The 144179-nt window shown below is 38.7% G+C and overlaps 1 protein-coding gene across 2 annotated transcripts; it reads right to left on the bottom strand.

Annotated features, from left to right (window-relative positions):
* Positions 1–54933: 54933 nt before the first annotated feature.
* On the bottom strand, positions 54934–141923 carry VPS13C (vacuolar protein sorting 13 homolog C). 2 transcript variants are annotated; one of them, XM_064157426.1, is made up of 85 exons: positions 141698–141923; positions 139959–140002; positions 138040–138082; positions 137127–137222; positions 136316–136417; positions 133717–133779; positions 131636–131701; positions 129427–129536; positions 128550–128609; positions 128005–128064; positions 127222–127302; positions 124919–124976; positions 124481–124608; positions 123524–123630; positions 123011–123182; positions 122504–122566; positions 121183–121318; positions 120634–120728; positions 118524–118666; positions 116793–116985; positions 116534–116648; positions 116097–116233; positions 115010–115136; positions 114479–114596; positions 114011–114140; positions 113507–113585; positions 112517–112656; positions 111995–112148; positions 111512–111588; positions 111299–111362; positions 109477–109623; positions 108206–108319; positions 107676–107779; positions 107155–107322; positions 106255–106559; positions 105801–105948; positions 105395–105503; positions 104846–104976; positions 104137–104293; positions 103376–103455; positions 102507–102566; positions 101189–101354; positions 100117–100233; positions 99504–99607; positions 98897–99064; positions 98110–98414; positions 97646–97790; positions 96440–96596; positions 95469–95596; positions 94307–94476; positions 93505–93743; positions 92298–92527; positions 90025–90117; positions 88664–89029; positions 87405–87494; positions 86851–87006; positions 83501–83765; positions 82556–82716; positions 81882–82003; positions 81365–81659; positions 79593–79982; positions 78488–78592; positions 77630–77794; positions 77140–77268; positions 76442–76575; positions 75955–76081; positions 74475–74710; positions 73990–74140; positions 72829–72969; positions 72060–72141; positions 71896–71965; positions 70756–70867; positions 69866–69979; positions 69183–69319; positions 68883–68964; positions 68351–68464; positions 68052–68127; positions 67265–67428; positions 66239–66284; positions 65786–65909; positions 64963–65077; positions 58971–59062; positions 58216–58339; positions 57896–57979; positions 54934–57152 (listed from the first exon to the last, which is right to left on the bottom strand). In XM_064157426.1, the coding sequence occupies exons 1-85, from the start codon at positions 141795–141797 to the stop codon at positions 57051–57053; spliced, it is 11277 nt and encodes a 3758-aa protein (XP_064013496.1). In that variant the 5' UTR covers positions 141798–141923; the 3' UTR covers positions 54934–57050. The 2 variants fall into 2 exon arrangements, with proteins under 2 accessions (XP_064013496.1, XP_064013497.1); XM_064157427.1 differs by having other exon boundaries at positions 109477–109627; positions 111303–111362.
* Positions 141924–144179: the final 2256 nt, after the last annotated feature.

Raw genomic sequence — 144179 nt, 5'->3', positions numbered from 1 at the left:
ACGTGTTGACATGTACCCATCCATTACATATACTACTGTGTCAGAGTAGGTACTTCTGAACCAAGTTTTACAAAGTGAGAGCCAGCAGGTCCTTGAGAACACTGAATTCCTGCTGGGTAAGCAAAAATGGAACCCCAAATCATATCAGAATCCATAATGCTGGTATTTGCAACATCAGAGAAGCCTCTATGTCACTGACAAGGTTTATTTATTTGGGTGCTGCATATTTCAGAGAAGAAAGATGTGCTTCAGTTAAGATGTGCTTGCAAACATGATGCTATATTCTGGACCTCTAGACACAATATATGGCCACATGAATCTTACCCAGTATGAAAACATTTGTATAGAATACTTGGCTATATATAAGCTTTGAATACTGCAGCACTTTAAGAAAGATCTATATTTTATGGATTAAAATATGCATAAGTTTAAATTTATCTGCACATTTCTTCTTTGGAAGCTGTTCCTTGAGAATAACATTAATATTTATTACATTTTTCATGTCTGAGCAATTATACAGGCATAAATTCTTCAAGAGCTGATTCTGCAGGCTCTGAGTACTTACATGGTATCCTATCTATGTCACTGGGGTCTCAGGTAGGGACCTGTGCAAGATCTGTGCTTGGCCTTTAAGACATTCTTCATTACATGATTGTCAGCAGCCCATCTTACACTTATGGGAGGCTTACCTAGAAAGCTGTGTGGCTCTGATGTGCATTGATACCTTCAAGCATTTATTTTCTACTAGAAAATCTCTATCATCACAGGACCTTACGCACAAATGGACAGAACTGTGGGATTAGCTGGCATACTTGATGTCTTCAGGGTTTGAGAAAGGAAGTTTTTTATCAAGAGCACACTGCCAATTCTTAAACACTTCATTTTGTTTTTCCTGAACTACAATTACAAGTTCTACTTGCAACAAATCTATAAATGCAAATGACATTGCAATGCAGTCATAAATAGGATGCAAGCCAAAAAATCATGGATCCATGCTGTCTGCATCCCTGAGAGAAATGGCAAAACAGATCACACTGAATGGAAAAATAAAGGATGGATCTACCAAATGAGAATGATTCTTCAAAGATGAACAAATTAACCTCACAGTATCATTTTCATATGTACTTACTACACAACCCAAACCTCAATCTTTTTTCTAGCTTCAGGAGAGCACACCTTCAGCTGGCAAAGACAGAATGCTAGCCACTCAGAAAGGTGACTTTTTTTGGACAAATGAGGAAACTTAATGAATTCCCCACTCCACAGACGGCTGTAGTATATGTTAGAGCACCTGCTGCAACTCACTTCATATCACATTGCAGTTATGAAAAATAGTTTGCTATTTTGGAACCCCCTGGCAGCCAGAGTGAATCACTGAGGGCCCAAAGCTCATTTATCTTTTGTCAGAACTGAAGCCAAATGAACGCCATCTTGCCCGGCAGCTGAAGAATGGGGGAAAAAAAACACTCTGCAAGTAAAAATAACCAGAGGAGCATACAAGAGTTGCAAAGACAAGTGACTTCTGGCAGGTAATAAAAAGCTTTTCACAACTCACTCAAGCTTTTTAGACCACAGTATTTCCCTGCAAGGTCCTGAGAAAAGCATCTGGGAAAAGGAAACAGCGCAGAAGGAGGAAGAGGACATAGAAGGATGATTGGGAAGCAGGAGGAGAGGGAGTAGACGAAGCGCCACTTTCCAAGATCTATGCTGCTTAGGCTTCTCACAGCTCTGTGGAAATCAAAACTTACACCATGGAAGTGTTGACTTTCTGAAGCATTTTATATATCCTTAATAGTTTGCAAATAGCACACAGTGCCAAGTGATAAACCCACTAGCTCATATGGGGTTATGCCTCTTATAGGTACACTTTGAACATTTCAGTGAAGCCCTGACTGAAGTAAGCAATTTCTTGCAGTCACTAAATGAAAGGAATGTTCCCTGGCACACTTATGCCCCTAAAAATTCTCTGTGATGACTGACACAAAGCAAAATCAGCTCCTCTGGACTCCTGAAGTCTAGGAAGATGTTGCTGTTTTCCTTAGTAAAGGACAGTAGTGACAAAAGCAAAGGTACCATCTTCTGCTAGATGAACTAGAAGAGCTTGCAACCCAAGTGATTTGGACACAAAAGCCCTTTTCCAAATCCAGCTATGCTAGCTGATCTAATAAAAGACAGGCCTCCTTCAAATCTTGCTATGCTTAAGCTAGCAATAACTGTACCATGTGAATGAGAAAAGCATCCCAATAGATGCAGACATTATCTTTTCCTGTCCTGTCTCCTTTACATTTGGTAATGTACATGTCCATCCTTTCCTAGTAGGAACATGTTGTGATTCTCCATTCCAGCTTTCAAAGCGTGTATTTTATTCTATGGCCATAGAGGATACAGGAATTCTTGCAATCACTACTAGAGGAATTTTAAAGCAACCTGCTTGATGGAAAAAGGTAAAGCCAGGCATTAACCTGAGTTTAATACACATAGCCGTTACATGGGGTTCATGTTTCTATGAATAGCTACACTTCCCTTCCATGCTTCTTCATTTTCTACAAAGTCTTGTTTCAGCTATTAAGACACCATTCAGGTACTAAGAAACACATACTGATAGACGAAATACACCAGACTAGGAAATGATTCACAGAAAGAAGTTATACTTTCAGGTTGAGTAAAGATTAATGCAGTTGTGAATTTATTTTCCTTCAGCTGCAGTCACAAAGATGGTCCTAGGAGCTTGTAAGAAAAGCAGCACTGGAATGAAAACATTGCCCTTTGCTTTCTGTACAGCTAAGGGTACTTCTAGCATAACGTGATCTCAGTATGATTAGATGCTCCACACTAATGTTTTACCTCAAATAGAAAGCATCTTTCTTGACTTCCTTGGGAGTCAGATCAGGTCTTTTAATTACCTTTGATTCTATGCCGTTTCGATAATATAAACATGACTTTAAACACTTCTCTTACTGGACTTCAGCTGGAAATCCAAAAAGTTTTCTTCTTACAAATCCAATTCCTTTACTTGCATCAATTTAAATACAGCACAAACTGTTCAAGAGCTAAGAAAGTGAGTCTCAAAAGATCAAAAAAGCTGGAAATGAGTGATACAGCATCCTAATTTACAGATAAAAAAATAATACAGCCTCCTTCTTAATGCCTTGAGAAAAACAACACAGAATTCTTATGCAATAATGTAGATGTTCATGGTATTTTGAATCACTTATTTAAAATTCTATTTTACAAACCCATTACATATGAGCTGCCATTACAACCCCCAACTCTTCTTTGAGCTGCATCTCAGCAATGACATTTGGACCGTGAAATCTTGTATCCTCAGCTTAACTTTATATTCAAATCTCAGAAGTGGATCTGCTTCTCTATATACAGCTGAGAAGCACTAACTTGATAACTTAGTTCCTAATGTGGTTTCCAATATGTTCAAGTATTCTGTTCTTACCCAGATTGCTTCTGCTACGTCAAAACTGAATGGAGCTGAGGAGTTACAAAATAGGCAGATTACATGAAATTATTCAGGTTAATCATGACAGAGACTGTATGAAGTTCTTAACAGGGAGCCTGGTGAGCAATCAGTATTATCAAGCATGAGATTCAAATGCAATTAAATGTCAAATACTCTACACTAGAAGGAATAATCTGAACCATACTACCATCTTATGGGCTTGGCATTACATCACGACAGACATGTACATCACTGCAAAAAGCCGAATGAAGACACAATACCAAAAATCTAAGATACAAAATCCATTATACAGAAAATAAATTGGGAAAGCAATTGTCATTTCATGTCTGTAATTTAGGAATTTAATCTCCCTTATTGGGGGATTGGCTTTTTGCACTTTGAACAGAAAAAGGAAGGCATGACAGAGGCAAACACTAAGAATGATCAGAAGTACTGGAGCTGAAAGAGGGGAGATTTTCAACCTGCAGACATGCTAATTGCAAAGATGTGGCTATTCTGACAATAGTAAATAGCTGTCTAATAAGACTTCTTTTTAGTAATGTATTTCTTCAAAATGGTTAGAGGAGAATTTTTTTTTTTGTTTACAGTTAGGTTTTCCAGCTTATTTCTAGAGGGTGATGGTCAAGAACTTAGCAAAATTCGAACAGACTGAGATACCATGTTGAGAAAAAAATAAGGTCTGAAGTAAGGTATTTCCAGACCTGGCTTAGAACAGCCTTCAGCCATGGGTGAGTAGATAGCAGCTTCACTAATGGACAGTTACACACATCACTAAAGCAGCCTGAGCATTACTGCTAGAGACAGACTTTTTTACTCATCCAACACCAGTGATTTCATGGGCTGCAATTTCTATTTCTGCCTCTGGCACAAATCTCTTTCATCACTCTTTTGCCCCTGTATCTCAAGTTTTTTTGTTAACAAAATTAAATAATCATAATATTTTAAGAGGGAAGCTGTAAGAGTAACGACTGCCACACACACAACACTTTGGGAAAGTTTGTAGTCACAGTGTAAAAGAGTAAGTGCACCATGCAGGAAACTAAGGACACTTGACAATAACAAGATTCCTACAAGTGTTGGGAGGCATCTGAGTCTGAGGTTTCATTCAGATGCAGTTCTCCAAGCCAAGATATTTGTCAGGTGAATGGATTACAGAGAGTAATATCATCAGAAATGTTTGCCCTATACTGATTCTATGTGTTTCTCTTTGAGTAGTACAGATACAGAATTTCACTTGCTGCCTTCCTTCCCCCATCACTTCTTGAGTTTTAATTGTAATTGCAGCTCCAGCATTAAGCTGGTGCGGCAGATGGACTCAGTTTGTAAGTCTATAGGAATCCTCTTCCTGTTAACAGGCTGAAGTATTTGAACAAAACCCACCACCACCTTATCTTCAGGTTAAAGACTACCAGTCGGGACAGGGCTTTTGACATTTCTGATGGTTCCCGTGAACCAGATGTTTTGACATTGGTAATGTTTGGACTTACAGAGGAGACATCAGCTATTTCAAGAGCCAGCTGTTCAGCTACAGATAAAAATGTTTGTGGGCAAAAAGTACTCTTGGAAACCACTACAGTAAAGCCACGAATCATGCATGAGGGCTACAGAAAGGAGGAGGGGATGCATGAGACAGGCACATCTCAGCCTTGTGAGGTGTTTTTACATGACACCAACTCTCTGTTAATGGCAATGATTTGCAAGAGATCTTGAAATTAGCTCTTCACTGCCAAATGCCCTCACCTAAAGAAGAGTTCCTCTCTCTGGGAACAGATAACATCCAACTTCATAAATAAATCTTCCATTATACATAATATTACACTACCCACACTATGTACAGCTTTTTAGCTGAAATGATTTTGTGTTCTTCGGGAGAGTTGTTTAGATGCAGAGTGCTTGTGATAGTATGAGTTTCCTGCTGTCCCAAACAGAGGCACAGAACCAAGCTAGCACAGGATCACAGGATGTCAGGAGTCGGAAGGACCCAAGGAGATCATCAAGTCCAACCTCCCTGCCAGAGCAGGACCACACAATCTAGCACAGACCACAGAGGAACACATCCAGACAGGCCTTGAAAGACTTCAGAGGAGACCCCACAACCTCTCTGGGGAGCTTATTCCAGTGCTCTGTGACCCTTACAGTAAAGAATTTCCCCTTTGTGTTGAGGTGGAACCTCTTTTGCTGCACCCATTGCTCCTTGTCCTATCCCAGGGAGCAAGTGAGCAGAGCCTGTCCCCCCACTCCTGGCCAGCCCTCAGATACTTATAAACATTTATCAAATCCCCTCTAAGTCTTCTCTTCTCCAGACTAAAAAGTGCCAAGTCTCTCAGCCTCTCCTCATAAGCTATGCCCACCAGTCCCCTGGAGGCCTGCAATACAAAATAAATCTAGGAAAATCAGTTTTGTGGGAGCAGATCACCCTACAAACAGACTAGGAAAAGTTAAACCATAGCACCACTGGAAGAGCACTGAGGCAGTTATAGCAGAAATGACACTGCACCAGTGCTCACTCTGGTAATGCAGCCTTTGGACAGGGAACTTAATTCAAGGAAGTACCATAGCTACAGTGCCTGGAATTTTGTGAACTATGTTCTGTTCTTTCTTCTGCCTCTGAGAGGAAAAAATCTAGTGTGCTACTAAAATACTGAAATTCTTTCATATGCAAATATGTCAGGCAACAGCATAGCCCCAAGGGTACTGGCAAAACCTGTGAGACATAGGATTGCGGTAAGCAGTTCATTAAGAGCATGTTCCAATCAAGACAGCAAACTAAATGGATTCTGGTTGTATCCATTCTCTTCCTTCCCATTTCCCTTTTTAAGAGTTTGACAAAGTGCAGGACACCTAGATTGACTAAATTCCTAACCAGGTCTAGCTTCCTCACCAGAAAATGCAAATGCAATGGACTGATCAAAAATAAAAGAGCTTTCACAGACCTGTATCAAGTTCAAAGGCATGCTAATCACAGAGAGTTGCTTGGGTTCACCGCAGATTTTCCGGTCAAAGTGAAAACCATTCTTTTGTCTCACTAGCAGCCTGGCATCCACTGTAGGATGCTAATGGGATGAGAATAACTGATCTGACACAGGACTCAAAACTCAGGTCTTTTCCCTTCCTCCAAGCACAGCAGGTAGAGGTAGGCTTATTCCCCTCTGTAGAGGCACTCTTAAAATACCACCAAATCTGAAATCATCCTGGCTTAATACATTTCCTACACAGCACTAAACTATGTCATTTGTCAGGGTTCTTTCCGACAACACAAAGGTTGTACTGTGTCATCTTCTTAACACAGGGAAGAAAATGTCACTTAGGGCACGAATACCCTTCAGACAAGCACAAGCTGGCTTTTGTCCTCAAACAGTACAACTAGCTCTATTTCTCAGAGGGATGCTCAAAGCATTTCAAAGGTAACAGCCAAGCCTTAAAACCAGTGTGGTAAAAACATCCTAACACCACAAAATGTAAAACAATGTGCAGGTAGAAGGGAAGTACAGAGGAGAGTACATTTCCCCAAGACTATGCAGAAAATGAGGAAGCCAGGAGAAAAGAACTCTGCATCTCCACTTCTGACAGAGCAAAGCACCTCCCTTTTTCTTATACAGGCATATCATTAAAATTACTTTGCTGCTGCCCACACGGGCAGAGAGTCTGTTGTACATTGTTTAAATGATCTAGCAGCTTACTTTAACAGAAAAGGCTTCTCAAATAGTTTTGACTACTAAACATCTGCTGGAGGTGTTTCTTATGCCAAACAAATGTCACATCAAGAAGGTCACTTACATTGTGATACCACCTTAATAAGTCATTCTTTTCTCTGTTTGGTTTGATGCTCTAATATTTAGAGACAGTTTGAAGTTTTCCTACATTATTAGCTACCAGCTTATTCAGAACTATAGAGTGAAGGTTACATTGAAAGTGTCCTTTTTCTTTTAGATGAAGTTCATGTGCAGTACTCCAAAGCAATCTAAGAAGCTCAGTCCTCATTAATCTAACTTTTGAATCTGAAAATACAGTGCTAAAAGGCTTTTCTCCCTTGCCTGCTTAATTTCTCTCCCTTGCTCTCTCTGTTTTCCTCCTCCCTATTTTACCTTTGTAGCCATAATATAATGCTTTTTAATGTTGCTGGGTTTGGATAACAAGCCAAACAGGCACAATGAGATACAGAACTAAAAGTTACCTGCATTTCAGATTGCAACTCTTCTGTAAATTCTTCTTTTTACAGTCTGTTCTTCATCACTTGACATTATGTACCAACAGAAGGAACATAAAGATCACTAAGTACAGGTCTGTGAAACCTGCATACCATTTCTACAGCAAGACTGAATCCTTGCTTATCAAAAGGACTCACTATTAAGACAACACAAATGATCCACCATACACAAAGTAGTTCAGGTTTTTGTATTGTAGAGCTAGCTGTGCTCACAGACAGACTTGGAGAGTCAGCTCTGGGGTTTAGTCAGGGTATTTTGAGAAGGGTATGGGTCAGTACACTAGAGAAATAGGAATCAGAGAGCAAGACAGATCACTTTCTGCTAAGGCAGTGGAAAGCAACATTGCAGATTCATCCAGCTTTGTGGATAAAACTAGCAGAATTTAGCTAATCCTCACACAGAGGAGCAGAACTGTTACAAGTGCTCAGTCAGCCATTCTGGAGTGAATCTGGATCATTGGGGTTTTAAGACTATTATGATGGCTTTACTTTTCACTGAACAGACTATTACATGTTTAATTCAGAAAGATAGGGAATTCCTAATTGTGAATTCCTAAATGTGGGTTCCAAGTTCACTGTGCTGATGAAAACAGTGGACAGTTCAGACCACTGTGGTTGCTATTATTTACCAAGAACCAGGACAGAAGTTATTCTTTCTACTAACTGATCTATAGAAGTCACTCTTTGAAGGGACTTACAGAAACACCTCAGGGAAGAATAAAGTTTTTAAGCCACTTGTCTTCTGCCCTTCAACTCTCCTATTCTAATTTAGGAAAAGAAAAATAAAAATAAGGTGATCTTTTATGTAGCAAAATAAAATAGGGAAATTTAATTTCAGGTATCCTAATATATTCATTGTATTGTTGATGATATCTTTATGCCTTCAGACTACAACTCCCTGTCTTTACCGTTTTGTAACCAGTGGATCAGAAAGTACACATTTTTAGTTAGCTTTTATGGTTAAAGCATTTTGTAGGTCACTGCTTTGAAACATGTATTTTCAGGTAGCTTTTATGGTTTCAGCACAACACCAGAACAGCTCTTACAACGGACAAAGCAAAAGGCAATTACTGAAAAGAAAGAAAACTTCTTAAGATTCACCTGTGTCTCAGAACTTGCAAGTAAAATATTGGAATTCTTATAAAGGTAACCAGGATCCAGATTAAAATGACACAGTGCATTTTCATAGGAATAAGGCACAGGAAAGCAAGAAGAGCCTTAAATTTGCATTGGTTAATAACATTGCTTCTTGCCATCATTGGAAAACTGCCTGTCCAATTTACAAGTTATTTCAACAATCAGACAGCTACATTTATGTCTCTCTGAAAATTCACTTTTGAATAGTTGTTTTGCCTTGAAAATTATTTGAATGTGGTGGGAGGATGCAGGAGGAATTCTTGCAGCAGTGGTAACTGACCAAAAAGCAGCTGCACCTAGCCCAAAGATCTGTTTTGCACAGCATCTTGCTATTAACAGTGACCTAAAGCAAGTCCCTAGAGGAAAGCATAAATGCACAACAGGCATACCTGATGCTTTGTTTGAGCACTCTTCAGCAACTGAGTCCCCAGTGATTTGCAGGATTTCCTAAGCTACAGCAGCTTCTGTGTGTTTAACATCCTTCCAAGGATTTCTCTTCCACAAAATTGTACAGCCTCCTGTAAAACAGCTCTGCTGGATAGAGGTTTCATAAAGGAATACAAAGCAATTTTCAAGCCACTGTGGAAGTAAGGGAGGTACGGCCTCTACAGGAAATGAGAAACCTATAGCCTCACCAAAGGACCCGGGAGGAAAAAAGTGTTTGCTCTGCTGCAACACCTGGGTGATCAGCATTGACTCCTCAGCATCTAGGCTGTGAGGGCTCACCACTAGCTACTCTATCTATTAAGAAAGATGTACTACGGAAGAAAGAGTCACAGCTGCCATTCTCTGCAGCCCAGGAAAACAGTTTCACACATCCCAAACAAGTCTCCCATTTTCAGACCCAACCAAAGCATCCTAGTGTACACAGTCACACCATAGCAGAGGTTCACCATGTGAAAGTAATCAAACAAGAGTGGACAAACCAGCAAGTGGCCCTGCCAATCCCAAAGCTGTGGCATTCCAAATGCTTGCAAAACATCTGTGCCCAAACTTATCACAAGCCTGCTTGTTGTCCACATCCCAGATGATAATACAGAGAGCTAGGGTTTTAAACCTTTCTGGAAAATCTGATCTCTTTTCATCACTCTCATTACCATTGCTTCATTTCGTATATCTTAAGATGTTTTTACTTCAGAATTGATACATACATATAAGTTTAAAAGAATAATTCTTATTGACAGTAAATCCCAGGGTATTTTTCCAGGTTTTTTGCTCTGACAGCTGCAAAAAGACTGCAAACTATAAGGATGTGCATGGGGACCACCCTTGGCTATATATGATCTCAGAAGATCACAAAAACTGCAGTATTTTGGTAACAGCACCATGGGCCCACATATTGTTCTAGAAGACATGTATTGATGTGATGTCTAAGCTGATCTGCCCCTTATGCCAGACTCTTGCTGACATTGAAGACTTCTGCATACACAGAAAGAGAAGATTGAATATAATACAAAAATAAAGTGGCAGCATCAACTGAAGTTCCTTGTTCTCCTGAGTTTGTCAAGGCTTTGTTACTTGGCAGCTTTTCATACAATATTTATTATGGCTGCAATTTTTCCCCATTAACATGTTTTAATCTGGGAAAATGTCACATTTTTCTATTTTAAATATATAAAGACTGACATTTTTTGGGAGCTCATCTTTAGTAGACTGCTTTTTGTTCTAACCTCAGAGGAGTGGAGAAAGGGTGCTTTTCCTATCTTCTTTTTCCTTTGAAGTCTATATATTCCATATATTTTGGGTTTGTGTGGTATACAGATTCTTACAATAGAATGGAAGTCATAGGAAGTGTTCAAGCCTTAAGCTATTATTGCTCAAACTACAAGTGGACAGAAAACTTCTTTGCTAATATCAAAGATAGAACAAGTCATATATCAAAGAAATGGGTCAAAGCTGACTCCTTGGGCAGCCTAGATTCTCTCTGGTGCATCAGCATTTCAAATTAGCAGGTGCACATGTGCAGTGTATACAACAAATTGGATAATCTGCTGCCTGATAGCTCAGAAACATTAGCATTCAGTCAGATGGTACTTTATCACTTGCTCCACGATAGATGATATACATTGCAAGCAGCATGGGAAAAACTTTAGATACGTCATAAGAATTCTTTTAGAACTCACCAAAAGGCAGTTCCTTCAAGCTAGTATTTTTTTTTTCCTTTCTTTCTTCTTTAATAGTTGACAAACTGGAATTTGTATCTGCTCATCTAGAGTTCAAGCCATGCATCAGAAGTGAAGGCATAGTTTTCATCCTTCTACATGTGCCGGCTTGTTTTTATCCGGTGTTCCAGATGTTAAAATCTGTCATCTCTGTCAATGTCTGTGTATCTCAATCTGTATTGCAGCCGTCTGGCTTCCAGATCTGAAATCATGCTGTGCAACTCAAAGGAGAAGGTAATTTCTTTCCCTCCTACAAGGAATGTCCCATTGTTATGATCCAATTCTCCTTTCAGAATTTGTCAATAGGATTTTTTAATTAGCCATGTAATGCAGCTAATATTTTCTGTAGCTTTGAATTCTTGACTTAATCAGTATTCTTAAAGTTCACAAACACTAGTTCTGCATTTCAATTGCTGGGGAGCTCATTCATGAGATTAATTTTTCTCTAGGTAGACAGGGTAGTTTCCCAAATCAGGAAGTGCTTCTTACAGGTAACATTTCCATTCACATCACAAACATTGAATGTGAGAATCTGGTTATAAAAAAACAGATACTACCAAACTCTGTGGCCTAGCTGACATCCAGAGAGACTTGGACAGGCTTGAATGGTGGGCCCAATCCAACCTCATGAAGTTCAACAAGGCCAAGTACAAGGTCCTACACCTCAGTCAGAGCAACCCCAAGCACAAATATAGGCTGGAAAAAGAATGACTCAAGAGCAGTCTCAACAAGAAGTACTTGGCGGTGTCAGTTGATGAAAAAGTCAACATGAGCTGACAATGGTCACTTGCAGCCCAGAAGGCAGCCACGTGCTGGGCTGTATCAAAAGAAGTGTGACCAGCAGTACTAGGCAGATGATTATGCCCCTCTGACAAGACCCCATCTGGAATAGTGCATCCAGTTCTGGGGCCTCCAACATAATAGGGACATGGAACTGCTGGACCATGTCCAGAAGAGGCCAAGAAGATGATCAGAGGGATGGGGCACCTCCCCCGTGGGGACAGGTTGTGAGAGCTGGGGCTCTTCAAACTGGAGAAGAAAAGGCTCTGGAGAGACCTTATGGGGCCTTCCAGCAACTGAAGAGCTTACAAGAAAGCCAGGGAGTGACTTTGTTAAAAAAAGCTTGCACTAATAGGATGAGAGGAAATGGACTGAAGCTTGAGGAGAGCAGATTTAGACTGGCTATTAGAAAGAAATTTTTTACAGTGAGGGTAGTGAGATGTTGGAACAGGATGCCCAGGGAAGTTGCAAATGTGTCCCCAGAGGTGTTCAAGGCCAGGCTGGATGAGGCCTAAGACAACCTGGTCTAGCGGAAGGTGTCCCTGCCCATGGCAGAGGAGTTAGATCTTTAAGGTCCCTTTCAACCTGAATCATTCCACTAATCTATGAACATTGCAAAATAAATATAGCAAGTACAATGACTTTAGAGTGAAAGACTTGTTACCTATATTTCATGACTCTGTATGGCAGCAGTCCTTTATGGCTAGTACATGAGATTCAACATTGTTTAATGACAATGGAAACCCATCCACAAAGCTGCTTATCCATAGTATTTAGAAAGCAAATTCAACTCGGTGTACATTTTTGAAGCTACATAACTGTCCCAATGGCTTACCTAGGGATTTGCACAGAAGTGATGCTTTGCTTGCCTTCTAGAAGGCATTCCTGACACGGTACCAAATGCCTCACAGGAGAATGTGGGAGTATTTCAAACCATGTGTCCATAACCTAACTCTTGATCCCAACTATGTTACAATAAGCCAAAGCACTTCCATGCAGCACATCTTGTTAGCTGCCATGGACTTTTCCAAAGCAGCATGTCAGCAGCTGCATGCAAAACAGCTGAGAGACATAATGAAAAATACATGGAAATCTCTCTGCTGATGGCATAGCAAGAATTAGTACAAGCTCTGTCCCATGTTCAGCTGTCAACCAGACTGAACAGGGGTCTGGACACGATGGGCATTGTCACCTTTTGGTCAGAACCACATTCCCCCACAATATTTTCTAACACCATGAAGTTCAGTTTCAGCCTGCAGCTGGTCAAACAGTCAATATTAACAGGCAACTGTTCATCTTCAATCGCCAAGTATATGTGCCAAAGCTTCATAAGACAGATAAGAAGAGATGTATGTTAATTCCAGATTCTGGTACGAGACTACAGGTCAAAACTAAATGTTGATTTTGAACCATCATGTCTTTATCAGGAATGATGTGGACTAGCGTAAATTGCCTCTACTGGGATTTTTGATTCAGAGAATTTACCAGCTACCTGCAAATCTCTGCTCCAGTCAATTTAACTGAAAGAATTTTAAACTTGCAATGATATGAAATCTCAGTTATCCATATTCTGGCACTTGCAGAGCTCTTAGGCCAATCACTGCTGTCTCTTCAGAAAAATCTGCTACCCAGAACTGTATGACATGATATCTGGACATGTACCTGAGCCCTCCTCTCCCATACCGTGGCTACCATATTAAAAAGATCTACATGATACTGAAAATAAAGCATGAAGATATAGAACAAGAACAGCATGAAGTCTAAAATTAAATCCTACACTGCACAAGCAATTGGCTTGTCTCCTACACCAGACTGCAAATCAGACCTATTGAACAATTACTGGAGTTGGCAGTTGTGGAAACTGCAGTGCCTCCTGACACACAATTTTCATCCAACACATTATAAATATTATAAAGATTTTACACTATACAGGCAACATGAGGCAGAAAATATACTATTTACTTGAGTGCTACAGGATTTTGCTACAATTCATCTGGCAAAAGAAGTTGCAGTGTGGTTTTTTGTTTGCAACTGAAGGAATCTTTCTCTCTTTCAGACCACCTTGCTTTGAACTTAGTTACACCCCTCTCTGAAGTTTTAGTCCCAGAAATAGCTGTGTCAACTTCAGTTGATTTCTTTCCAGTGCCAGGCTCTTCTTTATTCTATTTCTGATGTTTTTTTCACACTTTCTACATCATCAGCTCCATCTAAAGCACACCAGTGGAAATGGTTTCCCCAGATAGGCAGTCACTGTTCACAGCAGACAGAGATGTTAAGGCAATTTTACACCAGTACTGGTAGACTTCACCCTTGTCCCAGAGTGTTAAGGAAAACAGCCAGAAAAGGGAAGAATGAGCAGTCTGCTCTCCGTTTGCTAGGACATTGCTGCAAAACAACTAGCTAATGACAGCAAAGAGGACTATCTCCCAAAACAGCACTCATCTTGCACCCATCTTGCAGAAGATTTATGAGTCCAATAACCCCAGGAATACTGTGTGAGTAGCACACGGAGAGCAGAAAGGGGCAAACATGGACCTGTGGTGAGAGGAGCAGGAGAGGAAAATGCTCACAACACAGGGGAACAGTCTCTGCAAACATCAAGTCTTTATTTGCACAGACTTGCAACGTCAGTCATTATGCCCATTCCTGTGTGCCAAGAAGACAAGAGATGATTTCAGACATTAGCTCACTTCGTACCTCACTAAATCCCTGAGGTGGCTGGACACTAAAGAATACTGCATGAATCTTGGAACTGGATGTAGGTTGCAGATTTGAACAGAACAAAAATAAGGACTCAGGATATCACAGCTAAAAGCCCATGCATCATGTAACACTAGGATGGCCTCTGTCTCTTTGTCGAGGATATCAGATAATGTCAACCCTATTCCAACGCCCTCTTATCTAAGATGAGTCACATCATCGAATGCCTCACACATGCACTTTTAAATAAATTCACAAACAGATGAAATCTGACTGCAACAAGCTACATATATTCAGATATCATATAAATATCAGCTGTTATTTTCTTATAAATGCAATTGCCAACGTGTAATAAATAAAAGAACAAACCAACACTCTACCCTGCCAGGCAAGGAACAGCCAAGACAAGAACTCATCATTACAGTCTTATCCTTCTGCCACTGCTGAGCTTCACTCATAATTTGCCAGGCAGAAGCTTCAGGTTTAAAATAACTGTGACTGCAAGCTAGAATTTAAAGCAAAGCCAAGAACTTTTCATTCTTGCTAAGTAAACTGCACTGAGTGTAATATACTCACATAGGGCAGAGTTCTGGGCTTCTTTTAAAGACATTTCCAGTCTTGCCGTTCCACTTCAGTGTAGAAACAAAAAGACAAAGTTTGGTAGCTTTGGAGTTTTTAAAAAACTTTGGCTACAATCTGTTTTTCAGCTTTTCTTCTCCTCATGGTTATGTTACACAACAAAGCATTTTCCTACTTTTCCTTGACCAGAAAGAAACTAGCATTACAGTCAAGTACCCATCTGAGAACCTAGATCCAGTCCCAAAAAATAGCTGCAAATGGGAGCAAGCCCTAGAAAGAAGTCCCATCTGTCAAGTAAATTTGGCTGCTAGCTGGAAGATTATTAGGAAAGCTACCCTCTGATCTCCTTCTACAAAACAGTAAGGAGAGCTGGGTCAGAGGAAGTCTATCACAATCAGTTCTTGGGTTTTTGGGGGCTGTTTTGTGTTTGGGTTTTGTTTGGTTTTTTTTAAGCAAAGTTCTTGTGCTATTAGTGGCTGATCACTTGAAGGAAGGATGCAACTGGTTTGATTAATGACTGAATTTTAATATCTTTATGATGGATGTAGTATGTATCTGGAAATCATGGGGGGTACTGCTGTTTGTTGTATGCTTCTCACCAGGACTCTACTGAAAATCAAGTATCACAACAGGTTTTAATTCTAGGATAAAATATTGCAAGAAATTAGAGGCAAAAATACTGGGCAGGGTGGGAAAACCAAATATCTAAGGAGTTAAAAGCTGATTCAAGACTATTTTCAGAATATTTTGAAATAACCTTTTTCCTTAAAACAATTTTCTGGTGACTTGGTATTTAAGTAGTCTTGAATTGCGACTTCTCGAGTGCATTTTAGCCTTTCACAGGAATCTGTTTCACTGGAATTGTTTCAGGCAAGAAGAAAGAAAAATTGGCTGATACTAGTAACCTTTATGGTAGCTAAAGAAATAATGACCAGACTGCCCCTGATTACACTGGTAAAGCTGGTCATTGCCTGTCCAGACTGATACCACTGGTATGGACCTTGCTAGATGGCAAGGTCTGGGGATCTGAATATTTTGGTCCTCCTTCTTTAGCAAGGAGAATAGGGGAGAAGATCCCAAGCAAACCAACTGGATGTTCTTACTCTCTATTCCTTTTCTCCCCAAAGCAGGATGGCAGCAGAGGTAAAAATAGTCTCTTCATCCTCTCTCCTTTTGAGCTGCCATAAGAAAAAATATACACTGAAATTCTTTAATCTTAAAGTCAGCATTTTGGAGAATTTTGTACTGCCACAACAACTTACTTAAAGACAGTTAATGGCTTAAAGAAGACCCCCTGAGAAGATGCCGTCACCTGGTAGATTTGGGCATGGGGAGAGGTCACAGTTTCCCCAGGGATTATACTGTAGCGTGAGACAGGTGTGCAGTTAATGGTGCTCAGAGCTCACTGCATGCCTCCTGCTGGCAGAGAGGCCCAGTATGAGTCTCTGGGCTGGGACGAAAGGACAAAAAACTCAACAGAGAAAGCTGATGGCTCACCGAGACCTAGAGCTTCAAACCTGGAGGTGAGAATTAACAGTGATGCATCAGCAATGGAAAACACTATTGGATGCTGGATGCTGTGGCATTGTATCCCTGATAGTTAAAGCACTTCAAATACGCTGCAGTTTCCACAAGATACTGTTGTACTGCTATTGAGAATCTTTGAAATCTGATTAGGGTGATGCATAGCTGGAAGAAAGAAAATCAGCAGCTGGCTTTGTGTGAAATACAATTCATAAATGATGTAAGATGCCTGTACCTCATATTACTGTTGCACTGCTTTTGGAAAACTCCTGCAAAGGTGTAACTGTTTCACAGAAAATGCTGTATATAATCTATACCATTTACCTCTACTATACTGTGAGGAAATAAATGTATTTTTAATTCTCAAATATAAGAGCTTCAGATTTTTCATGATCCATGTTTCCTTAGTTATGAAGCAAGCTCGAGAAGTAGTTTATAGCTTGCTGTGGCAATAATTTCTTATAAAACTATCATATTTAGATCACATACCACAGAAGGTTAGGGGCTGGAAAGGACCTCAAAAGATCATCCAGTCCAACCCTACTGCCAGAGAAGGACCAGTCTCTAATGACACATAGAATCATAGAATCAGTCATGGTTGGACGGGACCACAAGGATCATCTAGTTCCAACCCCCCTGCCATGGGCAGGGACACCTTACCCTAGATCAGGTTGGCCATAGCCTGTTGTATCATCCAACCAGTTGTACCAACATCCAGACAGTTATACTGGTGGGCAAGGATATTACAGATTACAGTAATACACATCAGTGATCCCTAAAATAAACACTGGGAGGAGAATTTGAATTCCAATATGATTTGACCATTCTTTGTTTCAGACATCTCCACCAAGGGTAAATGGTTTTTATCATGCACTTCAGTCTAAGGCCAAACTTTAGACCTAAACTAGGGTCCATTAAAATATATGTTTGCAAGACAGGCCTGGTTCTCTAGCACAATGACATCCACCAAAATCCTTCAGTCACCAGCTCCTGATGCTTACTTTTTGAAAAGCCTCCATAATTATTTCCTATGCTTGGCAACATGCAGAAATTATTTTCTGTTGCCATAAGAAGTATTTAGGATGAAAATACTCTCCCATTACCACCTTTCTGTGTGGTATTAAGACTGGGAATGTATTTATATTTAGGTTTCACCCAAGAGAGAAAGGTTCTTGTATAATTTAGTACTACACTTAGAGAGGAAAAAACCTCTAGGCCACAATATGTAGTTAATATTCAGAATTAAGTCAGTTTATTATGCATCAACTGGTAGGTCAAACTCAGCTTTGTGTGCTGTAATTTATAATACAGCTTTATGCCCAAAGCAATATGGAAGCCCTAAAGCAACATTGTGAATTATTACAACTGAATCTGAACACTACCTACCAAAATGTACATGATTTCTTATATTTCTGTTGCATGCAGGCTACAAACATGGTGTCAGATAGCTCTATGCTGCAAGGACATCTAAATAAAATATCAGTTTCATGACCAGTGTCAGATTTGGCAGTCTACTTCCCTCAGTCTCAGTAAGTGGTAGTCCAGTGCTTCAGTGGATTTAACTAACTCAGTAAATGTAATATAAGGAGCTTAATAACTTTCTAAGAACTAAGAGATTTCTCTCCCCTTATGGCACAGCAAATAAAACTACACAGCAATTTGGTTATGTTACAGTTTTGCTCAGGCTCAGACTTCATATTTATATTTTTATATTTAGCAATCTACATGGGCAAGGAATGAAGCAATATACTCCTGGAAATTCTCAGGAGCTACAAGTGAACTACTCTACTCCCTGCTCCAAAATGAACAAACATCCCCTTGTCTAGGGGCAGAGCAGGGCTGCCTTGGCAGTGCCATCACTGGAGGTTTGCTTCTGAAAATGTTTTAAACTCTCTCATACTTGACAAAAGAGACTATTGGAAATGTGCATTACTGATGCATTTAAGCCAGTCACAGTCTCCTCACATGCTGGGGAAATGAGCTACTTGCCTCACGTTCATACTGACTAGAGACAGGGTAACACAACTCTATAAAACATACAGCACCTTTGCCAGCTCCAAAACCAGACATTTTTTAATTGCAAGTAAGCTTAAGAATTGAATCAAGCTATAGTAAGCTTTTCTGGGATCATTGGGCCAAACTTTTATGAGAAGTATCCCTCTGAACTGCATTTGAAGCCATGAGTGGCATGAGTGGAGAGAACAAAGTTTCCACATGAAAAATGGTTTTGCTCTCATTCCATTACTCTGAGAGCTCTACTCTCAACAGGTGCATTAGCCAGCTCAGGTGCCAGCTCAGGCTTGGTCAGCACTTCCACACACTCCTGCTAATGCTCTTCAAGTTATATGTGGCCCTATGAAGAAACATATTCAAAACCTAACCAAACCCCATTAACATTAGCTAACTAATTCTGAGCTTTTTGATGTTTCTTCTCTCCATAGCACAGCATGTCTCCCTGAACACAAAAAAGAGCCTTATTTATACACTTCTTGGAGCAGTTTTTCACTGCTGTATCCCTATGACTACAATATCATGGATTTATCCATCCTCCTGACTTGCATCTCTTTGAGAGATCAGAACTAGTCCCAAGAGGTTTAAGCCTCACCTAAATTAGTTCCCAATGTGAAAGAATCTGCAAATAAATTAATTAGATATTAATTGGCTAATACATATAGATAAGTTAGAGATTAGTGTTTACATAGTATGGCCCATAGAAGATTTTAATTTGCTCTTAAAGTACCAAGTAATATATGCCACTTTCTAAGGATGTCTGACAGTTCTTAGTTGCTGTTGTATCTACCAGCTTACACGTCTCCACACAACTCCTTCAGCATAGTCTGTCATTCACTGGAGTAAAACAATTTAAAAAACAATCAAATCATTACAGTGCTTACAATTCCAGAGAGGAAAAAGAAGTGTCCTCTTTCATGGTGCAAAAAGGTAAAGAAACTTCAAAATCACGCTGAGCTCTAAGCTGGCTAGTTTCACAAATCCCCATGGGATCCTGGAACAAATTAGGTCTCTCCAGAATTTGGATTTAGATGATTCTTTATATGGTCTCTTTGACACATCAATCTTCCTAAATACAGACAGGATTCACAGAGGCATATATATATAAGCATGAGTGTGCCAGTACATCCTAGTAACAGACTGCCTTCCCATTCTACCTAACTTTTCACCTACTTTCAGCTGATAAGAATTTTGCTTTCCTGACTCAGTCTAACTCCATTCAAGAGCTGCTGCAACTCCTTCCAGGCTGTATTCTATGTGCTATGGAAAATTGTCTATGTTGTTAATATTTTTCTGCTTATGAAATGATTTGTGAGCTTTCTTTTATCGAAGTTGTCAATCTCCAAGTACGTATGCACATATTCCTAGACATTTTCCTCTATTCTGGACTGGTTACTAACTTTAAGGTGTTCATCAGTGAGTCCTGAATCAGCCCTAGAGAGAGGAAAATTTGAACTGCAAGCTTTTAATGGTGAAGTTTTCTGAAGTCCTGTATGGTAAGTTATGCTTCAAACCTGATACTCAAATGTATTAGTAACACAGGCTGAACACAAACCTACTGAAAGTTAAGCAGCTAACATAAACCACCTAACAGATCTGACACTTAGGATAGCTGTTTGTTTTACAGATTACTTTGCTGAAGTGCATACTGGTAGAGCCTCAGTAACAGAACAAAGCCAGAAGTTAGAGGTCAGTAAAACTGAGCCAACTCCAGACACACAAACCCTGTAGAAGCATTCATCAAAGCTGATACCTGAAGACCACAGGAGATAAAAATGAGTACTGGTCTGACCAGTCTGATAAGGAAAATGAAAAAAAAATCAAAACTAGGGGTAAATTTGTGCCCTGGAAAGAAACACTTCAGCATTTTGGCTCTAATCAGTATTGGCAGAACCCATAACCCAAAAATGAACGAGTCTTTAAAGTGAATATTTGAACAGAAGGACAATTACTGCAGGACTAAACTTCAGCCAGGAAAGGTTTTTCTTGCACAAGAATCCACACAGCACCAGTTAAATGAGATGTATACAAAATCCCCTGTTGTTTCCAGCTACATGCACACATCCCACATGCTAGCAAAGTAATCAGAAAAAACCCTTCCTATAACTCATGTAAATTGAGCTCCTCAGTCACGCTTCTGAACCTTCTTCTGGCTATAACAGAGAGCTTCTGCCACAGCATGCTGCTTGTAAGCACCTCTGGGAATGATGAATTGGACCAATAAGTCTTTTCAGGTGGTTTCAGCTTAGCAGATTTAAACGGAATTTTATTCTCTTGGCAAATAATGGGACTGTTACACCACCACCCACAAGACAGTTTGAACAGCTACAACAATGACGTGGGTTTCTTTACTCTTAAGGTTCAACGGCGCAATCCAAACACTATCATTCGCAGTCAAATCCACAAACTGCAAAAAGATTACTCAATGCAATACACAAGTTCTCAATTTATCTTTGTCTTTAGTCTGCTGCGGCAGACAAGAGACACTTGAAACCCAAACCTCCATTATAAAAACGTTTAGAGGCCTAGATTCACCAAAACAATTTACAATTAGGTTAGAATCCTCAAGACATAATTAAAATAGTTAGCTAAAGAAGTTTGCTGAATCTTCAAAGACACAGTAACAAAAATAGGAGAACTGCGAGCTGTCTTGCATTGTTTTGGATACCACAGGTTAACAACCCCCACACAACTTGAAGCACACAGGATTTCGTAGATGAGTAACTCACACAAATGAACCCCAACACCTCTCACAGTGCATCACACCTACTACAAAACAGCATTTCACCATCTATTTAACACTAAGCCTCAGTTGTCTGCTGCTGATATGCAGAGTACATCATTCACATGAATTTTAAGTTAAATTAACCTCCAGCATTTAAATTCTTTTAAAATTTACAGAAATCCAACCTGCTTAATCACAAAACTGATCCAGTAGAAAACTGCATGTAGAGCTGAAACTTCAGTCCAGTTACAAAGTTCTTGCTATGTAATTTGCAAGCTTTATACTTTCTCTGCTGTAGTCTTTCTGCAACTTTGAAAAAGGAGTTCATAATGTATTTCAGAGCATCAGCATTTGTTCAACTATCTACAAAGCCTACACTCATCATTCATCACCCTTAAGTCTTTTCCTTCCCTTTTTACACCTGTGCTTTGCTGACAAAGGATATCAGCAACAAGGGTCTGCCTAACTAGGGAACATGATTAGCTTCTAACATAGGTAATGGCAAATCATGCTCAGCACTACTTCTGTAACTGGGGTTAGTCTTCAGCCCTCTAAGCAAACTAATTGTGAGTTCAGAACAATCTGCATTTGTCTACAAGCATTCAAAAAAAACATGCCTGTGAACTAGGGTATCTGCTGGAACAGTAAGGGTGATGGGAGCTGAGCAGGATGTTGTGGTATGTGCAGAACAGAAAGGGTCAGAGTTTACCAGTGAAAATAGGGCTGGGGTTTACCATTACTACATGAGTACAGTCAGAGCTGGTCTATCTCCAGGCAGAAGGTGACGGATTCTCAGAAACACAATAATAGATTCATGCCTGGGCATCAAGTTTGGTGGTATTTAGGGTTTTTTGTTTTGTTTTATGGTGGCGTTGTTGTTATTGTTGGGGGTTGGTTTTTTTGTTTGTTTTTTTTCCCCAAGGGCAGCAACAACTGAAAGGTAGCAGCTGAATACAAAGTTTTTGGAGGACAAATTTGAAAGAGCCTGATTTCCTTCTAGCTGCCTCTCTGCCCTTCCCCCCTTTCTCTTTCCACACAGCAAGCACTGTAGATAGATACAATAAAAAGAGTCTGTGCTATTTCTAGTCAAGGTCAGTAAAATGGTATTTGTATTTTTTTCTTGGAAGAATTTTTTTTTTAAAATCATCATTACCCTAACTCAGATGATTTTTCAACATGAAGCCATTGCTGCAAATCACTGTCCTGTGCACAGGTGCAATTCTGTCAGCTGAGACAAAATCTTCCTCATGGAAAAATGCATATCTCTGGCAAGGCTATGGTGGGTCAATGTACATTACTGTTACTGGTGCATGGGAAAAACTTTCCTGGATCATTCTGATTATTTTAAAGAAATCTAATTTGATTTAAGAATTCTTAAAATCTGGACTTTGCCAGGACATTGGTAAATATTTTCACTTCCCTTCAGTGAGTGCAGCCATCTTTTCAAGTGCAGCCTTTTCCCTGAAAGCAGGCACAACTTGCAGAGCTTTAATAGCCAGGGACTAACATGCAGTAGAAAATGTGCAAAGCTAGTGCAGCTCTTAAGTGTATGTTGCTCATTAATTAGTCAACACAGTCTCCAGCTGCCTCTCATTCAGAGCTGTGTTCCTTGGCTTTTTTTTCCCTTCCCCCACCCCTGAGAAACCAGCTTCATACATGCAGCTTGCTTTAAAGAGATTTCCACTCTGTCTCTGATATCACATGTATTAGAGTGCTCTATATAAAGCCAGAGAGCACATCTTATTTACATTATGCTGACTTCTTCCTACTGGAATCATGTATAATATTTCTACTTCCCCCCCCCCACATTTTTTTCTCCTTCCTGTTATATTCACTGGTGTTGCATGTAAGTAAAACATGGACTAAATACATGACCCCTTAACATCTATCTGTGTAAGAAACAGTATGTTATGCACATGAACAGAAAACAGAATCTCAAGGCACTATATATAATACAATCATGCTATCCACCTAGAAACATGGTGAATCAATCAGCATTGTTAACTGTTTTAAGAGAGAGCTCAAAACCACCAGTGCTAATGACCTTTCCTAGAGGTTCCATACAACAAGCAAAAAATATTAATAGGTTGTGGCTCAGCATAGGTGCTAGTGTATAAAGTGTTTAAATGTGGAAACTAAGTTTTTGCAGAGCCAGGAGAAATATTTGTGATGCAAACTGGAACAGGAACTCATATCCCTGGAAAAAAGTCTAGGGCTGTAACCTCGATTTACCATCAGCAGTCAGTAACAATTGCTAACATTTCCCAAAAGCAAACAAGATGTAAAATAATACTTTGCTCTGAGCATAAAGCTTTGTGTATTGACATGCACTCACCTAGATGCAGAAACATACATTGCTCAGTAATGGCTTTCCTCCTTGTTTTAAATGAAACCTGAGATTACTTAATAGTAGCTGAAGGCTGAAAGGTTTATGGCTCAGTTTACCTTGCTTCTCAGTTTAAACAGATAAAAAGTATTTTGGAAATTCATGTAGAAGATTTTTCTGGGATGTCAAACGTTGCAACATGAGAGAAGTTTAATTGCTTTTAAACCTAGTTCTGATAAAGGCCTAGCCAGCCTGTAAGTGTCCCATTCAAAAACGCTTTTAGATTGTTTATGTCTTCTTTCACCAAATTTGTATGAAGGACAATCTTGAGCCATCTGGTGCCTATTTAATTTTTAACCACCTCTCACTTGGAATATTTCTTTCTTTATACTTATTTTGTCTTAACAAATTGGCCATAAGCTAAACTACACCATCTGTGACTTCCAGTAAATACAACTGTTGCTAATGAAATTACCCAGCTTCATCATTTTGATTTAAATGCATTGCCTGCTTTTTCTATGACCTTTCATTGCTTGCCATCAAATCACAGCTTTCACACATTTAGATACACACTCATGTAGGTCAGGCTTCAGGAATAAATCTTATCTGTGAATCTCAAGAAGCCCGGCCAAGCTTGCTCAGCAGGCTGGCATGAGCTACCCACAGCCAGGGCCATGCTAAGAAATCATTATGGCATTTGTGACCATCCAGCTCAGGGGCTGAACTCAGTGTGTCTCATGCTCCAGGGCAGATCCCCTGCCATGTGACCAATTGGTCACTGTTCCTTGTTCTCTTGCCTCCCATTTGTTTGACTGAATGAATTAATGATTCTGGGTGCACTAGCCCAGTCTTTTGGCTACCCTGTCTCTTATTCAATCACAAGACAAATCTGACCAGATTGAACTGAATGAAAGGACTGGGACCCTTACCTTAAAGAAAAATAGCAGGAAACTAAAGGAGGAGATGAAAGATCAGTTGTGGAGGTGAGGTATAGCATCACACCATTGTCTGCACAGTATTTTACATCTAAAAGTAATATGGTGTGACTAATTTGAGCCTAGAAGAATCCGCACCCTTGCCCTCATGTTGAGGTGGTAGGTGCTAGGGATTTAAGAACTGTACTTTAAGGAAAAGACACAGGTGGAATTTCCTTAGTGATAATGTGATTTACTCAAGTACTCCTCATCCTGGAGATACAGACAAGTTCGGTGGTCACTGACATGGTCTCTACAATATTTTCATTAGGAGAACAAAATGTCTGGTACTACAAATTCTCTATCCCTCAGAGAGATATAACCTTGCTGAGGTGGGAAAATGAGAAACACCTATTTCACAAGTAGGAGCATCTATTTTGGTGATTTCTTATGTGTTCTACTAAGGCTTTAGCTCAATACGGATTCCAAAGCACCATCCTGAAATTGCTGTCTGGGTAAGACATGGCTAAACTCAGATTTTCCAACCTCAAATCTAGAGACATCAATGGTATTATGGTATCAGTTACTGATCTCTAAGAACATATAGGAGTACAGCACACACCTATTGTATCCTTCCCCAACTTCTTCCTTATACAACAGTATCATGTATCATGCAAACATTCCATCACTTTACAATGTGGCAAGACCACTGAGGTAAAACACAAACACTGGAATGAGCAAGGAATGTGCAACCAGGTTTCTAGGTGACATAAACTGGCTTGTGGTCAAGCCACATGTTTGCACCCCATAGTAATCCTTCTGCCACAGAGTAGGAACTCACAATCCAGGTGCATGTTGCATTCTAAAATCAGCCCTTATTTCTAGTTACCCAGAACTGCTGTGAAGAATAAAGCCAAACAATTTAACATTTAATAACAAAATATGAAACTCAGTAGCTCAGACTAACTTCCTCTAGATAAGAAAAAGGAGAAGCCACAGAAACTTGCAAAGCTCAAAGCTCACATTTAGTCATTTCTCATAAATCTAACAACTAGTCAGCATTACAAACATGATGTGATAAAGATACCAATCTCCTCTGTATATTTATGCTCTCCGTAGCAGATGTCACTCAGGATTATCTCAATGGGCCAACATAGGCATGGAGATAGCTTAGGATATGCAAACACCTTTCTCCAAACTGTCCCATGCACCTTTCTAAACATGCATTTCTGTTTGGCTTTCAATCAGTGGCTTCTCATCTGGTCCTTCTAGCTGGAGGTATTAATTTAGTGCATTCACAATACACTCCTGATCAAACTAATGACAGTTTACATCATCATGTAAGTGCTACAACTTATGAGGCAGGCTTGAGGACTGACGAATTAGTAGGTGGGCTGCATTTATTCAGATACATGCTGGTAACTGAATGGAAAAGGCAAAGAGAAGAAGAGCAGATGACAAATACATTGGGGTTTATGATAAAATTTCAAAACTTAGAACTTTCTGTCAGAAAAAGACAAGATTTTTGTAAATACGCTTGCTAACTTATCAAGGAAGGTGAATCACCTTCACAAATAAGCTTACTAGTTTTATTCAAACTTCCAAGAATTCTGGCAGTGCCAGCCAGTTTATGCTGCTCTTTTTCTTCTTTTTTCAGCACAAAATACATTGTTCTATTGCTCCCAGAACTGCTGTCAGTGCAAACTACAGGTGAACACACCATTTATTTGCTTACTCCACTAGCACAATCCCACTAGATAGTCATAAAAAGTTAGAAAGCTTAATAATTCATTCACCAAAGCCTCACTTTCAGATGTAGATATGCTACAGTACTTTAAGGAGACCAACAAAGGGAAGAGGTTCATACTTTCAGAACCCATGACTTGGATGACTCTCAGAAGCACTGGAAAGAAAGGGCAATATTTACATGAAAATTTCCCTAATTCAGTATTTTGACAGTGCAATAATCTTCAAGATGTCTGTCAACATGAAAGTTTCTGTAGTATCAAGTTGATACACAGAAACAAGACTGTAAAAGGAAGCAGTATGAACAGCATTGCTCATCAGGGAAGACTTCCAGAAGTTGGCAGAAACTTCAGTGCACTGCCCACAGAAATGGTTAAAATTTCCAAAATATAAGACATTAATTAATAACTGATCTTAATGAGAGACAAGATATTAAAAACAACAACAACCACGGACAAACAAACAAAACCCCCAAACCTCACCACCATATACACCCCAAAACCCAGAGCCCAATTGCTTAGTGCAAATATTAAGTAAAACAGCTCCTTGAGCTTCCTCCTGTAACTGCATTCTTCATGCCAGTCTACTATTCAAGAGATAATTACACAAGACCAAGCCAGGACTACAAACTCAAGATTTTATAAAGGGAAATGGTACATTTTAGATGGGAAGAAATACAGCAAAAGAAACGTGCTACTTCAGTTGACTTACTAGGAACAGTCACAGAGACAACTTAAACTCTTAACAGCTTGGGTTACACATGCTCTAATCTATATCAGCATGTCAACAACTGATAATAGGAAATCACAATGTAATCTGGCAGGCTTTGTTTGATGAGACTGGTCTTAATGTAAAAGATAAGCTTTTGCAACCCCCTCCCCAGAGTCTAAGGCATACGTGCAGATAAACCTGTCTGATACCAACTACTCTGCAGTTAGGTGTTTCACAATATCCTCATGTTGGTTATATGGCTAGAACAGGATGACATTTCATCTCACAGCTCATGGCTCTTACAGCTACATGGATTACTTCAGAATTGTATTTTTTTGTAACTAGAAAAAAACTAATCTAGTTCAGTAAGTCCCTAAGAGATTCAAAGCTGTCTTGCCTTGCAGCCACAAGACTGATATGCATCCAGCTGAACCACAAAATACTGTGTAATCAATTGCATTTTATCTGCACATTTGAGCATCAAACCATTTATCATCATGCCCAAAACCAACCTCTCCAAAAAGAACCTCAAGTAATTAAAATTATCCAAGGAAAAAAATAAAAATCAGTAACTCAAATATCCCAAAAGCAACAATGAACAGCTATTTTTATGGCAAAAATCACTGGAAGAAAATCATTGTGCAACTGTTACCACAGTTTATCAGTCTCTGATGTTCTGTGTGCATTTGTATATTCACACAAGGAATGAAGCCAAGCTAACTGAAGAGAAATGGATCTAGAAGAATAACTGCAGATAGGAAATATTTGGTGAGTTTTGTAACACACACTTCACTGTTGTCAACACTGAAATTTCATGTACACCAGCACAGCTTCTTAGAGAAATGCCGATTCCTTCTACAGACGCAGTCAACACAGAGCTGTGCACAGGTTCTGCTGCAAGTAGAACACAAGGTTGAATCCAGGTAAAACGTGGATCCATGAAATTTCTGTAAAATATTTTTAAGTGAAAAACAAGCTTAGGAAGAAAGATTAGAGAAGGATTAAACTTCTGGTTTGTTATTTAAGGTAGTCTTCAGAAAAAAAAACAAAAGCAGTTCACATACAGTCTCTCACACAGACGTTTCTGCAAAAGACAAGTTTGTTTATGCTTCTCATAGCCAAGACAAGACTAAAACTTGGCTGGACATTATTTGTCAAACTGAAAACAGTTCTTGCATTTCATCCCATGTCCTTTTCTACAACCTCCACCCTATGACTATAACATGTATAGAGAGGGTAACAAATTAAACCTAGGATTCCATGTGTAAGTGTATAAAGCAGCTTTGTGCAGGCAAAACAAACCTTTCCTTTTCATTTTCTTTCCTGTTAGAAGTACAAAATTAGGTAATCTGAAATCTTCTTAATATACATTTTCCCTATTTAATGAAAGCTTGAAATGGTATAACAGTGCCCAAGTTGGCATTTAAAAGGGCAAAGACTCTGACCTTCAATTCAAATGGAAAATCTTTCTCTCCAGGAACTGAGAATGTGTATCAGTCCATTAACATCAACTATTTTTTATCATTTGCAAACCTAATATAGTTTGGTGTCTTGCTTTTATTAGTTTTCTTCTAGTTATTTATACTCAGGATCATTTCACATTTTAAATTACTTCTAACACTGTTTTCCTTCTTAATTCTTACTGCACAATCTTACACCAGCGCATTTTGTATGATAGAGATGGAATACAAAAGTGGTTTAAATTCACAATGCAGTGTTAAACCACTAAAACAAAACATTTTGATCCAAATGTTAACTCAGCACTTTGCTATTAATTTAGTCCTGTAGAGCTATACTGAATGATTATGTCAACAAAAAGGGTGGGCTTTCTTCCTCTGAGAGGCACAAATACCTGACTGGCAGAAAACACCCATTTGGTCAGTTCTGACCATCAGCCTGACCTTATGAGCTATATGAATGAATTCCAAACTGATTTTATTTAGGATAATCACTTTTTCACACTGTGAAACCATTCTGGTTCTTCTGCTGCACGAAGAATTCTTGACAAACTTATCACATGCTCTTGGCAAGGTAGATGGATCCATTTGCCCTCTTTGTAAACTGTTACAGGTGAAATATTCCACTGTACTTTCTCACAGAAAGGGTGATCTCAAAAAGGAAGGGTTACTCCACAACACATGGCATTCTTAAGTGAAACATCACCTCCAATAACATTCACACAGATACGATCTAACATGCCAAACCTTTTAGTTGCTCCCTCTACAGTAGAAAGTTCTTGCTAGAAATCCTCTCTATGCTAATCACTATCTTCATCAGTAATATTGCAACTTAACTGCACATACTTAAACTCTTACTTTAAAAGAAGGAATGAAAAAGGTCAAGAGATGGAAGACATACTTGCTAAAAAAAGTAAGAGACACCAGACTAACACCTGCCATCTTACACTCAATGTTGTGCCCATCTACATATGAGTAAGACAGAGCAGCATGGAGAGTAAGATCAAAGTGGAATGCTGCTCCTGGTTGCATTTCAATCACTCTCCACACTGAAATGCATCCATTTCGTTAGGAAATAGAATTACCAGAAGCAAATATCTTGCAAAGCTTTCCCAGCCAACAGTCTCTCTGAGCCTTGTCTGCATTTCTTACAACTTCAATCACGTCCGGCTCCTGAGGAAGTGACCGTCAGCATGACAGAGACTTCAATCGACCCTCGGCTTTCAAAACCAGATCCAACAAACCATGTTTTGTTTAATTACAAGGCACCCTTTCATGCCAGATAACAACTTCGCTGAAGAACTGTCAAGTGTCTGACTATATTCTATTTGTAGAAGCAATTTAAGAAGTAAAAATCATTTCATCTCTTTTTGAGACATCAGCTCTGTACTTCATCTAACTTTTCCTTATCTAGGCACTCAGAGTTATACCAAAGAACTCCTACTATCTATTTTGTTCCCTGAGACTGGGCATCTCTTTGAGCTCTCAAGTTGAAAAGTCCCAATGAATGCCATACCAGTAGCTTTTAGGATGCTTAATAAATACACTGTCCATGTTGTCTATATTCTTTATTTCTGCCAGCTAAAAGGCAGAATGAGCATTATTTTTCCCTCTTTGGTTCAGTGTTACTAAGTCAGAGCTGCTCATCAAGAAGAAAACAGATATCTAAGGGAGACTTGTAAAGAATATTTTCTCCTTTTATCAGTGTTAACAGACAAGACTGGGAGAAACAAGGCTCAGTATCTGAAATTACTTCACTTGAGATGTATGTGTATCATAAAGGATATATACATACATACACCTTGCCACCAGCTTTCAGATGAAACATGATGTTGATATACATTTGAGTCTTAGAAACCCCTAAAATACGATACCAAATTTTACTAAGAAAATAGTCTTTTTATGTGCTCATATGTTTAACTTCAGAAATATTAAGGAAGAGTATTAAGAAATATTCCCAGTGCCAAGGAAATTGCAAGTTCTGTGTCTGTAATGGCCTAGGGACAGTTACCTTGACATCTAAGATACCCTCTTTTATACATTTGTTTCACATGCCTGGGAAGTATTCCTGCCTGCAAAGAGAAGCAGCTCTGCAGGTAGAATGTACCTATAGCTATGTATCTGTTAGCGTAAGGTGGCTGATCTACTGAGATTTCTTCAGGAAAAACTTTCCTGTATTTAAGGCTACAATATTTTAGACCTTCCAACTGCCACACAATATTCCTATTTGGGGAATACATGTTTTGACTTGTGACAGAGAATTAGATCTAGTAAAACACTATTTCTACTCAAAAAAAGTAATCATAGAACATAATCAGAAATGTGTCTGGTGATGCTTTTTTAGAGTATCATTTACTCATTATTTTGTGTAGAACATGTACTGGAAGCCAGTTTGATGTTTAAGTGAGACTTGACTCAGCTTTCAGAAAAATAAGCTTAGAGCACTTCATCAAGTCCTTTCAGGGATTAGTTCGTATCAAATATATCCTTATTTGCATTTCAAGTTACCTAAAAGGAACTGCTATCAGCGTTTCAAAGAGGATAAAGCCAGCCACTTGGTTCTGAATCAAGGCATTTGATTAAGGGGAAGAAAATACCCAAGCAATAAAAGACACAGAGTCACAACAACAGATGCTTGCTGTGCTTGAAGTTACTCTGTCACACTACAACATGATTCTCCACACCTACTGAAGGAGATGGTAAGGAGGACTGAAACCTACAAAACCTAACTCCACGGGACCACAACATTAAAAGAGTCGATTGATCAAAAGAGCATCAGATCCATGAAACAAAGTGCTCCAAGTGAAGAAATGCTATAAACTTTGAACACCTCAGCAACTTCAGCAAGTTCACTTTGTGAGCGTGCATGATCTTATGGTCTCTAAATTTTATCACAGGAGCCTTGTATCACTTAAAGGAGTGAAAAGACAGTGTTCAGGAAACATACTGAATAGCAGAGGAAAGAATGCTGATGTCCATAGTGCCCCTTTGCCCTGTCTCTCTTTCTGAGAGAATCCAGAGAGCCTGTGGAGAAAGATATCATAAGCAAAAGAACAGACTTCATGTCATGCTTTCTACTCTGGATTCTCCTGCTGGCTCTGCCTCTAGGCACCCATGCATCTGTACAAATTACATAAGGCAGGAGCTACATGGTTTCTGTTGATTCTTCATTTTATGTGGCTCCAGGTTGAGTAATTTGATTTGCAGAATCTGAGCATTGTTAATCACTACAAGAGTTATCCCCAGGGCTGGAAAAAAACCTTATCAGTAACTGAGGTTCCAGACATGTCATCATTCAGTAGGGTACTGGACATCCACATGCCCCTGCTGCCCATTCATAAACTGGAAGAAATGCTTCTGTCTTGTCTATGTGTGGCATTCCAAAAACAAATTCTTAAATGGAAATGACAAATGTCCTCATGAAAATCATTATGTCCATATTCAGCAGTATTAAGACTTCACAGTAAAAATGACGTGAGCTAGAGCCTGTGCAGTAAGAACCAAAGAACCCCTCATTTGTTGAGAGCTGAGTTCTTGCACAGTGAATGAAACTGAGTCCTGCATGAAAGCTATGTAACTACAGAGTTAAAAAGCACCTCATAAGTGCTTTTGTACATAAGAAGGCCAAACTGAAGTTGCATGGAAACACCTTAATTTTAACACTGAATAACTTGAACATTTGCCTTTGCGATACTAGAGATCTTAAATCCAGTGGTTTATATGAAATGCTTTTACAGCTGAAAACATGCAAAATGCAGAATGTGGGGCCAGTCATCTGTTAACACCAACAGCCTGACAGCACTCACTCAGTGGACTGAGTACACCCAAACAGAGCAAGCTGACTAAATTCAGCTTCACAGAGCAGTCAAAAAGTTAATATCTACAAAGGCAACTAACTGTTTCTAGCTTTTCAGCAGTGCTGAAAAAAAAAAAGTTTAGTTTCAGAAGAATTTATCTAGAAAAGGGAAGCAGATCTGGCAAGAGTTTGACATTGCTTAAGGCATGCACAGGTGGATGGAACTGCAGGCCAGGTCAAAGGAAAAAAGAGATTTATGTTATGTGCAAAGAAAAGGGCAGAAGAAAAATAGCCGATCGGGCTGGGCTGCACTGAAGTGAATGAAACAGCTGTTCATACAGGGAAGGAATGGTCAGGTAAGACAGGTTGGAAATAATAATCATAGGGCCATCTGCTGCCCTGGGACTTTGCACCCTCAAGGTATGAAACAAATTTTGTCTCCTAGGAACTCAAGCAGTGTAGCTGTTACAAGCCTGTCAAGTAAACAATGCCCAAACAGGGCATTAAAGTTATACGAGTTTCATGCAAAAGTTGTTCAACTAGTTTACCTCGCAGCAGAAAGATAAAACAGTGCTTGTCACTGGGCTGTTGTTTTTAACCAAATGCTCTGTATGGCACGGTATGAAGTGTCACTGCCATTTCCACCTTAGAGAATCACCAGCCATTTACACCGTCATTACTTGAACCAGACCAGTTCTCACACTGATGCTAATGTTCAGTTTTCACCAGGCCTTTTTTAGAACAATTTTGACAAAAAGCTTGAAATAGGTAGAATCCATGGTGCAGGTATTCCCTTGACCTCCATCAGTTTAATACAATTCAAAAGCTGTGCAGTGAGATAAAAAGATTTTCTGGATGACTCATTGCTTTCATCCAAATCATACAGTATTTGCTGCTGTCTTGAGAAGAATGAGAATGCATCCTTCCATCTCTGGAAATTTGTGTAGCTCTGTAAAATGATCCAGACAGTACCCCACTGTTTTCTACCAAGAAGATACCTGAATTGTATCTCATGTATTTAACTTCAGCCAAAAGTGGCTGATCTACATAATGCCACTTCCATACTCAGCACATTTCCCTTCTTAGGCCACTGGGCTGCAATGGATACAGTTGGTCCAACTCAGCAGGACAGAGTAACTGAAATCATATCTAGTTCTGTGTCACAATTTACCCAGAGAGTCTGGTTCTTTTAACAGCTGCCCCTTCTACCCTGAGCCCACTGCTAGGCTGTAGGTCACTAGGCAGACCTGCCTCCAGCTCCAAAACCTTCCTGCAAGGACACCACAGGTCCAGCCCAAGTTGGGCTGAAGGACAACGCATCCTTGAGGAACAGCTGCTTTCCTTCTTTGCGTCACTATCAGCTGGATCTCTTAATCAGCTATAAAGGAAACCCAAGGAGACAGCTTCTTGAGCCTAAAAAGCCTTTGTCAATACCTCCATAAGTATCTTTGATTAGCTCAATGGAAACCATTTTTGTTAGCCTGCAGAATACACTGTAGCATGCACAGCCATTCTGCAGCTTCACTGGAAAGAAGCCTTTAGCTGGTGTGCTTTAAGAGAACAGACTCCAGGATAGCACATTTTTACAGAACTGTAGGCAGAGACGACCTTGTATTCGGATCCCCTGCTGTTTGCAGCCATCACTTAAAAATGGCACTTATAAAATTACATAGCACTGTGGCACAATAAGTGCAGCTGAAAAGGAAAGATCATTTATTTTAGTTAGTTTATTTATTTGAGTTGACCTGCTGAGAGATGCAGTGGGACAGGGAGAAATGAAAGAAGGAAATGGCAACAACCTTGCATTAATGAAGATACCAGTGTAGTGGAAAGACAGCCAGCATTAGTAAGGGCTTTGCTCTAAGGAAACCTGCAGCTGCTGAGTCTCACCAATACTAATGACTACCATTATGTCCATTTGTGAAAGTAAGCCAAATTTCAGACAAACAAATGAAATAGTGGGAGCAGAGATTCATGATGTAATCGTAATATGTCAAAGTTAAGGCACAATGTCACCTCACTATCTCACTTAGCAACCACCACTAAAATAGTGCTAAACAGCGCTCAAAGGAAAAATTCTTCAGTTACTGATTAAAAGGGGTATGTCAGCAGACTCAACAGAGAATCCAACACAATGGCCCAGGTTAAGAAATCAGTGCTGGTTCTGGGCTTTTTTTTGAGGAGGGGGAGTTGGGTTTGGCTTTAGGGGTTTTTGAGGTTAATGTCACTGGACAACATCTGCTAATTAGGCTTCCCAGATAGGAAGCTCTCTCTTAGATGATCTGTGCCTGTCAGCTGATGCAGAAGCAGATAAAATATCCTAAGTCAGAAGCAATTATGTGAAGACACACCAGTTAGGCTGTGCATCCCCACAGTAAGTGTGCAGCCTCACTGACTGGGAAATCACTTCAGCATCACTAGGAAAATCCCATTTGAGAGTCACAAGCAACTGATGTTTGTGATCAGCCCAAACACGTCGCATATAAATGCCCTAGTGTTAACATGGCAAATACTTGGAAACCATGCTCTCCTTGAGTAACATTAAATTTTGGACAGTGTTCAAGCTAGGGGCTAAGCCAAAGGCAAACAGATTTGCAGTGGGCATTATTTAATACAGATTTACAGCTTTTCTTAAAGCCTGACCATAGCAGATGTTTAATTTATCATGTCTGAAAATTGAGAACATATCTGGTAGAAAACTGTACAATAATGATTACAAAATAGTGACTGAAGTCAGCAACAGTATTTTGACCTAAGATTCTTAATCATGAAGCATAAAGTTTGGGTTAACTGTTTCCTGTTTCCATACAATTTAATATGTCACCAGCATACAGCAGAGAAAACGCTTCTGGATATTCAACATGAATAGACAACTGGTGAGGTAAGAAATCCAAAGGTTTTAAACAAATTCTATATGCTGTATACTTCCCCTTGTTAACAATATTTGTGGAGTCAAGCCACTGATATCTCTCAGAAATTGTGGCTAATCTCAAATTAAAAATTCCAAGGCTCATAGTAAATTAACACTTTTGCCCATTTGATTCCAGTTTTACATCACTGGACTCTCACATTAAAGAATGACATATAAGATATGAATACAGTTTGCATCTGAGCCAAATGAAGGCTTCTCACTTAAGAACTAATTATTCAAATTATCATTACAATATCTCAATTAAGGACTGCAATTTCTTCACATATGGTATGTGATCTTGGTATGTGATCATGTTTTCAATCACTTTGAAACCACAAATATAGATTTAAATAAATGATAGTTAGTTTAACGAACACCTCAGAACTCTGAGTAATACATTGGTAGATGGTAACAATAGACTGATTTTTAGATCTTGGTCTGGGATTCTGGTGTCCTTCCAACATCTGCAGAGCACCAGCAATCTAAGAGGTTCCTGGAATGTACTGATGATAACTTCCTCCTCCCAGTGGTAGAAGAACCCACAAGGAAAGGTTCTATGCTGGACCTAGTCCTCACCAACAAGGAGGGGCTGGTGAGTGAAGCAAAGCTGAAGGATAGCCTTGGCTGCAGTGACCACAGAATGGTAGAGTTTAAGATCCTCAAGGCATCAAGCAGGCAAAAGGATCATATTAATTATTTGTAAACAAACAAGACCATATCAAAGAAATGCTTGATAGCATTGCTCATTTGCCTTGCTCATTGGAAACAGGAAAAAGGAAAAAAAAAAAAAGAGACTGAATTTCCCTTACATCTCCAGCTAGAGAGAGAGAAAGAAGGAAAAGCCCCAAGACAGATGCCTCAGATCTGCACAAAGCAGACATCCCCTTGTGTTCTATGTCCATTTCTTTTCAGAAAAGGGAACATTCTGTAAAGCTACATGGAGCGTGAATGCAAGGACACATCTATTCCTTCCAACTGACCTCTCTAGATTCAAGTCTGCTTCCTTCATATACATGCAGAGAAACAGAATTGAGTTTAGGCTCCAAACTAGGTTTAAAAGATTAGTTTGTCTGAGCACTGAGACAGCAGAACAACTATTTGTTTCAGCCTTTCTTGATTTTTCATGTAACTCCTATTAGCAGTAATTGAGAGTGCATGCAGGCATGCGGACAAGATGATGAAACACTGTGTGGCTAGTTAAGGTTTGATCTTGGTGTTGCCTGCTGCATAAAATGATAGAATTTATTCCCAGTAAGACCACAAATAGATTACCAGCTCTGTGCCACAGTAACATCTTTGGTCTCACATTGTTAATACTCATGTTACAGACTAAAGAGCTTTGTGCAAAGATTTGCATCTCTTCAGTTACAGAGTATTAGCTGTGAAATAAGTCAATCCTTTCAATACCTCTTGGTAGGGGATGGTTGTTCCTTGTTCTTGTTTGTAACTGTCTCTAGTCATTATGACAAATTCCTATTATTCCATATCTCTATGGTGGAAGAACTTCCACCAGGGATAGATCAAGATGTGGTGACTGAACAGAAGATCAAGATGTGGTGACTGAACAGGAGATTGGCCACAGGTCTCAGCAACAGTAACAAAATCAATTCGCATTTGGTAAACAAGTGTTTACCAACATCCCCTTGCTGGACTCTGAAAACAAACGTTAGTTTGCTTGTTCTCCCACTAGAAGCTAAACTACAGACACAATCTGGACAGCTGAAAATAGCTTGAGTTAGCTTAAAAGATAATTAGGATCTGACATAGTACTATAAAACCCAATAAAGTAGTCCTGAACAGAGAAACGACAAGATTCTGTATACCACATCTTCACTAGCCTTTTTTTGGTGCATGTGGTGACAAGGAGCAGAGAAACAACTGATGACAGTAACTGCTGCGTCCTCCTGTGGTAGAAGGTCCAAATTATGCCTAGAATACATATCCATGACATATTCTAAACACCCACCTGAATATCTACCTTGGCGCCCCCTTCCCCCCCACCTCCTTCCTGGGTGGAAGAAGTGCAGGAAAGCAGACAAAAGCCTCGGCACCGCTCAGTCTATCACAGACACCAGATTTGGCCTTGTTTTGCACCCTGCTTTGCCTTTGGTAAACACAGGTCACAGATGCCAAGCATGTGCATCTCCCTTTTGGTGAAACAACTGAGGATTGGTTCTAGGGGTGTTTTTACCTGTGCCAATTGGTCAAAGACACTCGTCAAAATGAGTAAAATCTAGCAAACTTGTCCGCTGCTGCTGCCTCTGTTTTGTTCGCTGTTTGCCTTGCGTGCCTTTGTGTTCCACGACACTTCACACCGCGCATAGCTGCCTCCTCCACGACGAGAAGCCCTGACTCTGCCTGTCTCCCGCATTGCGATGAGAGACTGAAATGGCTTGCTCCAGGCAGGGATACAGCTGCCCGTCAGAGTTCAGCCGAGCCTGAGTCCGCTTGAGTCTGGGCAACGACCTAGCGACGAGCTGCCACACGGGGACCTGCCGGCCCGCCGCGCCAACCCGTTGGCCAACTCCTGTGCTACGCGCAGTACCCCATCGGACTGCTCCAGCCTGGATCCTGCTTTGCCCAGGCGGCTGACCACTCTGATGAATTCCTGAAAGCCACGGAGGGCTTGCCTCGAGTCCGCGGATTTCCTCTGACAAGGTGCTCAACCTGAGCTAAACAAGCAGCAAAACCCCGCAGCACCATCACCACGTGGAAGGCCACCACGTGGCTGGGACTGTATTCTTTTTCTCATTTATGCTTCTACAAATACTTTTGGATTACAAATATTGAGACTTTTTACCAGTGAGTAACTCTCTTTTCTCAAGTTTATGAGAGTTTATGCTTAAGAAGACTGTCCACTTGTAAACAGTTTTTTAAAACCTTTCCTAAATCATTTAATCTGACTGTATAGACATATTCTGCAAAATTCAGTTTCACCAACTGCCTAATAGACTCTGTGGGTGTTAATTGTAAATAAATAAAGAAAATTTGCCCGAACTTAAACTATTTCATAAGTTTTATATGGGTATCATTACAATTCACTTCTACCCCAGATTCAAATCCCTCCTTAAACACCTTCTGCGTTTGATTTGCTGCTGCACAGAAACAAAATGGTGAGTCCTGTTTTTTCAGTAGATAGTCAAACGTGAATTACGACACATATATGAGCATGATGCAGGCAAGCAAGACTACAAGTCACTGGGACATACATCAGTTCTGCATACACACAAATGGCTTCTTAAGAATCAGGAAAGGAGTTAAATAACAGATTAGCACAGGTACATTTCCAAGTTATTCACCTGTGCCACCTTAGCAACCTAATTTAGATTTTAAATATGTATTTGATTTCACTCAGAAATCAGACTTGTCTCTTGCCAGCTCCCCCACATCAGAGCATGCAACCACTCCCCAAAACCATCTATGGCAGATTTCCTACAAGAAACTCTGTGTTGGAACAGGCAGCTGAGTGTGCTGTGACCACTGGTAACTAATCATCCTACTACCATCGTATATTTTCCCATCCAGTCAGCAGTTATATTATACTCTGTCTTACCTTACGGACCAGTTAGAAGACATTTAGCATTGGTGCTATTTGGCTTTGTTTAGATCTGTTGGGATTGTCAATACCATTGGACAGTTTCTGGTATACTTAAAAAAGAAAAAAGCATGACAAGTTCTGCCTATCTCATTCTTTACACTAATGCATATTCATCTCGATTTGCACAGGAATGCATCCATTTCAAGGGGCCAGATCTGCATTTCTCTGCCACAGAAAGGTATGCCATATTGCAAATTTTCACACTGCAAAATGTAATGTATTTTTGTGGATAGTATCATCATGAATTTGACTTGCCTGGTGTGTCTATCTACTAAAATACTTTCAGTTCATTGGCTGGATCCTTGAATTTCCAGACATACCTCCTGACTCTTTTCTCTGGCTTCTTTATGGAATTAATTCTGGGGGTCTTGGAGTATGCTCCCACTAATAGAAGAGAAAGCAAATATGGTATTTCTTTGATATAAGGCATCACTTACAAAGAATATACACAGTTGGTGTGTTCCTAATCATGGCAGATTAGGAAAATAGCTCATCACATAACAAAAAGTATTTTTGCTCACAAAACATAGTTAACTGGCCTTGCTCAGGCTATGCTTCCAGATACCACTTCCACAACCACACTGACTTGAGGGCTTCCAACTGGCCGCTTGCTTCTGCCCTCAGGCTGCCCATGTGGTTGTGCTGATAACTGTCTGCAAGGCCAGACTGTGAATCAAGGAAGAAAACTGACCCAGGATGAAAAATACTTTTTGCATTTTATCATTTACTTGTTTTGTTCACTGGCAAAGTTGCATAAGCAGTGGTGCTGCCACAAGCAACCAAAAAAGGTGGGAAACCATTCCAGCAGTATCAGCAGCAGGATGATTACTTAATGAAGCACTCAGAGTGTTTGATCATGGGGCCCTTCACATAGCAGCAACTGGCACATATGGTAACTGCCAGGTACCTGCTATCCATTCAAACTTTGCTGTAGTGTTGCTAGGGTTCTTCAGTGTATCGCTGCTTCTGACAGCTAGTGGATGAATACTGGTGAAGCTGAGAATGAAGCAATGTTCAAGGATGAAAGTAAGAAGTAGAGGAGTGGCAAAAATATGAACATAATCCAGAAGAAATGTGCATCAAAAGCAGCCTAAAAGGATCAGGGAAAAAATATTCTTTATAATTCTATAAGGTACAAAGCGCTCACTGACCCAGCTCATAGTGACCTGCTGCTAGCCACTGACACTGAAGGTGCTGCAGATTTGAAGTTCAGGTTCTGGAAGGCCTCAACTATAACAATGTCATCACATTCCAGTTTAAACAGTATGCCTGACTTCGGTTCTCCCTTTCCACTGTGAAAGCAGCACTGGTAGTGCAGTTTCAGGTCTCAGACTTGGATCAGCTTATGGTAGCTCGAATGCCAGGGGACAGTACAGAGAGGGAAAAACATTTTGCAGTTAGTTGGGCAACCTTCAATAGCACCAGGAGGCATTCAGCCTTATTCACCTATAGAGCATACAGCCACAAATCCCTTCAGAATTAATGAGAGGGGTCTGAAAACTGCAATGAAGGTGTATCACCCCTTTTCACTCCTATCCAAACCCTGGACTATTGTCCATACCAAGATATAAACAGATAGGGTGGAAGCCAAACATGTCACAAACACAAAAGCTGGCCATTTTTAAATCTCCCATGCAAGTAGTTTGGAGGTACTCAAAATGGGTGAAAATTCTGACCCTGTTTTTTTTCTGCTGCAATATAGCCTTGTGTCCTGGGCTGCAGCAAAAGAAGCATGGCCAGCAGGGCAAGGGAAGTGATTCTCCCCCTTTACTCTACTCTCATCAGACCCCACCTGGAGTACTGTGTACAGTTCTGGAGCCCCCAACACAAGAAGAACATGGAACTGTTGGAGTGAGTTCAGAGGAGGGCCATGAAGATGATTGGAGGGCTGGAGCAGCTCTGCTATGAGGACAGGCTACAAGAGTTGGGGCTCTTCAGCCTGAAGAAGAGAAGGCTTTGAGGAGACCTTAGAGTGGCCTTCCAGTATCTGAAAGGGACCTACAGGAAGGCTAGGGAGGGACTATTTACAAGGTCTTGTTATGACAGGGCAAGGGGTAATGGGTTTCAACTGGAAAAGGGGAGATTCAAATTAAATTAGGACAGGGTTCTTTACAGTGAGGGTGGTGAGACACTGGAACAGGTTGCCCTGGGAGGCTGTGGATGCTCCCTCCCTGGAGGTGTTCAAGGCCAGGTTGGATGAAGCATTGAGCAAGCTGTTCTAGTGGGAAGTGTCCCTGCCTATGGCAAGGAGTTGGAACTGGATGATCCTTGAAGTCCCTTCCAACCTAAACCATTCTCTGCTTTCTGAAATCATCTAGGGAGTGCTTTGCCTAAATTCAGAGTACCAGCCAGCTGCATCCTATTTATACAATAATAGAGTATAAGGTATTTTACCATACCTAATTCAAAACAACCTGTTTTCCTCAAAAGGTCTGTGTAAAGTATACACAACCTCAAAAATAGCAGCAAGTGAGTTTGTATCAAAGCTATTGTTTCCATCCTAGCACAATGAAGGATGAACTAAGTATGCTGTGATTTGAGTAAGAAGTTCTATTAGTCGTCATTTCCAGAAGAAATGTCCTTGGAGCCATTCAAGAACAGACTAAACATGGCCCTGAACAGCCTCATCTAGGTGGAGGTGTCCCTGTTCACTTCAGGGGGGTTGGACAAGATGATCTTTGAGGGACCCCATACAATCTGTGTATCTACCTAACCAGAATGTGGTCAACAGAGTTACACAACTATTGTTTAATTAAATGCCCTCACTTCAATTCTCACTAGCAAAGAAGTTCCAACATGGAAAAAATTTTGTTCATTTTGAAGTAGATAGTTCTGATGAAATAGATGCTCTTTAGAAAAGGTCAGAGACTATAGGGACTCAATGACCAAACTGAGCATTTTTTCTTTTATGAGATCCACACAGAAACATTGCAGGCATATGGACACAAAACCCTTTCATTGGACCTTCATCAGGTATTCCATAACTATTCACTGACATAATCAAAGCGTGCTCACCCACACACTTGAAATGTCATATGCACCACAGAGCAATGCTCTGTATCCAACAGGTACAAAGTGAGGTGAGGCCAGCAGCCACCACAGCACTGCCACCAAATGCTTCCTGCAGCATTCAGTGATGTAGTGCACACGTGCAGGTCCCAACAGTGGAATCCAAGATTCGCTCTTCAAACAATGCCAATGCTTCTAAGCCTGTTTTCACACACATTTTCTGGCCCCTGAGCTCTTCCTAATCATAGAATGCTAGAGGTCGGAAGGGAACTCCAGAGATCATCGACTCCAACTACTTGGGGCAGGTCACACAGGAACATCTCCAAGCAGGTTTAGAAGACCCCTAGAAAAGGAGGTTCTACAAGCTCTCTGGGCAGCCTGTTCCAGTGCTCCATCATCCTCACAATATTTTTTTTTTCATGTTGAGATGGAATTTCCTTGGAGTTTACATCCACTGCCCCTTGTCCTATCTCTGGGTATCACTGAAGAGACTGGCTTCATCCACGTGACAGCTATCCTTCAGATATTTGTAGACATTGACCAAGTCCTCTCTCAGTCTTCTAATCTCCATCTCTCATGACTATGCCATTGCATTTACCCTGGCCGCTCTTTGAAACTACATAGACTCAACCATTCCTGTATGTGTCCTACTATTAACACACCTGTACTTGATACAAACGTGTGTCATGCCCTCTGAAACTGCAACATGCCATCTCTTCTTTCCTGACACACCGACTTCCTACTAAAATAGGTCACTGGGTTTACCCAGTGTATGACATAAGACACCATATTAAAGCAACTGACATTAATCACCTGTGGAGAAGAGGATCTTTAATTCTCAAAACACTCATTTTGATTGGCAGGCTAGAACTAGGAAATTGCACACCTGTGTGTTAGCATGCTCTCATAGTCACAAATGTGTAGGATTTCAACTAAATGCTTAGAGAACAGGTTGAGAAATGGCAGGTTGTACCAGCAGCATTTTCATAACCATGCCCATAAAAGTTCTACTTAATCTTTTTCCAGAAAGTCCACTAGCAGAGAAATAGTTTGTGTAATGGCAGATAAACAAGAGGGGAATGAAAGAAGAAACAGCTACAATGAGGTCATGGCTAACAACCTTATGGAATAGTCTTAATTTTTCATTACAGGCTGTAAACAATATTTTCCACAAAAACAAACAGCTGTACATTAAGCTTACTCATTATCCATCTCTTACTGCTTTAGGCTAGGCAGTTGGTGGGGGTTTTTTAGTTGCAGCTGTGGGGGGAAGGGTGTGTGTGTGTATATGCATGGGCCATATTGTAATGGTAACAATGATCTCGATCTAATTACTAGGTAGGAGAAGGAAAAAAGTGAGATGAAATTAAAAAATTACAAGGCCAAAACCACATATAATTAAAAAAGACATCTAAATTAAGGGTTTAAGAAACAAGCAGTGAAAATTCTTTTCAGATGAGAAATAGAAGCTTCCAGGTATTGGCACAGACCTCTTATTTAGTTCTACAGATGCAGAAACCTGCATTTTAGAAATCTTAAGAGAATATCTGATCTCAAATAGCGATGTAAAAGTACTTAGGTGTTTGTTCCTCTGTTTAGTTGTTTTTTTCATATACACAGAATTTATGCTCTGGATAATCTTCTCATCAAAATCACTATGGCAAAAATAACTGCTCAGTTGCATCTCTATGATACTTCAATTTCACAAAAGACAAGAGCAGAAGGAAAGACAACTGTTTGCTTTCTCAACATTTCTGGATTTCCTTAAATGAGCCACTGCCAAGACATCATGGTCTAGCGTAGAATACAAACGGAACACAAGGATCTGGTTGGGGGGAAATTGACAGCAAGCCAAGGGAAACTGTTTTTGAAAATAATTTCATCATCAGGTATCATTAGCAGTATCATTCCCTCCATAGGTTGTTTTGGGAGAGAAAGTTTTAGTTTCTTGCTAAGTAGTTAAAACTTCATATTGCAGTTTCTTTGTTAGAACTGCCAGTGCTGATAGTTCCTGAATTTTCAATCACTGAAAAACACCTAAGTGGGCAACAACAAAAATAAACACCGACTACAAAATTAGCTTCAACCCAAAGGAGAACTGAACCCAGGACTAATTGTTCAGACTTCCATGCACATAATAACCTGTTTGGGCAAACAAACAATGGTGACTGTCAGCTACCATCGATCATTTACGTTATGTTTAGAGTGAATCTTAAATCATTGTCTCTTTGGAAAGAAAGAGAAAATTGAGATAGATACTCAACTGTCAAAAGCAGAAAGCTTTGTAATTGAGGGTCTTTCACCAAAACTTTGGAACTTAAGTCTACCAGAGCTATGCAAGTCATTGAGCTTTTAAGCATTGTGACAACTCACTAATGAGCACACTCTGCACAAGACAAATGCTGTAAGCCTCATGGTGAACTAGAAATAGGAGTCTTGGGGAATCTATGCCTAATCAGAGCAAAAGCCATTTTCCTGATACCATATATGAAGTAAATGCCTTAGAAAGTGAATTTCAGCCAGGAGACAGATTATAGAGGTATTCTAACCATGGCTCACTAGTTCAGCACTGACACTACTGCTAAAAGTTCAAAACAAATAAAGCACACAGAGGAATTGACTTCTGTTTTGTCGAAGTTTAAGTTTTTTTCAAACTTTTTGGAAAAACATGGAGGCATTTTCTTAAAATCATAGCTCTACAATACTGTGTAACTCAGTATAGACTTCAGAATGCAGTAGGAAAACAGTTCTCAACTTAAAAGAAGACTAAGTATAGTATTTTTAGATTTAAAATATTCACTGCTTTTAATTACAATCCTTGTCAAGTTCTTAAGGAAATTCTCCAGATAAGCACTATGTCTTTTGTAGAAAGGAATGGCTAGCCATCTGAACTTCCTCTGCAGATTAGAACTCTGGTTTCATTTTCAGACTCTTACAGAAATATCTCACAAATTACAGGAAGAAGTTTAAGCAGTTTGCAGTCCCTACACATGGCCAATTCAAATGCTGAGACACCCACACAAGACAAATATGGCTCCGGCCTCTCTGTCTGTGGCATCTTGAAGAGAACTTGGCATTGTCTTGTGTTCTCCATTCCACAGTATCATGAGATAACTGATGTACTCAGCAGACAAATGTTTTCTAAGGCTTGATAGGATGACATGTCAGGACCAAGTTAAATTTAAAATCCAGCTTTCAAATGTTTCATGATACAATCGATGAAAGTTTCCTCAGCATATGGGAGACTGCTGCTCTACCTACCATGTGACTATTCTCAGGCAAGAGAAGAAGAGGGAGAAAAAAGGCCCACTTTGGTTTTGCTTTTAACTGGATCTTAGCAACTCACCTTCAAGTCAGCATGTGTCAACATACTTATGCTTTAAAATCCTCTCTATCCCCTGCCATTAAAATATCCCATTTATTCCAATTTAACAATATCTCTTTCCCTTTTTTTTATATATCATTATACAAAAGGCCAACAAACCAGTCTAATTTGTGTGTGCTTTTGGAAAGTTTTGTCTCAATGCATTCATTCCATTTTGCAAGAAATCTTGAGTTTTAAATGTTTGTTTTCACTAGAACTAAAACCACTCACATTTCAAAACACATTTCCAAGCATTATGTGCTACTGGAGTAGTGAACTACATCTGATCAAACCGAGTAGGATGTCTGGATAGCAAAGGATCACTCTTTCTATAAATCCATTTCTTGAAAAAACAAATACATTAAAAATTAGGACAAGCTTGATACATTCCAGAAATTTTTAAGATTTCAGTGAATCAAGGTATTTTCTTTAAAATATTGTACAGCAACTATTACAACTATTATTGTATTTTCACCTACCCCACAGGACCTCTCCAAGCAATTGTTACTCAAATAAGGGGCAAGAAATACCATTTATTTGGTGTGCTTTGTTTACAAGCATCACCCCAAATGACTGTGTGCAAAGGGAATTAATAGTTTCTGATTTTTACAAAGCATTACATTTGATTACTTGACAAATTAAAACATCAGAGAGCAGTCAGTTACAAAATCCTATTTACCAGATGGGAAGCAGAAATGCTTAGGGGGGAGACTTTGAGGAACCCATGACAACTCTGCTGCTCTAAGTCTGGGACAGTGAAAGTAAGTGCACAAAAATCCCAAACTAACATTGCAAGAACTAGCTTTCTCAGTGTAAAGCAAATGCCTCCATGAACCAGCTGTGAAAGGAAACTTTAATAAAATAATTTTGATCAGTGGCTACAGTATTACCTATCAAGTAGCTGATACACCTTTGAATGACCATCACTTCCATGCATTTTGTTGCATACAGCTGCTACTCTCACGGCACTGGCATGTTCCAAGCAGAAAGTGGTTTCTAGGTGCATAACAGACTATTCTTGTCAGCACTCTTTGGAGATCTCAGCTAATTCATCTTGTATGTCACTTAGCTTGCACAAGCTGATAAGATTGTAGAAGACAAAATTCTTTTGATGTCATATTCTAACACTATCACTCTATTCCAACACAGACCATGCAAAGAAGCACTCACTAGCGTGTAGCACCTTCTCAGTTTTAACATTTAGAAGTTCCAGCACAAAGGCAATTTCCCCTTATGACCCACCCTTACTGTAACTTTACTGAAGGAATCCAAGACTACATTGGGCCTTTCTTTCTCCTCCCTGTCCCACACCACTTTTAGTCCAGCATAAATGCTGAAAGCAGGGTTTGTAATTGTCTTAATCACGAAAGTTTCCCCCAAAAGGAAATGCATTCTCCCAGAGACTTTATTTCCAGGGTTTTATCACCTGTAATAGAATAGGCTTGATGGAACAGTTTAAGAATATATTTATGCATGCATTCACTTATGCAGTGATCTCCACCTGGATGCCTAAAAAGCATGTTTTCTTAAGAAAAACTGATAGTAGAAACATTCACCTGCGTTGAAAAGGCAATGCTATTGTTCTGCCCTGCACTGTTTTTTATCTTGTGAACTGAATCTATTTCAGGTTCTACTGAAAATAAGTCTCTTGACTGAACTGCTAGAAATTCAGGTGGCCCCAGTTCAGACACATGCTGTGCTCTCACACCATTTTCCTTGTATATTTATAAACTTGAAATGCTAAGAGGCCTTTCTTCCCAAAACTCCTTGGAAAGCACTATAATCTCATGACAAGTGCATAGCTGCTCTGATCCCAAATGTGTAGACATCCTCACACCTTTGATGGACTTCCTCCTGCAAGGCTTTTATTTCAATTTATCTTCACTAGGTACATTGGTGACTGGATCCTAAATCATGCCCTATTTATTGCACACTGGCATCTGCTTGACTAATACCATTGGAAAGATTTGGAGGTTTAACTGCCTACTTGTTGCTCCTCTGGCACAGGCATTTGAGAATGTCACACACTCATGTAATCGGATGGTAGATTAATCAGTTGCCTGCATGCCAACAGTATCTGTACTAAAGTTTCACATTCCCTTCCTTGCTTCTTACCTCTGGTTTTGGGGCATTTTGTTGACTCCACTTTGCCAATGCGAGCATTATGCATCTGCCCCAGAAACACAGAAAATAACAGAGGCAATGAAGCCACGTGAACAGTAACACCTCCTGTCAGACAACACTGTAACACTTCAGAAATATAAATTTTTTAATTCATTTTCTTTTCTAGTACTCAATTGTCAATGACTACAAAAAAAGGAACCATGGTGGAAATCTGTCATTTTCCAATGAAAAGCTTAGTTTAAGTGAAACCCACATCTTCTAATTTCAACTAATTCTTCAGCACTGCTAACTTTTGCGATGAAGCTGAGCCAAGCTAACAGCTTGCCATCATCCAAAGGGAACATGTACTTCCCTTCTTTCCCTTCCCCTTTCTAGGTACTCAGTTGACTGATAATCTGGCAAAAAAATAACCCAGCACACAAAACATGAAATACACCTTTACCAAACAAATCCACTCCATAAAATGTTGGTGACTTCATTTAGGTATTGGTATCATAGTACCTAATATAGACACAGAAAGTCACACTGAAGATCTCTTTCTCACCCTTCCATTGTCCACCTCAAAGTTAAGACATTTTGTACCACTTCAGCTTCTTCCCAACACTAAATCATGACACAATTGAATTGTCTGTACTTGAACAGACATCTCTGTTTTCTACATATTATAAGAAGATGAAAAATGGTTAAAGCTGTGTCCTCTGATTAATCAGACTGTGTCAAGCACACTAATGTCTACTGGACTGTAACCTCCCAGCAGTATACACTGTACTATCCACCATGCAGTGGGAGCTGAATTCTGCTGCAACTTTGTCACTCTGAGAAACCCAAGCCTGCCTTCTATTTTGCATAACCAAAATGAAGAAAAGCAATCATTTGGGGCTTTGCTTGTTGTGAATGATCAAGACAGGGAAAGAAAGCTGTCCATGCATTGGACAGTAGTTAAGTTGACTTAACTACTGCACTACAGTAACCAAAATCCTACAGCGTATGGATGAAGGGGCAGATTTCACAGATGTAGAAATATGTATATTTTGCACTTAAGGACAGAAATAATCTTTAAAAATCTCCAAGTTCTCATTCTGGTGTACATAAGAATGACACATTAGAGGACTAAGCACAACACAAAAGCTAAGTCTGTGATATGACACCACAAATGACTTGGTGGCAGCCTCACTGGTTTTCCTGACTGCTCAGTCCCACCGCTGATGTGTTTCACTGATATTTTGCCACATAAGTTTCTCACTTTGATTTAGAATTTGGTTCAACAGACTGTTGGATTTATTCAACTGAGAGCATGGCACAGAGACAGGAATAAATATCTTTGCCTACCTTTGAATTCCATAAATCAACAGAGTTGCTAAATGCTTCATGTTGTCACACGATGGCCTCTTCCACGTGCCACAGCCCGCTGGTAAGACTGCCAGCTTAACTGGCTTTAACATCACTTCAGTCATATTATTCAATGCTTACTATTTACAAACATGTCCCCAGATGTACTTCCAAGCTAAAATTTGTACTTCCCAGGTCTACAAGCTTGTTGAAGTCCTTATATTAGAGAGGGCTCCTACATATACCTCTACATAGGAGGATATACAAGAAGAGAGGTGGTTAGCTCTGGGAATCAAGTTCTCTGCTCACAACAAAACCCAAGCCCCAACCGTGTTAGTTATCTTATGAGTACTTCCACGTATCACTGTAAGTTACATCTATTTTCCAAGGCATGTGCACAGAAACCTCAAGACTTAAAGAATCCTGCAACATCAAGAGTGCATGCCCTATGTACAGGTACAACTTACACTTAAAATGGCAGATACAAAAATAGAAAACAAACAACTATTTGAGGCAGAACAAATTATGAGACATCTACAGAGGAAATGTAAAGAAATCTTCCGTGCACTCTCACCTATAATAAAAATTAGTGTTATCTCAGTACAAGAGAACTTTTAAAGAACCTCTTACGAGTAAACTGCTATGACAGCTAAGTTACAGTAGGGTTTAAACACTGACTACAGGTCATAGGGAGCAAGAACTAGAGTCAGAACAAGATTCTCTAGTTTCCTGGCCTGCCCAGGTTTCTTCACTCCAGTTTTTATTTCCCATTCTCTCCTCATTCTAAGATCCTAAATTTATCAAATACTTCTAGACTATTCAAGCAGGTTCCACAGAAATCACTAGAAAGCAATGAGAGGCCATACACAAATTATTAATCAGCATACGTGAAATGCATTAATGCCTTCCCAGCCAGCGTATTTTGCCCTTTCTGGCAATGGAAGCCATGAAGCTCCCCCTGAAAAAGTGGAAGTATTAACCCATGGCACAATGCCTAGCAAAATTTCAAGAAAGAACCACAAAAAATATAAATTAAAACAAAAAAATCCATGTGGGGCTACCCAGGATATACAAGATGAAACCAAATCACAAGGATAGGCTTCTGGATATAATAAGCACAGCTAGGCAGGCACGAGAAAAGGAGTAAGGCAGCAATCTTGTTGTAAGTGCAGTGAGCAAGTGCCTTTCCTCCCTTTTGTCCTTAATTTTCCTTAGTTTTGAGCTGCTGGCTGCAAGCCCTAGATGCCACAGGGTTAGGAAACTGTGAGGTATGGCAGGTGGAACTCTGCAGCCCTTGAAAGCTAGCACAGGGCATGCTATGCCCAGTAACGATCTGGTTCAAAATTTTTAACTCCTCTACATTAAATTCTTTCCTCATGTACGTCCTCCCAGCAAGATCTTCTCTCATAAAAAGATATGGCCTAATTACTAAACATGTAGATAGCCAGTATTTCTTTCAAGAGAATTGGCAAGAGAACCTTTAGAAAGTAGGAACTGGAAAGGATCCTAAAAGCAGACAAAGAAAAGGACACTTGCAAGCAACAATACAGACAGACATTGAAAAAGCAAATGGGCTAATACTTCAACTCACATATGCTGCAAAGGAGTGTACATGATATTCTGCACAGTTCTGGAAGCTCTCAAGTGTAAGAAGGGCTCCTACAAATGAACTCTAGAAGCTGAGCGAAGACATTTCTTCTCCAGCAGCAGTTCCTCTCAAAAGTAAGAAATGGCAGTCGTCACTGAAATATGGAGTAGCATAGCTGGATTTCAGTTTTTGACTTGAAATAGATGCAATATCTCTTTAAAAAAAATCTCTAAAATAAAAATAAAATAAAATCTCTAAAATATAAATATCTCTTAAAAAAATCTCTGAAATAAAAATAAAATAAAATCTCTAAAATAAAAATATCTCTTTAAAAAAATCTCTAAAATAAAAATAAAATAAAATCTCTAAAATAAAAATATCTCTTAAAAAATCTCTAAAATCAAAATAAAATAAAACCTCTAAAATAAAAATAAAATAAAACCTCTAAAATAAAAATAAAATAAAATCTCTAAAATAAAAATAAAATAAAATCTCTAAAATCAAAATAAAATCTCTAAAATAAAAATATCTCTTAAAAAAATCTCTAAAATCAAAATAAAATAAAATCTCTAAAATAAAAATATCTCTTAAAAAAATCTCTAAAATAAAAATAAAATAAAATCTCTAAAATAAAAATGTCTCTTTAAAAACATCTCTCAAAATCAGGTTTTTATTACCTTGAGCTAAACACTGCACAGAATAAGCATGCGATCCTGTTAAACAAGTCTGCAATGGCTTCTTGGGCTGCCTTAGATCTCTCTGAATTCATGAACTCACTAGCTACACAAAGACAAAACAGAACATTTCATTAAATCACACTGCATGTTACACAACCTTCAGATCCATTTCTGTAGTTCGACAGTCGCATCAGCTGAGTGAGTACTTGAGTAAAAGCCACACAGGAAAGCTTTTACTCAAAAAGATCCACTACAGAAATTTGTGTGCCTGGAAGTCTGTACCAGTTCCTATCACGCTATGTATAAAGAACATATAAAATCTAAATTATCACTGTAGTGCATTTTTTTTCAACATTCTAAAACTCCAAGCTTAGATCTACAGTTTGTAAAGCTTCTGACAGGCTCTGATTTACAGCTCCATGCTCTGCGCTGACCATCTCAACTGGATGGTTTTAGCATCATGGTATCCAGGCAGTCGGAGGCTGGGCAGGAAAGCGCTTAAGACAGCAGCAGTAAAATACAAAGATTCATTCCCCCACCTTGTGGGTAAGTACTGAAACAACAATTTACAGCAGCATTTCACCTGCCACCTAGACATAGTAATTTAGCCAACTTCTCACAGATTCTCGTATCACAGAGCAAGTGACAATAAAAAATCTCTGCCATTTGTGGTGGAGGCAGGGAAACCACGCGGCCGAATCAGGGATATACATAAAACCATAGTATTTTGTTTTTCTGAAACCCCGCACCCGAAACTACATACAGAAATTAATTCAATCAGCAGGCTCAATTGAGAATATTGTACAAAGGGTGCTATAGATAAATTTGACTAATTTAAAAGTCAGGAAATGATAGAGGCTAAGATATAAACACAGCTTTCCCGGAATCAGTCAGGCTGAGCAGAAAGTTCAGTACGCACAGGTGAATTAGGCTGTCTGACAGAAAGGGCGGCCCAGACGCTTGTCTCTCTTTCAAGAGACATCTGAGCCTATTAAGTCTGCACAAAGGGTGCTTACGCGGGGGAGCAGTCTCCCAGGAGCTTCTCCTTCGCAGCTGCTAGGGGATTCTCTGCAGGAGCTAACCAGGCGGGGGAGACCTCTGAGGCGGACACGCCAAGGCGGGAAGTACCTTCCCTAGGCAAAGGGCGGAGTTACCACGGGCTGGGCGCGAAGACCACAGCCAATCACCAGCCCGATCCCAGCGCGGGCCCTGCACGGGGCGCCGCCCGCGCCGGAAGGGCCCTTTGCTCCCTCCGCTTCAAGCCTGCAGGGCGGGGAAAAGGTTTTTCGCCTCTCCAGTCTCCCGTTCAAACTACGGAGGGAGCGGAATTTTGGGACATCCAGGACACCATTAACTCAACGTTGATTTAAGGAATACGCTCTGATTTCTTTGTGAAATTCCACAAAACCTCAGAGAATGCCTACTCTTTTGATGCTTATCAAAATCAGTAATCAATTACTCAAGGTTCGTATGCTCTGTTCAAGTGTGAAGAATGTCTTCGCAGTGTAAAGGGGGAAAAAAAGTTAGCTAATTGGGGTTTAAATTTTCTTTAAATGCAAAGTTTCTCCAGGAATGTCTCCATGCCAAGTTCACTAGCACTCTTGCAATTAAAAAATGAATCCAAAAGAAAAATCATACAAACGTCTGTTAGAATGGCATTATGCTAAACTTATATTTTTGCATTATTTGATTATATACCTTTGAAGGCAAGACAAGGTCTAAAGCTGGGCTGCTTAAATAAAAGTTACTGACTTAAAGATACCTTCTGTGCTGTTTTCATTGAAAATTAACTGGCAACAATCCTATGGGATCAGTTATAGGATTTTTCTTTTTTGACTCCTTAGGAGCATCTTAGCCCAATGTCATAGCTCTTTAAAAGTCAACAGCATTTTTTTTCCAGCAGGGAAATAGAAAGCACAGCCAGAGGCAAAGATGACAATAGAGGAAGCTTTATAAGCACAATACAGTCCTCATACATCAACCTAGTCAAGGGCAGATTCAGGGCCACATTTATCAGAGCTGAGACTAAGACCTGCACAGCTCAGTGATTTACTTACAAAGCTTTGATTAAGTATGAGAGGAATTTATGTCATACCTGATGGAAAATGTTTCAAACCCCTAGAACTATACTACATTATACAGTGTGTAAGCAGCTTCCTTGTTTGTCAAGTCATTGTTTCCAGAATTACACAGTCTTACTGTGCTTATCTTTGATACACAGCAGCGTGCACACACACAAGATGAACACTGCAACTGGAGTGTTGTCGTATTACCAACAAGGAGAACTTTCAGTGTTCCACCTGCTAAGCCCAGTGAAGTGTCTGGGAACAGCCCTTCTCCCCCAGTCCGGCCCAAATCCAAACAAACTTCCTTCTTGTATTAAAATTCAACAGAGTTGTTCTCACATAGCACAGTTAGTCTTCACAACCAGACAAGGTATTTTCCCAGTTACTAATGTAAAAGGAATTTATCTCAACTTAAGTGTTTTCAGCAGTTCTTTAAGGAAGTAAAGATTTCTCACCATCCTGCTTGCACTTTCCTTCACTCCCAACCTACCATGTCAGTACTATGGGTTTCCTCCCACCTCTCTCTGCCCCTGTTCCAATGCACTCTGAATAGCAGATCAGTATAAGCCATGAACATTCTTTCTTTGAAATACTTAGCAAAGAAGGAAACATTTCTAAGTAGAAATTTACTTATTGGCATGTAGAAGGACCAAGGATGCAATGAATGGCATCAAATTTTAAATTCATGTGGTTATTTTGATAGATCAAATGTTTGTTTTTTTGGAGTTATTTCTTCCTTCATCTTTAAGCTTTTCTCCTGCAGACAAGTCAGGTGACTAGACTAAGCTACCATCTCATGTGCTGACAAACATCTAGAAAACTCTACAGCAGGGGGAAAAGTGCAGCACAGAGATAATAAACGCTGAAGTCTGGAGATGTGCATTTGCATCATTGTTACTTAGTGATTATGCAAATGAAATCCATAAGCCAAGGGAAGGGAACTGCATTAGGATCATTAGTGAACAACATTCATATACTTAGAATAAATTTCATTTTACATCTAGATGTCTTAATACTTTTTTTTTCATATATCTTCAGTCTGCCCTTCATGTACTAGGTGGCATTGTATGTTTAACTGATAACTGCCCTCTCCATCACAAGCATACCTTTCTCCAGGAATTTTTTAAGAGACTAAAGCTTTGATTTCTTCAGTGGAACCTGAAGTATGTTGATTCTCAAATCCCTCCACTTGTTTCTGACAATAAGATTTCTCTTGGAGTGGTCAGTCCACTGGCATCTATTCCAAATTAAGTCTTCATGCTCAGACTTGACTACATACAACTTTGAGCTGTTGAAATAACACATTTGTCAAACAGATGTTAGATAGTTCCAAAAGGTTTCACTAGCAGCTTTCACTTCAAAACCATTTTACTTCTACTCTGAGTAACCCAAGATCCCCTTATAAAAATAATCCTTGCTGTTGATGAAAGACCAAAATTAGGGTATACCTAAACACTATGGTACCCTACTGCAACAAAAGCATATTTACTGCCAGCAGTAAAACAAGGATTTTGGTACCCTGACTGGCAGTGCACATCTCTGATTTGGGGAGACCACGCTCCTCCAACATGAAAAAGGGTATAAAAGCACTACAACTGCTGGGCTCTGTGGCTTGCATTTACCACAGAACAGCCTGCTTGGATTCACACCCACCACCAAGAACTTGGACTACTGTTGTGAAAAAGTCATTGGATCCTGTGATTGGTAATATCTTTTTCTCTTAACTCTATTTTTCCCTCTTCTTTTCCTTCCCACTTTCCCTCTGCTCTGTTCCATTACCAAGAGTTCTCACTGGCTCTAATAAACCAAACTTATCAGTTGTTTGGTGCTGGTTCATTTGAATTCACACTAAAGAAATGGGTGAACATTAACACGACCTCCCTGCTGCTCAGGGTTGGCTTGGGACACTGGGTTGCGATATATGCTAGTACTCCAGTAACTCTTGTTTCATCTAGTGCCAGTGGTGTGGCAAACCAACAGCACATAACGTATTTTAGAAACAACATTTTAAATCATACAACTAATTGCATATAAAAATTTATTGGATATGCTTGATTATTTTTTTAAACACAGTCTTGAAATACATACAGTTGCAGTTAATGTTTGAGCATAGCTTTCTAGAAAATAGAGGATGCAGAATTAAACATCGTTATGGAAAATGTATGGTGCAAATTGGATTAAGAGCAAGGTGCCTATACTAGCAATAAAATCATGTCTGTAGTTGCTCTCTAAAATTTCTGTGTTTGGCAACTTACTTAGAAATACCCTCACTTTTCTAGTTTTGGTGAGATCACTGGTACAGGTTGAATCTATCAACAGAATCCACCAGAACTAAGACAGTTTAAAAATCCAGATCCAAGTCTCGTGATTGCTCCACTTTGTAAATAGATGTATACAAGAATACTGCCATTTTTATTCATTGATGTGCTAGTTTGAAGCTGGCTAGAATGTTTTGGTGAGAAGGATTAGATCACAGGCTGTGGAAGAGAAACAAGGGTGATGTCTACTTCACTTACAGGCTTGGTGAGATGTATAAGAACAAGAATGCAAACATAGATAAGGCATTGCCTGAGCTGCATCTTCTCTCTAACCTCACCCTCCATCTCTCCAATTAATACACTTTGCTTCCTAACCCCCTGGCTGAACCTCCATTCTTCCTTGGGACTGGGGTAAGGTTGAGAGGGGTGCGAGAAGGTGGAAGGGCAGTTGGGAGCCCCTCCTGGAGACTCAGGTTTCTGGGAAGGGTGTTGTGTTTTCTGTATTACCTTTTGCTTTGTACATTTCTGTATATAAATGTGTATACTGTAAATATCTGCTTGTATATTGTGCTAGCTGTAAATACAAGCTTCATTCAAATTTCCAGAGCTGGCTGAGTCTAGTCTGGGTGATTTCCAAAGTGGGGGGGGGGAAGGCAGGTAACACCCAAATCACTACACTGACTTCATAATATCTATGGCTACTATCCAGTACAAAAATTATTTAAAAAAATTAAAAAACACCAAAAGCAATAATTCTTTCCAAGTGAGGTAAGCTGTAAAGAGCAAATTTCCTGACTAAGTATGCAAGGACTACATCTTATTCAAGAGATGAGGGCTGACAGAAAGAGCTGTCAGTTCACTGATCACTGAACTCAAATCTATTTGCTCATATAGTGCTTGACCCAGACACACACTGATGTATGTGCCTAGTGTTACGAGTGGAAATTGCCAAATGAAGTTCCTGGGATTATACATACCATTAAGAACTAGGCATGCACTTCAAATGTGCTTAAATAGCTTGCTAAATTGAATGCTAACAGTCTTCAGGAAGAGAAACTGCAACAAAAATATTGTATCAGAAGAGACTTTTAGCTTAATGAGATGGCACTCTTCCAGTGGAGTAACTATACATGGAAATACAGCAAGCTAATTACTTTGATTTAAGCTTTTGACATACAGTGCTGTCTAAAACTAGCATGCTGTTCCTCCTGGAGAAGTCTTGAAGCTACAGTGATACAACCAAAACCATACAGATGCAGATGACAGGTGAATAATATTTTCCATTTTATAAGTGCAGATTTTCATTTCCAGGTTAAGTGACAACATTCCACAGTAAGCATTTCCAGACAATAGTCTACTTCTTTCACATTCATTCTTATGTTGCCCCTGTGCAGCATTCTCCAATACTAGATACACAAGAAAGAAATTACAGTAGCTAAGTTGTGTACACTTTTTTCTACATAAAATTGGCATTTTTCATTTGGTTCAATTGGTACTGTAAGTACACTGTGCAAAACACTAGCGCTACAATTACAACCTGTCTGTAAACCAGAACCTTTGAGTGCAAATCACAATCACTTCATTTTAGAATTCATTTACAACAACTCCTGAGATAAAAAAAGTGCAGAAAATACCAGAGTGGGGAAACATTTTAACAGAAGTTGTAATTTTTAACTTTAAATGCAGAATTTAGAATAATGCAATCCACAGTTTCACAAACAGACATACCTTCTTAAAATAAAGTGTTCATGGTTATCAACCTGGAAGGAAGACCTCAGGTATTTTATCTTTACATTCTGCACAATATTTCTGTATTGCTTCTAATCAACTTTAGTGCAAAATTTCAACCCAAAGGTCAAACACAGCAAATCCTGCCATCATTAAGATAGCATCTGTGGTTTCTTCAACTGCAGTGATGCCTGCTTCACCAACTTTTGCTGTTTTCTTGTTGCCTGGGCTTCCCAAATGGCACAACAAATCCTCTGTAAAGCAACACATTGAAAGAAAATTAAAAGTATGCAATCTGCATTTTTCTTCCATAAGGTGCTACTAGAGATAGCCAATTTAACAGATATTAAAACCTACACATGCAGTGGCTAGTTAAAATTAGACACACAGCTTCTGATTCACATGGATAATACTGAACCCAGAAAAAGCTTCTGTTGTCAATCTCCAATGTTTGAAGTAGTAACATAGCTCCCACTTAACTAAATAAACCTTCCTCAGAATCAATCAGCACCAATAGGAACAAACATTTAAGTGGTAAATAGTAGAAAACCTAGATATGGGGAGGATAGAGGATTGGACCAGGGAGGAAGCTAGGTATGCCTTTTTCACACAAAGTACATTTCTTGGGTTAGTCCAATGATTTGGAGAACTATATTAAATCTTAGGGACTATAATCATTACAACCTAGCACATTAGGCATTTAAATGATTTTCCTCTGATGAGCTCTAATACACATACCCTAAGATAATGCAACTTCAATCCTAAATTATTATTATTGCATGTAATCTCTTGAACACTTTAGACCATTGAGAACACTTGTATCATCATTCTTCTGGTTAAACTCAATTTTCAAGATGGAAATACAGTAAATGGTCCTCAGGTACAGCAACCTATTCTGTAATGGGTCTCTGGACATTATTTTTTATATGCTGAGATTTAGATTTAACAATTGATAACAATGAGGAAAGAAGATGAAAAGGAAAAAAGAAGACTATACCTGTGCTGTAGTTTCATCCCGACATTGAACTGTCTTTACACATTTATGACCTAGACTGTCCTTCCTTTGGAACACACTTTGATCCTGTTGCACAGGTGAACAAAAATACATGACTCACAAAACAAGAATGCAAAATTTTATTTAAATGTCAACTTCAGGTTAGTTTTCAGTGCGGCCTCTCTCCAACCCAACTCATAAGAAATCTGAAGTAAATCCTATCTCAGTCCCATAGTTAGCAGCCAGAACCATAAATAAGTTAAAAGCATGTTTGAACTTCTAACCCATGTTAAATAAAAAGACAGTTGATATGCTGTTCTTACCAAAACAGATATTTTTAGAATATTTCCTTCACAGAAGGGCTGGCCTGTAAAGTCTTCAAATAAGTAATCCCACTCTGTTGTTAAATGGCCTAAGATTTCCACTTCTTTCACATATATCACTCTCCTGTTCAGAAGAAAGAGAGCAAGTAAATACTCCATTTCTCTTTGGGACTAAACTTGGTCATCAAAACCACAACACAACTTAGAAAAGATATCTGTTGACAAGGCATTTCTCATATGGATAGAAGTAGCCACATAGCCATAGTAGAACCTTTTTTCCTTCATATATACTCTGGGAAAATCACTTGGTCATTAAGACTCAGAGAAGGCCTATGATATTGCACAGCATGCACAGGGTTACTCAAAACCCTAACCCAGCCCTCCAAATCCAAATGCTTTGCTTGAATCAGAGGATCATCAGTTAATACAATTCAGTTCCTCAAAGCCAGTCTCTACACAATGACACAATTACTACTAGACCTACTTAACTATTCCATCTGTTCACATTTGCTAGCTAGCTGCTGCTTCAATTGCTCCCAAGTGACAGTGTAAGCTAGCACACTAATAGAAAAACAGGGGGGAGTTCTAAGTGAACATTTCCATAAAGGAAACAAAATAAATTATTTTAACCATTAAAAGAACATGGATGCACAAAGTACATATGCAGAGCATAGCAAAAAGTTTAAACTTAGCCAGATGTCTAATCCCCACTTGAAACCAAGGCAAGCCCCTAGAAAGCCTCCAAAACTCCATACCTATTGGTAACAATAAGGTTTGCTCTTCTGCCTCTTGGAAGTGCACAGTGGTAGCGATAGCTCTCCTTTTCCAACTTTCTGATGTGCAATTTCTGAAACAAAAATAGAAAGTTTTGGGGCTGTAAAAAGGAAAAGTCAAAGCACTGTTTTCAATTCAGAAGACTTTTTAAAAGTTACCTCATTGAACTCATTATTAAAAAGCAAGCTGTCATAGTGTTCTCACTCCTGAAGCTCAGTCACTGAAAAGTCTTATCCATTCCACTCAAACAGTGGAATAATGATGCTGCAGTATTAGGCTATTCCTTCAGCTTCAATCTCTCTTCTGTGCTAATAATTCTCTAGTAATGTTCATTCTGCACACAGCAGACTTGAGACAAGAGTGAAAATGCTGCCTTTAAAGGGCAGGACCATAGGACCCAGATGTCACAAAACTAGAGCTGCACTCAGTGCAACTCAAGATCAGGCTTTTAAAGCATTGAGAAGACATACTTACACAACACCCAAAATAAGAGAGTACAGGAAAGTATAGATCTAACTATTTGTGTTTCTGTTAGACAACTGCAACTTCAGTGACAAACTATGAATACAGGTTTGCCTGGGATGGAGATAATCTTTTTCCAAGTAGCTAACAGAGTAGTGTGTTTTGGATGCAAGATAATAATGACCTTGATAACAATCTGACACAGTAGTTGTTGCTGAGTAGTACTTCGACACTGAGTCAAGGACTTTCCAGCTTCTCACACCACCTGACCAGCAAGTACGCTTGGATACAAGAAACTGGGAAGAAACACAGGCAGGAAGGCTGACCCAAGCTGGACAAAGGGATATTCCCCCTACCCTGTGACATCAGTTCAGGATTTAAACCAGGGGAAAGCTGGCCAGGGGTCACAACTTGGGAACTGACTGGGTATTGGTTGGCAGGTGGTGAGCTATCGCATTGTGCATCACTGTTTCACATATCCTAATTCTGTCATCACCATTTCACTGTCCTATTCATCTGTCTGCATCTTGACACATGAATTTTAGTGGCTTGGTTTCCACCAATTCTCCTCCCAGTTCTGTCGGGAGAGAAGTCCTCAAGCAGGTGCATGGTGTTTAATTGCCGGTAGGGTTAAACCACGATACAAATGCTTCCTAGCTATATTTTTCAGCTCTTCATTAATTATTTCATTTTATGCTTTTCAGATTTCCTATTCTGTACATGCTGTTTAACAACAGCATGTCACAAGGTTTATGATAAACCACAAACAGCAGCACGGAAGACACTCTCACAGCTATCCCTAAGTCAAGTCAGCAATAACAACAGCTCGAAGGCAACAAGACTCACTGAGTGACACATGAACTTACTTGTGGGAAATGGATACGCATCAAAACATCACATAAAAACTGGTAACATGATGAAACAAATTACGTACTGCCAATCTCAAACTCTGCTAAGACTAAATCTGTGCCAGCTACTGGTTCTTCTGCTGTTAATCTGACAGGGAGCAGGCAATGTGTTTGAATGGACAGTGTGAGGCTTCTGTGCATGAACGTGAGGAAACACACAGAAGAACAAAGGCCACACATGCTCTGCCTGCATGCAGAATACATGCACCTCACACTGATGTTTAGCAGATGCCTGCAACTGCATGTCCCAAAAGTGGTTAAATGTTCATAAAATAAAATTACATTTGGTTAATTTTACAGCTGTGACTGGAATTCAGCCTCTATACAGCCACATTTTTTTCAAGTTGCTTCCAACAAACTAGTGAGGAAAAAAAGTAATGAGGGAGAACTAAAAACTCAGTATGTTTAATTATTCCTAGTAAGGTGTATTTCCTTTCATATTTCCATTGATGAAACTATAAAAATAATAAAACAACAACTAAACTTGCTCCACATTTATCCACCTGTGATTGACTACACAGGGTAAGACCTCTATACAGTTAAAGCAACCAAACCGGAAAGATCTTTTGTCAGCTCACATCAGAATCAAAGAAGCTTCAACATTGATTTTTCTGCATTTTATTTTCTTATATTTAAAAGCTTGGCAAATCTCTGAAAGCATACTCATACATTGCAACTGACAACAAGAATCCTTTAAGCTCAAAAATGGATTAATATTCAAGAGTTTAAGCAACAGCATAGTGTTTTCCTGGATTTGCTCCCTAGTGATGTGAAAAACATTTTTATTCAGCATTTTCCAGCAAACAAAATATAGAGCCCACATCTGTAAAAAAATATCACTTTCTGACCATCTTAGGAATTCCTTAAACTGTAAAACATAACATGAAAGGAACAAAACTACCAGAAAGACTGCTTATGTGAGTCTCTTCAAAATACCAGAAAAAAATGGCAGTGTATGACTAAAATCAAAATACAAACTCACTATTTTATACCTGAACCACAGTTATTTTTGACATGAGTAAATTACAGAAATATAAGCCCCACTGCCATGTAAGACTGCAATTCAAAGGCTGCAATCTGTATTCTGAACCCTATTGTTGCAGATGCAGAAATAAGACATGCCACATATTTTAGAACAGATTTATTCATAAGTATGTTCCTTCATCTAAACTCAAAGCTTTGGAGTGAAAGCCTGCTTCTCCTAACTTCAGAAACAATCCTGATAGTATTTTTAGATTTTACATGCAGTATTTTATTGAAGTCATAGTTCCTACTGAGTTCTGTGCCTAAAGGATGCAATATTTCTCAGAGCTATTCGCAATACACCTGATAGAGATCAGCACAACGCTGGTGGCATTATGTAAAAAGGTGGCATTATGTAAAAGGAGGGTTGTACTTGATGCAAATTACTCCCTGATCTGCACACTCTTCAGACATCTTTATCAAAAGCTTTTATTTTTATGAGCCTACTAGAGCACTTTAAAGAAGTTCAACTCATTCTTATTTTATATGGAAATGAAAGAACCAGTGCAAATTTACACAGCAGAACAGTGACTCCATCAGAAATAGAATCTGCAGTTTCTTTAAACCCAGCATAGTATATTCTCTGCCACACAACACTGTCTCACCACCACGTCTCAATTATTCATGCAGTGTTCTGCATTCTTTATAAAGCTCCATGCTTTAACTGAGAAATGAAACAAAGTAACACCACTGACAGTGAATAATGTATGAATTGCATCATGTCAGACCCTAAGTGCTGGGGTTAGAAGACTGAAGAGGCAGCAATACCTGCATATTAAAAGGTTACGAAAAAATTAAAAAGGAAAGGCATTAAGTTATCTGTTCTTGCAAATCTCATCAACTGCAAAAAATTCTCATACAAATACTAAAACTCCTGAGAAGTTACTCCTTGGAAAACAATTCTCCTAGTGTTGCCCTGTCTGGTGGATGATTTCTCCAGTTATAGGCTGCGCATTTACATTTACTACGACGTAGTCTGTCCTATTAGGCCTTGCTGCATGAGCCAGCCTGCAAGATGTCAAATCTGACTTTCAAGGTTTTGAACTGACTGCGTAGATCTCCATACAGCTCAAATACATTAGATACAACACCTCTGGGAAAACACATTGCATAAAATGAAACACAAGTGAACTGATCTACTCATCTGGCCACTGCTCTCATTCTGCACCAAAAAAACCCTTGTGTGAGCAGACTAAAGTCACTTGTCTTTTAAGACCTACATACATGCTTCTCTTAAGTCAAGCTTCTAAGTCCACCAATGTTATTTTATATACAAGAAATACTCAAGAGAAGCACTTTTTGTCCAACCACTGGATAGGATTGAGACATACGTTCCTGAAGGCAGCCTTACAAGGTTTCAGCCTTGTAACTGTGTATTTATTTTTTAAGGGAGAGATGCATTAAACATAGTTTAAACAGATGACAGGTTGAGGACTCTGGTTAAACTACATACAATCTGGGTCATACTGGACTCGAAAAACATTAACCTCTATTATAATATCCAAATTGAGAAACCAAAAAAAATAAATGCACAAAAAAACCAACCTACCAAGCACCCCAACAAACCAAACAAATACAACCAAACAACCCCAGAACAAACTTGCATTTAATTGACTTCTGAAAAGAAAGATCTGTGTCTAGGGAACTAAAGAAAGGATTATCTTTTTTGTTAGTATACATTTCCAATCTACACCATTTAGATCTAAGAAAAAGACAAATAATTAGATGTGCAGGAAATGCAAAATGTCCAGTTCTACAAGTGCTGCCTTTTCCTGATAGATGGAAAAATAGAGTGCAAGAAGTAAAATTTAAAAAATCCCACAGCAAAGATAAAAATTCACTAAATGTTCTAATCTTAAATTGTTTACAATAAAAAAAAAAAGCTGATTACTGTCCAGTAAATTCTGAAGAGGCAACAGCAGAGAGATGCCTGCTAATTTTTTGTTTTGAATGTATAATAGGCAAACAATTAGCTCTGAGAATAGCTTAAACTTAACTCCCTTCATTTATGAGATGTTGCATTAGGAATTAAATTCATGGCATCACTTAAAAAAAATTAGAAGTATATCTTTTTATTTGTATATCTGTGTATGTAAAGTCATGTTAATAGCTGACAGTTTACATTTAAGTATGTTGAACACCAAAGCTACAGAATATTCTGTGGATTAAACCAGAGTCAACTGAGCTGGCTGTATTGTTTGACTAAGAAAATTTCATAAAGAAATAATAGTAGCAACTTGAAGTGATAGTGGTTCATCAGATGCACATACAACAGGCCTATGGCACATTACAGAAACCCAGAAGTCATCTCAGCATTAATACTGAAAAAGTATTACCATAGCATCAAATTTCCAGTGTTTTCATAGAATTTCATTCCATATGACTACTTCAGATTTTGCACAAGTGTTAAAATGTTGCTTTCTCTCTTGACCCACAGCCACATTCTAAGACAATGCCAATAAACAAATCAATTCAGCATCTACCCTACTACGATTTTTTTCCCCGAGTGCCTTCTGTTGTTTGTATTCAGAAAGAGTTACTCATCCTTAGAAAAATGAACACACAGGAAGAAAACCCTCCCTGTCTCTTCAGTCTTACTCATCTGAAGATGACTATTCAAGCTTGCTTTCTGAGCCTGGACAACATGAAACACTGTTTTATTCACTGGGACACAGAGAAGATAGCAATGCAGGAGACAGGACATGTTAAATGCAATCATGCCCTTAATCTAAATACTTAAAGCAGATAAAAGACCGTGATGAAAATGTGGAAGTAATATGGAAAATGTTTACTCTGTTATTCCAATTCTTCCTGCGTATGCCAGGAGAAAGAGAAAGGAGAGAAACATTAGAAACAGACAAGAAATAAAGATTAAAAGAACATCTAGCCTGAAATAGCAAATATACAAGTTTTGGTCTTTTAATATTAATGTAGACAGTTATTTTAGCAACAAGAAGAAGAATTTCAAGCTAAGTTTAAAGAAGGTGCAAGTTGAAATACGAATTAGCTTGGTTCCAGTTATCTAACACTTGAAAACAACTGTTACTCATCCTTCATGTTTGCCACATCCATATGTAGAGACAGGATACAAATCCACACAATTCTACAACATAATCTTAAAAAAACACATCAGGAAGTACCACAAGGTGGTATTTTGAGAATTTATTCCATTTTTTCTACTGCTCATACCCTGAAACTCAAAAGGAATTTCCCAAGTTGCTTACTTTGTAAACCACTCTCAGCTTTGTTATTAAACGAAACATTAAAACTGACTCCTGATTTTTTATCCCCACATATTCAAGCCTTAATCCTACATCTCTTTCCAGTGGCATTACAACAGCAACTACAGAACATAGCTTGCAGAAGATTATTTAAGAGCAATGCTGCAGTTTCCTTTCTACATTCACTTTACAAGCAGAGGGTCTTTGCTACACTGGTTTGCCTTACAAAATAGGCTGAGGCAAGTTTCTGCTACAGGTAACAATGACTACAGATACCCAGCATGTTTTTGGTAACATTATCTTTTATGTAAATCCCCTAAGTCAGAGAATTTTCATTTTATTTACAATGGGAACCATACCTCAAATAAATCATAACCCTCAGCTTCCACCCTGTCATATGGCCGGATGATGCCATCTTCATGAATGAAACGTGGAGGACGGAGATTAGATACTTCTTCAGTTGATTCTGCCACCCTGCCATGAAGAGTGGAAGAGTATTCTGGTAAGCTCACTACAATTCTGAGTTTCACCAATAAATATTTTTTTCAATTACCTTTTCACTTGCCACATACCCCACTTAACCTCCTAGGTACTCTACAGAGTAAATAGCAAGGGCACACTGCTAGTAAAAAATCCAAAGTAACCTTAGCCAAGTTAACAACTACAGAACAACCTGGAGACATTTAGTCACCATGGTGGATAATAAACTGAGGATTCTTACATTTATCAATGCAGTTGGCAAAGGTCTCCTTAAAACACAAGCTGCTCTAAGGTGCACTGCTGACCCAATCTCAAACTATCAATCTGTTTTCCAAAAACTTCTGTCTACTGTTCACAGTAAAATGAAATGATGTTTAGCTATTTCCATTCAGCAGTGCAGCAGCCTACCTTAAAAGTAAATTTCGTACAAGATCTTTTAATTTATCCCTAATCAAGGGAGGGAGTGAAAAGGATAAAATGGACTAGTTATAATCTACCTTAACTACAACACTGCAAGATATATCCTGATGCAGCAACTTCCAGAGATCAACATAAAAGACATTCATTACAGGCTACTGAACACCTCTCAATCCCTTATGTTCTCTACTGCATATTGCATTTAACAGAAATAATTGTGTGCCACTTCACTACCTGCTATCCAACATATGGAGAGTAATGCAGAACTTCTTCTTGCCACTTTACCTTTGGATTCCCTGGAAGGTACTGCTTGCCATATCTACAATGCCACCTGTTGGGCGGGCTACCACTCCTACAAGACCCTTTCCAATTCCTTTGAAGAATCCAGCTGCACCTTCTTTTTTAGCTCCTTCAAAAGAAAATACAGTTTAAATGGCCTTAAGACATGACCCACAGAGCTAAACCATTACTGTACTGGAACTGTTTCATACTGGAAAAAGGCCACAGTCATTGATTACATACAAGCCACTTAGAAACTAATTCACACGTGGCTTCACTGTGCGTTCATGCATCCTGCTGTTCACTCACACCTTACCAGCCTTAAGTCAGCATAACTGAAATGGTAAGTAGACTCTCCTCCTCACACTTCCAGTATGGACTGTAGTTCTCAAAATTACAAAATAAACTGTAAAATACTGGGAAAGCATTTAGGCAGGGTAGTGCAACCTTAGTGCTTACCTTCTACAGGTTTAGTGATTATGCCAGTCACACCTCCAACAACACCCTAAAATGAAGAAGACCATTAAGTTCCTACTTAAAAAGAGAAACGCTATAATACATCTGGGCAATCAGTTCAGTATTGGCTGGGTTGGTTTTCATTTTTTGGCTCTTTTTTTTTACTTTAAATTTCCTCTAAAAAATTTTAACTTAGAGAGAGAGAAAACCTGCAGTGGTTGAAGAAATTTTCAGGCTAGCAAGAAAGATGAATGCATCTTTTGTACAGTAATCAGTCATAATAACTAAGTCACTACTTGACTTGTACTACTAAGAGGAAACTGCCAGAATTCCCTGTTATGAACAACCAATACAAAGTAGTCAAGATGAATGGAGCATCAAGTAGTTAATTCTTTTGCCTTCAAATCACTAAAAATCCACTCAATAACTTCACCACTTTCATCCAACACTACCAGAAAAAACTCCATACTGTTTAGTGCTTTGAAACGTGACCATTTTTCTTTTGAGTGGAAAATGACAGAAATCATTAGAAGATTTAACCTTCATCTCCAATGTTATGTACTACTTTTATACACTTTCTACTTTACATTCACATTCCTTTAAGCAAAAAAAAACCACAACCACACCTTAGTTTTCTTAAGACTTCACCATAAAGAGAGCCATTTGTACCATGCAGCACACATCCAGAGCCAGTAAATCATAGCCAGCTGATTTTAATGACAGAACTGACTGCAAGCTAATAAGGGCCCAGTTACTTTAATCAGATAACACATTTGTTGAACATGAGTAACTATGAGGTTTTACCTAATTCACACGATAAATTCTACACTTTTCCAAGCCTTATCTTTCAGTTCCTCAGGTTGGCCAAACCCACAACCTCAAACACTAAAGCTGCTGTCTTCTATAAACCAACTGGCTGTTTGTCTTCTGTTTAGTTCAGAATCTGATACAAATGACACAAAATTGGTTTGCATGTATTTTAAACAGATTAAAAGTCAGCGTGTCACACACTCAACTACCAATTCATACCCGTAACAAGCCTTTCCCTCCTTTGGCTAGGCTGTCTCCAAAGTCTTTTGGCTGCCGACCCATTTCTTCTCTCCGTTTCTGCTGAAATTCTTTATCCATAGTAATAGCAGCCAAGCCCTTTCCAACTGAACCAGTGATCCTGGACACCACCCCTGCTGCACCACCTGATGGAACAGGGCAGAAAGCAAAAGTCACTCTGTAGCAATTTAACAGTCGACAACACATGAGAAGCCACAAGCTCATAGTTATTTCCCTTCATATGAAGTTTTGCTCTTGTGAATTTACACAGAGTGACTACCAGCCATTGCCCACAGCAAGACTGTATTTTGGCTTGAGATCCATAAGCACTGCAAAAGATAACTATTAATTCAGGACACAGGTAGCGTACTGGATGGAATCATGTTTTTCTCTAGTTACTGTAAGGTAGCTAAATAAAAATCTAAGATAACAGTAGCTGTTCCTAAGAACACTTACTAGGCTTCTCCAGAAATTTTAGGACCACTGAAGTTATTTTCATTATTAATCTGCAAGTTACCAATTCAGTTACACACACAATGTTTGTCAGTTTGCTTGCTCAGCCTACAAAACAGACGTTTAGAGGGCCTCAGGTATGTTAGGTATGAATGATTTGTACCACAAATACTAGCAAGATTATCTGATCAATTTCAATACTTATAAAAAAATTACTAAGTAGATGTTTTAAAAATAAAACTTTCCCTTCAAAATAAGAAAATCCGGAAGCAATCAATGAGCTAACTTAATGTATATAACCACCATTGGTACGTACCCACTGTGTGCCCAAGTAGACTTCTAACACCAATTACAAAGCCTTCAGCAAATTCTTCAGGTCCTTGAACAGCACCCTAAAAATGAAGCTTATTATGAACAGCAGAAACTATACATTTTATGTATCTCTTTCAATGAAAGCTAGCAACTGCTTTAAACTGATGATTAAATTGAATATATTTTTCATGTTACCTTTAAAGAAATCAAAGTATTGCTATCTTAACAGTTCATAATGTAGAGCACTGTAACAACCCTACCAGTATATTCAATCAGCCACTGTTCATACACAAGAAATCATACCTGGAATGGCTCATAGAAGAAAGCTTCAACTCCCTCAGACAAACCCCTGATTAAGCCAAATGGATTTCCAAGAACATCTAACCCCAGGACAAGAACATACATCTGTTTCAGGAACTAAATGATGAGGAGGAAAAAAAAGCAAACCCATAGGTAGTGTTACTGGCTGTTGTAATACAGTTCCACATTAAAACCCAAGGCTGCTAAGTCTTTTATTTACTACTTAGTTAAGTGTTCTAACACCTTACTTAAACATTCCCATTAGAATGAAAATGCCTCAGGCAAAAGATGCTGTACATATATACAGTGCTATTGAAATACTTTGGTGAAGAAAAAAAATTAATAAAAAGAAGAGAAGCAATCACTTAGAATTCTTAAAACACATTTCCACAACACTTCTTTATTTACATTTCCTAATTCAGTACCATGAAACAAGTTTAGCAGCTTTTAGAGGTAAACCACCTTTTCTTTCCTATTTTCTGTATTCTGCAAGACACTCAAAATCTTATACAAAGGCTTGACTAAATAAGCTTACTTGTTCACTATAATGTCTAACAACTCTCTTCATCAGTTGGTCTCTCTTGTAGAACTGGTATTTAATTTCAAAGAAAGCAAGTCTGAAAGACAAGTAATCATGTATTAATTGTAGATACCCTTCCTCCTTCTAAATAATTCTGTTTTTTCCCCTTCAGATCATCCTGAAGCCTTACTTTCTTCATTACTCTCTTTCCTTAAAGGGTGTATACATTAACACTACAAAGTTTACCATGGACTCCATTAAATGTATAGTACCTTTATCCCAAGTGCTACCAAAAGCCAAGAAAAAATAGCTTACTTGAAAATAAGATCATCCATATCTGTTAGAGTAGCTCCAATACTTTTCAAAAGCAAATTCAGAGAATGAATGGCTATCATTTCTTCCCCCTTGTCTGACTCTTCTCCACCAGAAGCCAGAGACAGACTCAAATGCAGCTGTCAAGACAGAATTAGTAAATTAAGACAAGAGAGGCATACACCAGAGAGGCTGTGTGGTGAACAGGTGAAGAAACAGGGGTGAAAGAATGATACATGTATTTTTACACACTTCGAGGGAATATACAATTGCAACAAAGATGTCTCAACTCACAAGGATATTCCTTTAATAATGTATTTATATTTCCATAGAGAGAAGTGTCAAATTGCCATAGAAGTTTAACTCTCTGTATCTGTGAACTTTAGTGTAAAACATGAAAGGCATAACATGCTAAAATAGGTGAAGCTTAACTCCCAGCCTAAGTTAAATTTCACACTGGTTCAGTTAGCCTGTGAATATTTCAAGTATATTTTAATGTTCAAGAGAATATTAAAAAACCCAGCATGAAAGCTTCTATTACTCAAGTTGATGAGGATGTATTTACTATAAGAAAGTAAGAGATAGAAATGCTTAGGTGGGAAAAGACCTCCAAGCTCATTAAGTCAAATTGTTACCCTAGCCCACTGATATCACATGTTTTAATGACAAGTATCTCTATTTCATACCTTAATTGGAGAAATATGAAAATGCTCAAAGAAGCTGAGCATTGACAGGTCTGTCAGGGAAGACTCCATAAGTTCAGTGTTAAGTGCATCCACATCTTTCTGAATTAATTTAGACTGATTTAAAGGGGGAAAAAAAAAGATATTTATCTGATCAACATATATGCAAGATATACAACAACACATATACAAGAATACATCAACAAACAGCAGAGATAATCATAGTTAAATGTATTAAAATAAATCAACTATTGAAATAGTCAGCTCCTCCAAAACTGGGAATAGAAGAGTTATTTTTGTAGACCAGGTAATTGTACTAATGCATTTCATTAAAGCAGGGTAACCCAAAATACCAATATGGTAATTCCTGAGTGACTTATCCATTTTATGCTATATTATTTGATACTCCCTTAAATTAATCAATCATCTAAGTTATCAAATCTGCATTAATTAAGAAAAATTGGTTAAAAAACTAATTTTCTGAGGTTCTTTGTGGTTTTGTATTTCTTCACCAAATATTTAAAGCCATGAAAATCTGTTCCTTCCACTATGTAAAGACACTGTAGGCTACCAGACTATTACAAGTCCACTCTGTAAACTTATTTCATCTATCCCCTATAACAACTTGTTGTAGCAGCTGGAACAATCGTGTCATCCATTAGAAGAGCAGAAAATAGTTATCCATACCAAAGTATGAGTTATTTAACCTTGCCTATTAGTAATTCTCACAGCCAATGCTTAACAGAAATACCAGTGTTTCACTGAAAATTATCTTACCATGCCCCTTTATTTACTGATTTCAAACACAGTATTCACTTGTTTAAACTGAAAAATCACAACACTGCTACCATAAAGGCCCTGTTCTGTCAAAGACCACGTTATCTCATGTTTACCCTTTGTCTTTCAGCTTCTGGATCTGAAGATGGAGTGAAAAGTTCACTAAGTGCCCCAAGAAACCCTTGATCAATTTTCAGTGCCATTTCCTGAATAAGAACCATGAAGTACCTAAAATGGAGAAAACAAACAGTATATACTCGTAGAAGCTGAATGTAAATATTACATGCTTATCCTACATAACTGAACTTTTCCTATGCAGTGCTACATATTAAGACTTACTGTCAATATCATCAACTATTTACATTTCGGAAGGCTTCTTAAGCTCACAGAGCTCTACATTACTGTAGTTGTTCATACGTTAACACTTTCAAAATTCACCTAAAGTATTAACCATGAACCAATACTTCTCATACTCATACAGCACAAGAGGTTCCACCCCAAAACAAGAGGGAGCTGTAAGGGCCACAGAACACTGGAACAGGTTCCCTAGAGAGGCTGTGGAGTCCCATTCTCTGGAGACTTTGAAGACCCATCTGGATGTGTTCCTCTGTCACCTGACCTAGATTGTGTGGTCCTGCTCTCGCAGCAGGGTTGGACTTGATGATCTCTTTCGGTCCCTTCCAGCCCCTGATATCCTGTGATAATGATTCCACATGTGCCACCTGAACAATGTACTTCTTCCTCTTATCCAGCTGCCTCTCTCAAAAAGCCATATTAGTGAATATTTGTTTCATTCATGTTCACCACTCTCAAATATTGTAGTCATACTAATTGGGTATAGATACTTGCATGAGAAACAATTAGGATAAGGTCCCATTTTAGGTACAAGTCAAGACAGACTTATTAACTAAAGAACATATATTTCATGACAGAACACACTGTATAAGCTGTCTGTTAGAATACCACATAAAGCCAGCAGTACACAGCAAACCAGCAGACATGCAACTCTGATAATGTAGTACAAGAGGGAAATAATTCTGCTTACTGAAGAATTTGCATAACAGGCCCTTCATGTGGGCAGTTCTTACTTTCAAAAAGTACATTTTTTTTAACTGACAGGTTTTCACTGGAGACATTGGAAAATTCAATCCACAAATCAAGAGATGTTTGGATAGACCATGAACTTTAAACCAAGACTCACTTCCAAAAACGTGTTAAATCTCTATAACTGTATCACATCATACTGTTAAACTCACTTGAATTGCAGCACTTTGCTGTATTCGTTGAATCTAGTGATGATGCTTATGTCAACAAAGGGTTTCGGTTCTACAAAGCAAGAGAAGTGTATGTAAAACATAAATTGCCAAGTTACTTCTTTCAAGGCTGATTAGACTTCATCCTATTCAAGGCTTTCTCCTACCTGAATCCAAAGCAACTGACTTGGGAGGGGCTACAGGATGAAATACAACAGGAAACATGGATCCTGGTAATTGATTGTCAACCTGAAAACAAAATTGCATAATTAGAGGAGTATCTTGACAACAATCAAAGACCATATCTATTTAGAGGGCTTCAGAAACTCGATAAATTGTGTTCAAGAAGAGCATCAACCATTTTGGGGAAAGATGAAAAGAGGAACAAGGTATTTTTAAAATCTATTATTTTGCCATGTTACCCGTGTAGATATAAAAGATCAGATCACTGAAATTATTGCACAAGGGACACTTGCACAACTACACACTCACAAATATTTAGAGTCTCCAGGTGGTGCATTATATTGACTATAATAATGAAAACTATCTTCAGGCAAAAATAAGAGTTCCCCATCAGGGAAAAAGGGTCAGAAAAAGGCTTCTTACTAAGTGCCCTCCCCTGGGGAATGCCACAGTGCAGTAACTGAAGATGACAATGACGATTACGGTTTACTGGTTTATTTAGTAACACTTGGTACTGCCCGGAGTAGACCAATTGTGACACATTAATTCACTCTTAAGCTTACATGTAGATATATCATTGCATACTGGAGTTTTTTTTACATGTACATTACACACTTATTACTGGACAAGTAGTTTTCGTATTCAAGATCTCTGAAGGCCATGGACACCTCCACCCTGATGGTGTTTAAGGCCCAGCTGGATGGGGCCTGGAGGAACCTGGTGTAGTTTACCAGACAAGATTAAAGACAGTACCTGCAGCCAATACAACTGAGCCCGTAAGCTTCTTTGGTGAGGAGACTGTTTGAACTCAACCTGAATTCCTGACAGGAAGTTGCGTCGGATGTTGCACCTGACTGGGAGACGCATCTCCATTGGAAACTTACTAAAATTCACCTGGTAAGGTAAGAAAGATGAGGTAACACACAGTTTAATCAGAGAATAATCTCATGTCATGTTACAAGTAAAGAGACAAACAAATAAACCCTGCAATTTTTCTCACTTCATGATGATATGGCTACTGAATTACTCAATCCAATTACCTCCTTGGAAAGTAACAAAACCCCCAAGTTCACCTGATAAGCACATTGCACTGCAGCTTCAGTTACCCTAAGTGGGAACCTCTCTACCATCTTAGCAGACATTTCTTCATGAGTTATGTATTATACTGGCATAATTAACGATATTTACATGCTGCTGACTACTTTCCCAGCTGATGCTGATCCTCAAGCATTTAACTCATGAGAAGCAAACCAAGAAACTTTTCTTTACCCAAAGGAAATGACTTAGGGATACAAATTTTTGATACCACTTTCAATGCACTACCAAAATGTACAAAGCATAAGGATTTACACAGCTGAGGCTATCTATGTTTTTCCAATGAAAAGATGTGGTTAAAAGCAAGCCTGATCACAATGCTGTAAAATACTCCTATATTCCTTAGCCATTTGAACACATTCAATGTATGCATGGAATACAGGCATGTATATAATTGAGCTAGGGTAATGCAAGTTCATTTCAAGAGATGTGAGAAAGGAGCCTTTTCAGCAAGACATGGGAACTGCAGCTTAATAAGAAGCCAAACCAGATTTTTGCCAAGAACTTAAGTTACATGAATGAGAATACAGGTTCATAACTAATATATAGATACCAAGCAACCTCTTTCCACCATTTCCTTCGAGATTATTCATCAAATGCAGGTCTGGAAAATGTATCCTAACACAAATCTGAAGAATCATCTCAGTATTACCTCAACATAAAAAAAAAAAATCTTCCCTAAATAAAATGTAAAACCATTCCAGAAAAAGTTTGCTGTTTGAGTGTCTCTTAACACCTATGTTGCTTAGCAAGAGAGCAGTCTATTTCAGCTGTTGCATGTTCTGCAATCATTGTGAAAACTGTAACTTCAAAACATACCTCGGTATTGCTGTCTAGTTTATGCCAACCCGGACTTTGAAAAGCACTCTTAGAAAGATATTTCTGATAGGCTTGTTCCAACACATTTATTTGCTTTTGATTAAATGGCTTCCACTTTTGTCTTGGTTTCATTTCCCAAACAACACCAGAACTGCAAGAGAAATAAGAAGGTTAACAACTTAAAAGTACTTAAACCTTTCTTATGCATTCACATGTAAAAACAAACTATCCTAATTTTTCAGGCTCAAAGAACCACCCCAAATACTGTTCACATTTTTAATACAAAGGGACAACAGTTAAATCCTATTCTTTTCCCAACTTATCAATTGGAATAAAAGCAAAAAACTTTGCCTCACTTGACAAGTTTTTACTTATATTGATTTCATTTGAAAGATATCCCCTTTGACTCAATTACATTATTAAAATTATAATATGCTGCCAATTTTTGACTAATTGAAAGTCATTCAGTCTTCCATGTGCAGTACCTAGTAATTCCAATGTAAGAGATTTCTTTTTTATTTTCATTATTAACAAGGGAAAGTCCAAGACTATGGATTGACAAGTTTATTTCTTGATCAGGTTGTTCCAGTTCCTCTGCTTGGCGTGCCTTAGAAACCAATGCAACATCATCTGTGAAAAGTAGCACTCGCTGGCGTCCATCCAGGAAAGACACCCAGTGTACCTGAGTATTTGCATTGTAAGGGAATTGGCCACACTCATCCTGTGTTGGGAAAAAAAAAAATAGTATCTGGAAGTAAGTTCAGTACAGGAGTAAATTCATGATTCTGACGTATAAACAAGCAAGTTCACTGGCATACATACAAACTAGAACTCAGTATTTCTGTTGGTTGGTCAGTTTGCCACATCACACTGATTTGGTGGCATCTTGTAACCCAACAGTGGAAGAAGTTTTGGCTTGTGAATTTTTTCCTTTTAAAAAGCAGGCATTCCAGCAATATTTATGGATCAGAAAAATACTGGATATTATTAGGAAACAAATGCCTTCATAGGAAAAGGAAAGACTTAGAACTGTAGAGGACGGGAGAAGAAGGCATTAAATCATATACCACGCAATGGTAAAATCAGACAGTAATTAAGATCTCTGAGACAGTTGAAAACCTTTTTTTTTCCCAAAAGCCCAATATAATCATGGATGTAACTCTGCTTCACGTACACATTTCTCACAGGAAGCAGGACTCATGACAGTCAGGTTTTCTCCATCTTTAAGGAAGTTAAAACAGCTAAAGGCAGCACCACTAGAAAACTAGTGAACTTTTCAACTTCTATATTAGCAAGATACAGCCACAGCTCATACATACATTTGATCCTTCTTCTTTATAGCCAGGAAAAATATAGAGAAAATACAAGCTGGAGCTTGGGTCCAATCCTCCAGTTATAGTTCTCTAAACATTTAACATCTTTCTATTTAGGCACAGGTCACAGTTTCCAACAGAATGGGTCAAATGCAGAGTTACTCAAGAAACTTTCTCCCAGATAACTATGCTCTTGCTCAAGTTCTAGACTGGTTCAGCATTTACTGCTTGTAACAGGCTGAAGCACCACAAATGGGTTAACTTGCCTGTTTCCCCTCAGCACAGAAGTGAAGGAAAAGTAACACACAGAAACTCTGGGTTGAGATAGGAGTTTAATATAAATGAGGTCACATAATGCATATCTACCATAGCATGTTTGCAGAAAAATTACAGCAGAAAACAGCAGCAAGCAAAGCCAGCAAGCAAAGCCTTTACATCCCTCTCCCTCACACTGCCATGGAAAACACGCAAGCCTCGCACAACACTGAAACCAGAAGCATCAGAACACCCCAATCTCAAACAAGGAACTGTACACACTACATGACACACTGCAAGTCTCACAAATCCTGGCAACACCCACTCCAACCATGCAGTAAGTACTGCTCAGGATGGCGTCAGATACAAGATCCAGCTTAAACCAACTGAAATTTACCTTAAGGAGATCATGTTCACCAAAATTTTGGGAGTATGCCCAAGTCAGTTTTCTTGGTTTAGTTGGATCTGTCCATGCAAACAGGCACACTTGCTTTGGTTTCAACTCCATTTCCTCTTGTAATCCACTGCAGTAAAAAGAAGTGAAATGATAGCAGCATTGACTGGTTAAAACCACTGACAGAAGAGATGCAAGCAGATCACACTGTTATATATTCCACCCCTCCATCCTCCTGGGGTAAAGCTTGAAGGGCCCAGGCTATTCAGCTACAGCTAGGCTCCAGGGGAACCAAAATCTGTATTCACACTGTGTTCTCTCTACTTTGCCAAATCATGAAGTCTGTTTAGAAGCAGAGAAATTACTTCATTTTATGAATATGATAGAGAGAGGAGTTTCTTCTATTTTTCAAGGTACCAAAAGGACTGCTGTCTTCATAAAAGACACCCCCTGCTTAACCAACCAGTGGTGAATTGTTTCTTCCATTTACCTCTGTTTGTATCTGAGAGAGTCCCATGAAGTATGGTTAACAATAAGAGCTGGAGCAGCTCCCTCGTGGTAATCTGAGAAACTGATGACAGTAGAATGCTCAGAAACATTTACATCTACCAGTAAGCCTCCGTTCTAGGAAGAAAGTTACACAGAAAATTCAATATTTGTTCTAGGAAGAAATTCAAGTCAGAATAGACTGAACTGTTGTTTTTAGATTGATCCTTCACCAGCCTCCTACAATGGAAAAAGGGAAACATACCTTATCTACTACCAATAAACTAACACACTGGTTAGGGACTTAAGACAAACATAAGTAGCATCCAGCAACTACTTGTTAACTTAATTGAAAAATTATACTAAAACTACAACATTTTAAAATATTACTTTATATGGCTAACTTCCAAAAGCAGTATAGCCAAGCACTGACATCAGTACTTGAAGTTATATTTTACAACTGCTATTTCCTGCATGCTCCTTAAAAAGACGCAAGGCTACTCTAGACAAGTGTACTAACATTTTTCAGAGTATGACCGATACAGCATATTAATGAACGGATCGCTGAGAAGTGCTTTGTTCAAGACACCTTAAGGTACAAGCTTTCAATCTCAATGATCCTGGAGAGCCAAGCTTTCCTAAGTTCAATGTCATAAGGCCACAACGGACTATTAAGAACGGACAACACGAAGGCAGACTCACCAATTCTTCCAGCTTCAGCAAGGTACCATTATCTGGGGCTTTAAACAGGAATGGTTTGGATGATCTTTCGTAACCAACTACTCTCACACACAGTTCACCAGATGAGCTTTCAGGCCAAAATGGAAGACACTACAAAACAAAGAATATCCATTACTTCAGTAGTCCCTATATGTTCAACACAGTAAGGCAGCAGTTAGTATTGTGTGACAAAAATTATTTTAAATGCCTTTGTTCTTATCCCAGTACTACATTTAGTAACTTACTAAATTATAGTGACTTACATTTAGTAACTTCTTCTAAACTGAAGAACCTTATTCTTTTACCAACATACACAACCTATGCTGACCAAGTTGCCCTGAGGTGTGAAGTATCTGTGTCAGTCCATCAGAAGTAGCAGAGCTTTTATGAGAAAATTGCTTTTTCCCCAGACAGGTAGATATCATTTGTTTGTCTACAACCACAGCCAAAGGGTAACACACTGCAACATTACCTCTGAAGCCGAGACATAATTCCATTTATTAGTTGGAAGAGAGCCATTAGGACCAATTTCTCCAACTTCTATCTCCAGAGAAGATTTGTTTGCTATTGTGTAGAATGGAGTGAATGTAACTATCCTGGTAAGGTTAAAACTGCTCATTTTGATGCTGACTCCAACCTGTTGAACAAGGATAATTTGAGGAAACAGTCAACAAAAAACTTAAAAGAAAAATGAGGATGAAAACAAAGGAAAGCCAGTATGACTGAAATTACTAATGCCAAAACTCCTGTTCTGAAAACAACAGGGCACAGTAAAGTAAGTGAAATATGCAGCCCAATTAAAACACTGGCAGAGACACTTCCAGCTGTAGCATTTTTTAGCTGTAGTTAAAATTCCTCCACGTGAAGACAACCTAAAAGAACAGTTATCATCAGAGATCTGTCGAAGAATACATGGAAACAACTCCTCACATCTCTGCATATCATTAACTGCATTCTTTATTGTGCTTAGATGTGGAAATATCGTCTTAGATAAGGCTTCTGAGTGAAGATAAAAACACTTGCAAAGAATTCTGCATGTGAACTCTATCTCCACTATGTGAGTTCACCACTACGTTTTCAAACATCTCCAGAATTCTCATTTTTAAAAAAAACACATGTTTATGAACTACACTAAAACTTCCACAGGTGAAACTCACTTGTCACCAGGCACAGGTGTGAATAGCTACATCATAAAAATCATTGCTTTAGATGCTAAATGTTTCTGTTATTTAAAAACAGTCTAAGCAGTGAAACCAAGGCCTTAAGGAAAACAAGGTCATTGAGTTGAAAGAACTCCAAAAGACCTCCACAGGAGACAAATCTATCTTACCAGATAGTCCATATTATTAGCTGAACATCTGACACATCCATAGCTTCCTACAGTATCGAGGGAAAAGCTGCTGGACCAGGTGCTAGTTGAAATACATAACTGGATCTACACACAAAAAGAGAACAACAAGGAAAGCACTTCAAGAAGTTCATTTTAATTTTGCAGTTCATGCATTATGAATTGCAATTATGTCATGTGTAGCAGTATAAGGATGATGCTTAAATGCTTTTAAAACTTGCTGCAAGTTAAGCTGAAGAATGTAGTATCACTGATGATATTTTCATTTGTTAGTGTGGGCCTGACTTCTGTGAAAGATGTCACAGTACAAGGCAGCAGAAGAGAGAAGCCCTCACTGACTCCAGTGTCCATGACAGCACACACATAAATAAGGAAAAATAGAGAAAATTTTGTAGAGCTTCACAAACTTGAAAATGCAGAGGAAATAAAAGACTAAGTTACCAAAACTGTTTCGTCAACCATTTTTTTCAAGTACTGCTGGGTAAAAAAAAGAGTTACTTGAAAGGATTGAAGGGCCACTTCAGAAGAAGTCTCTGCACTTGATGTGGCATTTGGCAGGTCAAAACAAACGTTTAAGGTAGAACAGAGTATTTTTAGCACACATTTTAAATGTCATAGTACCTAGCACAGTAAAACACAAGTCTGTGATTTCTCTTTATTCAGTGGAAAACGCCTCCACAGGAAGATTCAGATCCGCCTTCCTTTTGATGATAAATGCAGTTCATATTCTCACTTTATACATCTACATTAAACTTGTGTCTCCAAGGAGCAGTTTTCTGGTAGGGTAGCCAGTGAGTTTTCAGGACTTAGCCACACTATATTATCAGCCACCTTCTGGTCAGAAAAAATTTGCTGTTGGGCTGCAGTGTAAGATCAGGAAAAAAGTTGCAGTAGACTTTTTGTCTACCTACATCTTCTACTTAGTCCATGAAGTACAACTAACATAAAGCAGCAGCCAAACAGAGGCCTGTAGAGTTAAGTATTTCTCCAAAAGTTCCTTAGACAAAACACGTGTGCATGTGAGTGTATTTTCCCACTCAGAGCAGGATCTTAAAAACACCACAACCACAACCTAAAATATGCATACCTTATTTTTACTGAAAATATTCTTCTTTTTGAAGGAGAACAGAATAGTATCTCTGTAGTCTGCTGGATGCTTCACATGAATGTCTTCGGCTTGGTACTGGAGAACACGGGAAGTCTTGTTGATTATCCAGTAAGGACTGAACACAGACAAGATCATACGGGACCCAGTTCGCCTAGTGTGTATGTAAATATCCACTGTCAGCACTGTTGCAGAATTGGATGTGAAACACACAGGAAAAAATTCAGGCATCCCATCATAAATTTTAAGATGTCCATTCCAATCTTTGCCTTGATATTTTATCAACACAAGCTCCATTATCTCTCCATTGAGCCTTGCATGAAAAACATCTGCAGCACTCCCTTCTGTCAGTTCATGAGCTTCTGCTGTTCCCTGCAACAAAATTTAAAATGGAAAGTTAGTATTTCAATATATAGAAGTTAGGTATTCAGAACTCAACATTTTATTCTTCTCTTGCAAGATGTATACCTTTCAGATACCTCAGTACTACATTTCCAATCTCCACTCGCTTTTATTTGAGCCTGATTCTATGAACAACTTGGGATCAATTGCACTTGGCTTGTGCAGTGTAGACTGCTGTGTTCCACGTTTCAGGAAGACTATTTCTAATGTCTCTACTCTCTTCGCTCCCTCCCTCTTCCCTCTGTGATCTCCAACGTATTTTAGCAATGAGTTCTTATCAATATAGTTCCAGTAGTGGATGTGACACTGAATTGGACTGTGCTTCACATGTACAGTCAGGACTTTTCACATTCAAGAAATCCCAAGGTAGAAATCCAGTTCAGCAGCACAGCTTTCCTTAGTAACAGCTTTCCTAATTTCTGCTGAGAAACAACATGTTTTATTGTACTGTACAGTAGTCAGGCTCTGAGCAACCTGATCTAGTCCTTACTGAAGAGCAGGTTGAACTAGATGACCTTTGGAGGTCCCTTCCAACTCAGACCATTCTGTGATTACATTTGAAGCATATGAAGACAACAAATATACACTTATCTACAGGTACAGTGACTTGAGAAACAGATTTGAATTACTAATTTCTAGCTCCTCTGGTCAAGGCAATAACATTCTGTCCTATATTCTGTGAATGTCAATACTGAAGCACCAGTGACAGTAAGGAAAAATGGAAATAATGCCATTAGGATGCTGGACAGAAGTGAAACAGAGTTAAATGAACGGCACAGCCAGTTACGTGAGTAGGACAGAAGAGAACAAACTAAGATGATAATTCTAAATCTTCACATCTTTTCTAGTTACTAAAATCAGTCTGTTTTCATGATGAAATACTAGGTAGTGAAAATACTTAAAGCAGAGAAAAATGACTGCAGAGCATCCCCCAGTTAGTGCAAGGGAGACAGTAATCCTTGGTAAATAGTGTCACAATCAGGAATTATGTTTTCTACACAGGAGGAAAGCTCCAGATATTTCACATGTTTTTTGTTACACCTGTCCCTGTGAAACAAGACATGTCACAAAACAAGCACAGAATCTCGGCAAAACGTAGAGGAGAATCATCAGGCAGGTCTAGGATTCACATTTCAAGAAGCAAGGTGGAATTGGCCATGTACACCAACATTAAACACAATTCATCTCCAAAATTCCCAGAATTGATCTACTGACTTGCTCATTTACAGAAGAAAATACAAATCCCAACAGTCAGCAACTTCTATACTATATTCACCTCCACTTCTAAGTAAATACAGTCTTACAAAAAAATCAAGTACAGGATTAACAAATAAAACCATAACATCACCTACCTCAAGTAAATATCTCAAGGAGTACGGCAGAAGATTCCTCACAGTTAACGTAGGATGAAGGTGAATAATGTAGGCAGGATCCCACTCCTCTCCAGAAGGTGAAATAAAGTTTAGTTCATCAGGCACAGCTGTTGAGCTGACTATCAGAGGCAAGAAATTTGTCACAGTGGCTGGGCACTGCAATAAACACTTCACTTCATTGCTCCTATGTAGCTCTTCCCTCCAGGCAATGTAAGTTGTGGACTCCTGAAACTGACCCTCAAACATTCCCGTTGGTCGAAGATACAGACGACACCTATAGGAAGAAGATAAGTAATGCTGCACAGCAGCTTTGCCATCACAGCCAACTTGACCCATTTTCAAGTAACTGTTAACATTCTGAAGGATTTCTCCAGCTTACTAATTGCATATAGGTAGCATTTTGGGGTTTTAGCCCAGTCAGGAAAAGTTCCAAGTTCTCAGTAATGCTGTATATCCATCACATAAAGATTAGCCCCACAGAGAACAGGAAGTATACCTGTATGAATGTAAAGGAACATGAAATTCCTCTTCTGGCTTGGATATGCCAATTGGCTCCAGTGACTTGGTGTTTACAGCCAGCTTATAGATTATAAATGGAATGGAGAAATGGTTCTTGATCTAGGATCAAAATGCATCATTTTAATTACATTTCCACAGGACAAATTTCTAAAGGCCTAAGTATGAATGGCATACATGGGAAAACAGACAGAGAAAACAGATTCAGAGATGGCACTGGATTGGAAGGAACCTTTAAAGGCCACCTTGTTCTATACACCTGTGCAGTGAGCAGGGACACCTCTAGTAACACCAGTCTGTCCAGGGCCAGATCCCAGTATTACCACATTTAATTAAACTCCTCTGGGAAACAGACTTCTGTGTGTCTTAGTTAGAAACAACTCAGAAGCAATAGGCAAGTATGTGAGAAAATAATGCTTTCAAGGTCCATGATTTAAAAAACATGCTTAAATACCAAGTTGCATAGAAAGTACACACATAAAGAATACACATTAAAAAAACCATGTGTCAAATGAAGTGAAATACTTAATTTGCCTTTAAATAACTTCTGGCAAAAGCCCAATGTCAAAAAAAAATGCATTAAGGAAGACAACTGAATTGACTCAAAGAGGATCAGATCAGTGCTTCCAGGCGTTTAATGGGTTGTCTTTTTACCTGCAGAGGAGATCGCACAGTAACAACCTTATTTCCTTCGGTAGCGTCTATCTGGACAACGATCGAGTCGGAACGATCAGCAAGGCTGGTTCTTACATTGTACAGTCGTCGACCTGGTTTGGCTACAGGAACATTCACTACTTCTTTATATGCCTGAAGTTCTAATACATAGAAACATAGAAAAGCCTCAATTAGGCAAAATCACCTTTTTCTATTTGAATAGCACTTCAGCTTCTCTAAAAACTCAGCAACAACCAGGTTAAAAGCAGTCTCTGGCCAAAGCATCTCAAAATGGTATTTAAGCACCACTGAAGGAAAGCTTTAAGGTCAGAATACTCTTCAATACTATAATCACAATTTATACGTAGCATGTTAAAATTAAGGTATTTGCTGGGTTAAAAGGCAACACTGAAAACGCATCATGGCCAAGTACCTTCATGGAGAATAGGATGGAAAAGAAAAATAAAAAGCAGATTGTGCATTAGTAGTTAGTTACACTATCTTATTGCCCTAAGAGTACCCTCCAGCAAAGCTAAAACCAGAAAAAAATCCAACTGCTCTCAAATGGGTAAATACAGAAAGCCAAATGGTTGCAGAGATATGAGAAATGAAGGTTCTGTTGAGCAGGAATTAGGACCAACAGGCCATACTATGTCCAGGGGCCTGTGAGATGGTCTATCAATGACTCCACTAGAATACCTTCTATTTCTTTAAAAGGGACAGAAAAAAACATTGTACTTCTCTCTCATTGAAACTGGAGAGAAGGAACTTCATATCTTTTCAAGAAATCCAGTAGCTGGTTGATTTTTTTTGTTTAATTGGTAACAGCATTCAGAAGTAGTTGCAACACAATGAACTTCAACTGAATACTGATCATACTGAATTTAACCATGCTGACTCCCCAACCTTCCCATTCTCAACACGTCATAATAGACAGCATAATACCTAAAGTCAAGGAGAAGAGCGAGCTCTCTTGTCTGTACAGTGTAGACAGCTTTCCTCGTTGGGATGCTTCAAAAAGACAGTATTCCAGTTCCAAGCTCTGACCAGTTTCTATATGGTTCATGTTTTCTTTTTCAGTTGAACCAGCTATCCGAAAATTGGCACTTGGAAGTACTCTGAGAGGAACACCCAGGGCGTTTTTCACTACATAAGGTGCTGTCTCTTTAAAGGAATAGTCAAACGTGGATGCAGTCCCTTCTGAAAATGCCTGTAATTATCAACATACACAATATATGACACATATAACCAAAGCAACATGTATAGAAAGGCTTTAAAGGACAATTTCCAGCTGTCTTTTAAAGAAAAAAAGTAAAGTACAATATATGCAGCAATATCTATGCTTGGTTAATAGTAGTACTTCAGGTAAATAAAGGCTACTTCCAGAACCTTTGTTATTTTTCTGTGATTTGCAGCAAATGTTGATGCTACAGTAGAACTTCAAGCTCCTCATAGGGAATTCTTACCAATTGTGGGGTTACATGAGAAAAATGAGATCTGGGACACAGAAATCCCAAGCATATTCACCATGTACGTATTTCATAGGTGATGTTAACTTACATTACAGAATCACAGAATCAACTAGGTTGGAAAAGACCTCTAGGATCATTGAGTCCAAGCTATCACCTAACCCTTCTAATTAACTAAATCATGGCACTACAAGTGCTTCATCCAATCTCCTCTAAAACACCTGCAGGAATGATGATTCCACCAAGTCCCCCAGGCAGCCCATTCCAATGGGCAATCACACTTTCCATGAAGAATTTCTTCCTCATGTCCAGCCTAAACCTGCCCTGGTGCAGTCTGGCCCTCTTGTTCTGTCACTGGCTGCCTGGGAGAAGAGACCAACCCCCCCACCTGGCTGCAACCTCCTTTCAGGCAGTTGTAGACAGCAATGAGGTCTCCCCTGAGCCTCCTCTTCTCCAGGCAGAAAAAACCCAGCTCCCTCAGCAACTTCTCACAGTACTTGTGCTCCAGTTGCCTCACCAGCCTTGTTGCCCCTTTCTGGACATGTTCAGGCACCTCAACATCTTCCTTAAATTGAGGGGCCCAGAACTGGATGCAGTACTCAAGGTGTGGCCTAACCAGCAGTAAGTTAGGCCAGTGGCAGAATGACTTCCTTAGTCCTGCTGGCCACACTATTCTGGAAACAGGCCAGGAGGCCATTGGCTTTCTTGGCCACCTGGGCACACTTCTGGCTCACATTCAGTTGGCTGTCAACCAGTACCCCCAGGTCCCTCTCTGCCTGGCTGCTCTCCAGCCACCCTGTCCTCAGCCTGTAGCGCTGCACAGGGTTGTTGTGGCCCAAGTGCAGAACCTGGTACTTGATCTTTTTAAAACTCATGGTGTTGGATTGTGCTCATCTGCCCAGGTCCCTCTACAGAGCCTTCTCTAACCCTCTAACAGATGAACACATGCTCCCAATTTGGTGTAATCTACAAACTTACTGATGATGGACTCAATCCCCTCATCCAGATCATCAGTGAAGATACTAAATAGGACTGGGCCCAGCACTGATCCCTGAGTTACACCACTCTCTGGGCCCAGCCATCCAGCCAGTTCTTAAACCAGCAAAGAGTGCCCTTGTCCAAGCCCAGGGCTGTCAGCTCGGCCAGGAGTTTGTTTGCTTTCTTCTTCCTGGACTCTTTTGATTTTAAGAGTTTTTTCCCAAGGTACCTTTTGAATAAGGTGAAGTCTGCCCTCCTTAAGTCCAGTGTGGACATTCTGTTGATGCACCTCCTGGCCTGAGTACACATTGAAAACTTGACTATTTCATGGTCACTGCACCCCAGACAGCCTCCAACCACCACATCTCCTAGCTGCCTTTCTCTACTCATAAACAGCAGGTTGAGCGGAGCCTCAACCCTGGCAGGCTGGCACACCAGCTATGTCAGGAAGCTATCCTCTATACTCTCTAATAACCTTTTGACTGCCACCTCTCTGCTGTGTTGAGCTCCCAGCAGGTACCTGGCAGGCTGAAGTCACCTACATGAACAAAGGCTGGGAGCCTTGAAACATCTTGCAGTTGTTTACAGAGTAACACATCCACCTCCTCTTTCTGGCTGGGGGGGGCTGTAACAGACTCCAACCAGTATGTCAGTCTTATTTGTCTGCCCTCTGATTTTTATCCATAGGCACTCAACCCACTCATCATTAGTCATGAGCTCCATAGCATCAAGGGCTTCCCTGATGTACAGGGACACCCCTGCACCCCTTCTACCTCTCCTGTCTTTCCTGAAAAGCCTGCATCCGTTCATTGTAGCATTCCAGTCATGTTATGCAGCCCATCATGTTTCTGCGATGGCAACTACATCATAGCCTTCCTGTAGCACCAAGGCTTCCAGCTTGTCCTGCCTGTTGCCCATACTGCGTGCATTGGTGTACACACACTACAGCTGGGTTGTTGATTTTACCCCTCACACTGGCTTACCACCCTCAGCTTCCTTTGTGGAGCCCCTGGTTCCAGCCCCTACCCCCTCAAACCTAGTTTAAAGACCTCTCAAGGAGGGCTGCCAACTCATGGGCTAGCATTCTTTTGTCCTTTTCTGATAGTTGGCCTCTGAGTTTAGCAGACCAGGGGCAGTAAAAGTTGCCCCCCAGTTAAAGAACCCAAACTTTTGCTTCAGACACCAACCCTTGAACCACTCATTGATAATGCTGGTGTCCATCCCTGCTGCAGTGGGGACCAAGCAGAACACCACCTGTGCCCTTGCCCTATCGATCAGTTGACCCAGAGCTCGGAACTTCCTTTATGCTTACCAACATTCATTTAATGACAAAAAGTGTCGGTAACTGACTGCCAAGATATGCTTACAGCATAAACAAGTACTAATTTAGAGAACTGTTGCTTGTTTAGGATTAGGCATAAATTACCTTGTGAAAAAAACAGCTTCATTTAGTAATGAAAAACATTTTTCCCCAATTGAAAAGTGGGGAGAGAAAGCATAGGTCATTCATAAGCACACCTACTACCACAAGAAAAAGGGGGGAGGAAATATTTTTAACACAGTGGGTATTCTGCTCCTGCAATTGGAAGATCAGTCCTAAAATACACACCTTTCTTAGTATTCAACTGACAAAACATTGGAGGGAAGTAAATTTCTCTTTTACTACTTCAGAGCAGAAATTGCTTCTTGTGAAAACTAGCACCACTTTGTTCACCCTAAAACATTGACTGGAGTGTAACTCTTCTAATATTGTCACTGACAGAATAAAAAGTTCTTTTTGTTTCTAAGTACCAGAACTTCCTACACACACACTCCCATAATGCAGCACCTTCTGCTTTTTAAAATTACCTTGGCTAAATTAGTGAAAACAGTAAGACAGCATTTGGATATTGTTATATTCATAGTCTCCTTTGAAGAGATGTGAACCGCAGTTTGTGGCTCAGGAAGAACAATGAAATCATCCCCAGGCATCAAACTTCTCTCTTGGACAGGGTTAGTCTTCATCTAAACGAAAAATTTCATTAGGCAGTTATGAACACAGATTTCTTTCTTAGACACCAAAACAGAAAAAAACCTTGAACTGCACTTGACAACTTCAGTAAGCAAAAGAAAACTTACTTTCTCTTCTAAACCATCTCAGGCACCCTACACCAACAGAAAAACTGCATTGAAGGCCAACTAATTATTTATTTTCTTCTCCGTTTGCGTGCTTACACATTTTTTCCATGCACTGTACAATTAACGTCATTCAGAAGAAATTTAAGATGTCTTAATCCTGATTTTTTTTTCCTTTTTCATGTGAAATTCATAGCTCAAAGTAACAGCATTCAAAAGAACACATAAAACTTTTGTGAGGCTAACTATTCAAACTCTTCCACATAGTTCCAAGCATGTTTACATACTTCAAGTTTTAAACTCCATTGCTTCTTTCCTCCTTCAATTCGTTCAATAAGTGGCTCCCATACTGCATGGGCTTCATTGTAATAAAGAATCTCAAAAAAAAACAAAGAAACAAAATCAAATAATGCATCTAAAAAGACAAAGGACTGAGTGCCTTCCAGTAACATTTAATATGAAAAACACCAATATAAAAACAATTACTCTTCAGTTCACATTTTGGCTGTCTAGCATGAACTTCTAAAGGCTTCAAAAATCCATGCATGAAGTGTAACACACACATTCTTCCGGAGTGAGGAACTGATTTCCTGGATTGCTTTCAGAGCAACTAGATAGTCCAGTAACTTATCTTTTTAACATCTTCACTTAAGATAAAGCAGGCTCATCCTCCCCTACATTATTTGCTAATCTCAAAATCATTCTCTCAACTTCCATGTCACAGTTATTTCACTGCACTACGAAATAATTACTCTGTGCAAACTTCAGTCTCAGTCCGGATTAATTCCTTGGTGACAACCAAGTAGCTCTGGACACTTCCTTTCAGCTATCTCCTTCATCCCACACCCTCTTCTGCAATCAGTGACTCCTTGCATTCACTCATGATTTGGCATATGCCTTCCTAACTCATTATGCACACCCAGCAATGCAAGAATGCTGCCTGCATTTCCAGTGAAGCACAGTGTACGAGGTACTTTTGGTCAGCTGACAAAACAGAACTAAGATGTAGCTAACCTACTCCATGGAGCAGTTGCACATCTGCTTGTATGAGATTAACGGGACGGCTCAGAAAAAGAGTCAGATCATCTTAGAACTGACCATATCTTGGGCAAGAGTTGCAATAGTTGGCAAAACAAACATTACAATTAGAGATGCAGGGAAGACTGAGAAAAGAGTGTGAATTCTATCTTACAAATAAGCTCAACAAGAGAGAAAATAATAAGGTGATCAGCAAGAGCTAAACCTGGATATTCAACTACGCTAAGCTCCTAAGTCATACAATAAAAAGTCAATATGCAAAAATCGAAGAGAAACTGAGAGGACAGGAATATGTCACAGCACAAATCATCACTGAAGTCTACTGTTCATTGCAAAGTTTCTGTAAAAACCATATTCCACTTTGTCTTACCTGCCTGTTATCTGAAGACTGAAAAGTAGTACAATCTAAACCTATTATTAATTTAGCACATAGAAAGTCTTCTACCAAGTTCCTTGGATGTTAAGTAAAAAAGTGGTTTAAAATTGAGAAGAGTTTAATTCTACATACCTCCAGTGACATGTCAGAAGTGACCTCCATTAATGAGGACCAGTTTTTAAGAACACCTGAAAACACAGATTCTGCTAACAACAAAGGGACAGTCCGATGTCCTAGACCACATTCCAAAGTGATCTGAACTGATTTGACTACAATGTCAAACTTCTCTTGTTTTGTAACATGTTCGTGGTCCTTGAAAGTTTCTGTTGCTTCTGTGGCTATATCAACACCCAGAAACCAAGCATTGCACTGATCTAGAGGCTTCACTTGCCACAGATTCTCAGAAACTTCAGTTGTTCCTCTAGAGTCCTCCTCTGTCGTTTTGGGTTTTATAGCAGCCATGATGGTCATGACAGTGTTCAGAATTATTGGTGAGATCTTGAATCAAGGAAAAAAAAAATTAGAGCTCAAAACCATTTTAAAACTAATTAACATTGAAATGATACAATATATGAGAATGGCAAATAACTTTTGGGTTCTTCATATAGGTACATAACATTGAAGGCTCTTGTAAGAGATGCAACTTAAGCTCAAACATAGAGAAAGAATCCATTCATGGATGTCCTTTTCCTTTACTACAAAATTACCTAGTTCTCCCTCAAAGCCACAGGGTCACAAATTAAATTCTTAGGTTGGAATTCCACCCTTATATGTGTTAATACTAGTAATATGTGGTACCCCCATAACTGCAGTCAATGTCCATCTTTTCCCTACTGCACTGCAAAAGATGAATTAAGGTCTTTGACATGTTCAAACCAGCATGACTGCAGTTACATATACTACCACCTCAGTCAGCAGTACAGTTCAACTGCCAAAAGCTTTATGCCATAGGGACAAAGTATTATTGCTTACAGTTTATGATTTCACCACTAAACACATTTTTAGGTCATAAATGCCAATTTGTGAACTCATGTAGGAATGAACAATTAACACCCAAACCTCTTCTACAGACAGAATCATTAATTTACCTATTAAGAACAAGGTATTTCACATTGTGTGTTAAGTCTGGAGATCATTTTAGCAGACTGAAGATTACATGCACTTATGTCTGTGTGTTCCTGTTTGTAAGTCTCCTAATTAAAAAGTAGTAGTGGTGTTTGCAGAGGCAAGGGTTGCTTCATAAATTTGCAGGGAACTGGTAAGAGGAATCCTAGAATCTAAGGTATTTCCAATTAGTTTTTGCCAGGAGACTGCTGAAACAAGTAATAAGTAATGACTTTTTCCCAAAACAGAGCAGCTCTGAAAAGGCTAAATGCCTAGTTCTAGAATTGAACTAGTGGAAACAATTTTAAACAGCAGTTGTAAAAAGTCCTCAAGCTACACCTTGAGAAGCACACCTCTTCTTCCAAAGGCAGCCTTAACAAGAATCTTACCTTTATAATAAGTTCTTCTATTGTTACTACCACAGTTTGTAACCCTGATACATGCATCATGTTTTCCATGACCAAAGAACAAGGCCGTAACACCTGAGCAAAAAATAATAATTACGTTAACCTCTGTCATCTAATCTTTTCCAATGGCCTTAGGCTTTTCCATCCTACAGGCCAAAATAACAACATATATTTCAGAGTAACAGCATTCTTTCATAGTGTTACTGTGCTCCAGTCCAGCATTCAAATTTGCATGACAGCAATTTCATAATGGAAGGTACAATGTTACTGAAATAAAAGCTTTTGACATAAGGTGTGAAAACCATAACAAAAACCTCCCACACAGCAGAATGACCCACAGCCAAAAAAACACTGGATCCTTAGGAAAACTAAATGCAAAATGAATCACACAGGCCAGTTTTGTGGCTCAATGCTCTCTGCAGTAAGAGAAATTCACAGGATCACAGGATGTTAGGGGTTGGAAGGGACCCAAAGAGATCGAGTCCAACCCCCCTGCCAGAGCAGGACAATACTATCTAACACAGATCACAGAGGAACATATCTACACAGGCCTTCAAAGTCTCCATATCTGGAGACTTCATGACCTCCCTGGCGAGCCTGTTCCAGTGCTCTGTGACCCTCACAGTAAAGAAGTTCCCCCTTGTGTTCAGGCGGAACCTCTTGTGCTGCAATTTACACCCGTTGCTCCTTGTCCTATCCCAGGGAGTAAACGAAAAAAGCCTGCCCCCTCTTGCTGGCCAGCCTTCAAGTACTTAACAACATTTATCAAATGCCCTCTTACTCTTCTTTTCTCCAGACTAAAAAGCCCCAGGTCCCTCATATAAACCATGCTCTCCTGTCCCCTAATCATCCTCATGGCCTTCCACTGGACCCCTTCTAGCAGATCCCTGTCCCTCTTAAACTGTGTAGCCCAAAACTGAACATAGTACTCAAGATGAGGTCTCACCAAGGCAGAGTAGAGGGTGAGGAGAATCTCCCTTGATCTGCTGGACACACTCCTCCTAATACACCCCAGGATCCCATTGGCCTTCTTGGCCACAAGGGCACATTGCTGTGCCATTGTTAACTTGTTAGCCACCAGGACCCCCAGGTCCCTCTCCACAGGACTGCTTTCCAGCAAATCACCTCCCAGCCTGTACTGGTGCAGTTTATTATTCCTCCCCAGATGCAGGACTCTGCACTTGCCCTTCTTGAACTTCATCTGGTTCCTCGGTGTCCAGCTCTCCAGACTGTCCAGTTCTCTCTGGACGGCCACACAGCCTTCGGCTGTATCAGCCAAGACTCTCAGCTTGGTGTCGTCAGCAAATCTGCTGAGCAGACACTCTGAGCCCTCATCAACATCATTGATGAAGATGTTGAACAGGACTGGTCCCCCAGCACTTGATCCCTGGGGGACACCACAAGTCACAGGTCTCTAGCTGGAGCTGACACCACTGATCACCACCCTCTGAACTCTATCTTGCAACCAGTTCCTAATCTACCTCACTATGCTCTCTTCCATCCCACACTTCCTCAGCTTGCTGACTGAAATGTCATGGGAGACAGTGTCAAAGGCCTTGCTAAGGTCAAGGTAGACTACATCCACTGGTTTCCCTGAATCTACCCATATGGCATCACAGAATGCTATCAGGTTAGTTAAGCATGACTCCCCCTTGGTAAATCCATGCCGACTACTCCTGATAACGTTATTCTCTTCCAAGTGCCTTGAGATACCCTCCAACAGGAGCTGCTCCATCATTTTTCCAGAGATGGAGGTGAGGCTGACTGGTTTATAGTTTCCTGGAACCTCTTTCTTGCCCTTTTTGACGACTGGAGTGACATAGGCTCTCCTCCAGTCCTCAGGCACCTCTCCTGTTGCCACGATTTGGCAATGATGGAGTGGTAGAGCAATAATATCAGCCCAGTTCTCTCAGCACCCTTTGGTGCATCTTGTCAGGGCCCATGGACTTGTTAATGTTTCATTTGTATAACTGATCCCTAACCCAGTCTGCACTGGCCAGCCTTCAAACACCTCTAATAATTCCTTCACTATGTAATTTTTTATTTGCAAGTCCACTACACACGTTTTTGACAGATTTCTACCTGATGAAACACCTACTCACTAGCCACTGAGTGGCATACTGCAGACCTCCTATCTTCATAATTATCAGTGACATGAAAGCTGAATTTTCTGAATGCTATGGCTATGCCAGCTGAAAGACACACCTGCTCACATTTCCATTAGTTTGTTCTTTATGAAAAAGAAGGTCTCTTACCGTAGTAACATTCTTGTCTTGTTTATCTCTGAGAAAGGCACAGGCTAACACTTTGAAGCTCTTCACTTGAGCAGTCATCCTTTGTGCGACTTTACCAGATGTCAGAGCAAAGTCACATTGGAAGGAAACTTTTAAGGCAGGGGCATCAGCACTGGTCAAATTAGCCACAAACACAATTTCTGGATCCATGATCACAGCTTTTACTGTCATGTTTGGCCGCAGAGATATTTCTGTGAAAATAATTTTTTAAGACTCCCTGAATATGAAAGGTTTGCATATGTTATTATATGCACATACTGTCTACACAACACATAACAATTACCATGTAACTTTAGACATAAAAATTTAACAAATGATGTCTTAAATTTTTACTCCTTTTTTACCTAATTGCAAGTTTTTGTTTGTTTCAACACCAGAAAAATGTCTTAGACATTATTAGCTTTATGTACTTAAGAACTAGCTCTAAAAAGCCAGGTTGGAAATAGTTATCTTCTGACTCAATTGCTGAAGTATGCAACTTCTTCTGAGTGCAGATTTACCACTGGAAAGCAAAATGGCAACGTACAAGTTCTTGTTCAAACACCCACTCCATCTCCAAACAGGAGGGGAGAAGTGCATTATATTTATTTGAGTTGAAAGTAAGATGATCTGACCTACTTCTTTGATGTCACTTTAGTTCTCAAAGACAAGCAGCATAGTGGGGTGTGACCCTCCTACTCACTGGGACTTAGTATATGAATTACTTACATCTAACACTTGCTGTATTTATCAGAGTATTACACTTCTGCAATAGAGCAGGTGCCAAGCTGTGGCCTGGTGCACTCCAGGAAATGCAAAGAAAGCTAGGCATTGTGAGTTGCACCCTATGACACATTTGAGTAGTCCTGAGCAGCCCCTACAAATGCCTTTTTCCTGGAATGCGTTTCCCTCCCTCATCAAAAGACTTGTGAGTATCTGCAACAATAGAATAGGGGAGGAAGTGAACTGCTGGCATTACTGAAGTTTATTCATAAAACATCAGGTTCACTTCTAGCACTCCAGTGACTTTCTCAAAAGAAGCCTGTGGCCATTTTACATATCGTGAGGAATGAACTAATTTCTTATGTTTGATAGCAACACAGCATCTTGAAAACTTCTACTTTACAGACATCACACTGAAAATACATATAGGAGTGGGGGTGAGAGGCTGCAAGTCAGTTTTACAGACCTGTTTCTGGCTTGGATTTCCCAGAAGCCATATGTTTTAACTGCATCTGTGCAGATCTTTCAGTTGAGGATGCTGGCATAGAGTTAATGAAAACATCTGCTATTGTCAACAAAAACTCCATACTGGCACATATGTACAGCTTGTCAAGGACAGCAATAACTTCAGTTCCATTTTTATCCTGCTTGTAGCTTATATCTATCATAGAACTGTCATTTGTGTCATCTTTCTTGTCTATCATTCTGGAAAACAAGTTTAATAAGAAATATTACAAACATCATGACATATAGATCTAGAAAAGCAAGGATGAGTAAGCAAAGCCATTTTTCCTCCCCATGCCACTTTTGAAGAAAAAATACAGTATCAGGAATCAGTGTCTCCTGCAGAAGTAAGAGGGCACAGACTTTGCCAAAAGAATCATGATTTCCCTTTGAAATTTGCATGCTACAGGCTCAGGACTAAGCACACAGCATGTAAAACTCAAACTGAAGTTTTAGTACATAGAACTCCAGTTAAGACTGGTTGCTCTGTACTTATCCCTTCTAGGCAGTTTCCTGAAATATTCAAGCTTCCCTGGTACATCTTTTGTCTTAGATAAGCTGGGAAATCAGTATGCAGAAGCAGCAGCTTGCTTGCTTACCACTACTAAAATTATCTTGTTCATTGTTTCAACACAAGGTATGATAACAACCGACAGCCATGCTGAGTTTCACCAATCCTACATGAAGCCAAGTAAATAACAACGGACAGAGTCTTACTCATAAGTTGCATGAAGTTTTCTCACTTCCAATACATGCAAAGTTACCTTGCAGTCACGTTCTGAATGCCTTCTCTCAGATCATCCAGGGTACAAGCCTTGAGTTCAACATGAATATCCATCGAGCCATCTGAAAATATCTTCCCTGATGACGCCATAAGATGCAGCCGGAGTTCTCCGAGGCGTAACTTGTCACTACGCAGTGAAAGCAGAGACTTCTACGTGGTAAGAAATAATAGGACTAGTTATCATCTAACCAACTAATAAGTGCATTTCCCTTGCTGCAAGCCATGTGCAATCCATTAACTGAAGGATCTGGTTAGCCTGTTGCTGTCCCTAGTCCCTCAAATTAGTACCAAAAAAAAAAATCACTGAGAAATCAAGAAAACTAAGTTGGGTTGTAGTAAAATTCTTTCTTCACCACATTTCTAGCAATGGCTCAGAACATGTGACAGAAGAAAAATCCATCTGAACTTTGAACCTCCTACCCCAAGGTCACTCTGCTCCTATTATAGCTCATTCACAACCAACACCTCAGCAGCAGTAAGGAAGGGTATGAGGATCACAACAAAACTCCACCACAGTCTTTCTTTCCCATGCTGCTCATCTCACAGTAACTTCACAAAATTATGCACAATTCACACAAAAAAAACCCCACCATAAAGTCTTGCACTATAGTTACTTTACATGCCAAGGTACACATTCAGTATATACCAAGACTAAAGGAGCAAGTACCTTCATATGTGGACAAAACATACTAAGGTACAAAATCAAGGGCACATGGCACACTTTTCAGCACAGGAAGGATGTTCATTGCTGTTCACATCTACAACTGACAAGTATACAGAGGTCATACATAGAACCGACATTGGTGAGGCTAGCAGGTGTTATTCCAATGGTTTTCCAGTTCCCATTTTGATTTTGCAAAATTGCTATCAAGGTTTGAATGATCCAATCTAATGGTGAATGGTTTTGGTTTGTTAGCTTATTGCTGTAAGTGTATTTCTAAATACCACACTTAACAGCCTTCAAATCAAGAACATCCTCTGCTCACAATACCACAAACTCCAAGATAAATTATGTTAGCCCTGTAAGGCAAACATCACAAAGCAAACAACCAACCAACTTTGTTTTACTACTCTAAGGTTTGTCCATGGGAGAAGCACAAGTTCCCTATCCCCATATATAAGGTAAGAACTTTGTCACAAACCTGATTTTTATCGCTATTGTAGAGAGTTACTGCAAGTGACTCAAATTTGAAGTCAAATTCAAGTGTTGCATAACATTCTGTGGAAGCCTCAACTGTAGAAACAGGGTTTTCTCCAAAAGCAAGAGGACCTATCAAGGAAAATAATATATTTTCACATTTCTTTGAAACACTGCCTTTGGAGAAGTTTTTTTGTTGTTCGGGTTTCGGCACTTGCTTGTTATTAGTTGTTCGGTGTGGTTTTCTGATTAAAACCTCAGAGTCACAACGAGTAAAAGCTCTAAAACTGGAAGACTACTCAGAACAACCTCATACATTTACTCAGTATCAGTGTACTCTATGCACTGCACAAAGTGGTTTAAGAACCTTAAAAACAGCAGTCATTAAGTTAATGCAGTTATTCATTTGCTTTAATTAAGAAATAAAGAAAGTACCACGACTGCTCTAAGAGTATGCATTACTCTTCCTTCCACTTTTTCTCATAGTATAGTAATTAAACTCTTGATTTGATAGCAATTCTTCAAATTTCTAATTGACAAGAAAAAGGATTTTGGTTAAGTCAATGATATTTCATCTGAAGAAATACCCTGTCTACATTAACACGTGCCTTCAATGCCAATAACATCCTTGATTTTACCATAATTATGCATTAACATATGCTGCTGTAGTTGTTTTGGCTTTTTTCCCCCTATAAATCAACTGCAACAGGTAAGAGTTATTGACACAGACTTAAGAACACCATACTATGAAAGTTGAATTGCACAAAACATGCTACCAAGGCCTTATCATCAACAACTCACATTCCATGTACGTGGCTACATTCTTCTGCATAACTCTCCATGGACACAATACAGACGTGCAACAACTAAGAACAAGAATTTATTTCCACATTTTAAGCATTTCAGGTAAGTAAGATGCTTCAATTTGCAAAGAGCCCTCTCCCTACACATATTTGGGTTTTCAACTGAACGTACCCTCACAGACATCAGATTCACTTGCAGCTTTCCCTTTTTTAATTATCTGCTTATCTCCAGCATTCTCTGGCACAGTATTTGGCTGGGAAGAAGCCCCTCCAAGGTTTTCAAGTAAAATTTTCATGATAACAGTTAGATCATCTTCACTGAGTGCGATCTGCAGAATGATAAAACAATAACTTGATTTTTGGTGACAATACTTCTTTCTAACACAGTATTCAAATCCTGAGAAGAAACAATGTGTCACTTCTGTCATAAACAAGCTGTCTAGTAAAAATCATCCTGGTCAAGGAACCTTAGAATATCATTTGTTATGAATAGAAGTTACAACAAGAACTAACACTCAAGTTAAACACTTCCTGGGCTCAAAAAGGCTCTTTGCTTGCTAAATAAAATAATGATTATCTTAAGCACTTGTTAACAATTTCATAATCCAGAAACGTAAACAGATAACCCAATATTTACATTGTATGTTCTAAAGGTACACTGAATAACAGTTGCTTTAAAGAATTAACGAACCTGACTTCAATGGTGACATAAAATGATCATGGAAACTCTAATCAGTTCTAAGTGACACTTGGCTCAAAATACAGGAAAAATATTCTAATAATGTATTTAGGTTTATTCACTGGGATTCCTTCAGTATCGTATTTCTCTCTGCTTTAGTAGTGCTACACTCAGCCACTGCACAGATGAGAATGAAACAGAAGCCATGAACAACTAGCAGGTTCCCCAATCTGTTTTTAATCACCTTAAATCCCATCTGGAAAAGCAAATCCCCATCTCTGCCACTGTATCAATCGTAACTTGAAACTGTTATCTATCAGAGATCCAGATTTAACCTTTTAATTTTTAATACATCTATTAAACACTCAACCAGAATATTACAAAATTAAGCTATTCAAAATCTGAAATCTGGTTTTGTAGTTCAACCTCAATGATTCTAGAGGCTGTTGCATCAAAGCATAGCTCTAATAGACACCCAAGAAAATAAAATCAGGTTTTAACTCATTTGAATGCAGCCGCAGCAAAGCTATTACACCATATCAAAACCCTAAGAGATACATAAACTCAGTCAAGCCGGAACTCTTAGCATTCTGTGAAAAACATGAAGTGCAAGCACTTTTCAAGCTCCCTAACTAGGCTTCATGTTATTTGGACAAGGTAAGTAATTTTTGATGTAAGTCTGATTTGGCATGATATTACCTGCATTGGCTTTAGATCTCCTTTAATACCAATTGTTGGAGTTTTATGATACCAAGCTGCTGCTAAGTTTCTCTGCACCAGTAAAGTCAAACTCACAGGACACAGAATTTCAGAATCTGGTTGAGAATCTGTGGATACAAGGCACCTATCAAAAGACAGTGGAAGCAGAAGAAAAATATTATGTAGTTGCAAAATCACCAAAAATATTCTGAAACAAAAATCTATCCGAATTTTGAGTATATATATCATGAAATTTATAGTGATGTGTTTTCAACATGCACTCACATCAGTTACACCCTGTGTAAAAGTACTCCTAAATGTAGCTGGCAGTGGGACTTTATTGTTCTCTTTCACTACGTTTTCTTTGCCTATCATTTTTAAATAATGGAACAATATTGCACATGGCACACAGGTCTATTTTCATCAGAAATACTTTTCAACTTAAAAGACAACTGCATATGTACCTTGATAATTTCAAATGCGTTAGCTGCACATGCATGTTGTCAAGGACTGGAGGAAGAGAAGACTCATCTGAAGACACCAGCTTGAATTCATTCTGAACTCTGATTAAGCCAAGATCAGCTACCAAAGCATTACATGAAGTTGAAGATTCAGGAAAAACAATAACTGGAGCTTTCAAGTTGACATCCATTAAGAGGCGGAAGCTCTTCTTTGCAAAATCTTTCATGCTGGAAGCAGCCATTTCGGCTGCCTGGACAGTGACTGCTGTCAGGGCTTCTTGCGCCATTTGGAAATTGTTTAGGAAGTTCTGTTTATAGGAAGTGAAAAAGTGAGCCTTTCATAAGAGCAATCAAGCCTTGCAAAATAGGTGAGCCCAGACCTAATTTAAATTTAAGAAAAATAGTAGAGCTGTGGCACAAATATGAAGGTGATCATCCAACCATTCACATTTCAGAAGAGCAAAAGGTTCAAGTCAGGCACAAGATATGACAGAGCACATCTACTAATTTTTTAAAATACTATTAAAGCTATCAACACAAATCATTACTTGTTTTCTCATTCTTCTCCAAAGAGTAGAACTCTAAAATTCACCTGATATGACATTTCTTTAGGAAAATATTTCCATAAGCTTGTACATCAGCTCACCAGTATAGGCCATAAACAGGTGATGACTTAAGGAGAAATGAAAAACCACAAACATAAAACCAAACCAACCAATAAGACAGAAACACCCCAACAATAACTCCCCAACACTTAGGGCCAAGAAAAGCACTACACCTAATGTCTTACCAAGAGAGACATAAAGAACTTATGTAGATATATTATTTGGATGCAGCCCACTTTCAGAGACATTTTACCATCCACTCTTGACATATCTGCATAGGCTTCCCCTGCAGTAGCATCTGGATAAAGTGACATGTGAAATCTAAACACTTCATCTCCCATTATGGAGACAGCCTAGAAGATTAAGTTCACATAGTTAATACTCTCAGACAGTCATCTGGAATAGAATTAATGTTTAAGACTTGAAAGCAGAAATATTTCTACATACAGATCAACTGCAACTTATCAGCAATACTTGGCCACATATAAGCTCAGCAAAAAAGCAAACTGAAACATTTTATGGTATGCCTCTTCTGACTTAGTTTTCCATAGCCCGTTTCATATTTAAATCATGTTACTCAGACTTCAACATATCAATGCTAATATGATTAAAACTAACTAAATACTAAATAAAAACATGTCTTGCTTACCTGAAATAAGAGAGAATAGCCAATGAAATTTTTCTCATTATTTGGTACATTATGTAGTACTTAGCCTTACATAACACAACAAATCAACTACAATGCTACCAGTTAAAAGGTGATGTGTTTTGCAGATGAACAAACAGAAATACCTGTTTGTGAATTGTTTTTGGATCAACATTTGTAATTACAATGTCCTCAAGTCTGGAGAACACTTTAATCTCTTTAGATTTCATGGCTACAGATGCATCCATTCCTGATTTGAGACAAAAAGAAGATAGCAAGGTGAAATGTCAAGCACACACTTCTTTTGAGAAGCATTTTTTAATCACCAAATATACAGAGTAACTCAGAATCCAACATTCCACTACACTAAAATCTATGCAAAGCACAAGACAAAAGCCATGACCTTACCACATGTGACAAATATGCCAACATGAACTGCCTTTAGGACTGGATCAAAAATTCCCAATAGTGGCTATAGCTATAAAAAAAGGGATTTTTTTTTGTTGTTATTTATAAGCATAATAATTTCTTTTCATATTACTCTATGTAGAAAATAATTGCCTTCTTTTTCCAAGTCAAACATGTTCTTCCTTCACAGGTATTTTGGCTCTTTAAATGATTAACAACAAACATATCATACAAGGAAGACATATTCAACAATATTTTACAGAGACTAGCCTTTTAGAAGCGAGTAACTGGAAGGGATTCACATATATTTCTTGCTACAACTAGCTATTCTAATACTTAAAACCCTCTTACCTTGTATTCTAATGTCTGCAATTCCACAGGTCTGATCACACACTGTAATGCTGAATGTATTTAGCTTTGCAGTAAGTTTTAGTTCACAGACATCATCATGGGCTGCATTACTAGACACTGGATAGGAAACACAAGAGATATAACTTCATTATAAGACAGTTTTTTAAAACCAATGTTAGATTTCTTTCATGCATATATAAACCCTTCAGAAAATAACCTGCAGTTATTCCCTAAGGGTCACTGCTAATCATTAGCAGAGATGTGAAACAAACGCTTTTACAACACAGCTGTCTTCTGGAACACGAGCATTCACCAACTAACATCAGTGAACAGCAATTAGGATGATGTTTTTTCTTATCAATATCTACTGTTCATGCAACATACACTGAATGCAGCATATGCTCCATTATTTGAAACATTATCTGACCTGAGAAATGTCCCCTCTGTATAGAATAACTAGGCAAACTTAGGCTTATTAGATGAAGGAAGTTCCTGCAGCAAGACTGAAGGTCCACAAAACACGAAATGTAACTACTACTAAACTCAGTCCCAATAGATTTAGCATTAGAAAACCTGAAGTTTCCCCAAGAACACTGCCAACAAAATAATTTGGGACCTAATCAAGCTCTTAAGGAGGTTTCATTCTAAACCTCATACTCTTTCAAGATTACAGAAGCCAGTTACTAAAATCAGAACAAGACCTTTCAGTTCAGAACTTCTTTGCTTCCCTAGAGCTCAAGAACGTTTCTTTTCAGAAAGTAAGCACTCTTTAGATCCTTCAGGTTGGAAAGCAACAAAGCTGATATACTGATTATTTGGCAAGGCTTCAATATTGTTCACTGCAACACCATTTATTTGGCTGTTATTATAGAAGTTAGACCACTAGATTGTATTGAGTAAGGAGAATTTGGACAACTAAGCAAGAGCTTTTTTTTTAAATGAGGGTTTTTACCTCCCCATATACAGTTAAGATCACTCCGTTTTTCCACCAAATAGACTGCAATGCTTTCACCTGAAATGGTATCTTTTGAAACCAAAAGCTAGATGGTGCTAAGCATGGCCTTTCTAGTACCTGGTGTAGGAGCACCTCCTTTTTCTTGTTCTTTTATTTGAGGCTTCTGATCTGACGTTTTATCAGTGCTGGGAAGACCACTCAATGGAACACTGAACGTGAGAAAACTCATGATGGATAGTAAAGCCTCTGTATGAAGCACTATATCCAAACATGAAAAGATGACCTAAAATGAGGTAAGACAACAAAGTAACATGGTTATTTAGTAGCAGTCTATTGCATAACAACTCAAGAGAAATTGTCATGTGAGTAAAAAGGCACCATGTTCAATTTCACAAGTATCTCACTCTTCCATCTCTTTTAACTTTAGTTTTAAGCAAAGTTTAAAACAGCTACAAATGAACTCCATGTAACTGAAAACCAGCGGTTAATGTTGCTATCTTTTTTCCAGTCAGCTCTCTTAGTTCTGCAGCATTTCATTGTGCATTAGTAAGAAATTTGGCTGACATCTTCTGAACCACATGTATGCATGTTTTAGTCTGTATGACACCACAAAACAAGATGTAACATTTGCAGCCAGGAAGTACGCAGCAACTACTACAGCAAATATTAGTGAAACCTAGCATCAGCTAGCCAACTCTTCGTTGGACTTTGGGCTTACTGATACATGAAGCTATGTCACTTTTCCTGACTCTAGAAGTACTTCAGTCACCTCAAATGACACAAATGGCTGTCAAGAAACTAACTCCACCCACCAATATTACTAAAAATAAATTACTTCAAAATTGAACTGCTTACTTCAGAAGTCACTGAAAACATGGGAAACTACACATTATAAGCTGCTTTCAGGAAAACTGAAATAATAAACTTGTTTAATACATGAAGTCTGAGAATTCTTGTTTGACATCCTGCCTTGCACCTCAATTGCACTGTCAGGCAACATCCACACTTGGAAATAAAAGGCCTTCATTTCACACACTGCTAAACATATCACTCCAGAAATAACACGTATTTTACAGCCCACAGTTTGAAATACATCCTTGTAAATTAATTACCTAAACATATACAGCTTGTAGTGGAGAAAAAACCAAACTAAACCCAACAAATCCTCCTGAATTTCTCTTTGTAGTTAAATATAAAGCTCTAAGTGTTTATGTTGAGAGCCAGGGTTTGGTTTTGAGGCTGTATTTTGGGGTTTGGATGTTTTCTCTTTGCTGGTTGTTTTTTTTTCTGTTGTGTTAGGGAGCTTTTTGTTGTTTGAGAGTTTGGTTGGTTGTTTAGTTTCCTAGGAAGGTAAGAAGTAAACAATAAAAATGTTTACCCAGCCATTACTATCTGAAAAGCTTAAAAATAAAAATTAAATAGTTCCAGTACTTACATTGATGTTCTGCTTGGTGCTTTTGTAAGTAGTTACAAAATCTGGGCCATCAGCATCAGCCTAAAAGAAAGAAAAAAAGGCTTAAGCACGCAGTCTCTGTTCAATTAACTGCACTGATCAGTTTATTTCCTTTACCACAGAAACAGATTATTCCCCTTCTAAAAGAAAACAAAGGGAAACGATGAAGCCTGAAGAAACAAGTCCCCCCAATAAAGCACAAAACTGATGCAACAAGAAGGGGCTATTCACAAGGCTCAGTGACCTTCCACAGCACATACTTTCTTGAAGTTCAACTGGTCAGCTAAAAAAATTTTCCTCTCACGTTGAACCTAAACTAGATCAATTTATGCTTAGTACTTCACTAGAACAAACTAACTCATTTTTCTGTACAACAATTATAGCATTACAGATCAATAAGTTCAAAACCAATTAGTTTCCCAAATATTTATGCAGTTTTGCAGGGTACTTTTTTTTTTTTTAAACCAAAAGCTCAGCAGCTCTACCTATCAACATATCACTCCACATATGCTAGTTTTACCTCCTGTAGAGAACCATCTATATCTCACGTACAGAAAGGCAATCTCACAAGGGTGCTAATCCCTGTTTTTCACAGAGAAGAATGAAAGCAAATAATGTGGGATTTCAATAATTGTGTTGAACTAAGAAACAAATATAACATGGAAGCGGTGGAAAGGGAAATGAAATGGTAATTTGCAAAACAGGTCTTTGGAACAAGAGGTAGTTAAGTTTTAGGTACCTATCATACAGGTTTTTAAAGAAGCAAAACAAAAAAAAACATATCTAACACAGTCGAAGTATGGAAGCTTCATTTTACTCCCAATGCAATCTGAGTTAAAAGGTATCAAAACCTTAATGTATTCCATTTTCAGAAGATGTTCATCAGTGTCACTTGAGGAGTTAATGATGCAAAGAGGATCTCCTTTTGAGTCTGCAAATAAAGAAACATAACTGTGAAGTGTTTGCCCTCACAAGCTTTGCTTCACCTAATGAAAATTCTTTATCATATGCTAGTTACATACTCTTCCTGTTGAATAGCATATATACACCTCTTTAAGCTGCTAATTCATCTTGCAATAATTCTAGTTTAAGTAGGCAAGACTCACTTACTCTCATCCTGAAAAGAGACTCAAAAATGGGATGTTTTCTGCATTCCTACATTTCATTTTGCATTCCCATCTAAGTTTTTATATTCTAAACCATACTTTTCTACTTTGAATCCATGCACTGCCACTTCAGTTCTTACTTCAGTATCACTTGGAATTGCTACCTTGAACAGTCCAAGGAGCACATTGGACTTCAACATGCTGCTAGAACTGGTCATAAAGCAGATTCAGGTCATCAAAATGCCCTGAACAGGTAGAACATTTCTTGGGAATGACCCTTCCTACTCGAAATAGACAACTAAGTCAAATTAACTCAACCTAACTCCAGCAACAGAAACCAATCTTGCTATGAGGTGAAACATACTAATCAAAACTGAATTTCAGAGGACAGCAACCTTCTGTTCCCATTCCCTCCCAATTACTACTTTTCAACAGGCTACCCTCTCACTAGAAAAGCTGACTACACATACTGTACTGATTTCATATCAGTTTTCTACAACACTTACCATTAATTTCAATGCATCTCATCATAATTTTTTTCAGATAAGCTGCTGCAGCCAGTTCATGATTTCTAATTTTGGTTTCAGTTCCAAGCTGTAGCACAGTTAGAACATGTAATGGATGTCTCTCCTTCTGAACCTGCTTCGTCAAGGTTATGACAACCTGGAATATAGAAGGGGATGAAAGTTCACTATTTCAGTAAAGCTGTCCTGATACCATGATGAACAGTTTTAACTGCATGCTATCTCCTCAGCTAAGCTTCAAACTTAGTATTTATGTAGATGTTCTTCCCTTTTACAAAGAACCTGAAGCACCAATTGGTAAAGGTTTTCACTCCCTCCCCTTCTGTTGTCATTCGCCAAGCAACCAATCACTTCTTAACTCCTTTAAAAACAAAACAGGGTTCTGAAGTCTACTAGTTTGGCAAGAACTTATTTTTGTTGGCCTAGCAAGTTTTTTTTACCTATGCTCTAGTTTCATAATCAGACCCTACACAGTGCTACATACAGAGTCTGATTATGGAAAAAGCAATACAAATCACACTGGTCTGGAAAGAATGGCAGCAGAGAATGGAAAGTAACATGAATCGATCTTTGACTCTTTGAAGCTATGCAAATCACAATTAAGGGCACAAACATTTCAACATTATAGTTCTTCATTTATAGAAGATTTTAACTATTAAGGTGATTAGATGTTTTATAGATGGAAACATACCTCTTTGATTTCAAAATTAAGTAGCATATTGATCACATCCTCATTTAGTGTTGTTTTCTTCTCAGACAGCATTCCTTCTGGAACGCCTTTCTCCTGCATCAAAAGCAGTTTCTCCATTTCTTTGGTTTTACCTGAAGCATTCAACAAATTGGTTAACTTTGAAAACTGCCACCATTTGTCACCAATTCTCTCATTTATTTAAATGGCTTATGTTCATCTCAGACAGGCTAGCAACATCTACACAAGCAGACCCTGTTACTTCAGAGCAAGGAATGGAAATAAAAGCAAGTTCTAGCAAAAAGATGACTCTGACATCTCCAGTACCTTGCTAGTTCTGTGACAATTTTGATAACACAATTATCAGATATAGCCTTGTAATGTTTCTGCTTTTCTGAAATATTGAAGTATGAACATCATCCTTGAAAATCAAGAAGCTTTTCATCAGTTACACATCACACTCAAATCTAAGCTTGCTTTCCAGATAATAAATGCTGTCAACACTACTGAAACCTAATACACTTAATATTCATGCCCAATTCCATCTCTGACCTTCCTTTTGCAGTTCTGATTTTGCATGAGTTTGTTTTCCTTCTGCTTCACCAAGGTTTTCCATCAGCACTTTCAGAAAGACATTCAAATCCTCTTGACTTAACACAACCTGCAAAATTTTGTCAGCAGTTGCATTCCTTAAACGCCACAATGGAATTTTTTAAACCACTTAGTATTAAAGGACCAAGAAATTAAAGAAGGTGATGACTTCTAAAGCAGCCTTTATTTAGCAGTCTATGCTTTTATTACTTTCCTATAAGTGACTGCTACTTCATGACATGTATTCTGGTTTTATCCAAGATGTACCTATAACTATATAAATTTAGGTATCTAATTATATATAGACACGTACACCTAAATTTACATATACCACCACAAAAACATATCACTTTTTCACAAGACTTACCGTCATTGTATCCAGATACCCTGTGACCTCCAGGACTGGTAGTCTGTGAAACCATGCAGCAGACAGATTGCGTTTCACAGAAAGGCTTAAATTAATAGGGTGAAGTATCTGGATATCTGGATGCAACATATCTGTGTTTAGAGTGGTCCTTAAAGCAAAAAGAGAAAAAAAACAAAGCAGAGCACATGGTAAGGAAGTTAGGAGTCCATGTCATATATAACATTCCCAAACTAACTTCTTAAAATATCTAATGTTTTGTCTCTAGCCTTCAACAACTTCCTGACCAGAACAGTATCCTGTTCTATTACTGATTTATTTGCCCTTAAGGTAACAAGTTGGCATTGTAACTAAATATTTGTCAGCAACCAGTTTCAACAGAACACTAGATGAAATAGCCTGTTTAGTATAAATATTACCAATTAGCCAAGGCATAACGCAGTGAAGTGTACTTTACCTGGACAGTTTGAGCTTTGTCAGCTGCACATCCATTTTGTCAATGACTGGAGGAAGTGAACTGCCTTCTGGAGACACCAGGCAAAACTGGTTCTGAACCCTAATCAAGCCAAGATCTATTACTATAGCATTGGGGGAAACTGAGGATTGAGGAATGACTATGACAGGTGCCTTCAAGTGAATGTCCATTGCAAGTCGAAAACTCCTTTGAGCCAAGTCTTTCACACTGGTGGCAGCCTTTTCGGCAGCTTGGACTGTAGCAGCGCTCAGTGTCTCCTTAGCTGTCTGAAAGTTGTTCAGGAAGGTCTAGAAAAGGTAGTTTCAAAGAAAAATGCCTGTAAGGAACTTTTTAAATACAAACTGCTCTGTCATTTTAAAGTATCAACCACAACCAACACCCATCAGTTTTGCTTCCTACTGTATTAAGTTTTCCTTAGGGAAAGACAACTGAGCAACTTTTGTCATGATCTCCCAGAGGCTCAGAAACATTACCCAGTATAATCTGCTCATTTTAAACCTGTCTTAGCTTTTTCTTTCTTCATCAGCTACAAGATTCCTTCACCTCACTAGCTTTTGGAAGCACATCATTAGAGCTCCTCTTTGACCCAGTGAGCACTAATTCCTAATAAAGCAAGCTCCAAATGACAGAGTCCACTATTTGTTAACACTAGGAGACTTGATGAAGGTATTTATAGTAATTAATTTGCACTCCTCACACAACAGATGCTTGCAACAAACTCAGCTTTTTGCCAAGATGAAGAGTGCAGCAGTTAAATCTTCCTTATCAAAGCTCATTAATAATACATAAGAAAAAATTAATCCATCTTTGATATTTCAGAAAGTTAAGGTACCACTAACACTGAGGACACAATGAAAAGAACACAACAGAAACATGACTTACCAAAAGAGACATGAGGAATTTGTGAAGGTACACTATTTGAATGCAGCCTACTTTCAGAGACACAGTACCATCCACTTTAGACATGTCAGTGTAGGCTTCTCCCTCAGTAGCATATGGATCTAATGACAGATTGAAACTGAAAACTTCATCTCCTACAATAGACACAGCCTAGAAAGATAAACAGTACATAGCAGCATCAGCATGTGGTGACAAAAGAACATTGGCACTTTAAGAGGTCCTTAACACAAACAGGAGCTACATGGTATTGTCAGCCTACCTGATATGCAAGTTATATTTATTATAAAAACTAAGAGAGAAACAGGAAAAAAATTAACTAAAAAACCCTTTTTTAGATATCCAGTCTCAAATCACAATTAAGCTTCACTGCATATTGCATTTGAAAAGAGATATTTGTGACAAAACAAACATTTTTAGCAAGTGGAACATATATCACATTTCACTTTTATACACACCAAACCAACCAAGAATCAAACAAAAAGTAAAATTCTGTGGTTCAGTACTTTTTTATGAAGAGTCCTTGCATCAACATCTGTGACAACTATGTCTTTAAGCCGGGCAAAGAATACACTGTGACTTGGCTGAAGGAGAAGAGACGAGTCTAGACCTGGAAAGTATAAAGATAGAAATGGTAGCATTGTACAACATTATCAAACACTTAGTGGGGTTACAGGACACCAGTAGGGGAGGTTTGTTGTAACTGTCCAGTACAACAAGCAGTTATTGTCTTAAGAGTTGGCTAAATGTCTCAAAGATTTCAAGAAACCCACAAATAATACCTAAGGACTTGATTATCTCTCTTCCCAAACAAATTAAGTCACAGCACATCCCTTGCTGAAGGGAGGGTAAGTAACAGAGTTCGATTTGACCCAAGGCATTTCAGTGTCCCTGTATCTAAATGAAAGTAATTAGAAGCAATTCCTCAAATACCATATAACACTACCGAAAAAAAGGTTTTAAGTTCTGGAAATAGAGACTTACTGCTTTGAATTTTAACTACTAGATCAGTTACCAGTAACAAATAGTATAGTACCTTGTATCTTGATCTCTGCAATGTGCTTTTCATCACAAATATTTAAACAGAAGGCATCCAGCTTGGCAAAAAGCTTGAAGTAGAAGACATCCTTATCCTTGGAAGCTCTAGCCACTAGAAATTAGAGAAGAGAGTATTTTGAAAGGTACACATAATGCATAGTTAAACACCTGAGAGCATTTGAGATCTGGTTTGGTTAAGGGTTTGTGTTTGGTTCTCTTTTGACATTCAGATTACTTAGTTTTGTTTCCTATGGTTTCTTTCATCACCACTACCATGATTAAGTCCATACATTTCAATCTCAGAGCAACACACTATTCCTTGGATAACAGCTCCACTTACAAAGAGCAAAACATACCAGTATTTGCCTGGGTTTTGTGTCTGATATTACACTCACCTAGTGATGACTTCATTGGAACAGTTTTTCCTTTTATTTTTCATTTTATGGACAACTGCTGGTTCAAGAGAACAAACTGCAGTGTATGCTTATTTGTAACAGCAAGTTGGTAACTGAACAGGTTCACAGTAGTGAGATTTTTTTTTTAGCTTATTCAATATTTCCTATTACAAGATTATGATGTAGGAAGCTTTCTCTTCAGCTTCAAGTTTATAAGACATGTCAAATCCTGGTAGTCTACTACAGGCAGTCAACACCCAGGTTTCAGTAACATAAGTGTTAAGGCTGGGGAAAGTAAAGTGAAGTAACACACAAGAGATTATAAACTGTCTGTGAGCGAAGTCCAGAAGCTTTCAGACTTCACTTATGGTCTGCATCTTCACTAATCAAGTAAACTGTTAAACCAGGAGCTTCGGTGTTTCTGAATTCTGTTAACTGTCCATAGCAGCAGCCCCTCTTTCAGTCTGCAGATTCCAACCCAGGCCATTTAAAATTAAGTCCTTCAAAACATTTGTCACTAGACACCTCACTTCCAGCTCACCTGATGCTTCAGTTTCACACAGTATTTAAGGACAATGCAACTGCCCTCTCTGAACCTATTTTCATAAAAATTCATTGCTTCAGTGCTACAGGAACAGCAACATTTTCATTAGGCTAGCACCTGAAGACACCACTTGTAACCATTGTCAGTGTCATTTACTGCTTTTTCAAAAAGCAGTCCTCCTGCTCAGTGAGCCACAATCACATGAGCTTCCATTTTCAACCCATACTACAAAGCCAATTAGATTTTTCTGAACTGGATTGTTTCGTTGGGTTTTGTGTGCTTTGGTTTGTTTTTTTTCAGAACGATCATTTTGACAAACATTAACTGTACCTTTCTTTAATATAGTTTCATCTTGCTTTTCTTCTTTGGCTAGCACATGTCCACTACTTTTATTGCTTGATGGTCTAACAACTGTTAGAAAACTGATTGTAGACATAAGGGCCTCTGTATGCAGTAGAAGATTCAATGACGAAAACGCTACCTGTTGAAAAAAATCAGAGTCCTTAAGATGAGTAAAACAGAACTAACAAACCACACCAAAAAAAAACAAACTTATAGGCATAAAAAGTTGGACTCATATACAAAAGCACCCAAAGGGATCTGACAGTTTCTCAGAACCAGAAAAGCTGCATGTGATACCAGCATCAGATCATAAAGGAAGAAAAGCTTTTCATAAAGCAGAAACACAGCAAGCTTAGAGAAGAATAAAACCAAACAATTACTCAATGGTTTTAACTGCTTGCCTATAACCCCCTCAGTATAAAAACAAGGTGATATAAAACCAATTTCAGAGCATTGAGAGAAAAACTCCAATTTTTGGAATTTTACAGAAAATTACATTAACTGAATGGCAAACTTGGATGACTAGAAAATACACCTGGAGCAAGGCAGTCTAACCTAAACCAGGATTCAGTGTTCTCAAGCAATATGCTTTGACAAACAGACTCCCTCTCGAATGCTCAGCAAGAACACAATACTGCATGAACAGTAAGTGACACCAGGCTGTCATGTAGATACTCAGTATAAAAGCAGTTCTCAACAATTTCACTAAAGGAGTCCAAAAGGTGAGCATGGGCCTACTGTGTAGTTCAGTAACAGCGATTTGTTCAAATTGGCTTCAAGTTGCAAAAAGAGACCAAATGCCATTCCTCCAGACAGAGAACTCCCATGGAAGAGTTCTAAGGCAACACTTAATGATGTATAGCAAGTTTAGTTCTCTAATAATCAGCACTGTCCCATAGCATGAAATCAGTCAACTTGGTATGTATATCCACTTCAGTAGCACTGGAGTACCAGAACTAATACTCCTGCTGCAACTTTAGGAACCTTTCCTCAGCAAAAGGATTCTAAAACTGTAAGATGGCAAGTGAAATCATAAAATCATAGAACGTAAGGGGTTGGAAGGTACCTCAAAAGATCATCTAGTCCACCCCCCCAGCCAGAGCACGACCATCTATACCAGACCACACAGGAACACGTCCAAGCAGGCCTTCAAATAAGTGTCTTTGCACCAAAAGATGGCAAAGTAGGCCACAAAATTACTACGTACATACATACACATATATATGCAACTCCAAAAAATCTATCATTAGTATAAGTGAGAAGCTAAGAAGTTAGGTAGATGCTAAAAACCTGCATCTTGTAGTACTGTTTACGAACTAAAATTCTGATTCTAGTGACTATGACAGAAATGATGGAGAGGAAAAAGAAGTATGATAAAAAGCTCCTGAGTCATACTTCAGAGCAAAGAATCAGCACATGCTACCCTCGGCCCTTCTCTCACAGGAAAAAAAAGAAGAAATTAACTGTGCATAAATGGACTTAGACTTCTTAGTAAATTTAGCCAACAATTTCTAGACCACTTTTTCCAATACTGGATATCTGAACTTCATGTCCTCATATGCAGAGGAAGATGCATTCTTATATTATGTTGACTTCTATCCAGATGAACTAGCTAGACCATTTTTGCCATTTTTCAGAAACAAACCATGACACTACTCTTACATTAAACTGTATAAAAACTTTCAAGTATCATTGAACTCCCTACTGCAAGGTTGTGGCAGGGGGAAGGTAACTGGAAAACTAAAACATCTTTATTGATTCCTCCCTTTTAAGCAAGCAAAAGAAACCAGGCAATAAGATCTGCAAGTACTCACTTGAATCATCTGTTCAGTGTTGTCAAAAGTTGTCTGGAAGTGTGGCCCATTCCTGTCTGCCTGTAAACAGTAATTTGCATGAAGGTTAATATGAATTCTAACCACTCACTGTATTCTTCATAAGAGAAACAATCCACTAGATCTCAATAGAAAGTTTAAAACTTTTTTCAAAGCACAGTAAAAACAAATTTTAGAAGTTTTATCTCTACCTTGACATATTCCACCTTCAAAAGATCTAAGCCAGGTTTATCTGAGGAGCTAATGAGATGAATGGGTGCCTTTTTACCTGCAACATATCACATAAAATATACAATACTTAGGGTAACTTCTGTTTTTTTCAGGAAACCAAAGCATTTGTGCCTTGAAAATCAGAATTAACTTTCAATACCATTAAAATACATTGCACCACCAAATACAAACCATGGGTTTCTCTTCGCCAAGTTCAACACAGCAAGCCTGTCCATCTAAAGATGGAGCAGTAAGCTATTTATTGATGTAGGAAGGGAGTTCAGAGCTTACAGACAGTACCAAGAGAACAAACACTGCCAATGATCAGTTGTATATTAAATACACTATCTGGCAAACTAGAACATCTGGACTACAGGGAGCAAAAGAGACGAGAGTGCCACAGCTTTAGACTAACTGCTATACACACACACACACTAGTATAGTTCTTTTTCATTGCTTATTACCTCCAGTTTCATAGTAATCCAAGCTTATTTTCTTCAAATAACACACAGCTGCTAAATTAAAGGTTCTGACAGTAGCTTCTGTCCCAAGATGCATCACATCAAATACAAGCACCGTTTCCTCAGTTGTCTTTTGCCTGGTGAGTTCTACTAAAACCTGGATGAGCCAGAAATAGACAGTTACACTCTCTTCCCACATGTAGTGTTCTCCTCATTCAAACCAACAATGACAACAGTACAAAATTAATGCTTTGCTTCCTTCACTCTAAGTATTACTTTTAATACAAAGTTATAATGTGTAATTAGAAAAGTAATTGACTGATGAATAGTGAGAGATTAGACCTATCACAGAAATACTTTTGGATTTAATCTTTCCAAGTCACCTACCTGAATGTTTACTAGGCTCTTACAGTGCCAATCCCCAACCCTAAATAATGACTTGCTAACTATTATTTCTATTACTGCTAGCTATTATTTTCTATTCCTTATGTAGAACACACAAAAAAAAGAATTCAAGAGACGTACCTCTTTAATTTCAAACTTCAGCTGAAGATCTGTCAGCTCCTCTTTTTCAGACTCTTTTTTTTGTAGTTCTTCTCCCTTACTTAATGATCTGTCACTTGGTTCAGAACTTTCCTCAAAATCAAAATATTCTTCTTCAGATTCTACAGAAGAAAAATCCACTCCTCCTTAGTAAACATTCTTCAGAAACAGGAGTAAACATCCCACCCTCTCTTTCCCATTCCAATGCGATTTTAAACTGTATGAACAGTTCAAACCTAATCTGACAACACATTCTTTTTAGATCTATTCTGCTTTCTTGCTCAATGGATGAAAAGGGAAAAAAAAAAGCAAAGCCCCATTAAGGAAAGCAGTAGTGTAGCTGTACACACTCAAAAACACATGCAAGAAAAAACAGTTATGAAGTAACCTCCAGGAAACAAGTTTCCCAGGTTCCACTAGAGCAGCCACAGTAGTAAATGCTCCAGTTCATAGTATCAGTGTAATAAATGTATCATTTGCTACTCTAGTTATTAATTTTCAGAGAGAAAATAGCATTCCTAATGCAAACCACTGAAAACAATACAAATGTGTAGTCTGTAACACTCTTGTTTTACCCCATGTTGTCTGATTACACAAGTGTACACGTCCTTTAAACATACCACTCACCTTCTCTGTCTGCCTGCCCTAAAAATATGCATCCTGAAGTGCTAACACCAACAGGCTTAGCATTGGGCTAAATCCATTTTTGCATTTTAAGTCAATTCTGAAACAACAGGTTCTTCAATACTAGCACACTGTCTGCTAAGAAAATTAATGAATCCCTAACAAACCCAATCTAAAGGAATATCAGCATCTACAACGAATATTCTCATACACTTGAAATTAGAGATGATAAGTCATTCTCATCTCTACTGTCCTTAAATCATGCTTTAAGGTCAATAGCAGCCTGCAAACACAAGCTGTTTCATAAGTTACAGCCCTCCACTTTCACAAAGGTCTGTTACTTCTTACCTGACACTATTTCTGCTAAAAACTGAGGTGTATTACACAACACTTTACTAACAACAGGAATTCTAGGAATAGCTGGTATCTGGAAGAAGAAGAAAAGAAAACAAGAAAAAATGGTGAGAAGAGAGATAATTACCTTTTTGACATTTGTACAACTTGGTATGTTCAGTCACATTTTCTTCTAGTACTCATGGTTCACTCTGCCTGGCCTACAATACTCAAATCAGTTTTGCCAGTACCTACATTGAACCCAACAGGACACAAGAAAAGGCCACAGTAACCTTGTTTAAGTAAGCTCAGTGGGTTCTGATTTAAGTCATAACAAAGACACTTTGCCTAACTCTGACCACAGAAGTCTTACTTCAAATGAAAAAAAAAAATAAATTGAAGACCAGAGACATTATCAGGAATTCTGACTTAAAATGATTATTGTAGAGATGCCATTTGGTCTGGGATTTTTTTTTTTCAGTTTTTTTAATTTTGTCTTCTTACTTACAATTAGCTTACCTTTGTGCTTGAAACTGGCACAGAGGACTTCTGAGGCAATGGAATGCTATCAATTAGATCAAAGACTGCCTTGATTTTCTGGTCAGAGAGTCTGACATGCACCAAAGGAAGGCCTCCTGACACTTTAAACCTTGGTTAAAAAAAATAAACTAAATTCCATGACAAAAAAAAACAAATACCACATACCAATTCTTGATTTAAGCCTTGCCAATAACAATCTTTATATAGGAGAAGAGAATCACAGCAAAGCTAGTTATTCCACACTGAAAACAGACTTGGACACAGTTTGTGAAGTATAACTAGTAACCAGTGACCATGGCCAAGGAGCTATTAGGCAAAATAAATTTTGTAATAAGGCACTTCGTAATTTCTTTCAAATTCATAAATGTAACTGAACCTTTGGGGAAAATACAGGTTTTTTAAGTACCCACTAATTAAAAAAAAACCCTTTCAACATAATTATATTACTTTGCCATCCTGGTATCTCTTTCCACCATTGATTTTGCCAACTGTACGTGAATATCCATAGGCTGCAATATGTGCAAAGTTGACGGATGCTGAAAACGAGCCTTCTTCCAGTCTTCACCTGCAGATGTTTAGTACATTTAGATGTAAAGGCATCATTTGCTAAGTGGTTCAACTAAGGTATAGATAAATAGAAACAGTAACCTAGCATTCTTTTGACTCTCAAATTTAAGTCCAAATCAAGTACTAATGCCAATTTTGGCTGTATTCTCCTGCACCTGATGGAAACTCTATGCATTTATGTTGCTTAATGGCATCTGATTAAAGACGTGGTACAGAAGTCCAAACAAAAAGCAAGCAGATGTTTGAAGGGGAACCAACAATTTCTTTTTCAGTTTCATACAAGACACTATAAATGATCTTTTACTTAACTACTGAGTTTGGTTTGCCTTTTTTCTTTCAACAGCATATTTATTACAGGTAGGTAGCCCTCACCAGCATCTCAAGTAAACAGCAACTAAGTTGTTCTGTTACCTGCTCTTCCAAAAAGAAGCTGCACACTTTTTATTTCCACATCAAACTTGTCATAAGCTTTGTCCATTATCTCCTCTAAAGAAGAAAAGCTGGAAGCTTGACTACTGCCTTGATTTATGCTGTTCAGCTAAACATAAAAGGACAAGATTAGAGTTCAGTCTAAAACATACAACTGTAAGCTGTTAGTTGTAGTGAACATGAAAAAGGTGGTTCACAGTTCACGGCTGACACTTTGACTCCACATGTCACACGTCAACCCACTTAATTCAAGTTATGAAAAAAAGTCTTTTTCTTGTTAGTTTAGTGATGGAGTACCACTGTAAGGAGTATTTGATTAGGAAGCTAAAAATCTGTTTAGTTATTGTGTAATATTTAATTGTCATAGAAATAAGGCAATCAACTTTTAAGCTCCAAAACAAAATTCAAAAAAACATCTGTTTTGTTACTACAAGGCTACTGTTTTCCAAAAAAGGGATCAAAAGTTCATGTGTTTCACTGAAGAAGAGAAATTATTTTCACAATCATTATTACAAAATAAAAATGTTTCCCTAAGGAGATTAACTGGCATGATTATGTCGAAGGCAAGAGCTCTGAACAATGGTCAAGTTACTGATGCTAATTTGCTAAGAAATAGTGAGCTAAAAATGATTACCTTTATCTACTGAAAGCAAGATTGTTTCACATAACTCTCTCAGGGGAGACGTTATTGCTGTCTACAGCTACCTGAGGGGAGGTTGTAGCCAGGAGGAGGTTGCTCTCTTCTCTCAGGTGGCCAGCACCAGAACAAGAAGACACAGCCTCAAGCTGTGCCAGGTGAAATTTAGGCTTGAGGTGAGGAGAAAGTTCTTCACTGAGAAAGTCATTGGACACTGGAATGGGCTGCCCGGGGAGGTGGTGGAGTCACCGTCCCTGGAGCTGTTCAAGGCAGGATTGGACGTGGCACTTGGTGCCAGGGTCTAGCTTTGAGCTCTGTGGTAAAAGGTTGGACTCGATGATCTATGAGGTCTCTTCCAACCTTGGTGATACTGTGATACTGCAACTACGCTAGAAGAGAATTTTCTTCTTTTAAGAGAAACCATTCATATACCTGAAATGTACCCAAGTCCAAAATCAGCAAATCTGACTTTTCATGATAGAAACCCGTCTGGGGAACCACAAGGTAGGAAGGTTTCAGATTAATCTTCAAGTCGAGGACCTTCCGCATTTCAATAATATGAATCAATCCTTTAATAAAAAGGAAGAGAGAGGAGATTCAAATGCTTGAAACATTGGTGCCAGTCCATGTACAGAAGAAATGCTATCTGAAAGATAATGCATCTTAAGTGAAGACTTGATTTTTCTAACACCCTACTGATCTCTCCCTCAATTCCATGCTACTCCCCACAAAACATCCACTAATCCTCCAGGTCCAAAACTCAAGGGAAGAAGACCAACCCTACTATTCATCCAGCAATCAAACATAGACAAAGTGTTTATGAAACAGCTCCAAGGGTTCAGCTTATGTGAGATACGTTGTTATTTTACCTGTAGCAGTTCTCTCTTTGATTTCTTCCAGCTTCATTAAAGTGGCTGTTGTTAACCTCTCAAGATCCATTCCCTTACTGGTCTGAAAGAATTCTACCATTGCATTTACAGTTTTCTTTTTTAAAAAAGACAAACAAGAATTATCAATGTACACTCAATATTACTCAGTAAAAAATGAAAAATACATCTCGACAGAGTAAGGAGAATAAGGACAGAGAAACAATCAGGAAAAAGGATAAGAATTTTGGTTACTACTCACTGCATCATATTTAATTTCCACAGGTTGTGATTCAATAGTAAGACTCTGGTCAGCAGTACTATCCTCTGGGTTAACATTAAACTCTATCCTAAGCAAAGAGGACCTGCTATCTCCTATGGAAGCCACAAGAGATGGTACGATGTCTTCTTGCCTCAGGCCTGTAACATACCAGTTTTCAAGCTTTGCTTCAACCCTAGAATACAAAACACAGTTCTACCTAAGAGAGACAAGTAAGATAAGAAAACCCTTGACAACACCAAACATGACTGGCTTCACAGGACTAACAAACAGGATGCAAGCTGTTTGCAGCAACAGAGAGCAGGTATTTCCTGTTTATCTTCTGTTTTCTGCAAGGTGGATTGAATATAATTTTTGGATTATATTTACGAGAAACAGTTGCAAGGAAAAAAAAGGGCAAAATATTTATGCTACAGGTGAAGAAGAGCAGGAATGTTAACTACTACATATTAATTTCAAGTATCAACTATGGACTTGTTTTGGTGCAAATGGGTGTTTTTTGCTGATAACCTCTTTGACAGTAGCCTTAAGTGGAGTCAGTAGAGAAACATCTCAGAAAGAAAGCATCAAATCACAGTAACTTCTTTCCCCCTTGAAAGTACCTATGAGATATAAAACTGGTGTCAGGTCCTGAGTCTTCAACACTGCAATCCCTGATTTCAGCAGGAAATGCAGCTTAAGCATAAGTATCACGAGCCTGGCTCCACTGTGATAGTGAAGTACATTTTTTCCAGAAACTTAAAATCTCTAAGAGTATCACAGTATCACACAGTATCACCAAGGTTGGAAGAGACCTCACAGATCATCAAGTCCAACCCTTTACCACAGTGCCCAAGGCTAGACCATGGCACCAAGTGCCACATCCAACCTTGCCTTGAACTGCCCCAGGGACGACGACTCCACCACCTCCCCAGGCAGCCCATTCCAGTGCCCAATGACTCTCTCAGTGAAGAACTTTCTGTCAACTAAATTATATGGCATGCACTTACATAACATTCTCAAAGCTCTTTTTATTTTTGTGTAACATTCAGGCTGCACCTTTAATATTTCCAAAACTGTCTTTTAGCAAAAAAAACATTTCAAGCTGAGATGATCCTATGCATAAAGTCAAAACAGGAACAAATTGCAAGTGAAAGAATGAAAAGTGCACTGAAATTTTTCTTATTAATTGACCATATAATCCAGTAACTTATGTTTATTATTTCTCGTATGCCCCTTCTCAAAGCACAGGAAGAAGGCCTGCAAGAAAGCCAGGAAGGGACTTTCTACATATCTTTGTAGTGATTGGGTAAAAAGGAATGGACTGAAGCTTAAGGAGGGATGATTCAGATTGGGGATTAGGAAGTATTTTTTTACAGTGAGGATGACGAGACATTGGTTCCAGATTGCTCAGGGAGGTCATGAATGCCCCCTCCATGAGGCCTCCACTAACCGGATCAAGTGAGAGGTGTCCCAGTCCATGGCAGGGGGGTTGAAACTAGATCATCTTTAAAGTCTCTTCCAACCCAAACCATTCTCTAAATCTATGAAAGTGTGTTCCACATTACCCACCAAATTATGTAGCTTTTCACCACAGTGCAAATGAAGAATGCCTATAAATTTCTAAATCCATGTGCAACATAATACGGTACCCAAGAAAAGACTTTAAAAGTCGAGGGGAGAAAAAGAAAATGTTTCTATTAAGGAAAAAAAGATCCAAAACAATCCATTTACCTAATAGCTTGTGCTCCTGGACGCTGTGAAATTTTGGTACTCAGATCAATTATCTGTACTTTAAGAGTTTCTGCAACATTCTTGTCTTCTTTAATTGTAAGGGAAGTGCTTAACAGTTTCAATGTCACAACATGGGCAACATACTAGTGAGAAGGACAGAGAGAAGTGATTAGTTATGTTGGTATAAACCCTAGTATAACAAGTGTGCTAGTTTGAAGCAAGCTAGAATGTTTTGGTAACAGAACTAGATAACGGGAAGTGAAATGAAAACAATTGATGTCAACTTCTCTCACAGTCTCGCTGAGAGCTCTGGGAAGAAGAAAGACTTTTTCTCCATTTTGTCTCTCACTCTTGCTTTGGCCTTAGACCGAGACACATCTCATTAACCCTGCTCCTACTAACTTTGCTCCCTAACCTCTTGGCTGCACCTCTTTTCTTCCTGAGAACTGGGGTAAGGTTGAGAGGGACCGGGGGGAGGTGTTGGGCTGGTTTGAGAACCCCTCCTGGGGACTCAGGTTTCTGGGAGGGGAGTTGTGCTTTTGTATTGTTTATCCTTTGTATATTTCTGTATATAATTGTATATAACTGTATAGATTGTAAATAGCTGCTTGTAAATTCTGCTAGCTGTAAATAAATTGCTTCATCTATATTCCCAGGGTCCGTCTGAGTTAGCTGGGGCAAATACAAAGTGTGGGGGGGCGGGGTAACCCCCAAACCATCACAACAAGTAACAAAATGTGGTATTTAAAGCTATTCCAGTTGACTGAAGTAAGAAACACATCTGTACATCGCAAGAGAAGTACATGATTTTTACTGTTTTTGAACCAGTATGAGTCATTTCTTTAACAAAAAGAGTGTATTTCAACAAACATAGAGCAGATATAGTCTGTACTTCTCAGGATTCAGGAAATTCTTTTTTCAACCAAAAACACAAGCATAGCTAAACTACACTCAGAAGGGAGCTAGCAAGATAAATGAAATCATCACAGTTCCACCAAATAAGTACATTTTCAGAAGACACTGCATATATGCCTTTGTTGTCCTTGCTACTGAATGTCATGTCTTGACCTTGTCAAGAAAAGACTTGAGCTTCTTGACTTATGTACCATTTTATTACTGTATCAACCACCAACTTCAGAAGATAACACTTCCCATCTGAACTGACACCTGCACCTTTCCTAAGGATACTGAGAGGGATGAAAGCACCTTTACATGTAATTTGTCCTAATGAAAAATGCAAGGCTTTTTCTACACATGTAAGGAAAGCATGGAAGACAAATTAAAAAGGAAAGCATCAGTACTGAGCTGTTTCTCTTATCCACTGGTAAAGCAGTGCTTGCTGCTGCTTTGCTCTTTTCAATTTGACAGGAGCACAAATTCATACAATAGTCTCTGTGCTGCCATTTAATTCTGAACTTCCCAGTGTAAGTCAGATGTAAGATGATCATAATTTAACAATCACATATAAGGTTGAAAAGTTAAAATGCATTGGGTTGCAGAGAGAGGCCTTTTAGGAGAAAAGGCAACACCTTCCTTGAAGGAAAGTCTTGACGTAAGAAGTGCTTCTGTAAGTGATGAACGGATTAAAGCAGAACCACCAGTCATGTAAAGATTTAAAACCATGTAATAGGGCTCACAGGAACTAACTGTTCTTAGAGAAATTTTATCACCTCACATTTTCTTAGTTGTCTGCCTTCTAACCTACTTTCTTCAACATCTTAAGAATCATAGAAAGCTTTAAGTAGGGACATGAATGTAAGATTAAGTTCCGTTTTCATAGAATCATAGAATCAACCAGGTTGGAATACTATACAGGCAAAGTTTTGTCTTTTATTGCTTTGCTTGAACAGCAAAAAATGTGTTTTATTTTGTTTCTAGTTGTTTAGTATAGCAGGAAAAAACACTACAGCTGAAGTTGGCTAATATTAATCATTAGGATAATTTTTTTCGTTTAAATATAACATGATCCTTCTAACAAAAGCATGGAAGTTATAAATGGTGGGTCCAACATGAAATAATCACATGGTAACTTCACCTTTAGTTAAACAACAACCATTCAGTTACCAGAACCCAACTGACTGCGTTGTTTTTTTTTTTGTAAATAGCTTACCTGCTTTGGTAAAGAAAGGTGATGAGAGCTGTCACTATATCCAATAGCAGTAAAAAGCTGAGCTTTCTCTTCTGGTGTCATTAATTCATCAATAGCTAGAAACCAAAAACCCACAAGAACTTTCTTATACAAAACTAGTCTTTGTATGTGGCACTACATACACAGCACAGAAATCAGTATCATTTGTATTACAAGAGTAGCCATAATTCCCAAGGATGGAGCACTAATAGAATAAAACTCTGTTCCAGACAGCAAGTCACCAGAAGACAATACTCCAGTTGTCACCTATTACATCAGAGCTCCAAACTCCATACTATTCTCCTTACCAAGGTTCCAAAATGCTCATGGCCATTTCTCAAGTACACATTATTTGCCAGCTCAACATTCATTAAGAATAAGAAATGCTATTTAACAGGTCAATATTGCATTGCACTATGTATTTCTCTACTTCTACATAGTAGGAGGTAAAACATAATGTAGCTTTATTCTTAATGTATATGAAAATTTGACCTTTCTATAGAAGTTAAGTGCATTACAATATACACCTACTTTCAGGAACAAGCAATTCCTCATCTTCCTTTTTCCTAGATTCTCTTTTAGCCCAGAAGCCACTAAACCATCCTCCACTTTTTTTTTCTACTTCAGCAGTTTTCTTCTTCAGTAGTTTTTGTCCTGACCTGATTGTCTACAAACCAGACATTAAAAGACAGTTAACAGAATTACTATCTTTTGGTTTCTGATAATTATGTGTTGAACAGACATTTAATTGATGGATATTAACAGCAGCCTGCAAAGGATTAAGAGCACTTTGAATCAATAGACAGAAACTAAAAAGATCTGAGTAGAGGAGCTTGTGTGTGTATGTGTTCATTCATGAGTGAGTGTGTGTGTGGAAACAAGCATCTGCTACTTTTGCTTTGGCTGGCCTTTTTCTGCACTTTAAATGCTAGCATTTAAGGCAGGAACCACATAAAAATGTCAGTATTTAAGAGGATACAAGAAGAAATCACATCCCTCCCAACTAGCAGTAATGCATCAGAAGACTGATCCTGTACCATCACATGTGTTTAAAACCTTGCATTTGTACTCTGGCTTTCATTTTGCATTTTAGAAAATCCAAGGTTTGGCCATAAACATATTAAAAAATAAAACCTGCCACTGTTATTTTTTCATCTTCTTTTTGCACGCATTCAGCATGCACAAAGACCCTGTCAATGCCAGTATAAGGTCAGTGTAACTGTATCATGTGACTACCAAAGTTAATTTTCTTGTTAGAAAAACGGCTACCAGTAGCATGCTTCTGAAGACAACTACTTGGAAGTCGCCCCCAGCATGCTAAAAGTTTTTCATCTTAACTGCAGGCAACACTTTACTTCATGTTGTAACCTCAAGTTCCTTGTTAAGTGTCACAAATGATTTTTAAAAATCAAGTACAGTGCAAGGGATTTGCTTGTTAGAACTTCTCCAAGAATCACTTTGCATTAGATGGGTTGCCCCTGAAATGAGAGTATCTCAAGGCATACATAGAATAAGAGAAGTTGTAAATATTTGACCCTGAAGAGATGTACAACTCATTTTGAAATAACGTAAGTCAACGGAAAAAAAGAATCATTGCATCATCTCACTTCAACAATTAACATCATGGTGAAAGTGGGGAGCAGTAACCATATGCACACATGCTGGTAGGTTTATGAAACTGGTTTCCAGTCTGGAAATACATTTACTCTTATCCTGGAAGAACAGGAAAATTGCCTTCTTGCCTCCCTATTTTATTACAGTCATCAGTGCCATTTTTTTTTTCAAGATACTATTACGACAAAACCATTCTACTTGAAGTCTGACAACATCATTAAATAAAAATTAATCTTACCTCAACTTGTGCTTGCTGTCTTGCTAAGATTATATTGAAGACATCAAGCTTTCTTTCCAGGTCCTGTAAAAATGCAGGATTAAGTCATTTGCCTCTGTATCACATTTAGGAAGGGTTCACCACTACAAATTCTCTACCAGCTTGTTCACACTCAAGCTCCCGTTTCTTTCTCGATCTGCTCCTTTTCCTCAAAAGGCATACCCCAAGAATTTCACTAGAAGGTGAAACTCAGTGTCAGGCAGTCTTTTTTTTTTTTAAGTAGGTAAGTCTTGTACTTCATTAAATGCATCCACATTCAACAACTCACAACTGAAAAGGGTTTCTTCCAATAGTTCTTCTCTAGTACTTTCTTTATTTCCACAACACCTTACACTGAAATTTGGATTAAAATGTTATTTCTGCAGAACTCTGGTGTGACCACCAACCTCAATTACTGCCATACATATTCAAGGAATTACTTAATAGAGGGACCAAAACATACCTCCTCCAAAAAGAAAACCCACATACCTGCATTTGCCTCTGCGTGTCTTCCGACAGTTTACTCTGTGTCAGTTTGTTCTTGTACAAATTTTTGTAACTCTTCAAAAGCTGCCTATGCTGTTTTATGTTGCTCCATGACCACATTCGTGTGTATCTTCTGATGTGAACTTCAAGAACACTGTTGCCTGCATACTTCCACCTACAAAAATTAGTTGACATACACATGTCCCTTGTTACATATTTGCTATTTTTTTCCTATTGTCTTACTAAAATTGTATTTTAACTTCTATAGGAAACATCAAAGTTTTGTTTAGAGATTTTGGTGATGAGGGCTAGTTAGCTTTGCATGTCAAATTTTCATCAGTTGGTTCTTTCACGTGTTCCCTTCCACAAGCCTTTTCTACTTTGCTAAGTAAAGCTGTATAAAAGTCACATGGGTACATGCTATGTAGTTTTAAAATTGCATTTACACAGAGGAGAATGAAGCGAATTGGAGATGACTCCAGCATCTCCCAGAATGCAGGAACATACACAACTTACCATTGGCTGGCATTTTTATGCAGACACACAGCTGGCCTAAATCTTCTGTACGGTGCATTGCGAACCATATAATCTATGGACTCCAGAAGGTTTATCATGCTGAGGTACTGAAAGAAAAACAAGCTTCTTAATAGACATTTACATTTTATTGCACATACTGCTTCAAGTACATATATATTATGGTCTTCAGTATTCCCCAAACCATTCAAAAATGTAAGCATGTAAGCCTATTTATTATGTAAAAGTGGACCAACAATTCTCACTGCTCCTAAAGGATACCACTTTATGAACATCTGGTTTTCTTGCAGAACTCAAACTATTCATGTTTCTGCTGGCCTGCTCAGCACAAAGCCTCAAGCATTCTCAAACCAACTACATATTGTTAATTTGTCAAAAAAAGTTTCACCAATTTTAGATCTGTCTCTGCCTTTGTTAACCTTAACAGTACTATTCAGAACTTGAATTACCTCCTGACACGAGTAAAAGGTAAAAAACTCTCTAACAAACTAACTGCGAACTTTCACTGAATAAGTCAAGGCACTAAGATGGCTAGGGAGCTATCTTCAGCTGGCTTTGTCATCAAAACCAGTATATATCACTCATTCCCATTCCTACTTGTATCTTGGCTACAGCTATAATGTTAATTTACAGTTTTATAAAATAAGGGCTACTCATACGAATTATTCAATTCTCTGCAGGAAGGGAACACAATTGTAAGGGCTCAATATAGATCAACTGGTCCACAGAGAGCCCATAAATAACAGGGTTAGAACATCAGGATCCAGCACCAGGAAGCGACTGTCACACAAAGGGAAGGTGATCCAACACTTTCCCCTAGTTACTGCTAAACTGGCTAATTGCACACCAGCAGAAAATCCCCAAAGAATGTTCTCTAACAAAAGAAAACTCACACTTCACAAACTCAAGCAGCTGATAAGAGACACCAAGTCAATTTACCTGTGGCTTAGTGAATTCAATGGCAATTCTCTGGACTTCTACATTACAATCAAGCTTGGGAGTTTTTAATTCTGCTTCTGCATGTGGGTTTATGAACAGTCTTGCAGAGGCTGACACTGGTCTAAAAACTTAAAACACAAAAAATTGAGATTAATTGCGTGTTTTTAATTACAGTACAGGAAAAGATCTTCAAGTACCTATTTCCACTGCCTGACACATCAAGCACTTGGTACTAATGTCATATATGCTCAAGATCCACAGAATCAGGATGAACCTCTTAGCAAGAATTGAGATAGCTCAGCAACAGCCAAAAAGAATACAGACTCTGATAACTTCTATTACATTTAGGTCTTTTAAAAGTAAATTCAGCATGAGCGTGCTTGTGTGATGAGATTATGCACAGCATACTTTAGATGAACCCATTCCTAGATTACTTACTATACTGGTAGTCTCGAGGCTGATTGTCACTACATGGAATTCCTCTTTTCAGCTGATCCTGTAAAGGAATACGATACCATCAATCCATTGCTGGAATATGATACCATCTATCCATTACTTTTCTAAGCTTTAAGTAGACCAGCTGAAGTTCACAAGCTACTTGCAAGGGCCTTCCCAAACAGGGAAGCTAATAATGCACAAATAATTAAGAGTGAAGGATTTCAATACAGCAGGTTAAAATTAGCTTTTAGTTTCTGATAACAAGTGCAAGGTTAGTACAGATTTTATTCAACTTTCATCTAAATCCTGCAGTAACAACTGAAGTGTGTTACTTTAAAAACATAGCTCATGTGTACATTCAAATGTATGACCCCAACCCATCAAGCATTTGCTTTTAAACTTCTTGAAGGTAGCAGAAGTATCTATTTATATTCCACTCTTTCTCATTTTTTAGCACATTAAAAGGTCACTTGAACCTTCTGGTATTCTGCAGGTATGAGAAGAATTAAAGATAAGAAAGAAAACAGGAAAACAACAGAACAGTCCAAGAGACCTCAGAAATACTGTACGAGGACAAAGTCTTAACTCCAAATAAGATCTGTCCCACATTATAATTCTTTGGAAATGTATTGAGAATGCAATGTTCATATCCAAACACTTCATCTCATTTCAGAATTACGGTAGCACAATCAGTTAAAGCAGGAGCCCTGATTTTAAGATGTACCTACTGGCTATTAAATGAAGGCAAATGAGTGCTTGTTCCCATCCTATTTCATAAAGCCCATCCATATTAACAGGAATTATTACACAGGAATTATTTTATTTATTTATTTTATAGCTACAAATTTCAACCTAACCCTTCACTCAATTCCAAATCTGGTTTGCATTCTATGAGATACACCTGCTCATTAAACATATTTATATATCCATCTACTTCCTGTCTGATTTGTAGTAATAAAAGCTAACTTTAAATGAGACTAAACAGAGGCAGCTGATCTCACAACCAGCCATATACTGACATAATAAGTGTGAAGACTACTGTACAGAATAACAGAATCGCTACAGAATTCACAGTTTATTCTTAACACAGTACAACAGATTGATTGCTATGGTAAATCTCATTTCATGATAATGCTGCTTAAAAATAAGAACTGCTTTCTCCCAGCACTCAAAGGGAAGTTCATGTGCACGACTTTATAAAAGGCAACTGCCTTTTTACAGTCATGAAAAGGTGTAGGATTCTTTCAGGAAGAACACATTCAAAACTTGCTGCATAATAGAACACAAAGTGGTACTTCCTGATACATGAAACTTAAGCTCAATAAAACCACACCAGCATCTTCACTTGCAGCATTGTTAATAACAAGTTGATTTCTTGGAAAGGACTGAGATCTAAGCTGCCAGACAGTATCAAGTAAGCCCATAAAGCTATCTATCCACAAGCATGTCAAAGACTTATTCACAAAGGATCTGATAGTCCTGGAATGACACATTTGAAGCACCAAGGTTTTGGCCGCAGACAATTCAAACTGTGCCTTGGTTTGCATTTCACTTCAGACTGAGATACAACTTACACAGATAGGCAATTCTAAGACATAATCCAGTCTGACTGTGCATCCCACCTTTAAAGTTATACTCCTCTTCTGTCAAGCATAGCATATTCATTCTCCCGTAATTTAGTCTACTAAAGCTGTTGAATATTTTGCCAAAACTACTTCTCATAACACGTGTTGCTACCTTACACAGCATTAGTTCTCTGCAACTTTTTGTTTCTTTGTTTGCATTTGACAATGGACAGCTACACACCTAAGTTTTTGCTTATTAGGAAGCAAAAAAAAATTCCTTTTTGACATCACCACCTTTTTTCTCTCTTCAGTCTATCAGTTCGTTTCAGCTTAGGCAACCTCGATAACAAGATCCAACTCCCTGAGCTGTGATTTATTTATTTTTTGAATTCTATGCTTGTTTATTATCTCAATATTGCCTTTCTCATTACACTAGCTATGTAATAGCTCATGCAGCTCAGATACTCAAGTAAACACTACTGGGTACACAGCACAAAGCCAAGATGAATATGCCAATAGAACATGATTTAACAGTAAATCCTAATGGAATTGATAACATATGAAGTTGACAAAGACATACTAGCCATCAACGGTGCAAATGGATTAACACACAGCACTGCTACCACAATACTGCTGATGACAAGTGTGAGAACTGGGTGCAAACCCGCATAGTGCCGTTCTGAGTGCAACAACAGCTACAGAATATAGTATTGTTAAATACATTTTCTTCTACATTACCAGTATTTGCTCACGGGAGCCACGATAATACATTTTGCTGTGTATGTTCCAGTAAGCACTCAGGCTGTCCAGGCACAAAAGCTGTACAGGAGAAAAAAAAAAAACCAACATACAGCAGATTCCATACTCACTATTCCCCCCCATGCTATGAACTTCAATCTCCATTAACACTGACCCGCATTTAATCTTACAATACTATTTTTGAAATGAAGACTAATTGCTCAAAAGCAAGTTCTTAAAGCACAAATCATACATTATCTGTTAAATATGATTGGATTGCAGAGGCAAGGGTGCACAAAACCAACACTTGGTATAATAATGAAGCTAGTTTATTAAACTCTTCTCATACGGTTATTTCTAAGGTCTTCACATACTCCTTTCAGCACAGGGTTGAAAGGCAGGGAGAACAACGACACTGCTTAGGCACCAGAAACCTAACTACATTAGGCATGCAAACTAGAGCAGAAAACAGCTAATGGACAACCTGTCTGAAATCATGGTTACCAGACAGACTTGCTATGTAAAGCGTTTAGTGAAGACATCAGTCTGCAGTTAAGAGAAGTTATTTAAACCACAGAGATGAAAGTTACACCTTACATAAACATATTTATGCTATGCGTCAACAGACTACAAAGTTTAGGAAAAGAAATATTTGCCAAGTATTTTTGTAATTTTTATTTAAAAACAGATTACTTCTCTCCAAGATCAGTCATTACCTTCACTTGTACACAAAGACAAAACACCAACCAAAAAACCCCAGTAAAACCACAAGCAGTACATTACCTTGTATATTATTTTTGCAGCTTCATTCAGAATAGAAGGTGTCCAGTTCTCATTTGTTGTCTAAAAGTTAAAAATTATAGAATTCATCCTCTATATCTTATCCACTTCTTGCTTTATCCTGTACTTGTGCTACTTGATTACAGTATCTAGACTGTGTATACGGAAGTCAAAATCCAGTATGAAACCTGTCAGCTTGTTTTTAATTTCCATGCCTGTCCCACCCATCAAGTCCTCATCATCTAACCAAAACAGGGTTTAGCTGAAATTTTCTTCCCACATTTCTCAAAATATCACATTCTTTAGCATCACAATGTAATGTCAGTCCTAATTTACTTATTAAGCCTGGCAATAACCTGACCTACGGAAGTAAACATATTCAGTTGCAAAGCTCCTCATTCATCTTCCCTTCTGCTTGTACAAACTTCAAATACAATTTCCATTAATGTGCTTTCAGCTATATGCATGTTTTAATTATCTCTTCTTACTGTGCTACTCCAAGAGCAGTAAATCAAAAATTCAGGAAAACATATGCACACAGACATTACCAGTAAACTAAGCTCTCCCAGAGTCATTCCCAAGGAAATTGGGCACTGTGGATCTGTGATCTACAGAAACAGAAAATAACAGCTAATCATTTCTCTTTCTGCAAACAAAAGATGTATCATTTAATTGAAGTTGACTGAAATTCTGACTTTTTTCGAGGATCTCCCTCTGATGGATTATTCTGGTTGAAGTATTCTTGGAACCCTCCTAAACTAATATGTCTGTAGTATACAGACTTGGGATTTCATGCTGAAAACTTCCCTGTAACTTCTAAAATCTCTACACAGGACATTTAAGAATGACAGTACACCTCACTAAACTATATCATTTTATAGCTTTCATTCTTCCAACTTGTTTTAATTCCATGTCTCTGAAAATAGTTTGAAAATAGGTTTGAGAAATACTTTATATTCAATGTTTTTATTTTACAGTCAATTGTAACTTACTGTAATTATTTATATTTTTTATTTACTTATTTTTCTAAAGACAGATGGAAGCAGGCTGGAATAATAACAGTTTTATTCTTATAAGCATTCTCATTTAGCACTTAAGTGTTTTCAACTATTTGCTTTCCAATTCATTCATAACTCCAACAGTGAAGGGTATCCAGGACATAGAAAAATTATGTACATAACTGCACACACTAATACATGCCAAACTGCCATCACTCATATTTACTAAACAAGGAAAACCAGATAATATCAAAAATATTTCTGTTCCTCAGTCCTATCTGAAATATTTTGTTTGAAGAGGTGCAGAAGGAACCACAGCAGCTTTTTTAAGGTGACAGATAATGCATTGTTTCTCTCTATGGACTAGACCACCACAACTACACTGGAGTTCAATTTAAAATGAAGAAAGTATGTTCCAGATACTTACATCATCTTCATATTTAATATGAATGCCTGTGATTTTGACTTGCACATTTTTTATAACTTGAGTTGCAAGTTTTTCTAGGAAAGAATCTTTCTTCTCTTCCTTTGGTTTGTCTAAAACAAAAATTTTAATTAGCAATCTGTGGAAGTAGTTGCATCTTCAGCTATACTTACGTACATTTTTTGTTTGCTATGTTAACCAAGTGTTCACTTATTTAGATCACACAGTGCATTTTTTCCCTTTTCTTTGTATTCATATTCTGAAGATGTGACTTGGCTGCACATACACAACACACCACAAGAAAATACATGTCGACATTTCAGTCAAAACATCTTAGCTTACAGCAAGTTCTCATTCAATATACTTCTCCCCACTCCTCATAAGACAAAAGCTTCTCTCCTTAGAGTCCCTCAGCAATTAACTAGGGGTTTGAACAAGCAGTAAGTATGACTGTGTAATTTAGCATCAAATACTCTTGAAGAACCAGGTGAAAATGATACTTGCAGAAGAAGAGACCACTCCATTACAGACTTTTTCATACAACACTCCCTGAGAAAGTTAAACAGCTGTCACACCGTAAGTGAAAACAAATAGTTACTCTGAAATATTCCATTTCTTACATACTGGACTTCTACTGTGACCCCTAAAGTTAGGTCAGTATCAGACACTTTGCTATTCCATGCAGTGATACATGAACTTAAACTGACCAAGATAGGGTAGCAGAGAAGTTTGGCATCCACCTAAGATATACAAGTGTAGAGGTGTGGGGCTGAGGAATGAGGTGCAGCATTTACAATCCCTCATTCTTTAATGGCATAACTCTAAAAACTATTATCTCAGGCTAAGTATGTTAACATTTGGCTTAAAACATGGCTAGATGAGCTACCTGTTCTCTAGCTCTCAATACAGGCTACCTTCTGTTTTCCAGCATCCACCCTAAAGAGTGGCTATCTCAGTGAATGCCAAAAATCACCCTACCAAACCTTTACATTTCCACTGCAAATTCTACAGATCACTCAAGTTGAAGTCATAGCTACCCAAATAGAAATAAGGGCTGCAGCTTTTGACTTCAGGTTAGAATTGCACTCCACAGTGGACTTCTCAGCTTACTTTAGCCATCTGTAACTTCGGTTTAATACATAATGCGCGCTGAACATAGGAGCCAAAACTTTGTACATCTTTCTGTAAAAATCAAGAAGGGTAATCTTTTTTCAGATCTAGGAGAGGTTCAAGCAATTCCCTAAAAAAAATGAAAGGACTTTGCTACTGAACACGATGTAACACTACTTCAGTCAAACATGTTTCATTTCAAGCAGAGTCAGAAACCCAGAAGAAACAAAATCATAATACTACTTTACATGGACCTCATATTTCCTCCCATTTATCACTTCCTCACAACTCTCACTCCCCATTAACAGAAACCAACACAATATTGATAAAGAAAAAAGGCAGAAGTGCTTATCAAAGTTTCACGACCTTCAACTACATGCAGGCAACTCCCTATCATTCTCCTAGCCAGACGCAGCTACCAGCAGCCATAGAAGTTTGATACCTTACAAAGCTTATCAAGGGTTCCCACAAAGTTTTTACTCCGATTCCAAGTCTGTACTGTCAAGATCAAAGAGGGAGCAATACAACTACATGGGATACAGCAACCCATTCTTAAGTCACGCATTCATACCAAAGACCCGCATGGTTTGGAACTTAGGAACAATTATTATCCTCTTGGGGAAAAACATCTATTTCATTGCTTTTGAAGTATCAGTCAAAACACTATGCTAGCTATTTAGAACAGAAGCTAAAACACACTTTTAAAAGACTGTTTACTGCTATATCATCCATACAGTATCAAATTGTCTTTACATGACTGTTACTGGAACATTATCTGAATTAGACAAACAGACATCTCTTCCCTGTGCAATTTCTCCAACAGTCACAGCTGAGTGCCACTCAGCCTACCCAATACATACATTTTGGGTGGAAATGCTACAGGTAAGTGCCTGTTTCTTCAACATGCACTATCTAAACAAAGAAAAGTAACTCTCCAGAGAATAAGTAACAAAAGAGCCTTCTGAAACTTACATCCCCTCTTTCCAACAGAGGGAAAGAAAAAAGAAGTATCAGTGAATGCACATCAAAGCCTAAGAAAATCTAACTGAAACATAAAGCAAAGTAAGTCTTTAAAATGTTAAAAGCCATCACTTATACCCACCTTTTGAATGATCATGACTTTTAAAGGGTCTCTTAAAATGCTTTTTATATTTTTTACGCTTACGTCCTTTTTCAGTGCAAGCATTTTTTGGGGAAGGAATAGAATTCCCATTAGTAAAACAGAAATGTTAGAAAGCAGAAGAAAAGACATAAGAAAGCAGCTGGTCTTAAAGCAGAATTTATTAGTAAGATTGCACCAAAAGCTTTTAAAGCATTGCAGATCTGTTAAAGAAGCAACCAATTACTTCTCATAGCACAGAATCTTATTTTTCATAATTAAAACTCAGTTTCAATTAAGCAACTGAAGCATTGCCTCTTTTTGTTGGTTTTCTTTTTTGTGGTGTTGGTGGGGTTTGTTTTGGTGAGGTTTCAGAGAATTTAATTTGTTAGATGCCAATGAAGTTCAAGGTCAAAGAAGACTAAGCAGCCAGTAAAAACATTTGATTAAGTATTCAGGTTTCAATGGGATCAGCTGTCCCACCAATTGTTAGGTGAAGGCATTTAATTCAACATATTCCTTATGTAACATCAAGAGTTTGAGGAATTACAAGTAAGCACCAGGCTTCTCAGCAAACACTTACTTGGATGTCTTGATGAGAGTGTTGCATAACCTAATTCCAGATCACTTACACATAAGAGAGCTAAAAACAGAGCCACAACTGCTTGTCAGAAAGTTTGGTAAATATTTTTTTATCTAATCCAGGTGCCTTTTTTTTAGTTACTTGAGAAGCGTTAATTGTCACAACTGAACAGTTAATAATATACATGTTTGGGTGGGGGGGGGAAGTGGAGTATCAGAAAAAAGTAGAAATATTACTCTAGAAGAAGCTTCTGCCATACAAGGGCATAACTTGGAGATTATGATATTTGCAGTGTACATGGAAACCCCCAAGAGCACTTAAATAAGATTCTCATGCTAATCAACGGTATGGTATGAAAGTTATCTGAAAGAGCAATAGAAGTAACTGCAGAAGGAGCATACAAAAAAAGACTCTTTAAAAGCTTTACAGGAAATTAAACTCTAGTATCCACACATCAATTACGACCCTCACAATCACTTCATGAATTGAATACCCATGTTATTTCCACATTTCCCAAGAACGTTAGTTTGCTGAGTTGCATCTTTGCTTTCCCTTCTCTGGGCATACAGAGCAAAAGAACTTAGCACTAGGGTTGCCTGTATATAACTTTAAGAAATCGTAGCACAAGGGTCTATCTCATTAAAGCAAGGAGGAAGGAAATGCAACAGTGTATTTAACTACAGGGAACAACTTCATTTTTATATAACTTGCATGCCTGTTCAAACAACGGCAGACAAAGCACCTGCTAGGATTTCAACCTGTCTGGCAGGTAAGGTGACCTCACCAGCAAAAAACAAAAGGGAAAAACTACATCGACAAAGCTTTCTCTTTTTTTGTAGTCCCTTTTAACAGTACAAATCATCCTCTATAAAACGTATTTTTAAGAGACTGCTTCCTTCACTTATAATTGAGTTTGCACTTCTCAGGCTCCACTCCCATGCATGACATAACTAAGGCAATATGATTGTTCTCTTGACTGCCCACATCCTTTACTAAGGAGAGACTAAGTGTATGATTTTAAGCTCATTTAAACCTGCACTCAGATAAAGGCCCCCAAGTTATTTTGGCAAAGAACAACATTTCAGAAGATCTGTTTCATGAAAAGTCCTGCGGGTGCAACATCGTACCAGTTCCCTTGACAGTCAGTGGAAACTTGCCTAACCTGACAGCAGTCCAAATAAAGACACCTAAAGATAATGTATTAAAACCACAGAAAAACATTTTCAACATTTTATGCCATTCTTGAGCTCTCCATGGCTGCAGGAAATATTTCCAAATGAGCTCAGTGTGCTTCAATAACCATTCAATTAAGACAGGACTAGTCATTTCAAGTTTCCACTTGAGGCATTTAAATCTCATTTCTAGAACCACCAATATGTAGATGATTAAGAGAACAACACTGGTTTGGTATTCAACATTTGGCAGCTTTGGGGAGTGCTTGTAAAAATGTAAGCTGCATGACGACCAAACGTGCAAAACGTAACTAACCATGCATACCCACCATGCTTGGGGTCCTTGTAAACCAGACTCTCCAACCCATACAAGGAATCCTGTGAATGAGTGCCTTGATCCACATGGCAGCAAATAACCAAAAACAATACATTTTGTTTAAAAGCAATAAAATCAGCTCCTGATTTAACGTCACGTTTAACAACTCATATGACATGATAGTATTTCCATTAAATTTCTGGCAGCCAGAGTAATTCTGATGTAGACAGGGAAATTATGCAACTTCCATTTTATTCATAACCAGTAAAATAGAAGAGCTGCAAGCTTTGGTCTCCACATACAAGTTTTGATACTGACAGATTTTCATAGCTTAGAAAGCAGAACAGAAACAGAGAATTATAGAACGTTTTGGGTTTGAAAGGTCCTTTGAAGTTCACACAGTCCTACTCTACCCTTAAGCAAGCAGAGACATCTTTAATTGGATCAGGTTCCTCAAAGCCTCATTCAACCTGACCTTAAATGTTCCAGGGACTGAGTATCTACCACCTCTCTGGGCAACCTCTGCCAGCATTTCACCACCCACATGGTGAATTGTTTTTCCCTTGTACCTACTGTGAATCTGCCCTCTTTCAGTTTATTAGAGCATCCCATCTAAATAAAATATCTCTAGAACTCTCACATGAAAGTATGAAATCAAGATTCTAAACCCATAATGATAACTACTGAAAGTAAATATGACTGAGAATCATGGAATCCTAACTTGCTATTCCATACGGTGCCAACATTTTTACCAGCTAGTGCATGCTCTTAAAAGCCTACAGAAAGAACTGAATTTCATAGAAGTTTCTGGTGCAGTAAAGCAACCTGGGCCTTAGGATTTATGCATCCAGCAAAAGCAAAGAATCTCTTCATACAAGAATGACACAAGTCCTGCAAAGTACAATATTCTAGTACATGGCCTGAACACAGACATAAATAACTATGATCCGAGCTGGAAAACATCTGGAGGAACATGGTGTAGTATGACTGACAAGGTAACTACAATTTAAAATAATCCATTTTGAATGTTCCTCTAGCTTTCCCCTAACAAGGTTGAAAGCTTAAAACTTCAAAACATACATCTAATTCTAGTTACTGTAGTGCTTTACACAAGAAGTTGAGCTACTGAGGTATCATATTTATCTGCTTTTTCTTTTTATTTTCTTCCTTTTTTTGAAAAGCCTTTCAAATACTGGATGTGGTGAGTTTCTTTGGGAAGGAAAAAAAAACACAAAACAAAACAAAAACACAGCTGTCCTACGTGTGCAGACTCACTCTTAATTCTATGAAATTCCAGAACTGAAATTCCTCAAGCAGTGTTCATTATTAATTTTTTTCTTGGCATATCACTTCATCCCATTGCTACTGGTACAAAGAATACAGTCTGAAACACTGTTGCTTTACAAAATCAAGCCCTACATAATCTTCATGGTTAAATCTCTGAAAATAATCCTTCGCCCAATATGAATTAATGGCTGCAAAATTCATTCACAGACATTGTCTTAGTTCTCATAACAGTTTTTGGCATATTGAAGACAGGAAATAAAGCCTTTAAGTTTCCTTCTTCCCTGTAAACTGACGGCTAGATTGCTGTTTGAGTGAAACACTAAGGGTACACCTGAAACAAGCACAGCAGGAACAAGGCAGTACAGTTCTCTCAGTGAACAATTCAGCAAGCAACCAGACTACAACTGAATCTTTTTCCACATCTTTTAAGTATCATTTCACTTTCACTAACTTTTCCAAGGTAAATGACTTGCATCATTTACAGATATCCCAGAGAAGCATCTGAACCATTATACCATTCAACAAACAGGTTTCACTTCACTCAAAAACTTTTGTTAGTAGATTCTTCTGATACCACATAGTTCTGAGCTTGGCTTCTGCACAAAAAGAGTCTAATCTATGGCATAGTTTTATTAAAGATTTGGGATTTTTTAATAAAAAAGTAACACAAAGTCATAAATCAAGTTAACTGGACTGAAATTACCAGTTATTTTAACCTCAAATTGAAAGCTTAAACATTTTTAATGACCTAGACCATAAGTGTAAATAAAGTTTCCTGTGTTCCACCTCAATTGTTTCCTTGTGTCATGAATTATTTCCTGATGAGGAGAACCAGTAAAAATGCAGTACATAATTAAAGGACAGCAGGAACTGAAAAGGAACTGACAGTATTGAAGTTAAAGTTCACGAGCCTTACCACTCTCCTTAAAACTTCCTTCAAGCAAACAAGTACCTGTCACACAGATTTAAAACAGTATTGAACACCTGCTCCTGACGCTCTAAATCAAGATAAAGTTTGCCTCATGCAATGCAATTTTGATTTGGTCCTGTTACCTAAAGGTTTAAGAGGGGTAAAAAAAAGGACCAAAATAAGACAACTATCAAATTCCCATTTCCAACTGAAGCTGAATGGATAGTCAAACAATAAACAGAACAAATAACATTACTTTAAGCTTTAGAGGAAAATGGATATTCAAAGCATTGTGGTATAGGCAGTTCAACACTTTAGAAAATAAAAAAGTCAAAATTCATTAGGTCCTGTTTTATGATTGATTTACTTCTCCAAGTTCTCAAATGCTAATGAAGGAATCACATTAACTCAATACCTTTTTCTGCTGCTTTCTGCAAGGCTTCCTCAATTCTTGCCAGTTCCTTTTGTTTATTATCCTGCAAGTATTTTTCTTCTTTCTCTGCATCATATTTAATGCCTGTAAACCAAGTTGGGATAGGTTTAATCCTGAATTTCAAGTCACATAAATGTGTAGTCAAGCAATATACACCATATCAAGATTATGTTGCAGAACACCTTGTTTGAGATATAGGTTGTTCAAGGTTTAACTGCTGCAAGCTGCATCTAGCCTCCGAAATGGTTGTAATTTAGAAGGATTACTCCAACATTTAGTATTATTTCACAGAAAAATCATTCCATGAAAATTTGGACCATTAAGTGTGGTCTGTGCAGTACAATGCAGGTTCCTAAGCTGCACATAGAGCTGACACTAGTTTTCTTAATATATCAGAGGTACTGATGTCAGTGGGAAAAAAACACACACACAAAACCAAAGAAGTTCCAGTGGAATTGCTATGTTTGATTGACACAGTTATAAGCAGATAAACTGCATTATGCAGCCACCAAAAGATGTAAACCATGCCAGAAAAAATTCAAGATATGAACACTTCAGAGGAAACCTGAATGCTGAGTTGCACTTGAAACGGACAGAGACAAAGATTTCCATTAAAGCAACAGGTATGGTTCTCTGCCATCATTTTTCCACTAACTTGCCTGCATTTGCCTAGAAATTTCTGAGGGACAGAATGTAAAAATGGCAGCTTACATAAACTACTCACTATTGGCTCTTCATTTACATGGTACCCTTAGATACTTTTCTTTTCCCTTGAGTCGATAAATTTACATACTTGCTCCAGGAACTATTAGAAGATACAAGCCTTCCAGCGTTGCAACGACTGCCTCTCCATAGAGATTCTTCCAAGGAATCTTCAGAGTGAGTTTATCTAGATGAAGCAGATTAAGAGTTACAACTACACAAAAGTCTACTGTGGTTACTCCAAACAACACCTCCACCATCCCAAGAGCATTAGCCCTACATCTTCACATCTAAACACCTTAGAGGGCAAGAGGAAAGCATACAGGCCTAACACTTTATGAAGGCCCTGGAATGATAAAATACGCACAGAGAAAATATAAGCCATAGACATAAGGAAGAAGATGCAGTCTGAATCAGAAGACTTCAGATGAAAACCTGAGATCATGACTGAAGTTCAGCTTACTGGGATGATTTTCTCTGGAAAGCAGAGAAGATAAAAATACACTGATCTCCAAAAATTGTTTCAAGTGAAAAAATGCAATGCTGGCCACTAGGGAAAGGAATTCTTAAAAACAAACAAACAACAAAAAACACCAACACACCACACCGTAGTTCCTGAATACTTGGCATGTTTGTAAGTTTCAGGAATCTTATTTGAATTCCTCATATCCCTAATCTGTCCTTTAAAGAGCCATATATATTCTGCCTATAGCAAACAGCTCCCCTAATCATGCATCTATCTGGGAAGAACCTTGCAGACATCTTCTTCATAACAGTCTATGAAGTTACGCAAACAGGATTTGCCAGAAAACACTTTATGATTTATCTACTGCAATCAAATTAGTCTTCTATGCTAATCTCAACACAGCAAATGCCAACATGGGAATCACTTTAGAAAGTTTGATAAAACAAATTCCAAGGCAGGACTGGCCTTAAGACATTTTAACGCTCTCAGAGACACAAGAAAAAAACCAAAATCACATGTCACACACAAAACAACTTACCTATCTGACCAACTTTTATTCTAAAAGGTACATCCAGTTCACTCTGTAGAGACAAAAAAAGTATTAAACAGATCTATGTATTTTGAAGATAAGCTGGGTTATACACCAAAATTATTATCTTGGCTTCTGATAAAACTGTTTTTTCCAAACCTGAACTTCCAGAACAGAAATACTTCTTCATATGACACAGATTTCATTAACTCACAATACTCACATGAACTGAGGAATCCATAAATATGGTTAGGCCTGTAGTAAGCCTTACAACAAAGCATTCACATACATCTGACAGCTCTCCCCTCTTAAGTATGAAAATGCCTCACTGCAATGATTACTAAAGAGTAATACTTTATCTATACACAAGAATTTCATCTGCTTCTGAGTTGTTTTTTTAAAATAATAGTGATTAATATTTTAAAATCATACTAAAAATCTCCTTAATTATGCTGAAAAGCGATTTGCAAAGTGCCTGACAAACACCAAGAACAAGATAGGCTCATAAAGATGAGCATGTGACAATGGAATAATTACTACCATCAACTACAACCTCATGGAGTATCTCTCCTGGATAGTATACAGCAAAACCAGGAATATAACCACAGGGATACCAAGGATATAAAAACAGGGACTAAGTAAAGAGGAAGTAGACAGAATTACCCTTGAATTTGTCTCATCTCATGCTCAGCTCTGGTCAGTCACATATATGACTATGAGTTTTTTTGAAGTCTGAACTGCTAGAAACATAATCAACCTTGCTGTCATCATGAAAGGAAAGATGTAGTAAAAAACAGATAAGACCTTCCTCCTTCATTAGCAAATGCCAGATTCCAAAGATGTTTGTATCAAGAGTATTAAAGCACAAAGCTATCAGGAATGCATGGAAGGAGCAGGTTAAGTATTAACCTCAAGAACAGTGATGATAAAACAGTAATAAAAACCAAACATGTTTTCAACTCACAGAAGTGTATCTGTTCAGTGAAGTCTGAGGCACACTGAATACTGCACTTAGATTGTCTCAATAGTACAGGTGATCATTAGCTTAGGTACAGAACATAAAAAATAGCTACTTTTTTTCCCAGACAAGAATATAGGCACTTTTTTTTGGGTTTCCTTCACTCTGTCATTTATATTTTAAAAGGAACTGGAACATTTGGATAACTATGTTTACTCTCTGGGAGTACACATAATAACACCTGTGACCTTTAGTAAGCAGCAATTTACATAGAAAGCTTCAGTTCTATCAGCTGATGTAGGATGAACTTTTTCTCCCTTCATCCCCACACTAAGACCCCACACTAAGAACTGAGGAAGGAAACAGTCTTTCACAAGACTTCAATTGGATCAAGCGTTTCGCAGAAGACAGGCCTTGAAAAATCCACCTATTCAGAGTTGTGGGAAGGAAAAAAAAAAAACAACACAGAAGTCTGTGCAAACCCTTTAGATCTCCTAAATCATTCAGAGACATACAAACATCTCCTGGGTGAACACAAGAACAAAATCCAGAACTTAACAGAGCTATGATTACACAGTAGCATTCACAGCAGCAATAAAATCCTTTATGTTGTACTGGATGACCAAAACGGTAACAAAAACATAGAAATATCTTATCTAAAGTTTTACCATTTCAAGCTTTAAGTACTGGAACAAGCCCCACGAGTATGCATGCATAAAACACTGGGACATTTACTTCAAAATCTCTGTTGACAAGTTCCTTCCTTCTGAAGGAACACACTCACCTTTTTAACCACAGATATTTTTTTTTCTGTTCCAGTAACATGAACAGAATTAGAAGCAGTTAACCGAGGACTTGTTTCCAATAATCAATCAAGCGGGCATACGGTGCAACATGAGACTATAGTATCATGTTATGCTGTGAGTGATTTTTAGACCCATAACAATTTCAAAATTATCAGAATACTCACTAATGCATTCTCCTTTATCTGCAAGTTGTCAAGTGCCACATTACCTGTTTAGAAAAAAAACAAAGTAGTACAGAATAAGTGGCTTATGTAAATTGGAACAAGAAACACTACTACAACCTTCTGAAGTACACATGGTTAAAATCAGGGTTACAGAATAGCACAGTAAGTGTGAGAATCTTTTTAAGAGTCGTTAAACATTGGTTATTGAGGCAAAATTTCATGGTGGAAGAAATGACATAAATAACACCCATTTAGATGTTTGCATGTTTCCACTCTAGTAAATGCACTTATAATAAGAGGGCAATTTTCTTATTATTCACTTTCTTGTGAATGATAATTACAGTTCTTTCAAGGTAGGGTAGACAATGCCAACTGTACCTTGTTTTTAGATGACTTTTACACAGCAGGAAAATCATGAAACACAGAGTCACAGCAACTCACGCTTATCTTCACAAGCACATTCATTTTTCCTGACACAGGCAACATAACAAGATTTCCAGAGGGAACACTGGCACACACAATTACACATAAGGAAAGCACAAATAAGGTATCTTTTGTTGCTTTAATGCCAGAAATCTCAGAACTATCTTCCCTTTTTAATAATTCATAAATTTTAAAATACTTACTACCATGGATAAAGTGAAAGTAAGATGATGAGAAAAGCCTCATGCCATGTAAATACAGAGGGCATCCAAAGGGGCCAGCCTTCTCCAGACAATATTTCAACTGGGTTTTTTTCATGCCTACGGCACAGCTAACTGCAAAGTTTGATTCTATGCACTGAGAACAGCTACACCGTGCTCCTCCTCTATCACATCTGCTTAATTCACATTATTTCCACCATGAAATCATCAGGTGAAAAGCAACATCAGCTGCTCTGCAACCAAAGCCTCCTCTCTTCCTAGGGCCGCCATGCACACTCCACTGTGCGGCTGACAGACCCAAGAGCACACTCACGTTTCCACACAGTATATTCTTAAGACAAGAAAGAAAATGGTGGGGTTTTCTCTTTGCGGGTGGTTGCCTGCCTCAGAGCACTCACGACGCTAGGCAGGTATGCCCACGCCGGACCTCTGCGGCTTGCAGAATTCTACCTCTGCGTCTCGCAGAATTCTACCTCTCGGCACAACTGCCCCAGCTAGGAAGCTATTCAAGTACCCAAACCCAGTCGGGAGCCCCTAAGTTGGCTCCTTCTCCCCAGATAACACGCTGCTCTGTAAGAGCACTGGACTCTCACCCACTTTCCCCACAGGCTGACGCCGACCCTCAGAGCGGCGCACAGCGCTAGCCATCGGCCGCCACCTCGGGGAGCCGCAGACTCACAGACCGACCCGACTGCCCGCCCCTCGAGACGAGGGAGGGAGGAACAGGGGGCCAGGGGACACAGGCACAGCGACCGACGGTCAATCACGGGGAGTCACGGTCACATACTGACCAACCGTCTCTCTCAAGGGACCGACGGCCCCTCAGCGTGGGAAAAAGGAGAGGGGGAGAGGGCCGCGACCACAGACCGACCGATCCTCCGTCACGGAGGGCCACAGCTCCGCAGCTCGTCCTCTCCTCACAGGAGATCTCAATCCCACAGACCGACTGTCCCTCACAGGGAGCAGCGGTTTTACAGCCCACCAAGCCCTCACGGGAGGACCACAGCCTAAGAAACAGGCTCCCCGCCACAGTACGAGGAAGCGCCCGGCGACAGCCTCGTAACGCTGCGGCGGAAAAGGGAGGGGGCTCCTTACCCCCCCAAATGCCCAGCTTGAGCTGAGACTTGTTCAGGTTCTCCACATAGTCGCCCAGGAAGCGGTTCAGGAGATCCGCCACGACCGACTCCAGCACCATAGCGGAGGTGGGCCCCACCGGACGCCAGTCGCGGCCCACCGCCAGGGGAAGGGAGGGTAGAGCAGAGGAGGGGGCAGCGGAGCGCGGCGTAAACCAGCGCCGACGGCGGCCCCAGAAGTCAGGTGACAGGGTGGGGGCGTGGCGCGGCCCAGGCCCTGCCGCGCTGGCGCGGAGCGGAGCGGAACTGCGGGTGCGTCTGCTGAGGGGCCTGTCCGGTATCCCCCAAGCATCAGCTCCCCCATGAGCGCGGTTCACCAGGCCAAACCCGGGCGGAGGACCCGGGCGGGACGAGCTGGCGCCGGCTTAGAACCGCAGTGGTGAACTGTGGGGTGGGGAAAGCGCTTCGGCAGGTGGCGCCCCCTGGCGGTGTGGCACGGTAGTTCCGCGGTCCCCCCAGGCGGGCGTGCCGGTCTCGGCGGGAATCGCCTGAGGCAAGGTCTAGCGTCCTGTGTGTACAGGCGCTGGGCCTCGCAGCGCCCGTGTCGCCGCCCGCTCGCCTGGGGTACGTGCCCATGGCGACTGTGGCTTCCAGGGTGGACACCTCTCCGCCGCTTCAGGCGGAGCTTGGATTAATAAGAAAACCAATTTATCGTAATCTGCCTGTTCAAGTGACATGAAAACTCTTAAGAGGAAAGGAACACAAGAACGTCGATGGTAAAATGAAGATCTTTTTGAGTTAATAGTACTGCAAGTAAGAGCATGCTACTCTTGTGAGACTGCAAGTTGTGATGTCAACACCAGTTTTAAGTTTCTGGAGGGTTATCTCAAAACATTCTTCATGGAAAACCAGCACCTTGGAGCTCAAAATTACACATTCAGTCAAAAAATGCCTGTCAGAGAAAGGAAATAAATACTACCACTTGAACGTCGTCAGACTGTGAACAGGGTGAGACAAAGCCTACAAACATATTGTGGCACTTTATACAAGAGAATCTTACAAAATCACAAATAGTTTAAGGAAAATAATCAAGGAAAGGTCCATCAGCAGCCGTTGCCCTCTAATTCTGTGCTGCTGCCACTGAGGTAAATCCAGTACCTCTGGGTCTGTTCAATAGGGGACACACACCTGAGACCTCTTGCGACTTGTCAGAGGTATTTTCAGTTTGCTAAATACGTGGTGGAATACAGAGTCCAGACCAGAGTACGCAAGCAGCACAGGAAGATTTATTATGTATACAAATGTGGATACTCTACACACGTGGAGTATCAACCCGCTCAACTTCTCTGTGACTGCAGAGGTCGCTAAGGTCTCTATAAATCTGACTGCAGCCTATGCTTGTTGTAGCCAGTGGCTTAGCAATAATATTTGTTTGGAAGGTTTGTTTCTTTCCATTGCAAGAAGAGGGTGCGCTGACTCCTAGAATAACACAGCTCTGACTAAAAGCATTTCTTCAAACACTTGAGCAGCGTAGCATTAATTTGATTGCTGTCATAGCTTTTGTACCTTTCGTAGTTGACAATTACTCAGTTGTCACTTTATGATCTATTTAGCTTCAGATAGTTTACCTAGTTAGCAATTTTTCTCCCTATTTAAACTACAGAAAATGTCAATTCAGATATTTTTTATTTTTTTAACTTGTTTTGTGCAGTGCTGGCTCTTTGAAGCAATTGCTATCATTGGGAAGATGCAAGAAAACAGAGAATTGTGAACTGCTGCTGTTCTGTAAGGTAACAAACTTTCATTTGTGATATTTTTAGGATAAAGTTTAAACATGTTTTAACTTATTCTGCTTTTGTATATACAAACCACAGCTGAACAACTAAGGCTTGAGCAAAAGTACTGGCGAAACAGTGGCAGGTCATGCTCTTAGTATATGTAAATATAAGAACAATTGTGCAAATAAATATTGTTTAAAAGTTCTCTATAACAATTAGATAATATATCCAGGATAATATATCCACTTTCTGCTTTGCTCTTCATAATGATCATAACAATTTCTACACAGCACAAAACCCAAGTAAAGTTAATTGCTACTATAAAGGGTGTTGAAAAACAAGGCAGGTTGTACATGGTTAATTTTCTAGCTGACTAAAGTGTTCACCTAAAGAATCTGAAGCACTCAAAACTTTGAAAATCACCAGCATATATTTGAGTAAATTAAATTTCTACTGCTGCCTACTAACATGCTTTTCTAAGAAACACCGATATGTGGCTTAGCAGATCAAAAAATTGCTCCTGAAGTAATGTGGTTTTACTGGGAAAAGAACCCCAGCAAGCCACATCTCTGTTATACATCCCATGTCAGTAAAAGCTACATAGATTTTTAAAAATAGAAGGAAATTGAACAGAAATAACAATGTAAAAGACATGAGGATGGCAATTTTAACAGAAATTTTATCAACCATATGTGTGATTATTTGAAGTACTGATATATTACTGAA

This window comes from Pogoniulus pusillus, chromosome 17 (genome assembly GCF_015220805.1).
Source record: "Pogoniulus pusillus isolate bPogPus1 chromosome 17, bPogPus1.pri, whole genome shotgun sequence".
Classification (NCBI taxonomy): Eukaryota; Metazoa; Chordata; class Aves; order Piciformes; family Lybiidae; genus Pogoniulus; species Pogoniulus pusillus.
The sequence above is the reverse complement of the archived record's forward strand: the minus strand, read 5'-3'. Positions and strand labels throughout refer to the sequence as shown.

Coding starts and splice junctions, on each gene's coding strand:
- VPS13C (XM_064157426.1), bottom strand. CDS start 141,797: ATGGTGCTGGAGTCGGTCGTGGCGGATCTCCTGAACCGCTTCCTGGGC. Junction 105,949..106,254: donor ACAAAGCTCAAACTGTCCAG/GTAAAGTACACT, acceptor TTTTGCTTTAAG/GACCACTCTAAACACAGATA. Junction 74,141..74,474: donor TCTTACATTGGAATTACTAG/GTACTGCACATG, acceptor TTTCTCTTGCAG/TTCTGGTGTTGTTTGGGAAA.